General features: G+C 41.0%; 5 protein-coding genes and 1 long non-coding RNA gene across 11 annotated transcripts in view; all 6 read left to right on the forward strand.

The window, feature by feature from the left end:
- Window positions 1-4,016, forward strand: part of LOC114458327 (uncharacterized) — a 5,636-nt gene extending 1,620 nt beyond the window's left edge. Inside the window, exons 5-18 of the mRNA XM_028440733.1 lie at window positions 378-524; window positions 945-1,016; window positions 1,083-1,250; window positions 1,313-1,405; window positions 1,555-1,710; window positions 1,771-1,933; window positions 1,999-2,186; window positions 2,250-2,367; window positions 2,435-2,643; window positions 2,712-2,829; window positions 2,891-3,060; window positions 3,167-3,219; window positions 3,281-3,375; window positions 3,444-4,016. Of these exons, the coding sequence (XP_028296534.1) occupies window positions 378-524; window positions 945-1,016; window positions 1,083-1,250; window positions 1,313-1,405; window positions 1,555-1,710; window positions 1,771-1,933; window positions 1,999-2,186; window positions 2,250-2,367; window positions 2,435-2,643; window positions 2,712-2,829; window positions 2,891-3,060; window positions 3,167-3,219; window positions 3,281-3,375; window positions 3,444-3,829 (2,136 nt within the window). The 3' untranslated portion in view covers window positions 3,830-4,016. The remainder of the gene's footprint in view (window positions 1-377; window positions 525-944; window positions 1,017-1,082; window positions 1,251-1,312; window positions 1,406-1,554; window positions 1,711-1,770; window positions 1,934-1,998; window positions 2,187-2,249; window positions 2,368-2,434; window positions 2,644-2,711; window positions 2,830-2,890; window positions 3,061-3,166; window positions 3,220-3,280; window positions 3,376-3,443) is intronic.
- A 17,614-nt stretch (window positions 4,017-21,630) lies between these two features.
- Window positions 21,631-39,197, forward strand: xrcc3 (X-ray repair complementing defective repair in Chinese hamster cells 3). Of its 3 annotated transcripts, none has more exons than XR_003672998.1 (7): window positions 21,631-21,975; window positions 25,237-25,371; window positions 31,364-31,561; window positions 31,658-31,809; window positions 32,062-32,274; window positions 32,349-32,463; window positions 38,948-39,077. XR_003672998.1 is itself a non-coding variant. In XM_028440598.1 (7 exons), exons 1-7 carry the CDS (start codon window positions 21,942-21,944, stop codon window positions 39,141-39,143), a joined length of 966 nt encoding a protein of 321 aa, XP_028296399.1. In that variant the 5' UTR covers window positions 21,631-21,941; the 3' UTR covers window positions 39,144-39,197. The 3 variants fall into 3 exon arrangements, 2 of the variants coding, with proteins under 2 accessions (XP_028296399.1, XP_028296400.1); XM_028440598.1 differs by having other exon boundaries at window positions 32,349-32,386; window positions 38,948-39,197; XM_028440599.1 differs by having other exon boundaries at window positions 21,631-21,883; window positions 32,349-32,386; window positions 38,948-39,197.
- Window positions 39,198-39,334: 137 nt separating this feature from the next.
- Window positions 39,335-48,694, forward strand: LOC114458240 (protein Z-dependent protease inhibitor-like). 2 transcript variants are annotated; one of them, XM_028440596.1, is made up of 6 exons: window positions 39,335-39,425; window positions 46,497-46,778; window positions 46,847-47,134; window positions 47,720-47,993; window positions 48,064-48,211; window positions 48,320-48,694. In XM_028440596.1, exons 2-6 carry the CDS (start codon window positions 46,499-46,501, stop codon window positions 48,506-48,508), a joined length of 1,179 nt encoding a protein of 392 aa, XP_028296397.1. In that variant the 5' UTR covers window positions 39,335-39,425; window positions 46,497-46,498; the 3' UTR covers window positions 48,509-48,694. The 2 variants fall into 2 exon arrangements, with proteins under 2 accessions (XP_028296397.1, XP_028296398.1); XM_028440597.1 differs by having other exon boundaries at window positions 39,370-39,425; window positions 46,494-46,778.
- A 16,821-nt stretch (window positions 48,695-65,515) lies between these two features.
- On the forward strand, window positions 65,516-78,874 carry LOC114458166 (ankyrin repeat and SOCS box protein 2-like). Of its 3 annotated transcripts, XM_028440454.1 has the most exons (10): window positions 65,516-65,593; window positions 66,733-66,957; window positions 67,038-67,148; window positions 67,209-67,378; window positions 76,372-76,527; window positions 76,587-76,832; window positions 77,103-77,274; window positions 77,437-77,992; window positions 78,358-78,511; window positions 78,591-78,874. In XM_028440454.1, the coding sequence occupies exons 2-10, from the start codon at window positions 66,734-66,736 to the stop codon at window positions 78,767-78,769; spliced, it is 1,968 nt and encodes a 655-aa protein (XP_028296255.1). In that variant the 5' UTR covers window positions 65,516-65,593; window position 66,733; the 3' UTR covers window positions 78,770-78,874. The 3 variants fall into 3 exon arrangements, with proteins under 3 accessions (XP_028296255.1, XP_028296256.1, XP_028296257.1); XM_028440455.1 differs by lacking the exon at window positions 76,587-76,832; XM_028440456.1 differs by lacking the exons at window positions 78,358-78,511; window positions 78,591-78,874 and adding an exon at window positions 78,078-78,308 and having other exon boundaries at window positions 77,437-78,037.
- A 2,888-nt stretch (window positions 78,875-81,762) lies between these two features.
- Window positions 81,763-83,111, forward strand: LOC114458168 (uncharacterized). The gene is made up of 3 exons (XR_003672993.1): window positions 81,763-82,216; window positions 82,704-82,807; window positions 82,962-83,111. It is a non-coding gene; the product is annotated as an uncharacterized LOC114458168 (long non-coding RNA).
- Window positions 83,112-84,183: 1,072 nt separating this feature from the next.
- Window positions 84,184-109,304, forward strand: LOC114458167 (putative E3 ubiquitin-protein ligase UBR7). The gene is made up of 12 exons (XM_028440457.1): window positions 84,184-84,281; window positions 96,892-97,015; window positions 97,190-97,323; window positions 97,394-97,454; window positions 99,690-99,785; window positions 106,523-106,576; window positions 106,718-106,823; window positions 106,886-106,926; window positions 106,995-107,171; window positions 108,165-108,330; window positions 109,039-109,100; window positions 109,171-109,304. Exons 2-12 carry the CDS (start codon window positions 96,899-96,901, stop codon window positions 109,249-109,251), a joined length of 1,095 nt encoding a protein of 364 aa, XP_028296258.1. The 5' UTR covers window positions 84,184-84,281; window positions 96,892-96,898; the 3' UTR covers window positions 109,252-109,304.
- The last annotated feature ends 19,332 nt before the right edge of the window (window positions 109,305-128,636 follow it).

Consider the following 128,636-nt stretch of genomic DNA (forward strand, 5'->3'; position numbering starts at 1 on the left):
GTGTTGTCGCTAAATAATCAGCAGTTTAGAGCAATGATCATGTGATTTTATTATTATTATTATTATTATTATTAATAATATAAAACTGTATTTGTAGGCACACGTACGTTACTCTGGGGAGTCAGTATCATTTTTTCCTCCTTTTAGTAGATTTTTTTTTTTTGGTACTTTTTCCACTCCTGACCACAACCAGGTAACTAACCCACAACCAGGTAACTAACCCACAACCAGGTAACTAACCCACAACCAGGTAACTAATCAGCATAACTACCCAGTAACTTGGTAACTAACCCAGCCTGATTTACCAACCAGGTAACTAACCATGAATCCATCCAGTGTGGCTTGGTTAACTCTAACTAGTTGTTTATTGTTTTCAGAAGGACGAGGTGTTCACCTTTAGGTTCAACGTTCTCCTCCCTGATGGAGGGAACAATAGGAGCAACACCAACGTTTCTCTCTCTGCAGTTTGTGAAGCTCCAGTTTGGACCGACAGAGAAATCCTCTGTGAGGAGAACTACATGGAGGTTAGCACGCTGCTAGCTAGCTAGTTAGCCTTTAGCACGCTGCTAGCTAGCTAGTTAGCCTTTAGCACGCTGCTAGCTAGCTAGTTAGCCTTTAGCACGCTGCTAGCTAGTTAGCCTTTAGCACACTGCTAGCTAGTTAGCCTTTAAGTACATTTGTAAAACATTTTTTGCAGATAAAAATTAAAGTGCTGTACAAAACGGAGGATAAATAGTAAAATAGATAAAAGCAGCATCATAAAAATAATAAAAGTTTAAAAAATCCATTCAACCAAAAGCTTTTCTGAAAAGCGTAGTCTTCAAATATTAGTCCACACAGTTTAACACTCTGCTAGCTAGTTAGCCTTTATTATGTTGCTAGCTATTTAGCCTTTGCCACGCTGCTAGCTCACTGCTGCGTTAGCTAACATGTGACATGTGCAGGTGAACTTGAAGTCAGGTGACTGGTGTGGACAAAGGGTGAGGAAGGAGGAGCCAACGTTGGCCCACCCACAGGTGAGGCCCCATCCTAACTTTGAACTCCACCTACACATAGATGAGGTTTTGATGTTGGACCTTTAGGAGGAGGAGCACAGCTCGTCCTATCAGCTAATGTTCCTGCGGAGCGACTTGCAGGTTCTCTTCATGTCACTGACGGAGGGTCAGAGGCGGGGCTTCACCCTCAGCATCACCAATCAGAGGACAGTGTTTAGATCTGTGTACAGCCAACCACAGGCTAAGGTGGAGGAGGTGAGTTTTAATATGAAGAAGAAATCAACCAATCACAGGCTGAGGGATGGTCATATGTTCAGGTGGGCGGAGTGTCTGTGGAGGCTCTCCGTGTGTTTCTGGTCTACAGACAGAAGCTGATGACCATGATGATGGACATGTCTGTTTCCTGCCCTGTCAGTGAGTGTCTGTTATTGATCATTGATCAGGAAACAGAAGAAGGAACAAATATCAAATTAGTTCTCAACGTGTCTCAGATCCAGGAAGGTTTGATGGTTCTCAGCTGCTCTGGGACGTTCCCAGGGTTCTTCCTGCTCTGCTCCAGGACGCTGTTGGGTGGGAGAACCAAGGTGTCGGAGTGGGTTTGGAGAGCCAGATGCTGGACCAGGGACAGATGGTCTCCAGAGGACTGAGTCTGATCCAGGACGGAGAATGGACCAGGATCAGGATTCCTTTTGGAGCAGAAGGAGGCCACAGAACAGTGAGCTTTGATGGTTTGGTTTGTTATTGGTTTGGTTTGATGGTTTGTTGTCTCATGCAGAGTTTGGTGGAGAACAACACGTATAAGGAGCGCTTCAGGGTTCTCCTCCAGTACCATCACACCTTCTCTCTCCTCTATGACTACGGCAGCATCACAACCAGACACAGAACCTTCCAGGTTCTAGACTCCGCTCTAGTCTGCCGCACAGCCTACACCCTCAACAGTAGGTTCCTTTGTGGGTTCTCCTGTGGGTTCTCCCAGTCAGTGTGTGTGTGTGTTTGTTTGCAGACACGCTGTGGCAGCAACACGTCTTCACTGTGTTCCTGGGGAACGTTCCTGCTGATGTGAAGTTACAGGAAGTGACAATCAATGGGATGACATCAGCGGGTTTCAGACTCCGCCCACTTCCTCAGACCAATGGCAGTCAATCATTTGAGCTGAGGGTTCCCTTTGACCACCATGCCGTGCACTGGACCGTAAGACACCAATCAGAGCCCAGAGGCGGAGCTAACCCTGACACATGTTTGTTCCTCTGACAGTACGTGGGCGGGGGTGTGGTGGAGTACTCTATCCTCATCAACTACACCCTAACCATGGTGGACCAGCCACAGTCGTACTACCATCACACCACCATCACAGCAAGGGCCCTGGATGCCTGTGAGTATGTGTGTTAAGGTTAGTGTGTGTGTCTGTTAGGTTACCTCACACATCAGAACCTTCTCAGTTCCTCCAGAGATCACGGCCCAGTGCTCGGACATGGGGGTCTCCTTCAGCGTGGTCCCTGCCCCCCACGCTGCCAGTATGTGGGAGGTAGGGGTCCAGCACCACCCTCTGACCCCAGAGCTGGTTCACACCAGAGGATACACACTGTACCAGGATCACAACAGGACCACCCTGGAGGTCCCCACGTTCTCTGTGGGCTTCACCTACGACGTGAGCCCACCTTCAGTGTGTGTGTATGTGACTGTGTGTTATTTGAGTAGAACTACTCTTTCTCTCAGGGCATCAACTTGTCCAGTTTCTACGGAACATTCCAGCTGCTGCTCAGAGACTCCAGGTCCCTGGAGGTCCAGACCTCCACCACTAAACGCTGCCTCTTTAGGACCCGGGACATGATAGGTGAGCTATTGGTAACCCTTGGTAACCGTGTGGTTGACCTGATGCTCCGTGTGGTGTTCAGTGTGCTCAGCCAATGGGACGGTCACGTTGGTGACGACTCTGACAGGGGCGTGGCCTCTAGTTCCTGCTCACAGAACCAGGCTGTTGGACCCTTCCTGTGGACCCAAACAGGCCCAGGGGGACAGAGTCCTGTTTGAGTTCAAACTGGACTCCTGTGGAACCAGAACCACGGTTAGAACCTTACCCAGTGCCATGTGACTTTAAGTGTTGGTACTGATGCAGGAAGTTTCAGGTTGGAGAATGGTTGGTGGTCTATGAGAACCAGGTCTTGTTCCAGAGACAACTGATCTCTGATGGTCCAAACGTGATCTCTAGAGAGTCTGAATTCAGGTGAGTCTGAACATCTTTAGTCTAATGAATGTTCTAAGAGTTCTGGTTCTGTCCTAAACAGGATGACTGCCAGGTGTTTCTACCCTCTGGGTTCAGTCCTCAGGATGTTTGTGGACCAGAGCTTCACCTCTGATGGTTATGGGTTAATCTCCAAAGGTCAGACCAAGTCCAAATCTCTCAAACACTTTTATTTATGACCTATTAAAGCTGTGCCTTCTCAGCAGATGCAGGAAGCCCCCCCCCAAGTGGAGACTGTCCACACCAGGGCCCAGGATTCCCCCCCTCAGGGACTCCTCAGGCTCACTCGGACCTTCTCACAGCTGATTGGTCCCTGGATGTTAACACTCACCATCTGCCACAGTTTGAGGATGTGACTAGACCCAGCGAGGAGGTGAAGAACCTGAGGACCTACCATAGTAGTCCTTTAAGAAGCCACACCCGCACACAACAGGAACACTCCTCCCACCAGACTAGGAACCAGCACTTTGAACCAGTTCAGGACAACAGTGTTCACACGGACCAGATGGAACCAGAAACCAGTAGCTTTTCTTCACTGGTTACCAAACATGGTCATCACATTAAACTGCTGCATCCACAACAGAAGCAGTGAAACCAGGTGAGCAAAGACTACATATGATGGAGATGTTTCTGTGTATGACTTTGACTCTGTGTTTGATAGGAGACGTAAAGGAAAGCTCCCAGGACTAGTAACTCAGAGGTTCACTGAGATTCATCAACAGCTTCTTCTGATATTTACACATTAAAACACTTCAATGAACAGTTAAGAGGTGAACTCTTTATTACACACTAGCAATTAATCATTTTACTCATTTCATGATGAAATAAAAGCTTGCTGACTGAACAACCAATAAATTCATATTGGTTTTTTTTTTACGTATATGTTGAATGTTTATTTACCCTAATTAACTTAATTATTGAATTAATAAATACATTTAAAGCTTGACTCGTAAACTGACAAATATTGTTAATCATGAAAAGAATACTGTATATAATTTTATTCCTAATGCTTCCTATTCTTCCCAATCATCTCATTTATTTAAGGTAAAGATTTAAAGTCCTACAACTTCCCAATAAGATGGCTTAACCCTGCCAAACAGCACAGCTTAAAACCATGAATCAAAACGTCTGTAGATACCAGTGAATAAATATTGAACAATGCCAATAGTCTCTACCTGTACTACATGTCCTGGATTGTCTCTCACAGACAATAAAAATGGGGGTATGGACCCAACACATCTTGAAAATTTGGAGATGACTTTAATCTACCTAGACTTCATTGATGAGCATTGGCTCTCTGATTTCCTACCTGTAAGCTGCTGGAACTGTGAATTTCTCTTGGAGATGAATAAAGTATCTATCTATCTACCTGCCCAACTGGATGCAGGTTTTAAAAGATGGTCAGCATTTGGGCTTAATCAATCAATCAATCAATCTTTATTTGTATAGCACCAAATCATAACCAATGGTATCTCAAGGCACTTTACAGTAGAGCAGTCTTAAGGACGGACTCTTCATTTTATGGATACACACATATGCATATATACGTATATACACATACATATGTATCCCACACCCAACATGAATTCATCATGGCGGCAAGGAAAACCTTCTGTTAAGCAGCAGGAACCTTGTGTGGATCCCATTCCTATGATGAACAGCCATCCACGTTATGCTGTGTTGGGTGTGTGCAGAGAAAAGGGTGGAGACAGAGCCGCTGAGTCTCTGTAACTCCACACTGAGGATCCCACGGACCTGCAAGACAAAAGCCAGAAGGAGTACAGGAGCAAACACACAAGGGAGTAAGCAGACATAGAGGGAGTGTTTGAGAGAGGAATGGGACCCTCTCCGGTCCCTCTCTAACCTAAATGACCTCTCTCTTAACGCCCTCTCCAACCTCTCTCCAACCGAGCATGCCAGACCCCCCCCCCCCGGCAGGTCTATGCCTATTGCATCTTAATTATGAGCTATGAGCTGGTTCCTAACTAAAAGCTTTATCAAAGAGGAATGTTTTGAGCCTAACCTTAAAGGTAGAGAGGGTGTCTGCCCCCCGAACCGTGGTTGGTAGATGGTTCCAGAGAAGTGGGGCCTGATAACTGAAAGCTCTTCCTCCTATACTACTTTTAGAGATGAATGGAACAACGAGTAGTCCAGCATTTTGAGAGCGTAGTGTTCTGGGGGGATTGTATGGCACTACAAGCTCCTTGAGACAGACTGGTGCCTGTCCATTTAGGGCTTTATAAGTGAGAAGAAGAATCTTGAATTCTATTCTATATTTTATGGGAAGCCAATGCAGAGAGGCTAATACAGGAGTAATGTGATCTCTTCTCCTAGTTTTAGTCAGTACACGTGCTGCAGCATTTTGAACCAGCTGAAGTGTCTTAAGCGACTTGCTCGGGCAGCCTGCTAAAAGAGAATTACAATAATCCAGTCTAGAGGTAACAAAAGCATGGACTAGTTTTTCGGCGTCGCCCTGAGACAGGATAGATCTGATTTTAGCAATGTTACGGAGATGAAAGAAGGCAGTTCTTGAAGTTTGTTTTATGTGAGAGTTGAAGGATAAGTCCTGATCAAATAGAACCCCAAGGTTTCTAACAGTTGTGCTTTGTGCCAGAGTAATGCCATCTAGGGCAGTTAGGCTAGCATAGGTTTCTCTAAGGTGTCGCGGGCCCAGTACAATGACCTCAGTCTTGTCTGAGTTGAGAAGAAGAAAATTTTGGTCCATCCAGGCCCTAATGTCCTTTAGACAGGCCTCAAGTTTAGATAGCTGATTTGTCTCACCTGGCTTCATTGATACATACAGTTGGGTATCATCAGCATAGCAGTGGAAGTTAACAGAGTATTTTCTCATAACATTACCAAGGGGGATCATATAGATACAGAAGAGGATTGGACCTAGCACAGAGCCCTGAGGAACCCCGTAGCTTACTTTAGTGTACACAGAAGACTTATTATTCACGTGTACAAACTGGTACCTATCAGATAGGTAGGACTTAAACCAGTTTAGGGCAGTCCCCTGTGATTCCAAGTAATTCCTCTAATCTCTCTAGTAGAATATAGTGATCTATAGTGTCAAAAGCTGCACTAAGATCTAATAAAACCAGCACTGAGAGTCGTCCTTCATCTGAAGCCCAGAGTAGATCATTAGTTACTTTAACTAAAGCAGTCTCTGTGCTGTGTTGAGCTCTAAAGCCTGACTGGAAGTCCTCGAACAGGCTGTTGTTTTGAAGAAATTCACAGAGCTGAGCTGCCACAACTTTCTCAAGAATCTTTGAAATAAAAGGAAGATTAAGTATGTACATCGACTGTGAAACAAACACCCTCAAGTCATTTGAACTACGACATGAATTTTCTCTTCCAGCTTCAGATTTGTTTTAGATACCTACAATTAAGACCATTTACTGAAACAAAGTGGTTAGCCCTCCAGGAATAGAGTCCTATATACTAGACTAGCAGCTGGGTAAAAACAGTAGAAGAGGGATCTAGTGCCTGTACCAGAGACTCCTAACCAGACCAACTCAGAACACACCAACGCTAAATGGGAAGCTGAATTGCACAAGGAAATATTAAAAGAAGATTGGGAACAAATGTGCTCTGGAGCCCATAGAATAACCAATGCTAATATTTGGAGGGAATTTAAATGGAAAGTTGTAATATAGTTTCGGACCCCATATATAACTGCAAAGATGTTTAGAACGCAGTCCAATAAAAGTTGGAGGAATTGTAGAGACTGTAGGGAACCATGCCCACATATTCTGGTCAATCACTGGGCGCATGTGCACGCAGTATAGTTGCATGGTACCAAATTGTAACGATTCCTACTATACTAGAAATTCTACACAACGGTACTACCGTGGATTACGATACTACCAGTTTCCGCTACATAGCGGCTGCCTCTACTCTCCTCCTGACGTCGACATTAGTGGTATCACTAATTTTGCTAAAAAAAAAAAAACCAAACTCCAAAAGTCTTATTTGGAACAATTGTCTTTAAACGAGGCAGAAATGGTAAAGTAATAATAGATCTATTGTGCAGGACTCAGAGCGATTTTTATTTTATTTACAGAGATAATTTCAATGTACAAATTATATTCATACAATCTCATAAAACACCAGTGACGTCACCCAGAACACACATAAATATGTTTTTATAGTATGCTAAACAATCCTGGGTTCAAGGAAAAAATGAAGCGTGAGCTAAAAATATATTTAGCAGATAATGATAATGAAAGCTATCCTAAGGGCTAAAATTATATCAGAATCCTCTTTTCTTAAAAAAGCAAAAGCCAGAAAACTCTTAGACCTGAAAAAAAGCCTCTGGGATCTTGAACTACATAGAAAAAACAAGGGTCCACAACTACTATTACAGATGAGACCAATAAAACAAGACATGGATGTACTGTGAAGAAATAAACGATACTATGAGAAAGGCTCTAAAGCCTCGAGGAGACTTGCTTGGAGGTTGTGAAAACAACGTTCAGAAAATACAGTTTATAAAATGAAGGATCCTATTTCCAAAATTACCACATATAAACTACAAGCAATAAAAAATGCATTTGAGAAGTTTTACGTAAATCTTTACACTCAACATCATTTAATGTATACAAAGTTAAAAAGTATCTGGCTCAGTTAGACCTGCCATGTAAAAATCACAAGTTAATCAAATATCAGTTGTTGAATTTAGCAAAGCTATTTCTGCCTTTAAACCCTGTAAATCTCCAGGGATGGATGGATTTCCAGGGTATAATCACTAAAAGAGGACCTAATACTGCATAAAAGCTTCAACCATACTTTGAAGGAGGGAATTCTTCCTCCATCTTGGAGGGAGGCTAATATCTCAATTATACCAAAAGAAGGAAAAGACCTACAAGAATGTGGGCTACAGACGATCAGTGTTCTGAACCAGGATGATAGATTATATGCTGCTATTTTAACTAAAAGAATGGAGGAAATGATGACCTTACTGATAGACGAGGACTAAACAGGATTAATCCAAGGCAGGTAGACCCAGGATGACGTCAGAAGAACCCTCCACATCATTGAACACATAGAAAGAGGGAAATTTATCCTGCTTAGCTTGGATGCAGAGAAAGCATTTGACTCTGTGGGATGGAATTTTCTTTATAAAGTTATGGAAAAATTCGGCTTTCATGAGGAATTCATAAATAACATTAAAACTCTATACACACACCCAATAGCCAGGATAAACGTTAATGATAAGCCTGTAACGAGGTTGTTGTCTGGGTTGTCGTTAGCCCTGGATATCAGACAGGATCCAATATTAGAAGGAATTGTGATAAAAGATACAGGATATGTCTGTACGTTGATGATGTTCTTATTAGTCTAAAGAATCCTGCGTCGGGAATCCCTCAATGAATGGATTTGTTGCAGATGAATGTCTGGCTACACTCTAAATATTAACAAAACACAGGCTTTAGTGTTTAATTTCACACCATCATTGGAACTAAAAAATAAATACAAATTTAACTGGGAATCAACAACTATCAATTATTTGGGGATTAAATGAACAAAGGACATATCTCAATGGTATGATAGATATTATACCTGATCACCACACAAATCAAAGTTGATTTTGACAGGTGGGCCCTCTACTCCTTGATATTGGTAGCAGAATAATGACAGTAGAAATGAGCATTTTGCCTAGACTGCTCTATCTGTTTCAGTCTCTGCTCGTGCACATTCCTAATAAACAATTTAGAGAATGGGAGAAGATGATATCCTGTTTCATCTGGAATGGAAAACCACCTCGGATGAGATATAAAACTTTGCAGCTGGTAGAAAACAAAGGAGGGATGGCCTTACCAAGCCTTAAAGATCACTATCTAGCAGCACAGATAAGGCCACTGAGGCTCTGGTGTAACCATGGAACTGTCATTGTTAGATACACCGTTACAGAGTCTCCTAGGATGTCCATTGGTTGCTAAGCAACATGATACCCAGAGCCAATGGATTAGATTTTGACTTGACACTTGGGCCAGTTTAGTAAAACAATTTAATATGCAGAACAAAATCTGGGTATTAATATGGCCCAGAATTTAGACTGACCATTCATGATGGAGGATTCAAACAGTGGGAGTCTATAGGTACCTTCAACTCAGACATTACTAAGAATATTAAGGGATTTTTACCTACAAATATGACAGGTATCACACAGATGTTCATTAGGGCCTATAAAACTAAATTGTTTAAAAAGATTATTGGAGAACTGTACAGATATATAAATGAATTAAGAGGCTATTCAATGAATTATGTGAAGGAATCGGGAATTTCCATTGGTCAGGAGGATTGGATGAATATGATCAAGACTCAAATCTCAACTTCAGCATCACAATGGTGGAGAGATTTCCTCTGAAACACCTGATCAGATTCTTTATATCTTCAAAACAAAAATCTAGACAATGCACAATCAAACTGCAGCAGCTCACCAGGTTTCCTCTACCCTCAGTAATTCTAGGACACGCCCAGTCCCAGAGGAATAAAATGGATGAACTTCAGGGGGATGTCTGCTTTCAGAAGGACTTCATCACCTTCTTGGAGACGTGGCTCATGGAGTTGGACCAGGATGTGGACCTTCTCATCAATGGCTTTGGAGCTCCCTTTCGTCTCGATCGCCAGGCTGACGTCACGGAGAAGACCCAAGGAGGCGGGGTCTGTCTCTATGTCAATAAGTGCTACTGTAGCTCTGTGACTGTCAGAGAACAGATCTACACGCCAGATGTTGAACTTCTATCTGTGTCGCTGCGTTCCTTCTACATTTCCTCAAATGTTTATAACCACAGTTTATATCTGCCTGAAGGTAAACGCTGCTTCTGCTTCTAGCATCATCTCTGATGTCATCATTCATAGAGTCTATTTCACCTGACGCTCCTAACTTTATAATGTCTGATTTTAACCACGTTTCTCTTAAACAATCACTAACACACTTTTATCAATATGTTTCCTGTCCAACCAGGAGGGATAAAACTGTAGATCTTTGTTATGGGTCAATTAAAGACTCTTTTAAATCCCTCCCTCTCCCCCCTTTGGGCTCTGTGGATCATAACCGTGTGCACCTTCTGCCCATCTACAAGACTGTTAAAGAAGGAAAAGTACAGACCAAGGAGGTGAAAGTGTGGTCAGATGAATCTGTGCTCTCAGGAATGTTGTAACTGAAAACACTGGGATGTGTTCAAGCTCCTGTGAAGACTTGGATGAACTTTTGTAGAGACGTTAAGACGAACAAATTAAAAAAGAAAATAACTTTCCAGCACGGCACAGCATCTGACTTTCATTTATCGACCAAAGATCTAAAACTGAAATATTGAAAGTCAAACAGAGATATAAGATGTCTGCTAATAACGTTGGCTCAGCCTGGTCCAGTATGAAGACCATAGCAGCATCCAGAACACTCGTACTAGCACACAGGTCACTTTAAACAGCTTTGCTACTGCCCTGAACTGTTTTTATAATGGTTTTAATGTTTAATTTTAGTAAAGAAACCTGTGAACTGAGCCTTAAACTTCAGGACTATCAACACTTTCCCATAACACAGAGGGATGTTGAGAAAACTTTCTCAAGCACTAAAGTAAACATGACTCTTGGTCCAGACAATATCTGTGCTCATTTATTTAAGTTCTGTGTAAATGAACTGAGCTCAGTTTTTAATCAATCTTTAGAAACACAACATGTCCCTAAAGTCTAGAAGTCTGTTATTGTCCTGATCCATAAATCAAACCATCCCCACGTTTGAAATGGTTTTAGACCCATAGCCATGACATCACTCCCAATGAAGGCCTTTGATAGGCTGGTGTCATCAGAGGTGTGTTCCATAAAGGAGGTTTAACAAACTCTGAGTCTATCCATAAACTCTAGGTCAACATACCGAGCGATGGTAAACTCTGTGTATCTGATTCATTACAGCTGGTATGAAGTGGATCAATAAACTCTGAGTATGTAAACCTTGGGTTACTGACGTACACGATAAAAAGCCTTCATCAATGGATCAGAGATGACTTGAGCTGCCATGGCAACCACCCAGAATATAGTGATTTATTCACCCTGATGGTGAAATAAGTCTGTGTTTGATGAATATGATCCTGTTCTAAAGATGTGTTCAGTCTTCAGTGACTATAGTGATTAAATCACCTGTAATTAATAACACTTTATGATCACTTCATCACTTTATCTCTTCAGTGACGTGACGAGTGGTGAATAATAATAATAATAAAATGTGTCTGAGGAGACGTGTCAGCATCATAGGATGTCTGTATAGAGAGTCCTCCTGTTACACTGGATATAAACACAGTGACTGATGCTTCATATCTGATCATTTATATTGATTTTAATGTAATATTATCACCAGATTCATCTCTACGTCATAAAATATGTCATAAAAAAACACTGAAGCGGTACGTGAACCCGTGACGCATCACTTCCTAGAGCAGTGTCTACAGTAATATGTGTCAGAGTACTTTTAAAATGGGTGTATTTTAACGTATGCAGATGATACAGTGGTTGTTAGTCTCCTCCAGAGCAGCCATGGTCCTATCACTGATGATTTTATCAAATGTTCTGATGAATCATATCTGGAAGTTAACACTGTAAAAACCAAAGACCTCGGGACCATCATTGATAACACTGAACTTTGAGGAGAACTGTGTGTAAAAGAGGTCACCAGCATCTTCACTGCTTAAAGTAACTGTCCTACTTCTACTCATGAACTATGATGATCCTGTTTTACAGTGTTTTTATTGAATCTGTTTGATCTTTTTGTCTGGTGTCATGGTTTAGAAGGTCACCTCTGAGGGACAGAAACAGACTGGGTCAGATAGTGAAATGGTCTAGTCGACTCATTGGTGAGTCTCTGCTGAACGTGGACTTCCTGTACTCTAGACAGTTACAGTGGATCACCTGCTCCATTACAGCAGATACTTCCCACCCCCAGCTGCTTCTATCTGGTTGGAGGTTCAGGGTCCCAAGGAGCAGCTGTTCTTTTAAATAAGTTCTAGTTTTATTAATGTATTCATTGATAGTAGTTTGATCATTTTACTGTGACGCTGTAATGATCTTTTAATTGATCAGTTGCTCCTCTTTCCTTCAGTCCTGGTCTTGGTCAGCCTGTGAGTACGATGACGTGTTGTGAATTGTCTGTTTTTGTCAGTGCTTTGTGGTCTGTGGTTTTAATGTCAGTGTAGATGTCATCCTCTGTTTTACACTGCTAAACAAATCTACCTACGGGTACTAATACAGTCCCCTGAACCTGAATCTAGAACAGTTTTGGGGGGAGGTCTCTCGGGCCCTTAAAGATGTTTTGTATTAATCCCAAAAATCCACAGTTTAGGGTTAGGGAGGAGCCACCTACCTTTCACCTGTGGAGGAGGAGCCAACTATCTATCACCTGTGGAGGAGGAGCCAACTATCTATCACCTGTGGAGGAGGAGCCAACCATCTATCACCTGTGGAGGAGGAGCCAACCATCTATCACCTGTGGAGGAGGAGCCAACTATCTATCACCTGTGGAGGAGGAGCCAACTATCTATCACCTGTGGGGGAGGAGCCAACTATCTATCACCTGTGGGGGAGGAGCCAACTATCTATCACCTGTGGGGGAGGAGCCAACTATCTATCCTACTCTCTGAGGCTCTAAAAACATCTTTTTAATAGTAGATAAAATGAGGCGATAGCCCCCGCCCCCATTTCTTTGTTGTCTTTCCTCTCTCTACCTTTCTTTCTTATTTCTTGTTTTCTTTGTCATAAGGTAATCTTATATGTGCATGAATGACTCTAACCTGCTGTACTTCTATCCATACTGTGGTGAATTGTGAACAAGATGTTTGAATTGCTAACAAAAATAAAAAGTAAAAAAAATAAAGAAATAGGGTGTATGAAAATTAGGGATCGACTGATATGGTTTTTTTTAGAACCGATGCCGATACCGATTTTTTTTCCCCATCAGCCATAGCCGATGACCGATACGGACTGATGAGTTTTTGGAGCCGATACTACTTTTGTTCCCTCAATTTACATCATAAAAATTACACAATTATAATAACAAACGCTACAAATCAATTAAAAAAAAGGAACATTTATTGAAATGAACAAAGATGAGGTAGAACGACACCAAGTAAAAAATATTTAACAAATAATAAAAACAGGTGATGTAGAAAATGTAAAAAATAGAGTGAAACATGAAATATTATAAAAGAACTATTTGTTCTTGTCCTGAAAATAGCTTTGACAAAAGTTGGTCTGATTGAAGATATATTTTATTAACAGGATTATTGAGAATAAATATATATAATTATAGTATTAAACACAAAAAGAAAACATGAATAATAGTCCATTCCAACACAACCCAAGAACATAAATTAATAGAGGAAAATAATGTGATGCCATATACGCATTAAGCAACAAACTGTTCTAGTTTCTGTTCTAAATTATATCAACATTAACAAGAATAAATATTCAAACAAGTAGTAAACTGCTTCTCAAAGTTAAAAAAACTCTCCGTCTCAGTGGAGCGCTGAGTGAGAAGCAGAGATGGGAAAAAAAACACACGCACACGCCAAACCTCCAGCCAGCTGCTCGTTAAATACAACTGAGACACAACACGTGGACTCACGGAGCAACAACCTCTAAGTTAAACAGTTAAAAGATGCTTTGAAAGTTTAAAAACCTGCTTTGGGCTTGAAGAGCTTGCTTCACGCTCTGCTAGTGGGGGGAGGGGCTCTACAGCCTCTGCCTCCAGCAACATGGAGCCCTGTAGCAGCCGCTCTGTTTATAAAGTGGATTGTTTTAAGTGTATCGGCCGAAAACGTGCAAAAATCTGCCGATTAAATTGGCCGACCGATGAATCGGTCGATCACTAATGAAAATACATTTCTGGGTGTAATTCTTGATCACAGAATGTGCTGGAAGCCTCATATAAAACATGTGAGAGCAGGAGTATTAGAACAATCCTGTCCCTTGTCCAACCAATCAGATGTTTTACCATTTCTTCATTCGTTTAGAATAAATACATATATTTCCTCACAAATTTACTCAGGTGTAAAAGTATTCTGCAAAATAACTACTACTAAAAGTACAATTTATCAAAAAATACTCAATACTCTGTTACTACAAAATCAGCAATCAGACGTTATAATCCTCAACAACGGCACTACCCACCACTGGTTCTGTTAAAGTGTTTATAAGTTATATATATAATATATTATGTGTCTGATTAGTAATCAATGAACAGAGTGATGGGGGGCGGAGCTGTTAAGACTCCACTTTTATTTCTAGTTACAAAACTCTAATTTGACCTCATGTTGATTTTTTATTGTTATTGATTAAAGTTTATTAAAAGCTTTTAAAAACATGAAAATGTTAAAAACATTGAATATAAGAACATAATTTAGGTTCATGAATTAATACATCCTCCTCAGCACACACACACACACACACACACACTCACAGGTTCATCCGTGCTGTGATATGATTGGCTCACCATCAGCTGACACAAACTGTCCCACAGCAGAGGACACGCCCCCACTTCCTTCTACAAACTGGACCTCAGAGACGATGATGTTGTCCTCCAGAACAGAACCACAGGTTGTACACACCGCACTGCCTCTGGCCTGGTCCACATCAATGTCTGAGCCCCCACAGCTGGAACACACCCTGGAACTCATCCTAAACACACAGACATACTCTATTATTATACATCTATAGATATTATTATACATCTATAGATATATGCTCTATTATTATACATCTATAGATATACTCTATAGATATATATCATTATACATCTATAGATATATACTCTATTATTATACATCTATAGATATACTCTATAGATAGATATTATTATACATCTATAGATATATACTCTATTATTATACATCTATAGATATACTCTATAGATAGATATTATTATACATCTATAGATATATACTCTATTATTATTCATCTATAGATATACTCTATAGATAGATATTATTATACATCTATAGATATACATCTATTATTATACATCTATAAATATACTCTATAGATATATATTATTATACATCTATAGATATATGCTCTATTATTATACATCTATAAATATACTCTATAGATATCTATTATTATACATCTATAGCTATATATCTATTATTATACATCTATAGATATATGCTCTATTATTATACATCTATAGCTATATATCTATTATTATACATCTATAGATATATGCTCTATTATTATACATCTATAGATATACATCTATTATTATACATTTATTTATCTATTTATTGGAGGATAAGCCCCTTGAGATGGAACATCTGGTTTTCGAGGGGTTCCTCAACTTACATAAAATGACAGATACAGCAGAGCAGACAATACAAAAATTCAATATTTCAAAAATAATAAATACAACAAAACATAGATAAACACACACACATACACACAGTATACATTTAACAGTTGATCAAAACAGTAAATATTTTATACAAAAGTAATAATAGTGATGTCATTAATAGTATCTATCTAATGATAGTAAAAACTTTCATTAGATTAAATAAATAAAAAGGTTTAGGTTACATATCCTATGATCAAAAACACTGACAGATATTCTGGAGATGGAGGATAAGAGCATTTTAAACATAGACATTGGTTAGAGAGTGGATCAATAATGGGAGAATGTTCCAGTCAAATGGAGCTTTATATTTGAATGAAAATTTACCGACTACTTTTTTGACTCTAGAGACGACAAGATATGGTTGATCAGCATGAAGCAAACTGTATGAAGATCTGAAAGGAATTATATATTGTTTATATTGTCAGTGACATTAAGTGGTTGGAGAATCATGGCAGTGGTGTTTTGATAAATAATATCACTGTAATCAATAAGAATCAATTGTAAAATGATCCTTTTTCTAACTGACTAACTAAAACAATTAAATGATTGATGAAGCAATTTTAAGCAATAATAAATTTAGTTTGTAATAGTTTGTATATGAGTTTTAAATGACAGTGAGGAGTCTAGTCATAGACCTAGATATTTAAACTGATCAACTACTGGGACTGGAGACAAATCAGAAAAAGTATTATTATACATCTATAGATATACATCTATAGATATACATCTATAGATATACATCTATTATTATACATCTATAGATATACATCTATTATTATACATCTATAGATATATATTATTATACATCTATAGATATACATCTATTATTATACATCTATAGATATATATTATTATACATCTATAGATATACATCTATAGATATACATCTATTATTATACATCTATAGATATATATTATTATACATCTATAGATATACATCTATTATTATACATCTATAGATATATATTATTGTACATCTATAGATATACATCTATTATTATACATCTATAGATATATATTATTGTACATCTATAGATATATATTATTATACATCTATAGATATATATTATTATACATCTATAGATATATATTATTGTACATCTATAGATATACATCTATTATTATACATCTATAGATATACATCTATTATATACATCTATAGATATATATTATTATACATCTATAGATATATATTATTATACATCTATAGATATACATCTATTATTATACATCTATAGATATATATCATTATACATCTATAGATATATATTATTGTACATCTATAGATATACATCTATTATTATACATCTATAGATATACATCTATAGATATACATCTATTATTATACATCTATAGATATACATCTATTATTATACATCCATAGATATACTCTATAGATATATATTATTATACATCTATAGATGTGAAACTGATACATTTGTGTGAAATAATCAAACATTGCACATTTCACATATTATCTATGAAGGATAGATGTATTAAAAAAGAAGGAGGAATAAATGATACTGATGCCCCAGAGTGACGTGTGCACTCCTATTTAATATTATTAATAATAATAATAATAAAAATCACATGATCATTGCTCTGAACAGCTGATCAATCAGCTACAACACCTGTAGCTGTTATAAAACAAACACACACAGCGGTTTATCAGGCACTGCTGGAGGACGAGGTGTACGGGAGCCTGTGGAGGGAGAGGTTCTAAGTGCTTCTAAACACCCTGGGACTGATGAAAAATATGGTTTTACATTAAATTAAATATTGTGAATAATGTCTAGTTCCAAAGATGTTTTACTACCTGTTCATTTTTATTATTTTAAACAAGTAAATATACTGGTTCATATAGTGCATCTGTGCATGTCCCCCACCTCGGTTATAACACAGAGGGGTTCCCCAATGACTCCAGCTTTCTGTCTGTGAGGGTAAGCTCCGCCCCTTTCCTTCCAGTGATCCACATTTTCTGTCTGACTAATTATTTTTCATCTCAGTAACATTCTGTTCCTAATGTTCACTGTGTCACCACATTACGCTGTGATGGGTGTGGCCACCTCCACTATTAATACCTCCCCCTCACAGTGACAGAAATGGGTTTTATTTGTTCGTTTCCCCCTCGATCCACCGTCAAATTACTAATGAACAGTGTTTGGAATAACGCGTTTAAAATAACGGCGTTATGTAACAGCGTTTGTTTTTCAGTAACGGGGTAATCTAACTAATTACTTTTTACACCGTTACAACACCGTTATCGTTAACGTGAACGTTAAATGTGGTGCGTTACATGCATTGATTGAATAAACTGATCTGAAAATATCCCTGGATTCATACTGAGCTGTAGTGAGGAGGTGGGTTAGAAACAAGGTGAGAGATTATGATTGGCTAAGGAGGAGTGCCAGCACACACACACACACACACACACACACACACACACACACACACACACACACACACACACACACTACAGATGTGATGACTCAGCAGAGATGGTGAGTGTGGAACAATCTGATGAAAAGTTGTTATTTTTAAGGTAACGATACAAACACTATTTTATATTAATTATGATAAAAACAAGAACGTACATGTGAAGTGTTCATTATATCCAGGAGTGAAGACTTTGTCCACATCTGTTGTAAACAACTATAATTTAATGTAACACCTCACAACGACACACATCTAAAATATATGATATATTTGACATAAAGGACCTTTTTTTTTAACAGTAACACAAATATTTACTTTACTTAGTAATGAGTTACTTTTATTATAGAGTAATTCAATTACTAACTCAATTACTTTTTAGAACAAGTAGTGATTAATTATAACTAATTTTTTTTTTAACGTAACGTTCCCAACACTGCTCATGAATAATTAATGAATAATCATTTAGGGATCTATTCTCACATCTGGACTTTAGCACTTTTCTACACACCTGCAGTTACACACTTCTCTGCTATGTGTATTCTCTGGTCCAGGCTGTTGACACGTCCACCACACGTAAGATAGATTAAAAAGTGTGTATGTGTGAAAGAAGGCGGGCTGAAGGAAAGGAGGCGGTGATGTCATTTTTTTAGGCTGTCTAGAAATCATGGAACCTGGAGTTTTACCAACACTTATAAATATCAATGAAATCTGTGAAAATGATAAAGTTCACTTTTAGTTTGAAACACCTTCATTGGTAAACAATGTAACAGGTTGATTTGATCAGATTATTGATCAGATCAATGATCTGATTATTGTAGTGTGACTGAGTCACAGTTAAAATCTCTCTCCTTCATCATCATCATCATCATCATCATCATCATCATCATCATCATCACTGTAAAGTGTGACAGAGTTATATGATGTAGATATGATGTAATAACGCGTCCACAGATCGTCCTGCTTTAATACAGAGGGATGTTTACAGTGAAACACAACTATTAACTTCTATAATACACAGTTTTAAATATTAATAGTTTAAAGTGACCTGAGCCTCATTAACATATGTGTGTGAACAGTTTGTGTTCCATCCTCATCTGCATATGACAGCATGTTTCACTCTGTAGTGGATCAAACTGTGACTTTACGTTGGACATAAAATAGTTGAATCACTGTGACCAACGTGGACAGAAGTCTGTGTCTGTCACAGTTTTAATTAATCACACAGCAGCAGCTGAGTGATCACAGCTGCTGCTGTGCGACGCACGAGTCTGTGTGGCTTCAAATGTAACTAAGTCCATATTTCTAGTGTAATATAATGTTTCACCTTATGGGGGCGCTGCACTTATTCCAGGGTTAGAAGAAGATAAGAGGAAAAGGACTTAAACACACTGGAGAATGTGTGTTAAGCCAGATTTGAATGGGAACGCCCACATTTCAGGGAGGCTCCACCCACAGTGTGTAACTGTGATGAAGGCGTGCAGTGACTGACTTAAGTACAGGAGGAGAATAGCATACAGACAGAAACAGCACCACTGTGTGGTTTTTTTGAAGTTATGCAAATTGTAGAATAGAGTCCATAGAGCGTTCACCTGACCTTTTATAGGCACCGTATGGGCGGAGCATGACCGGTTATAGGCACTCTATGGGTGGAGCCTGACCATTTATAGGCACCATATGGGCAGCACCGTATGGGTGGAGCCTGACCTTTTATAGGCACTGTAAGGGCGGAGCATGACCTGTTATAGGCACTCTATGGGTGGAGCCTGACCATTTATAGGCACCATATGGGCAGCACCGTATGGGTGGAGCCTGACCATTTATAGGCACCGTAAGGGCGGAGCCTGACCATTTATAGGCACCGTAAGGGCGGAGCAAGGTGTTTCCTCAACTTTCCGAGTTGAACTGACACTGTTTGCTGATGACACAAATCTTTTTTGCTCTGGCTCTGATCTACAACAATTAATAAATGACGTTACTAATGAATTCAGTAAAATAAGAAGCTGGTTCTATCAGCAAACTATCCTGAGGAGTGGTGGCCTAGTGGTTAAGGGGTTGCCGGTTCAAGCCTCACCGGGGCCGTCACTGTGGGATGTTGAGCAAGTCCCTTAACCCCGAACTGATCCCCAGGCGCCGCAAAATGGCTGCCGACTGCTCCTCAGGGATGGGTTAAGTGCAGAAGACAAATTCCAATAATGTACTAACATTACATGGCCAATTAAAGGCGAAAGCCCAATTTAATTTAATTTTTAATTTAAAACAAAAATGATGTATTTATTTTGGAAACAGGCCAAATAATGTTAAAATTAGGGTTTCTCTTGATGGTAATCACATTAAACAAGTAAAAGACACTACATTTATTGGTGTTATACTAGACTACTAAATTAAATATGTTCAAAAAAAGATTTTAAAAAGTATAGCAGCACTCAACAGAGCAAGACATGTTTTAAATTACAGCACACACCACACTCTTTACTGTTCAATAGTATTTGACCAGATCTCACATACTGTGCAGAAGTTTAGGGAAATAACTACAAAACAAGATTACAACCATTACTTTCTCTTTAAAAATGAGCAAATACGTTACGTTCATAATACAGGATATTTGGACCACACTGAGCCACTAATCAATAAATCTAAATTACTAACATTAGCAGAAAATGTGTTCATGTTCCAAATAAAATTCAATCAAATCAAATGAAATTGTGATTTAAAACGTGGGATGAGCGTGCGCACTATTTATAAGTCAGTTAGTTTGTGTACGCACATCCTGGTTTTTAGAGTACATCAGAGGTTTATTCCATAAAACAGGTTATGTTCAAACTCTGAGTATGTTACCATGGTAACATTGTCCATGAACTAAACCTGGTCACTGACAGGTTTTATCAAAGAAACCCTGGGTTTCTACCTGGCTCCGCCCACCTGAACACTTTAATGAACTTTAACACTTTTCTCTGAAACACATTAGTGACATCACACACCACAGACGTGTTCACATCATTACTTTCTTTCTTTCTAACATTGTAGATGTAGATCATTTAGACACTGAGAGGTTGATCTACATTAAAACATCTACTGACGTCTGTAGTAAAGTTCACTGAATATAAACCTGTAGATAATATAAAGTAGAAGATGATCATTTAAATTAATACACTTTTAAGGCTCGATTATTGTTTTATATTATTATACAGTTAAATCTGTAGATCACGGTGCTGTACTGCGATAGTTAACTACATGACGCGTATCGTCATGTAGTTAACTATTATATATACATATATATATATATGTGTGTGTGTGTCTCATGTTGGTTGTGTACTGCGATAGTCTCATGGTTAAGGACGCGGGATTCTAAGCGGAGGGTTGAGGGTTCGAACCCACAACAAACACTGAGTTTTCGGGCTAAACTCAAACGTAAAATTTTGTGTGTGCTATTGTCCATAAATGAGAATAAAGGTGATTCATCCTCTTTATGCAGTTAAAACCCCATCATTATTCTTACCTCCTTGTTTCTGTTCGTCTTGTTGTTTGTCCACTGCGTGTCGCATATGTGTGACGTCATCCAGGTCAGATGGTCGCGTCCTCAACTCTCGTATTTACTCTCTATCTCTATCTCTATCTCTCTCTATCTCATATGATGCGTTCCGATAAATTCACTGTTTCTCCTCAAAGCGTTTCTCCCGCCGTACGTCACAATATTTCAAAAACTTCCTCGGGTGTTTTTAAAGAAAGGCCGTGAACCCCCCCAACCCCCCCCCGAAGGATGGTTCGGGCTGGTGCATGGAGATGACGTCACAGCGTTAGGCGGGTAAACTGACCAGCAGAAACACGGTGTGTAAAGTATGAATGGCTGTGATATTATATAACAGTAAATTATGCTGAGTCACTGATGGATCCACAGGTGCAGAGCGCGCTGAGCTCAGGTGAGACTTTGTTCCTATAATACATTAACGTGCAGGTTTAATCACCATGGTAACTGATGCTAAACGGGCCCATTGTTCAAAAGTAGGATAAGGGATTAATCCGGGATCTGTTGGTTATCCTGGATTAATTTATCCCTGATCTGCTTGTACAAAAGCAGGATAGTGAAAGTGACATCTGCCACGTGAGTTTTCACATGTTTTAATGGTGATTGTTTACGTTCCTCCTGCTGCTGACCCAACGTCATCCTGTGACATCATTCACTCAGCCATAGCCTGGTTACACCCATTCATCACCATCTCAGGAGACTTTAATCACGTTCATCTCAACAAGACTTTGGTTTCACTCAATATGTGACCTGTCCTACCACAGAGGAGAAGACATTAGACCTACTGTATGCTAATGTTACTGATACATATGGCTCCTCCCCTTTCCCCCCACAACCTCATTCATCTCAGCTCCTGGTATCTGCTCCTGGTGAAACACCAGCCAACGACCACGAGGACAGTGAGGAGATGGTCGTAGGAGGTGTTTGAGACGCTGAGAGGATGTGAGGCTACAAACTAGGATGTAGTCTGTGAGCCACATGGAGAAGATATTGATAACCTCACAGAATGAATCACATTATGATATGAACTTCTGTGTGGACACCACTGTCCCAGACTGTGAAATGTTCCCCTAACAATAAGCCCTGGGTAACAGAGGACATCAAAGCCATCCTGAACAATAAGAAGAGGACTTTCAGAGATGGTGATAGGGAGGAGGTGAGATAAATACAAGGGGGGGGGGGCTTAAAGGGACAATCAGAGAGGCTAAGGTGGAGTATGGCAGAAAGCTGGAGATAAAGCTTCAGCAAAATAATACCAGAGATCTGGAAAGGGATGAGGACCATCACTGGCTTTAAGTCAACCACCATCAGAAGGTTGGACGGTGGTGTGGACCAGACCAACAAACTAAATCTGTTCTTCAACAGATTTGATACTGTCTACTGGACCCCCTACTGTCACCCCTAGTCACACCTCTGCTGTCTGCACTCAAACACAATCATCCTCCTCCTCTTAACCTTTCACACCTCTGTGTGAACCATCATCTCATCTCCTCCTCTGGCTCCCTGAACACCCACACACCTTTAGACTGTACTGACACCCCCCCCACACTGCCTGCTCTCTCCACAATAAACATCACAGCTGACCAGATAAAAAGACAACTGGTGAAACTTCACGCTGGAAAAGCTGTAGGACCTGATGGAGTCTGTCCCAGAGTACTGAGTCTGCAGAGGGTCCCTGTGCTGTGGAAGACCTCCTGCCTGGTTCCCATTCCAAAGACATCACGTCCCAGCAGCTCCAAGGATTACAGACCGGTTGTGTTGACCTCCCACATCATGAAGACCCTGGAGAGACTTATCCTGGTGCAGCTCTGACCATCTATCAGACCACACCTGGACCTACTACAGTTTGTCTACCAGCCCAAGGTTGGAGTTGAGGACACCATCACCGTCCTGTTCAACTGTGTCTCTTCTCACCTGGACGTGGTGGTGAGCACTGTGAGAGTCATGTTCTTTAACACCATCCGTCTGGTTCTACTGGGTGAGAAGCTGACAGAGATGCAGGTGGACTCCTCCATTGTGTCCTGGATTATGGACTACTTAACTGGCAGACCACAGTATGTATGTCTGAGACACTGTGTGTCTGATATAGTGGTCAGCAACACCGGGGCGTGGCCCCTCAAGGGACTGTCCTCTCTCCTTCCTCTTCACCACCTACACCATGGACTTCAGCTACTGCACTGACACCTGTCATCTCCAGAAGTTCTCTGATGACTCTGCAATGGTTGGATGTATCAGGGAGGGGGGTGAGGTGGAGTACAGGGCTGCTGTGGACAGCTTTGTCACATGGAGTGAGCTGAACCATCTACAGCTCAATGTGACAAAGACCAAGGAGCTGATTGTGGACCTGAGGAGAACCAGGAGACTAGTCAGACCTGTCTCCATCTAGGAGGTCAGTGTGGACATTGAGGAGGAGAACAAATACCTGGGAGTGGTGATTGACAGTAAACTGGACTGGGGGAGGAACACTGACTCCCTCTACAGGAAGGACCAAAGCTGAGGTCCTTCAACATCTGCAGGAAAACACTGAGGATGTTTAATGAGTCAGTGGTGGTGAGTGTGATCATCTACGCTGTTGTTTGCTGGAGGAACAGACTGAGGGTCACAGACACCTACAGACTCTACAGACTCATCCACAAGGTCAGTGACGTGGGGATTAAACTGGACTCTCAGAGAGGAGGAGCCTGTCCAAGGTGAAGACCATCTTGGTCAATGAGTCCCACCCACTCCATGATGTGCTGATCAGTCACAGAAGAACCTTCAGCATCTTTAGAACCTTTAGAACCTTCAGCACCAGGCTAATCCAACCACAGTGCTCCACAGAACGTCACAGGAAATAATTCCTGTTTGTGGAGATCAAACTGTATAATTTATCTTTGTAACTTCACAGCTTGATTGTATATATATTGTAAATATCTAAATCACATTTGTATATTTGTATTATTTTGTAAATATCTGAATCATATTGGTATATATTTGTATATTATTATTATTATCTATCCTACTTTTTTCTACAGTCTTTCTTAATTATACACTTATTTATTGTTTATTCTTCTTTGTCTTTGTTAATGTTTTTATTCTTTATTTGGGATGTGTTCTGTGGCTGTAACAAAAGCAATTTACCCCTGGGATCAATAAAGGAATTCTGATTCTGATCAGTTACCATGGAGACTAATCTTGCTCCAGACCAGGTTAAGCTCGGATCTGTTTTATCTCAGTCAGCAGTCACATTCAATCAGATCAATTACATTGATCATTTCACAGAGATTAGTGAGATTATGAGCTACAGTAACATGTGACGTATTTCCAGTTGAAAATGAATCCAATGACGTCTTTCTTGTTACCGCGATGCTAGAAAAATGTGTTTTATTGTGTGGTTGTTTCTACTCAATAACATCCAAAAGGTCAAAGTTCGCCGTCCAAACAAGAGAAGATTGTACTTTGGTGGGCGACCCCTAGGTGGCGGTAATGTACTAACAAGTAAACAGAAGAAGAGTTTCAGCAGCTGTAATTTCCCTTTAGCAAACAAACTAACTGTGATTAAACCTTTATGATTTAAATCTAAAGTGTGGACAGACTTAAACACTTTGACTTTATTACAGCACGTAATGTTTGATTATTGTCTTTTATAGGTGACACTTTGTTTGTTTGTTTGTAGCTGGTCTTCAGACCTACAAAGACCTGCTGATGGTTCCAGTCACAGATCTGATGAAGGTCACTGGATTGTCCTTCAAACAGGTTGAGCAGGTTCTGACCAATGCAGCGTCCGCGTGGCGGAGTCCTCCACTCACAGGTCAGAGGTCAACAACACTGCTCTCTGAAGATGGATTCATTTATCCTAGATTAACATATCCTGTAGGGCCTGTTCTACAAAGCTGGATTTCCTCACACTAATTTATGGGATTTAATCAGTGTGTGCTGTCCTATGGCGCTAGCTAAGGGAGCTAAATCACCATGGTAACTTAGACTAAATCACCATGGTAACTTAGACTAAATCACCGTGGTAATTTAGACTAAATCACCATGGTAACTTGGACTAAATCACCATGGTAACTTGGACTAAATCACCATGGTAACTTGGACTAAATCACCATGGTAACTTGGACTAAATCACCGTGGTAACTTGGACTAAATCACCATGGTAACTTAGACTAAATCACCGTGGTAACTTAGACTAAATCACCGTGGTAACTTAGACTAAATCACCATGGTAATTTAGACTAAATCACCGTGGTAATTTGGACTAAATCACCATGGTAACTTGGACTAAATCACCGTGGTAACTTGGACTAAATCACCGTGGTAACTTGGACTAAATCACCGTGGTAACTTGGACTAAATCACCGTGGTAACTTGGACTAAATCACCGTGGTAACTTGGACTAAATCACCGTGGTAACTTGGACTAAATCACCGTGGTAACTTGGACTAAATCACCGTGGTAACTTGGACTAAATCACCGTGGTAACTTGGACTAAATCACCGTGGTAACTTAGACTAAATCACCGTGGTAACTTGGACTAAATCACCGTGGTAACTTGGACTAAATCACCGTGGTAACTTAGGGTATACTCACACTGGTAACTGGGGCCGTTCCATGCTCACAGCAGGAATCCCCCCCTCCCTGTCCCTTTTCTGACACGGTAGAACAGACGTGATCACCAGCTCAACTCGGTTCCCACAGAGAAACACATCATCACGTTAATTTATGACACACGTATGGCATTACGTCACCATTAAGCGACTCTGGGTTTGTTGTTGACAGTACATTCTGTTAATTTCATATTTTCTGTTGCGTAGTGTAACTATAAACCAAGATTTACCCAGACACGTGCTCTTTTACCAACATGTTACCAACAGGTTAACAACATGTTACCAACAGGTTACCAACATGTTACCAACAGGTTAACAACAGGTTAACAACATGTTACCAGCAGGTTAACAACAGGTTAGCAACATGTTACCTACATGTTACCAACAGGTTAACAACAGGTTACCAACAGGTTACCAACAGGTTAACAACATGTTACCAACATGTTACCAGCAGGTTAACAACAGGTTAGCAACATGTTACCTACATGTTACCAACAGGTTACCAACAGGTTAACAACAGGTTACCAACAGGTTAACAACAGGTTAACAACATGTTACCAGCAGGTTAACAACAGGTTAGCAACATGTTACCTACATGTTACCAACAGGTTACCAACAGGTTAACAACAGGTTACCAACAGGTTAACAACAGGTTAACAACAGGTTACCAACAGGTTAACAACAGGTTAACAACATGTTACCAACAGGTTAACAACAGGTTACCAACATGTTACCAACAGGTTACCAACAGGTTAACAACAGGTTACCAACAGGTTAACAACATGTTACCAACAGGTTACCAACATGTTACCAGCAGGTTACTTACATGTTAACATGTCAACAACATGTCAACAACATGTTACCTACATGTTACCAACATGTTACCAGCAGGTTAACAACATGTTACCAACATGTTACCAGCAGGTTAACAACAGGTTAGCAACATGTTACCTACATGTTACCAACAGGTTACCAACAGGTTACCAACATGTTAACAACATGTTACCAATATGTTACTTACATGTTACCAACAGGTTACCAACAGGTTACCAACAGGTTACCAACATGTTACCAACAGGTTACCAACATGTTACCAACAGGTTACCAGCAGGTTACCAGCAGGTTAACAACAGGTTACCAACATGTTACCAACATGTTACCAACATGTTACCAACATGTTACCAACAGGTTAGCAACAGGTTAGCAACAGGTTAGCAACATGTTAGCAACATGTTAGCAACATGTTAGCAACATGTTACCTACATGTTACCAACAGGTTACCAACATGTTAACATGTTACCAATATGTTACTTACATGTTACCAGCAGGTTACTTACATGTTAACATGTCAACAACATGTTACCAACATGTTACCAGCAGGTTACCAACAGGTTACCAACAGGTTACCAACAGGTTACCAACAGGTTACCAACAGGTTACCAACAGGTTACCAACATGTTACCAACATGTTACCAACAGGTTACCAACAGGTTACCAACAGGTTCCCAACAGGTTACCAACATGTTAACAACATGTTACCAGCAGGTTACTTACATGTTAACATGTCAACAACATGTTACCAACATGTTACCAGCAGGTTAACAACAGGTTAGCAACATGTTACCTACATGTTACCAACAGGTTACCAACAGGTTACCAACAGGTTAACAACAGGTTAACAACATGTTAACAACATGTTAACAACATGTTAACAACATGTTACCAACAGGTTACCAACAGGTTACCAACAGGTTACCAACAGGTTACCAACAGTTTACCAACATGTTACCAACATGTTACCAACAGGTTACCAACAGGTTACCAACAGGTTACCAACAGGTTACCAGCAGGTTAACAACAGGTTAACAACAGGTTACCAACATGTTACCAGCAGGTTAACAACAGGTTAGCAACATGTTAGCAACATGTTACCTACATGTTACCAACAGGTTACCAACATGTTAACATGTTACCAATATGTTACTTACATGTTACCAGCAGGTTACTTACATGTTAACATGTCAACAACATGTTACCAACATGTTACCAGCAGGTTAACAACAGGTTAGCAACATGTTACCTACAGGTTACCAACAGGTTAACAACATGTTACCAGCAGGTTACTTACATGTTAACATGTCAACAACATGTCAACAACATGTTAGCAACATGTTACCAGCAGGTTAACAACAGGTTAGCAACATGTTACCAACATGTTACCAGCAGGTTAACAACAGGTTAGCAACATGTTACCTACATGTTACCAACAGGTTACCAACATGTTAACAACATGTTACCAATATGTTACTTACATGTTACCAACAGGTTACCAACAGGTTAACAACAGGTTAACAACATGTTACCAACAGGTTACCAACAGGTTAACAACATGTTACCAACAGGTTACCAACATGTTACCAACATGTTACCAACAGGTTACCAACAGGTTACCTGCATGTTACCAACATGTTACCAGCAGGTTAACAGCAGGTTAGCAACATGTTACCAACATGTTACCAACAGGTTACCTACATGTTACCAACATGTTACCAGCAGGTTAACAACAGGTTAGCAACATGTTACCAACAGGTTACCAACATGTTACCAACAGGTTAACAACAGGTTACCTACATGTTACCAACGGGTTAACAACAGGTTAACAACAGGTTACCAACATGTTACCAACAGGTTAACAACAGGTTACCTACATGTTACCAACGGGTTAACAACAGGAACAGGTTACCAACAGGTTAACAACAGGTTAACAACAGGTTACCAACAGGTTACCAACATGTTACCAACAGGTTACCAACAGGTTACCAACGGGTTACCAACGGGTTAACAACATGTTACCAACAGGTTACCAACAGGTTACCAACAGGTTACCAACAGGTTACCAACAGGTTAACAACATGTTAACAACATGTTAACAACATGTTACCAACGGGTTACCAACAGGTTACCAACAGGTTACCAACAGGTTACCAACAGGTTACCTACATGTTACCTACATGTTACCAACGGGTTAACAACAGGTTAACAACAGGTTAACAACGGGTTACCTACATGTTACCAACGGGTTAACAACGGGTTAACAACAGGTTAACAACATGTTACCAACAGGTTACCAACAGGTTACCAACAGGTTACCAACAGGTTTCCAACAGGTTAACAACAGGTTAACAACATGTTACCTACATGTTACCTACATGTTACCAACGGGTTACCAACAGGTTAACAACAGGTTAACAACAGGTTACCAACAGGTTACCAGCAGGTTACCAACAGGTTACCAGCAGGTTACTTACATGTTAACATGTCAACAACATGTTACCTACATGTTAGCAACATGTTACCAGCAGGTTAACAACAGGTTAGCAACATGTTACCTACATGTTACCAACAGGTTACCAACAGGTTACCAACATGTTAACAACATGTTACTTACATGTTACCAACAGGTTACCAACAGGTTACCAACAGGTTAACAACAGGTTAACAACAGGTTAACAACATGTTAACAACATGTTAACAACATGTTAACAACAGGTTAACAACAGGTTAACAACATGTTAACAACATGTTAACAACATGTTACCAACAGGTTACCAACAGGTTACCAACAGGTTACCAACAGGTTACCTACATGTTACCTACATGTTACCAACATGTTACCAGCAGGTTAACAGCAGGTTAGCAACATGTTACCAACATGTTACCTACATGTTACCAACATGTTACCTACATGTTACCAACATGTTACCAGCAGGTTAACAACAGGTTAGCAACATGTTAACAACATGTTACCAACAGGTTACCAACAGGTTAACAACGGGTTACCTACATGTTACCAACGGGTTAACAACAGGTTAACAACAGGTTACCAACATGTTACCAACAGGTTAACAACAGGTTAACAACAGGTTACCTACATGTTACCAACGGGTTAACAACAGGAACAGGTTACCAACAGGTTACCAACAGGTTACCAACAGGTTACCAACAGGTTACCAACAGGTTAACAACAGGTTACCAACAGGTTACCAACAGGTTACCAACAGGTTACCTACATGTTACCAACGGGTTAACAACAGGTTAACAACAGGTTAACAACAAGTTAACAACGGGTTACCTACATGTTACCAACGGGTTAACAACGGGTTAACAACAGGTTAACAACAGGTTAACAACATGTTAACAACATGTTACCAACAGGTTACCAACAGGTTACCAACAGGTTACCAACAGGTTACCAACAGGTTACCAACAGGTTAACAACAGGTTACCAACAGGTTACCAACAGGTTACCAACAGGTTACCTACATGTTACCAACGGGTTAACAACAGGTTAACAACAGGTTAACAACAAGTTAACAACGGGTTACCTACATGTTAACAACGGGTTAACAACGGGTTAACAACAGGTTAACAACATGTTACCAACATGTTACCAACAGGTTACCAACAGGTTTCCAACAGGTTTCCAACAGGTTACCTACATGTTACCAACGGGTTAACAACAGGTTAACAACAGGTTACCAACAGGTTAACAACAGGTTACCAACAGGTTACCAACAGGTTACCAACATGTTACCAACATGTTACCAACAGGTTACCAACAGGTTACCTACATGTTACCAACGGGTTACCAACGGGTTACCAACAGGTTACCAACAGGTTACCAACATGTTACCAACATGTTACCAACATGTTACCAACAGGTTAACAACAGGTTACCTACATGTTACCAACGGGTTAACAACAGGTTAACAACAGGTTACCAACATGTTACCAACAGGTTAACAACAGGTTACCTACATGTTACCAACGGGTTAACAACAGGAACAGGTTACCAACAGGTTACCAACAGGTTACCAACAGTTTAACAACATGTTACCAACAGGTTACCAACAGGTTACCTACATGTTACCAACAGGTGACCAACAGGTTACCAACAGGTTACCAACAGTTTAACAACATGTTACCAACAGGTTACCAACAGGTTACCTACATGTTACCAACGGGTTAACAACAGGAACAGGTTAACAACAGCTTACCAACAGGTTAACAACAGGTTAACAACAGGTTAACAACATGTTGGTAACATGTTGACTCCGTGAAGAGGAACTCCAGCTTCATAGCGGTGTTTGTTATGATTTTTGATTATTAATTGAACATTATGGATGTGTTCAGCTCTGCAGATGAAGCTGAGTTTGTCCGTCCACTGCCTCAGTCTGGGCTGTCCTCTGATGGACGAGCTGCTGAAGGGGGGGCTCCCTGTAGGGGGGGTCACTGAGCTCTACGGACAGAGTGGAGCAGGAAAGACCCAGATTGCTTTACAGCTGTGTGTTAGTGTGCAGTACCCCCAGGACCAGGGGGGGCTGGACTCAGGTATGTACAATACTCTATACACACACACACATAAATACACACATTCAGTTGATTGATCATTGTGTGTGTGTGTGTGTGTGTGTGTGTGCGTATCAGGTGCTGTCTTCATCTGCACTGAGGACTCATTTCCTGTCAAACGTCTGCAGCAACTGATTGGAGAACAGCACAGGCTCCGCCCACAGCTCACTGCTCTGACCAGTCAGATCAACTTCAGCGATAACGTCTACATAGAACACGCCGCTGACCTGGTGAGTGTGAACGGATCACATTGTGCTTCCCTCCTGGGAATCACTAGAATCAGATCGTCCCTGTCCCTCATTGGCTCACACAGCAGGACACGCCCCCATCCAATCAGCTCCTCCCCGTGAGGAGGGTCGTGGTTTTTAGTGAGACCAGCACAATTACCTATTGCAGACTAACTTCACTGATGATTCTCATCATTGTTTCCATTGAGATGGTGGTTTTATTTTGAAAGGACTTCCCTCTGTGTCTGTCCTCAGGCATCCCTGCGTCTTTGTCTGTCACAGAGGGTCCCCCTCTTGGTAGCCCGTGGTCTGGTCCGTCTCCTGGTGCTGGACTCCATTGCTGCTTTGTTTAGGTCAGAGTTCCAGGCTTCTGATTGGATGGAGCGAAACAAACAGCTGATCAGCTTCTCCTCCAAAATAAAAGACCTAAGCCAACAGTTCAACTTAGTGGTGCTGTGCATCAACCAGGTGACTGACATCTATCGACATCTACAGACACCTACTGACATCTACAGACACCTACTGACTGTGTGTGTTTCCAGGTGACAGATGTGATGGACCAATCAGGAGGCTCCTCAGGGTAAATCCATTTGTCCATCAGAGAGCTGTACTACACACTCATCACAACTGATTGATCCTTTATATCATCTACAGTAGGTACGTAAAGTATTCAGAACACTTTAATGTTTCATTCTTTGTTTTATTGCAGACGTTTGTTAAAAATAAAAAAGTTGATTTTATTTCTCATTAATGCACACTCAGCACCACATCTGGACAGAAAAAAACAGAAATGTAGAAATGTTTGTAAATGTATTAAAAATAAAAAGTCAAATATCACATGGTCATAAATATTCAGACCTTTTGCTCAGTATTGAGTAGAAACATCTTCTGAGCTCGTACAGACATGAGTTTTCTTGGGAACGATGCAACAAGTTTTTCACACCTGGATTTGGGGATCCTCTGACCTTCTTTGTAGATCTTCTCCAGTTCTGTCAGGTTGGATGGTGAACGTTGGTGGACAGACATTTTCAGGTCTCACCAGAGATGCTCAGTAGGGTTTAGGTCAGGGCTCTGGTTGGACCAGTCAACAATGGTCACAGAGTTGTTCTGAAGCCACTCCTTTGTTATTGTAGCTGTGTGCTTAGGGTCATTGTCTTGTTGAAGGTGAACCTTCAGCCCAGTCTGAGGTCCTGAGAACTCTGGAAGAGGTTTTCTTCCAGGATATCTCTGTACTTGGTCACATTCATCTTTCCTTCAATTGCAACCAGTCGTCCTGTCCCTGCAGCTGAAAAACACCCCCATAGCATGATGCTACCACCACCATGTTTCACTGTTGGGATTGTATTGGGCAGGTGATGAGCAGTGACTGGTTTTCTCCACACATAACGCTTACAATTAACACCAAAAAGTTCAACCTTGGTCTGATCAGAGAATCTTATTTCTCATAATCTGAGAGTCTTTCATGTGTTTTTTGACAAACTCTATGCAGGCTTTCATATGTCTTGCTCTGAGGAGAAGCTTCCATTGGGTCACTCTACCATAAAGCCCTGACTGGTGGAGGGCTGCAGTGATAGTTGACTTTGTGGAACTTTCTTCTATCTTCATACTGCATCTCTGGAGCTCAGCCACAGTGATCTTTGGGTTCTTCTTTACCTCTCTCACCAAGGCTCTTCTCACACGATTGTTCAGTCTGTCTGGACGACCAGGTCTAGGAAGAGTTCTGGTCGTTCCAAACTTCTTCTATTTAAGGATTATGGAGGCCACTGTGCTCTGAGGAACCTTAAGTGCTGCAGAAATTCTTTTGTAACCAGATCTTTGTCTTGCTATAATTCTGTCTCTGAGCTCCTTGGACAGTTCCTTCAACCTCATGATTGTCATTTGCTCTGACATGCACTGTGAGCTGTAAGGTCTTATATAGACAGATGTGGCCTTTAATAATCAATCAATCAGTTTCATTAAACACAGCTGGACTCTAATGAAGGAGCAGAACCATCTCAAGGAGGATCAGAAGAAATGGACAGTATGAGTTAAATATGAGTGTCACAGTAAAGGGTCTGAATACTTATGACCATGTGATATTTCACTTTTTATTTTAATACATTTACAAACATTTCTGTTTTTTTTCTGTCTAGATGTGGTGCTGAGTGTGCATTAATGAGAAATAAAATAAACTTTTTTATTTTAACAAATGTCTTCAACAAAGAGTGAAAATTTTAAAGAGGTCTGAATACTTTACGTACTCACTGTATATACAGTATATCATTTATATCCTTTACATTATTTAGATCCTTTAGATTATTTCATCATCATTAATCTTGAATTTAGGACTTTTTATTAAGTCCTATTACTATTACTAACCCTTTATTTAAAATTTGAACTTCACCTTTTGGTGAATTTTAAAGAGTTGTGTTACAAATTGTTATTGATGGATGAGAAAACACACACACACTAACACACAAACACGCAGACAGAGACACACACGCACACAGACACACACACACACACACAGACAGTAACACACAGTAACGCACACACACACACACACAGTAACACACACACAGACAGTAACACACAGTAACGCACACACACACACACACACACACACAGTAACGCACACACACACACACACACACAGTAACACACACACACAGACAGTAACGCACACACACAGACAGTAACACACACACACAGACAGTAACACACACACACACACACAGACAGTAACACACAGTAATGCACACACACACACAGACAGTAACACACACACACACACACACAGACAGTAACACACAGTAATGCACACACACACACAGACAGTAACGCACACACACAGACAGTAACACACACACACACACACACAGACAGTAACACACAGTAATGCACACACACACACAGACAGTAACACACAGTAACGCACACACACAGACAGTAACACACACACACACACAGACAGTAACACACACACACACACAGACAGTAACACACAGTAAGGCACACACACACACAGTAACGCACACACACAGACAGGAACACACACACACAGACAGTAACACACAGTAATGCACACACACACACAGACAGTAACACACAGTAACGCACACACACAGACAGTAACACACACACACACAGACAGTAACACACAGTAATGCACACACACACACAGACAGTAACACACAGTAACGCACACACACAGACAGTAACACACACACACAGACAGTAACACACAGTAATGCACACACACACACAGACAGTAACACACACACACAGACAGTAACACACAGTAATGCACACACACACACAGACAGTAACACACAGTAACGCACACACACAGACAGTAACACACAGTAATGCACACACACACACAGACAGTAACACACAGTAATGCACACACACACACAGACAGTAACGCACACACACACACAGACAGTAGCACACAGTATTGCACACACACAGACAGTAACACACACACACAGACAGTAACACACAGTAACGCACACACACACACAGACAGTAGTAACACACACACAGACAGTAACGCACACACACAGACAGTAACACACAGTAACGCACACACACACACAGACAGTAGTAACACACACACAGACAGTAACACACACACACAGACAGTAACACACAGTAACACACACACAGACAGTAGTAACACACACACAGACAGTAACGCACACACACACAGACAGTAGTAACACACACACAGACAGTAACACACACACACAGACAGTAACACACAGTAACACACACACAGACAGTAGTAACACACACACAGACAGTAACGCACACACACACAGACAGTAGTAACACACACACAGACAGTAACACACAGTGACGCACACACACACAGACACACACAGTGTTACTGATAGTTTAACAAAGAATGTTCTGATTGGTTCAGCTGGAGACAGTTACCACGGTTACATGATGTTTGTTAATTCAGAGTTATTGATTCTGAAGTGTTCTGCTTTGTGTTTACATGGAAATAGTGCCGTCATTTTTATAAGTCACACTATCAATGAATGGATCTGACTGGGTCTATTTTAATACATAAGGCGCATCGGTTTGTTATTATTATTATTATTATTATTATTATTATTATTAAGGCTGATTAAGTGAAACAAAATAGTCAGATAAGTCAAACTTTATTCAACTCATTAACAACAACATTGTTCAGGTTTAACACAAAATATAGAACATTATACTCACTTTTAAAAAATAATAATCACAATTGTTTTAGTCATAATTGAAATCACAATTATTGAAACAATTGTCAACCAAAAAGTTTTTGTTTTTTTTTACAAAGAAACATAAAATATATTCTTATATAAACATAAATAAAAGCCTTCAAACACTAAAATCAAGTACGTTGACTTTAGCACAAAGCAAAACATTTGTTGCGCATGATGTTTTTGCTCTAGATCTTCATCATCAAACCCAAAGTGTTCCATAGAAGAGAATCTAACTTTCCTCTGTTAGCCTGCAGGCTAGCTTTGGCTTTGAGAGGGGCGGGGCAGAGGGGAGGAGCTTGTGTGTTCATGGATTAAACAACTCAAAGTTAGTATTAATAACGTGTGTGCCAAGCTTTATTATTTGTTGATGTCCGAAATAGAGGGTTTGTTTTATTTAGCGACTAAAAATAATTAAAAAATAGGTTTTTTTTAATAATTGTTTTTTCTCGATTATGTTATTTTTGTAATCGTTGGGTGTAATAATCAAACTTGTAATCACATTTCGATTAATTGAGCAGCTCTACCGTGAATCAAGCAGTGCAGCTTCATAGTTGACCAAAGTTGTACTAAAACATTTTGACATATTAATTTCATACATAAGACGCATGATTGTAATGATGTCATGATGATTATAAGGCGCACTGTAGATTTTTGAGAAAATTAAAGGATTTTAAGTTTGCCTTATAGTCCGAAAAATACGGTAATTCCCTAATAGAGGTTTACATGGAAAAGTGGTTTATTCAGCTTTATTTAATTCCTCTTTAGGTCTGGGGGGGGGGGAGGGCTGTGATTGGACAGGAGGAGAACGTGACGTATCACGTTTATCAGAAACACACAACAGACCTTTTATTGTCAGCTATAACACAGAATACCACATTAGAACTGCATAACTTTTATTTTGATTGTAGTTATAAAGCAGCAGCTCAACAATAACACGTTGGTTCACAGAGTGTAAAGAGATATGAACTAATCACTGGTTAATAAATCCCAGTAAAACAATAACCAGGAATAAATATTAGCTTCCTGGTAAATATAGTAGCTCTAACAACCATTACAATGATAAACTGGTGATATTACAGCCTGAGCACCTAATTCAGATTCAAGTTTAATTCTGAATTAAATTAGCATTAGGAATTAAGTATTTACATGGTCAGTTTAAAGACAAATTAACTTTTATTCTGCTTTAAAGAGGAATTAAAGCTCCCATGTAAACGTGGCTAATGTTTCAGAGGTGTGTTCCATAAAGGAGGTTTAACTTTACTACAGACGTCAGTAGATGTTTTAATGTAGATCAACCTCTCAGTGTCTAAATGATCTACATCTACAATGTTAGAAAGAAAGAAAGTAATGATGTGAACACGTCTGTGGTGTGTGATGTCACTAATGTGTTTCAGAGAAAAGTGTTAAAGTTCATTAAAGTGTTCAGGTGGGCGGAGCCAGGTAGAAACACAGGGTTTCTTTGATAAAACCTGTCAGTGACCAGGTTTAGTTCATGGACAATGTTACCATGGTAACATACTCAGAGTTTCTCTCATTTAAACCTGAACATACTCAGAGTTTGAACATAACCTGTTTTATGGAATAAACATCCATCCATCCATTTTCATACCCGCTTATTCCCGTTTATCAGGGTCACGGGGGTCTGCCGGTGCCAATCTCCGGCTCTCATAGGGCGCTGGGCGGGGGTACACCCTGGACAGGGCGCCAGTCCATCACAGGGCAACACAGACACAGACAACCATTCACTCTCTCATTCACTCCTATGGGCAATTTAGAGACTCTATCAACCTTAGTCATGTTTTTGGATGGTGGGAGGAGCCGGAGGACCTGGAGGAAACCCACGCAGCACGGGGAGAAGATGCAAACTCCACACAGAAAGGACCCAAGTCCACCCCAGGGCTTTGAACCCAGGACCTTCTTGCTGTGGGGCGGACGTGCTAACCACATTTTTGTGATAACGGTAGTTTTCTTTCTAACATTGTAGATGTAGATCATTTAGACACAGAGAGGTTGATCTACATTAAAACATCTACTGACGTCTGTAGTAAAGTTCACTGAATATAAACCTGTAGATAATATAAAGTAGAAGATGATCATTTAAATTAATACACTTTTAAGGCTTGATTATTGTTTTATATTATTATACAGTTAAATCTGTAGATCATACATCTATGAAGATATGATGTCACAGTGAATTGTGACGCTGCTCTAGGAAGCGATGGGTTGTGGGTTCACGTTCTGCTTCAGTGTTTTTTTATGACATATTTTATGACGTAGAGATGAATCTGGTGATAATATTACATTAAAATCAATATAAATGATTAGATATGAAGCATCAGTCACTGTGTTTATATCCAGTGTAACAGGAGGACTCTCTATGCAGACATCCTATGATGCTGACACGTCTCCTCAGACACATTTTATTATTATTATTATTCACCACTCGTCACGTCACTGAAGAGATAAAGTGATGAAGTGATCATAAAGTGTTATTAATTACAGGTGATTTAATCACTATAATCACTGAAGACTGAACACATCTTTAGAACAGGATCATATTCATCAAACACTGACTTATTTCACCATCAGGGTGAATATATCACTATTTTCCAGGTGGTTACCATGGTAGTTTGTGTAATCTCTGATCCATTGATGATGGCTTTTTATCACGTGCACGTCATTAACCCAAGGTTTACAGACTCAGGGTTTATTGATCCACTTCATACCAGCTGTAATGAATCAGATACACAGAGTTTATCATGGAGGGTATGTTGACCTAGAGTTTATGGATAGACTCAGAGTTTGTTAAACCTCCTTTATGGAACACACCTCTGGTGTCTATGTTTAGCTCCTCCCCCTTTATTGAATACATCTTGATTGATTATAGTGTGTGTGTGTAGCCCCTCCCCCTCTCTAGGTCTCTGCTGGTCCAACTCTGTGATGGTTCGTCTGAGGTTAACTCGTCTTCCTCAGTGGGTCAGTGAGGGGGGGCAGCACAGCGCCCTCCGCAGGCTGGAGGTGGAGTTCTCCCCCCACCTCCCCCCACACAGTTTACCTGTGGCTGTGTGGAGGGGCGGAGTCAGAGGACTACAATAATGCACACACACACTCAATGTTTACATGTTTTTTAATGTTTGTTTTTCTCTTGTTCATCAAACAAATAAAATATTTGACTGATTTATTAATCATTGTAATGTACTCATTGTTTATGTTAAAACAATACGTTATAAATATTGTTATAATAGAAACATAAATTGTATCACACATTATATTATGTTAGTACTTTTATTTTGAAGAGGCCACTACTCACTTCCTGTGTCACGGGTGTTTCCGGAGAAGCTCGGGCTCGCGCAGCGCGTGCAGGTTGCAGCGGAGACGGTGAGATAAACAAATATGTTTGTTTACTTATAAATATGTTGAGAAACACTGCGTCATCCTCTGTGACGTCAGAGCGCTGTTACCATGACCACGGCAGATGGAGCTGATAGGGATGACGTCATTAGCCATAGGAAGTGGTTGATTAATTAAAGGATGGTTAGCTAACCATGTTAGCATTAAACATTAGGGGGTATGTAGCTAATCTAGATTAGCTCTTATCGCGCTCATTTCCGCGATGTAATCAGTGTGTGTTGGAGGGATTTGATCAGTGTTCTCAGTAGAACCAGGTTTATGGTTTAAACCTGCTACAGCTAAGCCGTCTGTGGCCACGCCTCCTTTTACCATTTCATCAAACTCTTCTCAGCTCAGCCAATCAGCTGACAGTGTTTAGATTAATTACACCTTCTCATCAGACCCACTAGATCGATCACAGATTCAATGATTAGAGAGTGACGGAGCATGTGCTGCAGCTTTTATAATGAATGAGAAGCCAAGAGACCAACAGGAAGTGACATCATTTATTCAGTTCATTTCCGACATGGTTGCAATCACAGAAATTCACTTTGACATTCAGAGCAAAATCACATCTTTGTTTTTTTTAGTTTTTTTTGTCTTTTCATGTTGGAAAGAGCGACGGATAAAATCAGTTTGCTTTTCTAAATCCATCTCCTGCTTTGAACACAGATAATTTTACATCAAAGCTCGTTTCTTTCCTGGTCAAACATTCTCATCTTCTTCACTCTCGTTGTTTTCTCAGTGACCAGTTGATGAGTTCCATGTCGTCGCTGTGTTGATCTTGTATGTGTGTAGAAATGTCTTCTCTTTAAATCTTGTCAGATTTACAGATTGTTGTGTCTCTGTCAAAGCTATTCCAGAGGTTCATGGCTCTATACACAGTACTATGTTTGCTAACGTTAGATTTAACCCTGTTTGGTCTAAACACATTATTATGTCTGAATTCATAGGGATTTTGATTGTATGTGAAACGTTTTTGTATTTGATGTGGTAGTTTTTTAGATGCAGTCCTAAATGCGTGTATTTGTGTGTTATAGTGTATTATTTCTTGCAGTTTTAGGTATTTTGCCTTTTCAAATAATTCGTTTGTGTGTGTGTTGTGTGGTACTTTATGTAAAATTCTTATAGCTTTTTTTTTAGTTTAAATAGTGGTTCAAGATACGTTTTGTAGTTATTTCCCCATATTTCGGAGCAGTAATTTAAGTGCGATGCTATGAGTGAAGAATAGATTGTTTTAAGTGATTTGGTTTGTAGGATTTGTTGAAGCTTCCATAGGATGTAACTGCTTTTAGCAACTTTGTTTTTAACTATTTGTATATGTTTTTTCCAGGTCAGCTTGTCGTCCATCCACACTCCTAGTACCCTATATTCTTTTACTTCTTCTATTATTTCCATGTTTAGTTTCAGTCTTATTTCTCCTGTTATTTTTCTCTTTCTGAATTTGATGAATTTTGTTTTACTGACGTTTAGGGCTAGTTTATTTACATCTAACCATGTTTGAATTTTTAATAGTTCTTCATTTGTTGACTTTATTAGAGTTTTAATGTCTTTACCTGATCATCACGGATCAGGTTCTGGTGGATCTGGTGGTTTTTTTCTTCCAGTCATGATCTGGGCCCAAGTTTTCTCAGACTCAGGTTTTCTTAGACTCTCTTCAGATGCAGCTGTTAATCTCAAGGTCGTGTTATCAGACGGAGTATGAACTCCTGGAGAGCCTCTGACACACGTCGTTCTCTTCCAGACTCAGGAAAGAAGTGTTACTGAGCAGTGACAATAAATGATGGACACGTTAAAAAAAAAGACAAACTGTGGTTTAAACATTTTAAAAGTAATAAAGAGTTAAATAATGTGTTATTTAGTTAATTTATCATAGAAAACAACTGATCATGTGATCACACACTGATCATGTGATCACAGACTGATCGTTCGATAAGTGTTTTAACACCTGTCAGTGTTTAATAAAAGAGATGATGTAACTCATTATTAAATAATATGTAATTAATGAGACTAATGAGTGTTTGATCAATAGTTTGATGACCTCAGCACTAAATGAACAGCAGGAGCAGCAGTGGTGCTGTTGGATGTTGTTGGATGTCACATCCAACACTGTAGACGCTGCAGGTGAGCTGTGCGCTGTGTGCACATCTCTTAAAGTGATAGTGTATCTTTGTCATTGGGAGCCTGACCCCCAGTTTCCAGTGGATGGGGCTCCACCGCGTTACGCCACCATAGCTGATAGGTTAACACTTTAGTCTATGTGTTCATTTCCACCAGGTCTGCTGTGGTGCGTGTCTGCTCCTTCATAGATGTGGTAGTCCGGTGCCTCCACCAGATACACACACGACTTCTATTTCTGGTGGAGCACGATGCATCAATCAGCACAGAGAAAATGAAGCTAAACAGGAAATTAAACACGTAGTCCGCAATAAAATATCAGGTTACTTTTCAGGATAAAACACTTCAGATTATATTTCAAGTAACTACATCACCAAAATGTTATAGTGTGTAAAAACAAAATCACATTCACTATATTGTTTCCTCTCATACTGTAACTCACTGTAAACTGTAGCAACTTTGATTTAGTTCATATTTTACTGGTTTTACAGTTTTATCTCTGTTGATAAAAAATGATAAAACCAGAGTCCAACCTTCTTGTTCTCCTTCGTTAGGAACACTGACCTGTTTATCTGTTTATTGTTGTGTTTATAACACATACATTTAACTGCGTTCTCACGCGATTATATAATATCGTGAGAACTGCTCTGTCTCGTGTGTCTCGTGACGTCACAGTCGTTCAACCGGAGCACACCGTGGTGCACTCAAAAGGCAACCGGTGTGAACTACCGGACGGTGGACAGCGGTGAAAAACCTAATCGGTGCCGTCGCGCAGTGGAGATGTATCCAGTGGAAACCCCCAGTTAGTGCTCCGCCCTGTCCCTGAAGCCCCTCCCTCTCTGTATATCCACAGCTTTCTCATTATTAATCTCTGATCAATAAATAAACACATTTATACGTGTGGTAAACAGAGGTGATGATACACACGTATATATTATATATTATTACTGATGGTTTAAACACACTGTGATATCATTAATAATACGCTACACATTAAACATGGAATAATGATTATATCATCATTTGTATGGATTTAAAATCATATTAAAACATTTATCATCATATTATGTTTAATTTATTTTTAAAATACCGTATTAAAGTAGTATTTATAAAATAAAGTATAACATAAGTCTTTTATAGATATTTATTGAGTGTTTTAAATCATCACTAAATGACTTCTTTATTAATGATGACGTGGTTTATTAAGAGTGACTCAGCAGATTAAACCTGGTCAGGAGCAGGTTTGACACACGGACTGTGTTACTATGGTAACCAAGGTGTTTTCTCATTGATGAAACCACTGTTCTAGTTAGAACCAGGCTTAACAAAGCCAGACTCTCAGATTAAACCTGGATTTAACCCTGAACTGGGTTTGATCAAACACCCTCTGGACTACAAACCTCACTGGAGCTTAATCACTATGGCAACTAATGCTGACCAGCCAAACCTGCTCCTGACAGGTGTTAAAAAAACTTATCAAACACACATGTTCAGTTGTTTTCTATGATAAATTAACTAAACACATTTATTTATTTTCACTGCTCAGTAACAGATGATGTCACTTCCTGTTGGTCTCAGCATTGGTTCCTATTGGCTTCTCATTCATCATAAAAGCTGCAGCACATGCTCCGTCACTCTCTAATCATTAAATCTGTGATCGATCTAGTGGGTCTTATGAGAACGTGTAATTAATCTAAACACTGTCAGCTGATTGGCTGAGCTGAGAAGAGTTTGATGAAATGGTAAAAGGGGGCGTGGTCAGAGACGGCTTAGCTGTAGCAGGTTTAAACCATAAACCTGGTTCTACTGAGAACACTTTGATCAAATACTCTCCCAGGTTTTTCTCTGGCTTAGACGTTAGCAAGTCCTCAAGCCCCGCCTCCTGACCAATCAGATCTCTTGATAAACTGATTGATAGATGATCCTTAAAGTGCTACAAGGAAAGCATAAGATAACATAACTAGTGAAACAGTTTAAAACCAAAAACAATGAGGCATTAAAAAAAGGCTACGGAAAGGCTTTTGTAAAAAGGTGTGTCTTTAGGCTGCGTTTAAAAGAATCCACAGTCTGTGGAGCTCTCAGATGGTCACGGAGAACATTCCACAGTCTGGGAGCAGTTGAGCAGAAGGCTCGGTCACCCATGCTGCACAGCTTGGTTCTGGGGATCTTCAGGAGGAGAGCTTTGCCGGAACGGAGGGTGCGTGAGGAGGTCTGGGGGATGAGAAGTTCCTTTAAGTAGGTTGGGGCATTTCCGTGTACACACTGGTGGGTGAGGAGGGAGATCTTATCTTCAATCCTTTGTTCCAGAGGGAGCCAGTGCAGTGATTTCAGGATGGGGGTGATATGATCATATTTGCGCACCCCCATCAGGTTCCGAGCAGCGCTGTTTTGGATGTATTGAAGCTTGCAAATGCTCTTGCTAGGGATTCCGATGAGGAGAGCATTACAATAGTCTAGCCTGAAGGAGACAAAGGCGTGTACCAATTTTTCAGCGTCAGTCATAGAAAGTGTGGGGGGCGGAGTTTCGCGAGGTTCCTCAGGTGGTAGAAGGAGTTTTTGCAGATGCTTGATGTGTGTGTCAAACGTCATGTGAGAATCCATTCTCACACCCAAGTTGGTGACTGCTGTAGAGTGGAATATCCTGACCAGCAAAGGGGATAGAAGTTATGGGGGATGTTTGAACCTGATGTGGAGTGCCGACCAGCATGGCTTCGGTTTTGGAACTATTGAGTTGTAGGAAGTTGAGATTCATTCAAGCCTTAGTCTCCTCCAGACAGGCTGTCAGTGTGGGGGTGACGGCTCCACTCTGATGTAGAGCTGCGTGTCATCGGCATAGCAATGGAATGACATACCATGCCTGCTGATTACATGGCCAAGGGGGAGCATGTATAAAGTGAATAAAAGTGGGCCAAGGACAGATCCCTGGGGGACACCACAGGTGGCCGGCTGGGTAGAGGATTTAGCGCCACCAAGGGCGACATACTCAGTTCGACCTGCCAAATAGGACTGGAACCAGCTCAGGGCCATGCCGCGAAGACCAACGGTGGGTTGCAAATGATCCAGGAGGATGACATGATCTACTGTGTCAAATGCTACTGATAGATCAAGGAGGACAAGAAGAGATGGACATCCAACATCCGCTGCCATTAGCAGGTCGTCGGTGACCTTTACTAGGGCTGTCTTGTGCTGTGAGCTGACCGAAACCCAGACTGGAATTTCTCAAAGATGTTGCTGTCTTTGAGATGGGTTTAGAGCTGTGCAGCAACTACCTTCTCCAGCTCCTTGGAGAGGAACGGGAGGTTGGAGATGGGCCTGTAGCTACTGAGGGCTTCTGGGTCCAGAGTGGGTTTCTTCAGGAGGGGAGTGATGATGGCAGTTTTGAGAGCTGACGGAACAAAGCCAGTCTGCAAGGAGAGGTTTATGGCACTGGTGTTGAGGGGGGCAATGGCATAGATGTTAGCCTTCACCAGGGTTGTGGGGAAGGGATCCAGGGCACAGGTTGAGCTCTTCATCCTTCCGATGATGCGCTCAACTTGTTGCTGTGTGGTGACAAAAACCGCTGAGAGGCTGGAGGACTGTAGAACGACAGCTGGAGCAGGGGAAGTAGGAGAGTCAAGGAGGAGTGCGAAATGCCATCAACCTTAGCTCTGAAATAAGACATGAAGTCATTGTACTGCTTCTCTGTAGTCTCTCCGCAAGCCTGTGTTTGCGGTTTTAGGAGGTTGTGTATAGTTGAGAAGAGCTGTTTGGAATTGCCAGGGCTGTTACTGATAGGTTGAAATAGAAACGGGATTGTGCGTCCTTAAGGGCTTTGGAGTAGGCCTTTTGGTGTTCTCTGTAGGCTACTCTGTGCACGGTGAATCCTGATGCAAAGAGACGCCGCTCCAGGGCATGACCGGCTACCTTCATTTCCCTCAACTTACTGGTGAACCAGGGGGCAGAGCATGAAAACGTTACCGTCCTGGTCTTCACAGGGGAATGGGCATTCAGTAGGCCACTCAGGGTTGTGTTGTAGAAACCTACTGAGTTACTGGCTGTTGAGAGGGTCGGAGGGTTGGAGGTCCAAGGCCAATGCATCCTGATTGATGTTCTTGATGTTCCTGAAGCATATTTGGCGCTTGAATTTTGAATAAGGGGGGGTGCGAATGCATCCCCATGGTCCGACACACCAGGAGGTTGGTAATGGGGCGGCAGAGTCAGTAATGACTAGGTCAAGGGTGTGCCCCCTGGAGTGTGTAGGGACGTCCACATGTTGTATTAAGTTGACACTGCCCAGCAGTTGTAGTAAGTCGGATCCAGGGTGACAGGAGGGAGTGTCCACATGAATGTTCAGGTCTCCAAGAGTAACCACGTTGGTGGATGTTGAGAAGAGCGTGGTAAGGAGGTCATGTAACTCAGGGATAAAGCCTGGGTTTAGTTTAGAGGTCGGTAAATAACCAGTATTGTCATGGGTGGTTTGCACTTTGTGGCAAGGCACTTGAATGAGGAGAATTTTGGCAGGGGGAGAGGGGTCAGTTCCAGTTTGCCATGGTGTAAAATGGCCAGACCACCACCACGACCAGTGCTGCGTGCTTTCTCATAATAGATCTAGCCAGGGGGACAGGCTTCATTCAAAGCTGAGTAGACCTCTGGTCGATGCCAGGTCTCACTGAGACACATGATGTCAATCTCTTTATCTAGAATGTGATCATGAATAAGGCTGGCTTTGTTTGTGAGGGATTGTGCATTAAAAAGTTCAATTTTTACAGTGGTTGCTGTTATATGTCTCAGTAGAGGCCGGAGCACCTTTTGGTCTAAATTATGGATTTTAATTATTCATCATTTTAAACTTCAGCAACCTGGTTGGTACCAAGTTATGAAGTAGATCAGATCTGAGCGAGTATAAAAGCTTTGCCTCCTGCTGTGTGTGGCAGTGGTTTGATAGTGTTTGACTCTCAGCAGAAATGACTTCCTGTATGACTGCGCCCCTGATCCTGGTCCTGGTCCTGATGGTGTCGGCCCAGACCTTGGACCCGTCTGTCACAGACCTGAACAGCAGGATGTCAGAGTTTGGTGCTGGTCTGTATCGAAGCGTTGCTAAGCGTTCTGATGACAACATGCTCCTCGCTCCGTTCACGCTCACCGCAGGACTGTTAGCTCTCCTCAGCGCCACCGATGGGCCCACTCAGAACCAGCTGATCCAAAGTCTGAGTCTGAGTGGACTCAGTCCTTCAACCATCCCAGGTAGGTCAGAGCACCGCCTCCCCCCCACCTACCCCCCCTGGGGCGTGACTCTCACCTGTGGCTCACAGATCTGTTTCAGACTCTGAGGAACTTGGTGCTGACAGAGGGCTTGAATCTGCAGCAGGGTTGGTCCCTCCTCCCTCCACAGGGGTTTCAGACGTCTTCGTCCTTCCTCCTTCTGGTTCAGGAGAAGTTTGGGGGTAAAATTCAGTCGCTGCCGTACACACAACCTGACGAAGCCATGGACGCCATCAACCGCTGGGCGGCCGAACAGAGCGGAGAGAGAGTGAAGGAGCTGCTGAGAGATCTGCAGCCTCAGACCGAGCTCCTCCTGGCCTCAGTGGCCTCCTACCAAGGTACGCTTCCCTCCCGTGTTAGAGAACCCTAAGTCTACCCAGGTACGCCTCCTTCCAGGGTCTAAGAACCCTAACTCGGTCCACCTCCCTCCAGGGTGAGAGAACCCTAACTTTACCAAGGTATGCCTCCCTCCAGTGTTAGAGAACCCTAACGTTACTAAGTTACGCCTCCCTCCATGGTGAGAGAACCCTAACCCTACTAAGGTACGCCTCCCTTCAGTGTTAGAGAACCCTAACTTTACTAAGTTACGCCTCCCTCCAGTGTTAGAGAACCCTAATCCTACTAAGGTACGCCTCCCTCCAGTGTTAGAGAACCCTAACTTTACTAAGTTACGCCTCCCTCCAGTGTTAGAGAACCCTAACTTTACTAAGTTACGCCTCCCTCCAGTGTTAGAGAACCCTAATCCTACTAAGGTACGCCTCCCTCCAGTGTTAGAGAACCCTAACTTTACTAAGTTACGCCTCCCTCCAGTGTTAGAGAACCCTAAGACTGTTTTGTGTGTGTGTACAGTGTGTGTTTACATTCATTTGTTTCTTCCTTTCATCCATCATCTGGTTCACTGAGGAGAACTCTTTGTGTTTCAGCTCATTTTTCTCCACCATTTAACGCGTCCTTCACTCAGGACGAGCGTTTCTATGTGGACAGTTACCACACCGTCATGGTTCCCATGATGCTCAGGGCTGATAAGTATTTTCTGGCGTACGACGCGGCAGTGAAGGCTGGGGTACTGAAGCTGCCAATGGCAGACGGGACGGCCATGTTGGCTGTACTTCCTGATGAGGGCGTGGACGTTGGATCTATCGAATCAGAACTGACAGCCGAAAAGATCAAAGGATGGATCAGACAGCTGAAGAAGACGTGAGTCAGGTAACTCAGTGTCATGTGACTCAGTATCATGTGACTCAGTGTCATGTGATGTGTGTTCCAGGCGGTTGGAGGTCCAGCTCCCGCACTTCCGGTTGGAGGTCTCCTACAGACTGAAGGACTTCCTGCAGACCCTCGACATCACTCAGGTGTTTCAGGACAATGGTGACATCCTCAACATGGGCGAAGACAAAAGCCCCAAACTTACAGAGGTAAAAGGAAGTAGTTAAAAGTCATCAATCAGTGATCAAACTTGATCTAATTATTGGATTATTTATTAATAATAATAAACTTTTAATTAATTCCATCTTTATTTTCAGGTTTTTCAAAAATCTGTTCTGTTAGTGGATGATTCCAGTGATGACATCACCTCAGGGGGCGTATCCTCAGAGTTCTCCACTCCTCCTCCTCGGCTGACTTTTAACCGACCTTTTGTTTTCATCGTCTATCAGCAGAGCAGCAGCAGCGTTCTGATGATTGGCCGCGTGCATGATCCCACCCCCAAGTAAACAGGCCCCACCCATTAGGAAGTGCTCCCTCTCCTCTAATTAACCTGAAGCAGTGCTAACATGTTGTTATTGTGATATTAACGTCTAACGGTAAATAAGTGAATTATTATTGATTATCTGCATGTTTAACATCATCAATGGCTGTTTGATAAAACCTGGTCAACTCAATAAACTGTTACACCTCCACCTTTGTTTCTCACTTTAACTCTTAGTCATAGTTAAAGTTTAGTTTAATTAGTCAATTATTATTTAAATATTTATTATTAAAAATATCACCTGATTACCTGAAAACTGATGTTTAATGTCAGAGGAACATGAACTGTATGTAGGACTGGTTAGTTTGTACTAGTTAGTAAGTAAATCAGATTAGTTAGTGGGTGAACCAGGTTAATCAATCAATTAACTCACTGCCATTGACGAGAAAACTCGTCATTTGCATTTTTTCATAGAGATGACTAGAAACACCCTGGCGGAGGTCCCTCATCAATATCTAAGCTGTAATGTGTTGTAGTTTTTGGCCAGGCTAAGCACAATTTCTGTCAGCCTTGAGTTCTCTGGGTCTCAATATATCCAATATGCAGTGGCGGATGCTTTAAGACTACAAGGGAACCTCAGCTTCCCCTAAAATCAGTGGTCAATAATGTAGTGTTGTGTGTACATTTCATTGACTAAATATATGACAGAACACATGTATGTTTAGTTCAGAATCAGCTTCTTATAACAGGAAACTGACAGTGACAGCGTGACGTTCTTCATTCATTACCGCAGCGTCACAGTGTTAATAAACAGTGGTGAAGTTAAGCTTCAATTGACTTCAATGGGAGAGGATTTAGTGGTTGATCCACTGCAGTCAAACTAGACGCTCATTGGATAAATGCTCGGTTATGACGCACTTAGTCCCGCCCATCGGACGCCGGGCTTCACAGGAGGTCTATGGAGCAGTGGGCTGGATCTGTCTGTTCCGGACGCTGGAATAATGGATGATGATTGGATGATCTGTCTCAGGCTAATTCAATTTTGATTGACAGCGAAATGAGCCAATCAGAGAGTATGACGTTGTAAGCACACAGGCGGGTTTTTCAAATATTTCAGTCCGTTGTTCTGTGTTGACACGGAGACTTTGCTGATCCTCTCATAGCGAATCAACTTCTGACAAACCTAGTGTCTGTTTTTGGTGTTTGTGGAGACTGTTGACCAAACACACACACTCCAGCGCGCAGCAGCTACGCGCGTGTGTGTGATAATCTACAAATAGTTGTTGACAACAAAATGTGAATTCTACTAGAATTCACATTTAAATAAACAGATACATTTTCTGAAGTAGGCAGAAAATGAGCTTCTCCTGCATGAAAGACCAGCAGCCGCCACTGCCAATATGGTGGCCATTAACTCCCACTGTCAACTTGTCTGAGATTCCATCTCGCGTAGAAGCTCAAAAGTAGCATTCTGCTTGCTTTTGAGTTTGTTTAATAACAATAATAATAAATAAATGAGGAAAACAACAATTAAATTAAAGTAAATAAATGTAACTCCTTTAATCGTGTAGACATTATCTTCAGTATAGACTCAGATTTTTAACAGTCAAAATAAAGAGACCAGATCACCCAAAATTTCTCAGGATAGTTTTCTCTGCTACATCTCAGCTTCTCCAGCTGCAGCACAGAGAACATTGTCATGTGCAGGTGTAGGTGCAGACCCAAATGCAGGGACGGAGGCGGAGCTCAGGTGCATAATTCTAATATTTATTGTTTTCCGGGGCGTGGTCAGTCCAGGGCGGCAGAGGGAATCGAAAACACAAACCAAGAACACAGAGCGAGGGTTTTTTTCCGTTCACACGAGAAATAACCTCAAAAAAACTTGACCAGAAACTTTTTAATGATTCTTTATTTCAGAGCATTTGTTCCAAATTAGCCAGACCTAATTTACATCTTAAACATGCAGAACTTTTTCATTTGAAAAGTGCAGGCGGTGCAACACTTTAAACTGTATTAGGCTATGTTTAATACAAATAGAGGAACATACAGTACATACAGTAGGTCTCCCTCGCAGGAAAGTTTAGTTTTGGCCCAAAATGGCAGGTTAATACTCCAAATTTTGATGTACATTTTTTAAATGTTGCCCTTTGTGTAAGGATGTAGTGCTAGTAATTAATCCATTATACTTTTATTACATTATTCATATAGTGGGAGGAGCTGTGTTTGAAGGTTGATGTACATAGAGGTGTACATACTGTACTGTTATAAAGGGTAAAATAAGTGTGTGATTTCTCTGGTTTAATTCTGTGGAACATGAACATGATAAATCGATGAATAAAGTTTGTACCAATGTTTGCTGGACTTAAGCTAATGGATAATAAATGTCATCCTCAGTCTTTAGACCCTCCTTTGGAAAGAAAAACTAAAAGTATAAAGTTGTGAGAACTGGGACCTGAAATGGCCTGAGTGGCAGTTTTCAGGAGTTTAGTGACATCAGAAAAGAGATGGAGGGATGGAAGAAGACACACTGATGAACCAATGGAGATCACACACACACTCCTACCATAAGAAAAACAACTGCACTAAGGTTCACAGGGTGAAACAAAGCACAACAAATAACTCCAGAAAACAAAGGGACTTATTGGGTGATTCTGAAATATTGATTTAAAACATGCTCCATGTAAAATAAAACTAATCAAATACTGCAGAATAAAACTTTGTAAAAATATATAAAATAATATCAAATATATAATAATATCTATAATAAGATAAGGAGTTTTAAGAGCAACGCTTTTTTGTTTTGTTTTTAAGATTTAAATAAACTTGGAATATGCTGAGAGTTGTGATATTGTTAAATCTAAGCTGCTTAGGGTCCTTTAAGGTGTACTCTCACAGCAGGAACCCCCCCCCCCCCCCCCCCCCCCCCGGCACGGTTGAGCGGTCGTGATCACCAGCTCAACTCGGTTCCCACCAACAAACACGTCATCACGTTAACTTACGACACGTATGGCGTTACGTCATCATTAAGTGACTCTGGGTTTGTTGTTGACAGTACATGCTGTTAATTTCATATCTTCTGTTGCGTAGTGTAACTATACGTCCACATTTACCCGAGGAGCAGATGGACATGGAGTCCGAGGAGGAGCAGCACGCAGAAAATGAATCTGGGTTTATCGCTCCAAAGAGAAGTTTAGGGAGTTTGTTTCTTCTGACGGAACAGAAAGTGAAATAAAACAGGATCAAATGATCAAGTGTGACGACTTCAAAGTTTTCTTTAAGTTATTAGAGGGAAGTTTATTTAGAGACGCTAGTCCTAGACAGCTAACACGTGATAAAGGAAGCTATTGGAGAGGTCACAACAGCCCAAATACTGAGGAATGATTCACTACTAGTGAGGTGTGTAAGTTGTGAGCAGATGTTCAAAGCTCTGAAGGTGGAAAGGTTTGGAAGGAAGAAGATACAAGCATCGCAAGAGTGGAGCAGAAACTTCCAGCAGGAAGTAGTGTTTGGTGTTCCTACCAAAGTGTTTATGGAGGAAATGTATGGGGCGGAGTCAGAGATGTTAGAGGTGACAGTTTATCTGTAATGATGAAGTTTAAGGAAGCTGTAAGTAAAATCACTTAATGACTCAAAAACAGACGTTTTAAAAAGGAGCAGAAAACCAAGGCTTTTATCTTTACTCAAAATCATCATTCTGCAACAGACACTACAGACACTACAGACCCTACAGACACTACAGACCCTACAGACCCTATAGACTCTACAGACCCTACAGACTCTACAGACCCTACAGACACTACAGACTCTACAGACCCTACAGACTCTACAGACACTACAGACCCTACAGACACTACAGACCCTACAGACCCTACAGACTCTACAGACCCTACAGACACTACAGACTCTACAGACCCTACAGACTCTACAGACACTACAGACCCTATAGACTCTACAGACCCTATAGACTCTACAGACACTACAGACCCTATAGACACTACAGACCCTACAGACTCTACAGACCATACAGACCCTACAGACACTACAGACTCTACAGACTCTACAGACACTACAGACACTACAGACCCTACAGACACTACAGACCCTACAGACCCTACAGACTCTACAGACCCTACAGACACTACAGACTCTACAGACCCTACAGACTCTACAGACACTACAGACCCTATAGACTCTACAGACCCTATAGACTCTACAGACACTACAGACCCTATAGACACTACAGACACTACAGACCCTATAGACACTACAGACCCTACAGACTCTACAGACACTACACACCCTACACACCCTACAGACCCTACAGACACTATAGACCCTACAGACCCTACAGACTCTACAGACACTACAGACCCTATAGACACTACAGACACTACAGACCCTACAGACTCTACAGACCCTACAGACTCTACAGACACTACAGACCCTATAGACTCTACAGACCCTATAGACTCTACAGACACTACAGACCCTATAGACACTACAGACACTACAGACCCTATAGACACTACAGACACTACAGACCCTACAGACACTACAGACCCTACAGACCCTACAGACTCTACAGACCCTACAGACTCTACAGACACTACAGACCCTATAGACTCTACAGACCCTATAGACTCTACAGACACTACAGACCCTATAGACACTACAGACCCTACAGACTCTACAGACCATACAGACCCTACAGACACTACAGACTCTACAGACTCTACAGACACTACAGACACTACAGACCCTACAGACCCTACAGACACTACAGACCCTACAGACCCTACAGACTCTACAGACCCTACAGACACTACAGACTCTACAGACCCTACAGACTCTACAGACACTACAGACCCTATAGACTCTACAGACCCTATAGACTCTACAGACACTACAGACCCTATAGACACTACAGACACTACAGACCCTATAGACACTACAGACCCTACAGACTCTACAGACACTACACACCCTACACACCCTACAGACCCTACAGACACTATAGACCCTACAGACCCTACAGACTCTACAGACACTACAGACCCTATAGACACTACAGACACTACAGACCCTACAGACTCTACAGACCCTACAGACTCTACAGACACTACAGACCCTATAGACTCTACAGACCCTATAGACTCTACAGACACTACAGACCCTATAGACACTACAGACACTACAGACCCTATAGACACTACAGACCCTACAGACTCTACAGACACTACACACCCTACACACCCTACACACCCTACAGACCCTACAGACACTATAGACCCTACAGACCCTACAGACTCTACAGACACTACAGACCCTATAGACTCTACAGACCCTATAGACTCTACAGACACTACAGACCCTATAGACACTACAGACACTACAGACCCTATAGACACTACAGACCCTACAGACTCTACAGACACTACACACCCTACACACCCTACAGACCCTACAGACACTATAGACCCTACAGACCCTACAGACTCTACAGACACTACAGACCCTATAGACACTACAGACACTACAGACCCTACAGACTCTACAGACACTACAGACCCTATAGACTCTACAGACACTACAGACCCTATAGACACTACAGACCCTACAGACTCTACAGACCATACAGACCCTACAGACCCTACAGACTCTACAGACTCTACAGACACTACAGACTCTACAGACCCTACAGACTCTACAGACTCTACAGACCCTACAGACCCTACAGACTCTACAGACACTACAGACTCTACAGACCCTACAGACCCTACAGACACTACAGACACTACAGACACTACAGACCTTACAGACCCTACAGACACTACAGACACTACAGACACTACAGACTCTACAGACCCTACAGACTCTACAGACACTACAGACACTACAGACACTACAGACTCTACAGACCCTACAGACTCTACAGACACTACAGACACTACAGACACTACAGACCCTACAGACTCTACAGACACTACAGACTCTACAGACCCTACAGACCCTACAGACACTACAGACACTACAGACACTACAGACACTACAGACCTTACAGACCCTACAGACACTACAGACACTACAGACACTACAGACTCTACAGACCCTACAGACTCTACAGACACTACAGACTCTACAGACCCTACAGACTCTACAGACACTACAGACTCTACAGACTCTACAGACACTACAGACTCTACAGACCCTACAGACTCTACAGACACTACAGACACTACAGACACTACAGACCCTACAGACTCTACAGACCCTACAGACACTACAGACCCTACAGACCCTACAGACACTACAGACCCTACAGACCCTACAGACTCTACAGACACTACAGACACTACAGACACTACAGACCCTACAGACTCTACAGACCCTACAGACACTACAGACCCTACAGACCCTACAGACACTACAGACACTACAGACCCTACAGACACTACAGACCCTACAGACCCTACAGACACTACAGACACTACAGACTCTACAGACCCTACAGACTCTACAGACCCTACAGACCCTACAGACACTACAGACACTACAGACACTACAGACACTACAGACCCTACAGACTCTACAGACCCTACAGACACTACAGACCCTACAGACCCTACAGACACTACAGACTCTACAGACCCTACAGACTCTACAGACACTACAGACTCTACAGACCCTACAGACTCTACAGACACTACAGACTCTACAGACACTACAGACACTACAGACTCTACAGACACTACAGACACTACAGACTCTACAGACCCTACAGACTCTACAGACACTACAGACACTACAGACACTACAGACCCTACAGACTCTACAGACCCTACAGACACTACAGACACTACAGACACTACAGACTCTACAGACCCTACAGACTCTACAGACACTACAGACACTACAGACACTACAGACCCTACAGACTCTACAGACACTACAGACACTACAGACTCTACAGACACTACAGACACTACAGACACTACAGACTCTACAGACCCTACAGACACTACAGACACTACAGACTCTACAGACCCTACAGACTCCCCCTATATTTACACCTCATAAATCTTCTTCAACATGAAGATTAAAAATGAAGAAACAAACAATAAAACTTAAAACATCATCCAATGGTTTAAAGGCAGATGTGATTTAAACACATGTGACCTCGACTTTAAACATTTTCTACAGAAAAATAAACATTGTGTGTTTTTTTCTGACAAAGGCTTCATCACTAATTTATTCATCTTTTAAGGGAAATGTTTATAACTATTCATATTTCATAATTATTGATCAAGTCTTTCTGCTTTTGTTTTTTGATTAAAGTGGACAAGTTTATTTATCAATTCAGACACATTCAAAGTAAACATTGGGATAATTTTTTTGAAGGGTGAATTAACACAATGTGGTTGATATAATTATAATGTTTACAGAAGTTTTATTGAAGAGAATTAAGAAAACTCTGTAACACACACACACACACACACACCATCCTCCATTTTGGCCCTAACATGTGACACACACACACACTAGTTTTATGTCTCTTTGTTAGAAAGCACATGTGGACATAACCCCATCATTTTGTCTTTTTACAGTAGAGTTAAGACTTCCCCTTCCTTCTGCGAACCAATCAAAACTATACCTCAAATGTGTGTTTAACCAATCAAATCACAGCATGACGTGTTTCTAAAAGTCCTCTCTTATCCTGTCCTGTGCTTCTTGTTCCTTCTCCTCTTTGCCTTTATCTTCAGTGCAATCAGAAGTTTCAGTTTTTGTAGTTATGCAGTATTTTGAGAAATGATGTCATCTTCCTCCCTGGTCACAAAGTGGCTTAAAGTCATTTCCACAATGACCAACTTTTATTTGATCACTATTTTTGAAATAACAAGAGCTTTTCTTTCATTTTGGAGCCATTTTTATAGCTACAAAAGTAACTTTGACCCGAACGCTAGTGCTTTGATCGAAAGGTTCATTTTTGGAGCAAAATGTCTCCTCCCAGATGTTGCAGCACGTGAAAAGCCCTGAATCGGTATCGCATACGGGTCAACTCAGACGGAAAGAACTCCTCCACCTGGTGAAGCTGGACCTGCTTCCCTCTGTAACGTCCACCACGTGCCGTAGAACCGTTGAAGTCTAAGGCTGACACACAGTCAACACTGGTGACCAATGGCTGAAAACCAAATGAAAAACCCTAGATTAATAGTCCATCATTTTAATTTTGGTAAAGTTTTATTAAATTCATTTCTTTAACTTTCCATTTTTCCTTCTTCCTCCTCCTCAGAGCGTTAGAAAAGTCCTAAATTTACACAAACATCTAAAACATCCAAGAATCAGTGTATAAATGTGCATATTGTAGATACTAATGAGTCAAAATAAGTGTGAATATCTGTGAAGACTATTTATCATCATCATGCTTGTAATTAATGTTAATAGCCTGTAAAATAAACATGTACATATTGTAAACGCTGTGTTTTTATTGACATTTAAACATTTATTAAGCCTCTATTGGAACCCACTACAAAAACAGGGAACTAAAAATAAAGTGATCTAGAACACATAAAAACTACTGTATATTCTAAATGGCACCTAGGGCCACAATCATTAATATTTTTGAATATTAATTACCCTTTGTTCCCCTACACTGATAAAGTATATAACCTGAGCTATAACATTGTCATTTAAAAAGAGTCGATTGTAATACTGTGACAAACTGCAGTGCTTCATGAAATTAAGAGACATTTTTTTGTTGTATTGGTTTAATTAATTTATTGGTCAAATAGTGAAGCACATGGTTCAGGCCACAGGATTCATCTAGTGATAAACACAGAAAATACATTTCAGTTCATTGATAAATAACTTAACAGTGACATGAAAGATAAAACAATGAAATATGTTCTGGTATTTTACATGTGATTGAACAAAGCTTACCTGTACATGTTCTCGTCCTCTTTCCTGAGGTGTTCAGGTAAAAACCTTTTATAGTTCCAGGTGGAAGAGACCAAGTAGAGACTAGGAACAGGGGAGCTGGATGTGTGTAGCTCAATGTAAATGTGTAGTTTAATCATTTAGAGGATGTAAATAAGATTAATGATGTTAATACAGGGTTAGTGTTTGTGATCATGTCTGTTAGGAAGTCTTTGTGTAAATATTTATGTTGTACTTTTAATATACATTGATAATTGGAGATCCTTCTGGGGAAAACCGAACCTGATAGGAAGAGATGGAATCCATCCTACTTTGGAGGGAGCATCTCTACTATCAGAAAACATGGCACAGTCACTGTTATGACATCTCATGAATGAGACCATGTTACAGAGGGGGAGTCCTCCACGCCCCTCTGCGCTTGCCTTAGGACAGTTTCCCTCCCATTGCTATCAGGATAGCTGTGTTCATCGCCATGACAACTGTTGTGATGGTGATGAATATTATTTTATAGAGACGGTGTCTGTCCCCCGACCCATATTTCACAATGATTTTAACATAAAATCAAATAAAAGAGCTATCAATTATAAAAATCTGAAAAAAATTAAAATCTCAAATCTAGAAACACCAAAACATAAAAGCATTAGATGTGCTCTATTAAATATTAGATCACTGAGATCCAAATCTCTACTAGTAAATGACCTTATCTCAGAAAATAACTTTGATTTATTCTGTTTAACTGAAACATGGCTGTATCAAGATGAATATGTTAGTTTAAATGAAGCCACTCCTCCCAGTCATTTAAATACTCATATGCCACGAGACATAGGCCGTGGAGGTGGTGTAGCAGCTATTTATCATTCCTCTCTCCTAATCTATCCTAAACCAAAGGCCAGTTACACTTCCTTTGAAAGCCTGGTTCTAAATTTATCTCATATCAAATCAAAAACCTGCCAGCCAGTCTTATTTGTGATAATTTACCGTCCTCCAGGCCCTTATTCTGAATTTCTATCAGAATTCTCTGAGTTTATATCAAACTTAGTCCTCAGTTCTGATAAAATACTGATAGTAGGAGATTTTAATATCCATGTGGACAAAGATAGTGATAGCCTGAGCTCAGCCTTTATGTCCCTAATAGACTCAGTTGGCTTTTTTCAAACTATTAATGAAGCTACTCATCGTTTAAATCATACTCTTGATCTTGTTCTAACATATGGCCTTGATATTAATGAACTAAAAGTCTACCCTGAAAATCCTCTGCTATCAGATCACTTTTTAATATCTTTTAACATTATCCTAGAGGATCTCGCACTGTGCAATAAAATAGTTAGGAGTAGAAATCTGTCCAACAGTGCTGTGGCTAAATTTAAAGAGGCCATTCCTGCTGCCTTAAACTCAGTGCACCATCCAATAAATAACTATGATATTAATTATAACCCCTCTCAACTGGATCTGCTTGTCGATAGCTCTGCTAGTCTACTAAAATCCACCTTGGACTCAATTGCCCCATTGAGGGAAAAAACTATTAAACGTCAGAGGAAAGCTCCGTGGTTTAGCTCTGAAACTCACACACTCAAACAAACAACCCGTAAATTAGAGAGAATGTGGCGCTCCAATAAAACAGAGGAGTCACGAATACTCTGGCAAGAAAGCCATAGTAAATACATGACAGCCTTACGACATAGTCCATCTACATACTACTCCTCACTAATTGAAGAAAATAAAAATAATCCGAGGTACCTTTTCAGCACTGTAGCCAGGCTAACACAAAGTCAGAGCTCTATTGAGCCCATGATTCCTCTAGCCCTCAGCTGTGAGGACTTTATGACATTTTTTAACCATAATATTCATAAGATTAGAGATAAAATTAGCCACTCCCTGCCTTCACCTGGGCCTGCTGTACCATTAAATGTAAATAGGCCTAACCTAAACTGTTTCACACATATAGGACTTCAGGAACTTAACTCTATTATTTCATCCTCCAAACCATCGACCTGCCTTTCAGATCCGATCCCAACTAAGCTGTTTAAAGAAGTTGTTCCCCTGGTCTGCCCATCTTTGTTGGAGACAATAAATATATCCCTATCAATAGGCTACGTGCCACAGTCCTTTAAAGTAGCTGTAATCAAACCCCTTCTCAAAAAACCTACTCTTGATTCCAGCACTTTAGCAAACTACAGGCCTATATCTAATCTTCCTTTTATTTCAAAGATTCTTGAGAAAGTTGTGACAGCTCAGCTCTGTGAATTTCTTCAAAACAATAGCCTGTTCGAGGACTTCCAGTCAGGCTTTAGAGCTCAACACAGCACAGAGACTGCTTTAGTTAAAGTAACTAATGATCTACTCTGGGCTTCAGATGAAGGACGACTCTCAGTGCTGGTTTTATTAGATCTTAGTGCAGCTTTTGACACTATAGATCACTATATTCTACTAGAGAGATTAGAGAAATTACATGGAATCACAGGGACTGCCCTAAACTGGTTTAAGTCCTACCTATCTGATAGGTACCAGTTTGTACACGTGAATAATAAGTCTTCTGTGTACACTAAAGTAAGCTACGGGGTTCCTCAGGGCTCTGTGCTAGGTCCAATCCTCTTCTGTATCTATATGCTCCCCCTTGGTAATGTTATGAGAAAATACTCTGTTAACTTCCACTGCTATGCTGATGATACCCAACTGTATGTATCAATGAAGCCAGGTGAGACAAATCAGCTATCTAAACTTGAGGCCTGTCTAAAGGACATTAGGGCCTGGATGGACCAAAATTTTCTTCTTCTCAACTCAGACAAGACTGAGGTCATTGTACTGGGCCCGCGACACCTTAGAGAAACCTATGCTAGCCTAACTGCCCTAGATGGCATTACTCTGGCACAAAGCACAACTGTTAGAAACCTTGGGGTTCTATTTGATCAGGACTTATCCTTCAACTCTCACATAAAACAAACTTCAAGAACTGCCTTCTTTCATCTCCGTAACATTGCTAAAATCAGATCTATCCTGTCTCAGGGCGACGCCGAAAAACTAGTCCATGCTTTTGTTACCTCTAGACTGGATTATTGTAATTCTCTTTTAGCAGGCTGCCCGAGCAAGTCGCTTAAGACACTTCAGCTGGTTCAAAATGCTGCAGCAGGTGTACTGACTAAAACTAGGAGAAGAGATCACATTACTCCTGTATTAGCCTCTCTGCATTGGCTTCCCATAAAATATAGAATAGAATTCAAGATTCTTCTTCTCACTTATAAAGCCCTAAATGGACAGGCACCAGTCTATCTCAAGGAGCTTGTAGTGCCATACAATCCCCCCAGAACACTACGCTCTCAAAATGCTGGACTACTCGTTGTTCCATTCGTCTCTAAAAGTAGTATAGGAGGAAGAGCTTTCAGTTATCAGGCCCCACTTCTCTGGAACCATCTACCAACCACGGTTCGGGGGGCAGACACCCTCTCTACCTTTAAGGTTAGGCTCAAAACATTCCTCTTTGATAAAGCTTTTAGTTAGGAACCAGCTCATAGCTCATAATTAAGATGCAATAGGCATAGACTGCCGGGGGGGGGGGGGTCTGGCATGCTCGGTTGGAGAGAGGTTGGAGAGGGCGTTAAGAGAGAGGTCATTTAGGTTAGAGAGGGACCGGAGAGGGTCCCATTCCTCTCTCTAACACTCCCTCTATGTCTGCTTCTTCCCTTGTGTGTTTGCTCCTGTTCTCCTTCTGGCTTTTGTCTTGCAGGTCCGTGGGATCCTCAGTGTGGAGTTACAGAGTCTCAACAACTCTGTCTCCACCCTTTCCTCTGCACACACCCAACACAGCATAACGTGGATGGCTGTTCATCATAGGAATGGGATCCACACAAGGTTCCTGCTGCTTAACAGAAGGTTTTCCTTGCCGCCATGATGAATTCATGTTGGGTGTGGGATACATATGTATGTGTATATACGTATATATGCATATGTGTGTATCCATAAAATGAAGAGTCCGTCCTTAAGACTGCTCTACTGTAAAGTGTCTTGAGATACCATTGGTTATGATTTGGCGCTATACAAATAAAGATTGATTGATTGATTGATACACATTATATGTCACCCCATGCTTGGTACAGGCTAATTAGTGGTACACCTGTATATAAGGACCTTCATTCTGTTCAGTAGGGAGTGGAATGGAGATTGAAGTACACGGTGCTTGTGGTGCAAACTAAAAAATAAACAGATAAAACTGATGCATCAAAACCTGGAGCCTGGTTTCCTTATTGACTGCTACGGTTGATCCTTGACAGGCCTTATGACCCCCCACCACTGAGCTGAACCTAAAAGAACATTCAAATAGTCCCTCCTATCTCCTTTCCTATCCACTGTCCCCTCCTATCTCCTTTCCTATCTCCTTTCCTATCACGATAAATGCTGTTTTCTGTATTCATTTGAGATGTTTGCTGTTAGTTTTAAATACTTGTGTCTCCAATAGGTTTTAAACCCTAACCCCTCATTGAGGGACGTCTCAATGACTGTCTACTGTGGGTCTGAGGATCTTTTTAAAGTGGGAACTGGGCGTGTGGAGTCGACGTCGCAGGTACATTGTTTTAATTGGGTTTTAGCATCTGAATATTAAATGTTATATTATAGTGCCTGCTGTCCTTTTGTTTTTGATAGTTTTCTTTGTGTTTAATCTGCATACATTGCCCGGGCAGACTACTTAATCTTTTATGTTTAGTTTGTTTGTTTGGGTCACTTCCCTACTATTGTATGAACTCTTATTAACCCACAGTTAGGCCAACCTGATCATCCTCCATCGGGGTGTTTGTGTAGTGGTTGAGTGTGGTTATTAATATTGCTGTGTCAGTGCAGAGTGACTTTCTGCCCTAAATGGTGTTCATTCAGGATCCTGAGCCTTTACTGTCGTTAGGGTTGAGGAAACAGTTCTGGGAAAACCATTGTTTACCTGTCATGAAATAAACATTGTAATTTATCTATTTCATGACTGTGCTTCATCCTTCGGCCGTGTAGCATATGGTTAGTTATTAGTGAACCAGCTTAACTATGACTAGTTAGTAGTGAACCAGTTTAACTATGACTAGTTAGTAGTGAACCAGTTTAACTATGGTTAGTTAGTGGGTGAACCAGTTTAACTATGGTTAGTTAGTGGGTGAACCAGCTTAACTATGACTAGTTAGTAGTGAACCAGTTTAACTATGGTTAGTAAGTGGGTGAACCAGCTTAACTATGACTAGTTAGTAGTGAACCAGTTTAACTATGGTTAGTAAGTGGGTGAACCAGCTTAACTATGACTAGTTAGTAGTGAACCAGTTTAACTATGGTTAGTTAGTGGGTGAACCAGCTTAACTATGACTAGTTAGTAGTGAACCAGTTTAACTATGGTTAGTTATTAGTGAACCAGCTTAACTATGACTAGTTAGTAGTGAACCAGTTTAACTATGGTTAGTAAGTGGGTGAACCAGGTTAAATATGGTTAGTTAGTGAGTGAACCCGTTTAACTATGGTTAGTTAGTGGGTGAACCAGGTTAACTATGGTTAGTTAGTGGGTGAACCAGGTTAACTATGATTAGTTAGTAGTGAACCAGGTTAAATATGGTTAGTTAGTGGGTGAACCAGGTTAACTATGGTTAGTTAGTGGGTGAACCAGGTTAACTATGGTTAGTTAGTTGGTGAACCGGGTTAACTATGGCTAGTTAGTGGTGAACCAGGTTAACTATGGTTAGTTAGTAGGTGAAACAGGTTAAATATGGTTAGTTAGTTGGTGAACCGGGTTAACTATGGCTAGTTAGTGGTGAACCAGGTTCACTATGGTTAGTTAGTAGGTGAAACAGGTTAAATATGGTTAGTTAGTTGGTGAACCGGGTTAACTATGGCTAGTTAGTGGTGAACCAGGTTAACTATGGTTAGTTAGTGGTGAACCAGGTTAACTATGGTTAGTTAGTGAGTGAACCCGTTTAACTATGGTTAGTTAGTGGGTGAACCAGGTTAACTATGGTTAGTTAGTGGGTGAACCAGGTTAACTATGATTAGTTAGTAGTGAACCAGGTTAAATATGGTTAGTTAGTGGGTGAACCAGGTTAACTATGGTTAGTTAGTGGGTGAACCAGGTTAACTATGGTTAGTTAGTTGGTGAACCGGGTTAACTATGGCTAGTTAGTGGTGAACCAGGTTAACTATGGTTAGTTAGTAGGTGAAACTGGTTAAATATGGTTAGTTAGTTGGTGAACCGGGTTAACTATGGCTAGTTAGTGGTGAACCAGGTTAACTATGGTTAGTTAGTAGGTGAAACAGGTTAAATATGGTTAGTTAGTTGGTGAACCGGGTTAACTATGGCTAGTTAGTGGTGAACCAGGTTAACTATGGTTAGTTAGTGGTGAACCAGGTTAACTATGGTTAGTTAGTGAGTGAACCCGTTTAACTATGGTTAGTTAGTGGGTGAACCAGGTTAACTATGGTTAGTTAGTGGGTGAACCAGGTTAACTATGATTAGTTAGTAGTGAACCAGGTTAAATATGGTTAGTTAGTGGGTGAACCAGGTTAACTATGGTTAGTTAGTGGGTGAAACAGGTTAAATATGGTTAGTTAGTAGGTGAAACAGGTTAAATATGGTTAGTTAGTGGGTGAACCAGGTTAACTATGGTTAGTTAGTGGGTGAACCAGGTTAACTATGGTTAGTTAGTAGGTGAAACAGGTTAAATATGGTTAGTTAGTTGGTGAACCGGGTTAACTATGGCTAGTTAGTGGTGAACCAGGTTAACTATGGTTAGTTAGTGGGTGAAACAGGTTAAATATGGTTAGTTAGTAGGTGAAACAGGTTAAATATGGTTAGTTAGTTGGTGAACCGGGTTAACTATGGCTAGTTAGTGGTGAACCAGGTTAACTATGGTTAGTTAGTAGGTGAAACAGGTTAAATATGGTTAGTTAGTTGGTGAACCGGGTTAACTATGGCTAGTTAGTGGTGAACCAGGTTAACTATGGTTAGTTAGTGGTGAACCAGGTTAACTATGGTTAGTTAGTGGGTGAAACAGGTTAAATATGGTTAGTTAGTAGGTGAAACAGGTTAAATATGGTTAGTTAGTTGGTGAACCGGGTTAACTATGGCTAGTTAGTGGTGAACCAGGTTAACTATGGTTAGTTAGTGGTGAACCAGGTTAACTATGGTTAGTTAGTGGGTGAAACAGGTTAAATATGGTTAGCTAGTTGGTGAACCGGGTTAACTATGGTTAGTTAATTGGTGAACCAGGTTTACTATGGTTAGTTAGTGGGTGAACCAGGTTAACTATGATTAGTTAGTGGTGAACCAGGTTAACTATGGTTAGTTAGTTGGTGAACCAGGTTAACTATGGTTAGTTAGTTGGTGAACCAGGTTAACTATGGTTAGTGGGTGAACCAGGTTAACTATGGTTAGTTAGTGGGTGAAACAGGTTAAATATGGTTAGTTAGTTGGTGAACCAGGTTAACTATGGTTAGTTAGTGGTGAACCAGGTTAACTATGGTTAGTTAGTTGGTGAACCGGGTTAACTATGGCTAGTTAGTGGTGAAACAGGTTAACTATGGTTAGTTAGTGGTGAACCAGGTTAACTATGGTTAGTTAGTGGGTGAAACAGGTTAACTATGATTATTTAGTTGGTGAAACAGGTTAACTATGGTTAGTTAGTGGGTGAAACAGGTTAACTATGATTAGTTAGTTGGTGAAACAGGTTAACTATGGTTAGTTAGTTGGTGAAACAGGTTAACTATGGTTAGTTAGTTGGTGAAACAGGTTAACTATGGTTAGTTAGTGGGTGAAACAGGTTAACTATGATTAGTTAGTTGGTGAAACAGGTTAACTATGGTTAGTTAGTGGGTGAAACAGGTTAACTATGGTTAGTTAGTGGGTGAAACAGGTTAAATATGGTTAGTTACTTGGTGAAACAGGTTAACTATGGTTAGTTAGTGGGTGAACCAGGTTAACTATGGTTAGTTAGTGGGTGAAACAGGTTAAATATGGTTAGTTACTTGGTGAAACAGGTTAACTATGGTTAGTTAGTGGTGAACCAGGTTAACTATGGTTAGTTAGTGGTGAACCAGGGGCAGCAGTGAATCAGCAGTTTTATCTGCTGTAATCTGATCTGAACCTAAAATAAACTGCTCCACTCTTCACAGAACGACTGACGGCAACAGACCAACAACAACAGACTACCTTCACTGTTGGAAGGTTTGTGTGTTTTAAGCTTTGATTCATCACACACACACACACACACACACACACACACACACACACACACACACACACATTGGGATTGTGTTTTTTTGTGCGTTTTGTGTTTTAATGTCTTTTTGTTTTTGTTTATAGTTTAAAGTAAATGTTTGAAAGTGTTTCTTCAGGTTGTTGAAATGTTCCATGCATGTAGAGGGATTAGTACCTTAGGTTATCTATGTATTTATTATAAAGAAAAGGGCTGCAGTATTATTATGTATTCATAAAGCTACCATTAAAACTAAATAATCACCAATTAAATCTTGACAATATATTACAAAAGTAAAACATTATACTGCTAAATCACTATTTAAATGATGAACCATAGTAACCAACACACAACAGAACAAGGACACGTTAAGGTAGGTTATAATGGAAGTGTATTACATTATATACAGTTAATATTATATAGAATAATGTTTGATTTCATTTTTATTGATCATGTAAATGGAAACTTAAAAACAGTTTAAAATAAAATAAATAACATTAATAAATAAAACATTATCTTCATCTTCAAATTCTTACACATCTCAGTTTACATGAACACAATGTTTATAAAGTAGATTTTTATAGTTAATGTATATGAAAGTCTATAAAAAGTAACATGAATATAATAACACATGATCATGTGATCAACACATGCTAATTACTCATTTCTTGCCACACATCAAACATACATATTTAACCTGTACATTGGTGGTTAAATGAATCTGTTCCCACACAATTAAAATCTGTATTTTCTTCCAGAAATAGTGTTTTTGTTGGTTTAGTTTCTTACCAGGGATTTAAAACTTAAGGTTAGTCACAGGTGGAGGAAAGTTGATGGTCTGTAGATGTTGTAGGAATGTGCTGAGTCATTGTACAACGTGATTTATTTTAGGTTCATAAATTGTTATTTCATTATTTTATTAGTCATTAATCATTAATAACCTCTGTAAAAAATAACTATTTATTTCAATAGTTTTTTAAAGTGTGTGTGTGTGTGTGTGTGTGTGTGTGTGTGTCAGTTATCAGGACATTAATCACAGATAAACAGAGCTGATGATTGGGTTCTTATAGGATCTGAACCCATGATGATGATGATGTTGTGATTTCAGGATGTCCACAGTCTCATCTGAACAAAGTATGGAGGATTATTCTCTCTACAGGAACCTCAGTGATGATGAATTACTGCAAGTCGCCATCGAGCGCAGTTTGTCCCACACACACAACGACACGTTGAGTTCTGGTCCTGAAAGCAGACTCAGCTCCCAGAATGCACCTCCTGCTCCATCAGCTCAGTACAGCTCTCCAAACCCTCCCAGTGAACGTCCTCCTGATCTGTACGTTCACCTAAACTCCTCCCATCATCCATCACTCTGTGTTGTGATTGGTCGATGAACCTGGTGATTGTCTTTGACAGGAAGACGTTTGACGGGACGATCAGTCGCTTTGTCACTGGTTCTGGAAAGTCGATGGTAGCTTATCGCAGACATGACGGCAGCTTGGTTCACATCGGACCTGAACCTAAAGAGTGAGTAACGTGTAAAAGATAATAGAGCTAATCAGGAAGCTAACGAGTGTCCGTCCACAGGGAGGAGGAGCCTCTGTTCAAGGCCATCCGAGATGGAGATTTAATGAAAGTTCAAGATCTGCTGAAGCTTCCAGAAACAAACCTCACAATTCCAAACAAACAAGGATGGTTCTCCACCCACCAGGCGGCGTTTTACGGCCAGAGCGACTGTCTTCAACTGCTGCTCTCAGGTCAGTGTGTGTCAGTTACTCTCAGGTCAGTGTGTGTCAGTTACTCTCAGGTCAGTGTGTGTCAGTTACTCTCAGGTCAGTGTGTGTCAGTTACTCTCAGGTCAGTGTGTGTCAGTTACTCTCAGGTCAGTGTGTGTCAGTTACTCTCAGGTCAGTGTGTGTCTGTGACCATGTTTACATGGGAGTTTTAATTCCTCTTTAAATCAGAATGAACTATGTAAACACTAAATTCATAATTCTATTTATTTTCAAACTCTTCATTTAAACTTTTAAAAACATACAGGTACATTAGTACAGATTGATTGTATGATTATACATTCAAATATTAGCGTTGAACTCATAGTACCCAGATACAGAAACTAGTCAAAAATATAATAAAAAAACAAACAAACAAAAAGTCATCATAGGAATGGGATCCACACAAGGTTCCTGCTGCTTAACAGAAGGTTTTCCATGATGAATTCATGTTGGGTGTGGGATACATATGTATGTGTATATACGTATATATGCATATGTGTGTATCCATAAAATGAAGAGTCCGTCCTTAAGACTGCTCTACTGTAAAGTGTCTTGAGATACCATTGGTTATGATTTGGCGCTATACAAATAAAGATTGATTGATTGATTGATTGATTGATTGATTGATAAGTATACATATAAATCTATATATGCATACATACATACATACATACATACATGCACATATGTATGAACATATATACGTACATACATATGTACTGTAGGATCTCAGAGGGTTGTGAATATCTCCTCCAGTATTAATTAATGAGAGGGCAGCTTCAAAACATGTGGGCTAATGTAGCAGGTTTCTGATCACACCTTTCACAAGACGTGTCCACATCTGGAAACATCTTTGATCATTTTGCCTTTGACAGATGTAAACGATGCAATACTTAGAACTATATCAATCTGTGCCTTACACACACAGAAGAGGAGTGTTTGTCCATTGGTCCTCAGTCATTTCCACTCCTAACTCCTCCTCCCTAACTCCTCCTCCCTGACTCCTCCTCCCTGACTCCTCCTCCCTGACTCCTCCTCCCTGACTCCTCCTCCCTAACTCCTCCTCCCTGACTCCTCCTCCCTGACTCTTTGAAGTGGTAGAAAGTGGTGATATTTTCCACAGTTTCCTATAAAAACCTCGATATGAAGCCTTTTGTCAACGGCTCAGATGATAGGAGTTCTTCTCAGATGTTGGTTGGGAAAGGACGGGAATGTGGTCTGAACAAAATTTAGAATCTACAAGTATTTAAAAAATCTTGTTTGTGTAAATGATATTTTTCTTTTAATTGGTTAAATGAGGGAAATATCTGATTCAAGAACAAATCCCTTACAGAATGTATTCCTTTAAGATGCCATTGATGAAATGATGAACGTGTGATTATTAATGAGGAATCATTGACATCCTCACTATTGTATTCGTTCCCCTTTATTATTAGATTTTATTATTATTCTTCCGTCCTCTCAAACTCCTCCCACAGTTTTCAACCAATTTCAACAATTGAGGAATCAAACTTTTCAGAAAATTCTGCACTTCTCTGCTATGGTTCAGTTTTTTTGAAACTTTTCAACTTTTTGAGTTATTTCTCGTGAAACTTGTTGTTCTCATCCACTTACATTGAAAGTTCCAACAATTTTGACCCTCTTTAGAATTTTTATCCCTCTTCATTGTCGGCCATTTTGAAACTGATCCAAACCATTCAACCTTTAACATGTTCAGCTAGTACAACTTCTTTCAACCTTTCAAACTTATTTCAACCTTTTTCAACTTTCTCAAAATTTTCAAAATTTTTAAACTTTTTCAAACTTCTTCAACCTTTTTCAAACTTTTGAACCTTTTTGAACCATTTCAACCTTTTTCATCCATTTCAAACTTTTTGAATGCTAAAACAAGGCTATTGCTAACGCTATGCCAATGCCAACGCTATGCCAATGCTAACGCTATGCCAATGCTAACGCAATGTTAATGCTAATGCTAGCACAATGCTAATGTTAGTTAATGCTAGCGCAATGCCAACGCAATGCTAATGCTAGCACATTGCTAATGCTAGCGCAATACTAATGCTAGCACAATGCTAATGCCAGCGCAATGCTAATGCCAACGCAATTCTAATGCTAGGGCAATGCTAATGTTTGCGCAATGGTAATGCTAACGTAATGTTAATGCTAGCACAATGCTAATGCTAACCCAATACTAATGCTTGCGCAATGCTAACGTAATGGTAATGTTAGCGCAATGCTAATGTTAGCGCAATGCTTATGCTAACGCAATGTTAATGCTAACGTAGTGCTAATGTTAGCACAATGCTAATACTAATGCTAGCGCAATGCCAATGCGAGCGCAATGCTAATGCTAGCGTAATACTAATGCTAGCACAATACTAATATTAACTCAATGCCAAAGCTAGCGCAATGCTAATGCTAGCACAATGCTAATGCTAACCCAATACTAATGCTTGCGCAATGCTAACGTAATACTAATGTTAGCGCAATGCTAATGTTAACGCTATGCTTATGCTAACGCAATGTTAATGCTAACGCAATGCTAATGTTAGCGCAATGCTAATGTTAGCGCAATGCTAATACTAATGCTAATGCTAGCGCAATGCCAATGCAATGCTAATGCTAGCGCAATGCTAATGCCAGCACAATACTAATATTAACTCAATGCCAATGCTAGCGCAATGTTAATGCTGGCGCAATGCTAATGCTAACGTAATGCTAATGTTAGGACAATGCTAATGCTAGCGCAATGCTAATGCTAATGCTAGCGTAATGCTAATGTTAGGACAATGCTAATGTTAGGACAATGCTAATGTTAGCGCAATGCTAGCACAATGCTAATGTTAGCACAATGCTAATGTTAGCACAATGCTAATGCTAGAGCAATGCTAATGCTAGCGCAATGCCAACGCAATGCTAATGCTAGCACATTGCTAATGCTAGTGCAATGCTAATGCTAGCACAATGTTAATGTTAGTGCAATGCTAATGCTAGCACAATGCTAATGCTTGCGCATTAAGGCTAAATGTCAATGATTACACTGTTCATCAAACTTTTCAACCTTTTTCAACTTTTTTCAAATTTTTTCAACCTTTTCAACTTTTTCAACCTTTTCAAAATATTCCAAATTTTTCAACTATTTCAACCTTTTCAACTTTTTCAACCTTTTCAAACTTTTTCAGCCTTTTTTTTAACCTTTTTCAAACTTTTTTTAAACTTTTCAACTAATGCTTCAGCTGTTTGTTCACTTTCAGCTCATTCTGGGAATTTACTTATACTAGTCTATAAACTGGTTTTAGCGATTGTTGCTAAGTTATTACAACGTTAAGGCTATTGCTAGGTTAATGCTATGCTAATGTAGTGCGACGGGGGCCAGCACATGCATCCTCACTTGCATTTTCTTCAGGAAATGCAAAAATTCTAGTTAGTAATTAGGATGAGTGTGGAAGCTTCCTGATTTGTGCCCAAATGTTTACGGAATGGAAGACCACTGAATTAGCAGTTTTCATTGTTATTGGCAAAGCCAAATATACTATTACCTTTAACGAGGAATGAAGACAGCTTTGATTTTCCATCGTGGCCCAAACAGTGACATAGCACAAATATTACAGTAATAAAGCCCAGAACAAGGCAACCCCATCCCACCTTGTGGTTTTGGTTTTTGTAGAAAGGTTTTCTTAATTATATGATTTTTTTATTCCAAATAAAGTTAGAGATTATGGATTCTATTCTCTTAAAAATGTTTTGTAATTAGGATGTGTATGCTCTGAAATAGAAATAAAAACTTGGGTAGGACATTCATTCTAATTATGTTTATTCGTCCCGTTAATGAAATTCGTAAGTTTGTCCATTTGTCAACGTTCTTTGTTGTTTGATCAGTTAATTTCAAAAAGTTTTGCTTAAAAAGTCCCAAATATTCCTTTGTAATATTTATTTCTAGATATTTAAACTGTCTGGAGATTGTAAATGGAAAGGTCATCAATGTATTAATGCCTTTTTCAGCCTTTGAGTTTATTGGAAATAATATGCTTTTTAATTTATGTTTAATTTCTAACCAGATATTTTGATAACTCCTCCAATATTTTCATTAATGCTGGAACAGAGTTAGATATATATATAATATATAATAACAGGTCATCTGCATATAAATTCCTCCCCGTGTGATCCCAACATATTCATCTGTTGTCTGCAGTAGGATTGGGCATCCATACCTCATAGAGCCACTTAAAGATAGATATTATTATAGAAGAGTTTATATTATTTGTTTGAACAGAAACTTGGAGGTTGGCATTAAATAATTTAACCAAGGAGACAAATTTAGGGCCAAATCCTAATTTAGAATAATTAGTCCTATTCAACCCCGTCGAAGGCTTTTTCCGCATCCAGTGAACGTACAATCTCAGAATGTGAAGATTCTGTGTCTTTCGTCTGAATAATATTTAATAACCTTCGTATATTGAAGAACAGTTGTCTGTCTTTTATAAAAGCTATTTGGTCTTGAGACACCATTGTTGGAAGAATCCTTTTTATTTTAAAATCTACATCTAACAGACTCACTGGTCTGTAGGATCTTTTTTATGAATTAAAGAAATAGTTGTTTTTTGATCAGTGCTTCATTGAATACCTGTAACAAAATGAAGGATATGAGTTTTAAATGTTTTATTAAATTCTGACGTGTAGCCATCTGGGCCAGGTGCTTTTGATCTTTGCATTTATTAATATCTATTTCTATCTCTTCCCTGGTTATTAGTGAGGTGTATTAACTGCTTAATATGATATCCATTTATGCTATATACCTTTTCATTTAAAAGTTGAGTATAGGCTTCAACTAGGATTTAACCATATGGGGTTTACTATCCTAGCAGTTGTCCCTGTGGACCTGCTGTTTGCATGTGACATTGCCTTGTGACAAAGGGGGGCATCTTATCCCCATTTCCTGCTCTTCCTCAAATTGTAGCTTTAGGCCATAAACTATCTAACTCCGGCCTTTGTTCATTGTCAGGTGATGGTCTTACCACCTTAATGGACAAATGTTGCTTCCTTTTCTTTGTGTCCCAGAGAAGGGTGGTTTAGTAATCATGTGATGTCTAAGAACTTTGTGAAGGATATAAGCTTCTCTCCTGTTCTTGCTTCAGAGTAAATCTGCTCTCACAGGGTTTTTGTCTCTCCCTTGTTCTTTTGATTCTGCTTGTGTTAATAGACTTTGTATTATTATGCGAGCCAGTTTCATCTACGATCCTTTTTCATCCTCCACATCATCACCCGGGAAAACACAACATTAGTTTTTCTAATTGTTCTTTATGCTCATTATCAATTGTCGAATTTTTCTAAAGAAACTATCAAATAAACTTGGGTCATTCCCTGACTCTGTTGAATGTAATTTTTGGTAAAACGTCTTGAAAACATTATTTATCTCTTGAGGGTCATTCGTGGTTTATTTGTACGTATTTCTGTTATCAGTCTAGATGAACCCTGCTCTCTGATTGGTCAGCCAACATCTTTTTAGCTCCTTCTTCTTGTTCATAGTGTCTGTGTTTAACTTGAGCTAAAGGTTTTGTAGTTTTAGTTGTAAAAATTAGATTAGGTTCTGTTTTACAGGGTATGGCGCAGGGACTGAATTGGGAGACATAAATGATGTGGCTCTAGAAGTGTTTGCAAAAATGTCAAATGAGCTTGGCCACTTGATGTCTACCTTGGTCGTGACACAACGTCAGGTGTGGCTTGCCCAGGCACCTCTGTCTGACGATTGTAGAAACTGTACTGTACTGTGCAAACTTCCTGTTATGTCTGGTTGGTTGTTTGGGCCAGAAGCGAAGAAGGCTTTCGAGCGCAGAAAGCAATCACACCAGGCTTCGGAAGTCTGGGGTCAACATAGTAGGGGCATGGCACCTTCTGCTCAGCATTATAGGGGGCGGGTTGCACTGGACTTGCATCGCTCCAGGTACCTCAACCCCCCACTGCCTCAGCCCTGGCACCATGATCAAGTGGTTGCGTGCGGCCCAAACCCATTGGTGAGCAGTTGCCCAACCGCCAGCCCCAGCAGGCATGGGGACACTCAGACCTCGTGAAAGCCAGATGTGTGTCACAAGAGGTGGCCAAACTTTTGAACAAAGGAGCCATGACTATAGTCTACCCACGTTCACAGAACAATGGGTTCTATTCCACACACTTTCTGGTTCCAAAAAAAGACGGTTCTCTCAGACTTATACTAGACCTCACGGGTCTGAACAGGCACCTAAAAATCTTACCATTTTAGAGACTTTGCATGGTCGACGTCCTGCAGATAATAACACCTGGAGAGTGGTTTACCTTCATAGATCTGAAAGAAGCATATTTTCACGTGCCAATCCACCCAGAGCACTGAAAATATCTCTGCTTTGCCTATCAGGGCCAGGTTTACGAGTTTGCCATTCTGCTATTTGGTCTGTCTCTGGCTCCCCATGTATTCACAAGATGTGCGAGGGCAGCCTTAACAACACTGTGCCTATCGGGGGTAAAGATACTTTCTTATCTCGATGACTGGCTCATTTGCACCCCCTCAGAAAGGGAGGAGGAACAAGTGATGATAAGGGTTCTGTCTCATATCGAGGCATTTGGCATGTCAGTGAATTACAAAAAAACCTCTCTGCATCCAACCCAGCAGACCACCTTTATTGGTATGGCTCTGGATTCCGTGACAATACAGGCACGACTGACTATTCAGAGGGTGGAGAGGATCCACATCCTTGTGCAGTCTTTCCATCTAGGGGCAAGGCTGACAGTCCAAACATGACTCAGACTGATGGGAATGTTGGCGTCAGTCTTGGCAATAACCCCTCTGGGGCTACTACATCTTCAGAGATGGTTCAACAGCCTTCATATCGACCCCTCTCCGCAAAAGTGGGTTAAGATCATGGTTACCCGCAGGTGCTTGGGTTATCTCAGGTGGAGAGACGACACATTCCTGTTACACGGGTTCCCTCTCGGCTCAGTGCCAGCGAGACAGGAGGTGGTGACAACAGATGCCTTGTCTCAGGGCTGAGGCACAGTGTGGCAAAAGAGGTCAGTACAGGGAGTTCGGGGCCCCCAGTGGAGAGAACGCCAAATCAATGTGTTAGAACTGCGAGCTGTATACTTGGTGTTAAAGTACTTCTTGTCCTTTCTCAAGGGGAAGCATGTGCATGTACGGACATAAAGCACCTCCACGGTGTATCACATCAATCATCGGGGGGGGGACCAGATCCTTAGAGTCCCTGAAAGAGGCCCAGCGGCTGTGGTCATGGGCTTATCCTCTTTTTACCTCAATGAGCACCTGCCGAGCAGAGTGAACTCTGTGGCGGATTTTCTCTCTCGTCTGAAGCTGCCCCCTGGCGAGTGGAGATTGCACCCCCAGGTGGTACAGAATATCTGCGAACAGTATGGGGAAGCCCGGGTAGATATGTATGCCTCGGAGAGAACAACTCATTGTCCACTGTGGTTCTCCCTGGCAGAGACCAGTGCCCCATTCGGGATGGATGCCCTAGCCAAGAGCTGGCCCAGCGGTCTGCTTTTCGCATTTCCTCCAATCCCCCTGTTGTTGGCCACGTTTCACAGGGTGAGATTATTGGCTTACAGGGTTCTCTTGGTAGCTCCCAAGTGGCCCTTGGGACCATGGTATTCAGTGCTTCAAAGCCTGTTGCAGAGGGACCTTTGGCAGCTTCTATCAAAGCTGGACCTCCTGTCCCAGCTGGACGGGAAGGTTTGGCATCCATCCTCAATCCTTCTTTGGCTTTGGGTCTGGCCATTGAAGGTGATTGGTCACTCTTGACTGAGCTGGATCCCTCTATATGTGACACCTTGCAAAGTGCAAGAGCCCCTTTCACCCAATTGGTGTATACAAATTGCAGGGCGACCTTTTCATCTTGGTGCAGCGAGAGGAGCTTAGATCCGTACTCGTGCCCTGTACAGTACAGACGGTTCAGGGGTGATACTTTGGCCGAACATATCATTCCTGCCTAAGGTGCTGCCACCCTGTCATGCTAATCGGCCCATTGATTTGGCAGTGTACGTTTGCATCCCGGGTGGAGGAAAGGGCTGACACAGGCGACGCAAGGTTTTAGATGCTCAGAGCAGCTGTTTGTTTGCTACAGCGGTAGGAATAAGGGATGTGCACTGTCTAAACAGCGCTTATTCAATTGGATTGTGGAAATAATCAAGAAGGCTTATGAGGTAGCCAGTAAACCTGCCCCTTCTGAAGTTACCTGCCATTCTACTAGGGGTGTGGTGACATTCTGAGTGGCAATGAGGGGAGTATCATTGTCAGAGATTTGTGCTGCAGCATCCTGGACTTGCACCATGCACCTTCTCAAGGTTCTATTGCCTTGATGTGGCCTCTGGGTCCTCACTGGCATCGACTATCCTGCCACTGGCTGCTACGGCAGACTAGGAGGTGGGTACAATTCCTCTTGACACTTCTGGTATTAGTCATTCACTATTATTGCTGCCTACTGGCAGTCAGGAGGGAATGAAACAGAACGTAAGTTACAGGGGTAACGATGGTTCTGTGAATTCCTGGATGACTGCCAGTATCACCGGTCACTTGGAATCCTCCAGAGCAAGAAGATTTTTAGAGGCAGAGTGTAAGCACGTAATATAAATAGCCTCGGAAGAGGCGTGCCGATAGCCTACTCGTCACATGACTTTGTTGACATTATTACTCGACCTGCGCACATTACTATGGTTATTCACAGAACCATAGTTACCCCTGTAACTTACGTTTGTTGTGTGTTTTTGTGAATATATCACGTTCATCCCCTGTCCAATCAGAGCCTTCCCAGCCCCCAGACCAAAAAAGGAATTGAATAAAGTCAAATAAACCGGTTTCACATGTAAACCTCAATTCGGGAATTACTATTTCCATGTAAACATGAAACAGAACACTTTAATTCTGAATGATTTAATTTGGAATAACTAATTCCAAAATAAATTAAACTAACTCTGTCTGTGTGTGTGTGTAGCTCAGCCCAGGCTGACCAATCAGAGGACGTCTCATGGAGAATCTTCCCTCATAGTTTCTGTGAGCAGAGAACAGCTGCGATGCGTTCAAGTGCTGCTGGAAAACGGAGCCGACCCTGATATTCCAAACTCAGATAATGAGACGCCGCTTTACAAAGGTAAACAAACTATTTCTTCTTCTTCTGCTGCTGTTTGTTGTGATGGTTCTGTTCCACAGCCTGTGAGAAGAACAACCCGGCAATAGTAGCAGCTCTGTTGCATCGCGGCGTGGCGGTGAACGCTCGCTGTATTCAAAGCTGCACAGCACTGCAGGAAGCAGCCACTCAGAACAACGTAGAGATCTGTGAGCTGCTGCTGAAAAACGGCGCCAAACACGCTCTGAAAAATAGGTTTGGACTCTCCCCGTTGTTCTCTGCTGCTCAGAGCGGACAAACGCACGCCCTGCGCTGCCTGCTCAGCCACGGTGAGGACCGCTCCCACCTCTGACTGACCTCTGACCTCTAGCTGACATCTCACTGACCTCTGACTGATCTATGACTGACCTCTGACTGACATTATACTGACCTCTGACTGACCTTTAGCTGACCTCTGACTGACGTCCGACTGACCTGAGACTAACCTCTGACTGACCTTTAGCTGACCTCTGACTGACCTCTAGCTCACCTTTAGCTGACATGTCACTGACCTCTGACTAACCTCTGAATGACCTCTAGCTGACCTCTGACCCTTGCAGGAGCTGACGTTAACAGCGAGGCAGCAGATGGCGCCACCGCTCTGTACGAGGCGTGTAAGAACGGCCACAAAGCCGTGGTGGAGATGCTGCTGTCGCACAACGCAGACGCTAACAAGCCTGGGAAACGAGGACTTTTACCGCTGCATATCGCTACCCAACAAGGAAGTGATGCGTGAGTACCATATGACCGTGACCTCTCCCCTCCTATCTGTGCTCTCTGACCGTTGGTGGAATTTACTATGGCAATACGTTGTGTCATTTCCTCCTCTGCATTTTACCAACCATAGAATGGTTAAAGTTGTTGCTGTGGAAACCATTCTGTCTCCGCCCACAGCATCGTGTCCATGTTGGTACCAGTAACTAGTAAGACCCGGGTCAAAAGAAGTGGAATCAGCCCACTGCATTTAGCAGCAGAGCGTAACCGTGACAACATCCTGGAGTCTTTGATCGAGGACGGATTTGATGTGAACGCCGAGCTGAGCGACGAGCGCTGCTCGCTGTACGAGGACCGCCGCCGCACCGTGCTCTTCTTCTCTGTGGTTAATAACAACCTCCACGCCACTCGGCTTCTGCTGGCAGCTGGAGCCGACCCAAACCGCGACCTGCTCCGCCCACTGATGGTGGCGGCACGGACCGGCTGCTTCCAGAGCGTTCGCCTGCTGGTGGAGCACGGCGCCCACATTAACGCCCCCATCCCCACGCACCCCACCTCCTTCCCAGCAGTTTACATGTTCTCCATGAAGAACCTGTACATCTTCAAGTACCTGCTAGACCACGGAGGCCACGCCCACTCCTGCTTCACCTGTGTGTACGGCAGCCGGCCTCATCCTCCAATCAGGACCTCCCGATCAGAGGGAGCGGGGTCTCAAATCCACAACTCAGGCGTTCAGGTGACTCTTCATGACACTCATTATTTAATTCTATCAGCATCCAACATCAAAGTTAGGATGCAAACATCAAAGTTAGGATGCTAACATTACAGTAAGCATGCTAACATCAAAGTTAAGATGCTAACATCACAGTGAGGATGCTAACAGTTGACCAACCTCTGCCGTACCCATGACGTCTACGTGATATTATATCATATATCACTCAGTCACTGATGCTCGTTGCTTTCTCTTTATATCACTGATCAATCAATATGTTCACTTAGTTACTGTGTGTCTAATGGATGTATTGATCGTGTGGGACACAGTAGTACAGACAGGTGCCAGTGTTCAAAACAGTCATTGATTATGGAATGTTTGACTGACAGTTCTGTGAGATGATCTCTGTTCCGAGTATCAGTCGGTGGGCGGGGCCAATCATTGACGTCCTATTGGACTACGTTGGTCACGTGACTCTCTGCTCTAAGCTGATGGAACATTTAGAAAGTTTCCCTGACTGGAGCCACATCAAAGACAAAGCAGGTAATCAATCATATCGATGATGAGAAGAAGTGCTCTGATTGGTTCTGACTGTTCTGTGCTCTGATTGGTCCGCTTCTAGTCGGCCCTCGGCCTTTGCTGCACCTCTGCAGACTTCAGATCATCTCATTGGTCGGACAGCGGCAGTTGGAGACGTTGCCCATTCCTGGAGCTCTGATTGGTTACTTAAATCACAAAGTGGGAGAGCTCCTCCCACTGGAAGCAGAGGATGAACTGGACTGGGAGGACTTTAATGAATGATATCAGTGTGTTTAATAGTTAATTATTGAGTGTTAGGTCACATGACCAACAAGAAAAATGTAAAAAAAAAAAAAAGGAAATAAAAGGAGAACAACATGCTAAATCTACCAGTAAAACACTTTGATATAAAATGAGGCTATGAGTAGTACTTTAGTATGAGTAGTACTTTAGTATGAGTAGTACGCTAGTATGAGTAGTACGCTAGTATGAGTAGTACGCTAGTATGAGTAGTATGTTAGTATGAGTAGTACTTTAGTATGAGTAGTACGCTAGTATGAGTAGTACGCTAGTATGAGTAGCACCGTGTGTGTTAAAAAGGGTCGATATTTGGATGATGTTTATTTTTTGTAAATAACAACAAAGGTAAACATTGTTCATCGTCTGATGTTTGTTCAAGTCTTTGATCGTTTCATCATTGGTTCTTCATCTTCATCACTGTCCTCCTCCTCTTCCTCACCTGCAATGAAACAACATGGTGTCACTTTAATCCTCCACTCGGTGGATTAGTTAATCCTGTGGTTAATGATGATGGATTAGTTAATCATGTGGTTAATGATGATGGATTAGTTAATCATGTGGTTAATGATGATGGAATAGTTAATCCTGTGGTTAATGATGATGGATTAGTTAATCCTGTGGTTAATGATGATGGAATAGTTAATCCTGTGGTTAATGATGATGGATTAGTTAATCCTGTGGTTAATGATGATGGATTAGTTAATCATGTGGTTAATGATGATGGATTAGTTAATCATGTGGTTAATGATGATGGATTAGTTAATCATGTGGTTAATGATGATGGAATAGTTAATCCTGTGGTTAATGATGATGGATTAGTTAATCCTGTGGTTAATGATGATGGATTAGTTAATCCTGTGGTTAATGATGATGGATTAGTTAATCATGTGGTTAATGATGATGGAATAGTTAATCCTGTGGTTAATGATGATGGATTAGTTAATCCTGTGGTTAATGATGATGGATTAGTTAATCCTGTGGTTAATGATGATGGATTAGTTAATCCTGTGGTTAATGATGATGGATTAGTTAATCCTCTGGTTAATGATGATGGATTAGTTAATCATGTGGTTAATGATGATGGATTCGTTAAGCTTGTGTTTGCTGCTGCCCAATAATCCAACCTTTGCTCTCTTCTGGGGCCTGTAGCATAAAAGTAGGATTTAGACATCCTGGATGACTGATTAAGCCTGGCTCATTGAATCCAAAACAAGAGCATCCAGGCTTATTCGGTTGCATAAACACTAATCCAGGATGAGAAGATGCAGATTCATCAAGCCAGCTGAAAGTAATCCTGACTCCTTAATGTGTGGAAATAACTGAGTAGAATTTCTCATCATAATTATTTGTTTAACCTGTTAATGCAACAAAATGTCTAAAATTACAAAAAATAAAACAAAGTCCCCAAAAACAAAAAGACAGCCTTAATAAGTAACATTTATATGAACATAATTAATTAAAATAATATCATGTCACTGCTATGTTTATGACTGTAAACTGAGGACAGAATGAGAAACGCCTTCATAATTTATTACTTTTTCACTTTTTCATTCACTTGACACATTATTTAATAGTGATTCATCGTTATTAATCTGGACAAACCTCTGATTAATAGAATTAAAAATTCTAATGGTTTGACAACCGCATTCATTGTGTGTGTGTGTGTGTGTGTGTGTGTGTGTATTCTGATTAATCATAAGATAACCACAAAGCCAACTATGCTTCCCATGTCTGTAGATTAAACATGAAACATCAAATACACAAACATCCTGGTGAATGATGATAAATACCTGACAAATACTATGCAGAAGTGTAAAGTGTACCCAGAAGGTTCCTGCTCACACATTGTCTGGACTTTTAGCAGTAAAACAAACCCACGGGCAAGGCACGGGTGGTGGTTCACCACCAGCTGAGGACAAAGTCTAGTCCTTAAATAGAGACAGGCCTGTGATGGAGGGGAACCCTGGGAGAACAAATACAAGTTCCTCCAAAGATGTCACCTCCTCATACAAGGTACATTCTTCCATATTTACATGAGACCTAACCAACCATTCATATCAATACATTTGGACTTTAACTTGCAGTGTCTGGAAACACCATCAATTTGTTGGAGCCACCAACGCCAGATGATGATCCAGTGAGTTCTCCATCAAAGGCCATGTGTAGTCTACTAGCTTTAATATTATATAAGATTATATTTAATATGAATCCCATTGTGATGGGATAGGATGAAGGCACCAGTGGAGCCAGAGGAGCATCATCATCATCATCTGATGATGATGATGAGGAGGAGGAGACTGTCTCTATTGATTGAAGAAGACTTGAGGTATCATGTAAAACTTGTGGAAGTTCTCATTCAGTCTATAATGATAAAGTAAATGTCATTACTGTAACAGAACAGATGATGTAAATGTTAAATGGACATGATTTATATAGAGTTTTATCACCACTGAAACAGTCTCAGAGCTCTTTACATATCAGCTCATTCACCAGTGGGACAGGACTGACATGTAAGGCACTAGTCGACCACTGGGAGCAACTTAGGGTTCAGTGTCTTGCCCAAGGACACTTGGTACTGGGATCGAACCACCAACCTCTCGATCAGAAGACGACCCACTACCACCTGAGCCACTGTCGCCCTGTACAGGGTTAGGGTAAACAGTGAGTATTAATGGGAGGATATTCTCATTATGCTAATGATCATGTGATCACAGACCATCAGACGTTCTATGCAACACATCTAAAGAGGACAATTCAACTATTCATCATTAAATATAAACTAGATGGCAGAGCTCTCAGTGAGTCTGACATTAAAAGGACACTTTTATTAAATCTTGAAATAAAAAAAGTTGATGCACACTGTATGCTGACTGTAACACAATGTATTTATCATTATTATGTATTTATTCTCCTTTCCTCTCCAGCTACAAGAAGATGAACAACAGTAAATAAAAGTTGACATGACATTTTGGTGTTTGCTTGTTTAATGTATGTACAGTTAGGGTTACCATAGAGATGAGACTTAAATCAGACTGTGGAAGTGTCATCTGTTATCCTACCATAGTGCTATGATTGGTTAGAAGTCACACACTAATGATTATTATTATTATTATTAAGACTAGAAGAAATGTACATAATGTACCTGAAATGCAATTTCCCCAAACATATCAAAAGACTTTATGACACAGATTGAGTAGTTGGAAGGTTGGAGGGTAGATGTGAATCATTCTTGAAGGTAGTAGATATCATGATTAAATAAACATCGTGAGGCAGTGAAGGTTCCTCGTGACGTCAAGTGATCCTAGAAGAAGGAACCATGTCTCCTTCCTGCTCTAACAATGGAAGACAGAACTGATGAGGAAGCACTGAGGAGAGCCTTCAGGTGGGAGAGGGTCTTCATGGACCTTCACTGACGACTACCTATGAAAGGTATAGAACCTCTGCAGACTGCTGGGTTCCAGGCTACGACACCAAACAACACGTAACCTCTGAGTGTTACACAAATGGTGTGTGTGGCCTTGTGCTTTTTAGCAAATGGAGGTTTTCAGTACTTTGTGTTGGATGCTGAACATTTGAACAAGGCCACGATTTGCCGCACAGTGTGTATGTGGTCATTAAGTGGTTGCTAGGTGACTTCATGTCCTTCTCTGGCCACAGAAGCACATCAAGGAGGATTTTTATAGGATTGTAGGTAAAAGATATTAGAAATGACAAGTGTTAACAGTCATAGTAGGAAACTCACTGTGTTACAGGTTCACTATGATTGACTGCACACACATAAAAATAAACCCTCAGGTGCCCATGATTTTATTAACAGCATTAACGCTCAGGTAAACGTGACTTTTTAATATTTTTAATGAATGAGCTCCTTGTGACGTGCATTGATTGGTTTATGTTCAACATCTTATACTTTCAGATGGTCTGCAATGACTGTCTGATTAGTGATGTTGTGGTAAAGTGGTCCTGGATCAGTCCATGACTCCACCTTCTTTAGGTCCTCTGGCATCTGCCTGTCACAAAGTAAGCCACACCCTCTATAAATAACCACTTTTAACATCATGGCTGTGTCAAACATGTCACTCTATAAGATTGTAATTATAACATTTAGTATTAAAAGGGGAATTATCTGGTGTACAGAGGTTATGACTGAGCCTTTTGTGTAACACCATCACAGACCCACAACCTACAACAAAGCCCACGAGAGAACAAGACCTTCGTCCTCCTGAAGGAACGTTCTGGTGTCTGCAGCACCTGAGAGTCAGCGCAGACAGGACATGTGACATTATTGTTGCTATCCTCCACATTATGGCCTGAATAAGGAAGGGGAGGGGCTTCCAGAGTGCCAACACACTGACTGGGACATTACGTCATGTTTCCAGATGATGACAGTGGTCATCTAGTCAGAGATCAATATGAATGATTTCAGTTCAGATTTACTTTGGACATTTACGTTACATATTGCCTGCAATTGCAGAGGAATTTGTGTATTATATACATATACTGTATATATATATATACTAAATTATTTAATAATAGCAAAATCATTTATGTAAAATGATTGCAATTAATGATCACAAATGTTTAAATAATGACAGTGTGTCTAGTTAAATATGATAACTATGTGTAGTGGTGACTGTGACTGAGATAAAGATTAGATTAAACAGATCCTGGAACTTAGCCTGATCTGTAGCAGGCTAGCTCCACAGAATAAGTCTCCATGGTAACTGATGTCATAACATATCCCACTCTCCCTTATCCTACTTTAATGCAACAGGCCCCTGATTGGTTGTTGATGATCAATAAACAAACATTGTGTTTTAATGACACTCACCGTGTGCGCGTGTCCCTTGTGCTCGTTCACGCTCCACCAGCTCAGTGAGGAGGCGCGCGGCGTGCACGCTCAGCTCGTTCACGGCAGCGATGAGAGAGCTGAGCTCTGATTGGACAGGAACACCGACCCTCAGTTGCTGACCGTCAGGTAGCCTCAGCACACCACGGACCGCCGCCATGTTGGTGAGGTCTCTGTGACGTCACTGCTCTTCTCCTCGTAAAAGGTGAAGTGAAGGTACATTATCGCCCCCTCTGGTGAGCACTGTCAACCAAAAAACTTCATTTTTCTTATCAATTATTTTCTGATGCGGACCGGAAGTGTCAGAGGACCCTATATTTAAATAGTTTAAAATGTCCCCACAAAATCTACTAGACTTGTACAGGAATAATGTAGTGCATAAACGACACACATCGGTGTAGTTTAAAAATCGGAACTTCACAGAAAAATAATTATAATATTAAAAAAAAAACACATTATGATACATTCTTAGCTTTAAAGGTTCGTGTTTTAATTTAAAATTTCATTTTAAGCTTTTAATTCTAATGACCTTTCACCGCAAAACACCGTTTTGACCCGGAAGTGATAGCATTTAGCGCTAGCAGCTAGCAGCTAGCTGTCTGCTCGGCCTGGTTGTGTTTGGACTATAAACGACTCGTTAAAAAGGTAAGAGATTAAAAGTCAGCAGTGATGGTGAGATTAAGCCTCATCAGGCATTAGAACAGTTTAGCTTTAGCTTTAGCTCAAAGGTTCGGAAACGGGTTGTTTGTTACGCGGGTCCGGATAAAACCCGGAATTCCGAGTGATTTCAGAGGATATTAATATGCATATAAACATATGTAACTGATATAATTACCCATATAAACAAAAAAATCTGGAAATAGGACATTTTACTTCTGCAAATGTATAACTTATTACTGGTATTTTGTCAACAGGACACACGTGGTTGGATATTAGATAACAGAAAATATGGAAATGGAACATTGTTGCTGCTAAAGTATAAATATTTATACATTAGCATGTATAAATATTGTATAAATATTTATACATTAGCATGTATAAATATTGTGTAAATATGTGTACATTAGCAGCAGTACAATGTCCCATTTGCATATTTTGTTATATGTGTGTTTCAGTGTTCTGTGACACATTCTCACAAACTGTAGGAATAAAAACAAAGTGTCTCGGAGAGAAAAATATAGTGTATTGATTCATTTTTGTGTTATCTAATATCCAACCACGTGTGTCCATTTCACAAAATACTAGTAATATATTATACTTTTACAGCAGTAAAATGTCCAATTTCCATATTTTTTGGTTTATATGGGTTAATATATCAGTAATGTGTTTATATTAGGGATACACCAAAATGAACATTTGTGGCCAAAGCCGAATAAAATATAAACACTTCACCGAATATCGAATGGGGTTAAGTTTTTCACTATTTTTTTAATAGACATGTTTTTTAAAGAAAGTAAATGTTTATTCAATATTATGATATTTTTAAAATATTCCAGTAACCTTTGCTTTTCATAACAAGCACAACAAAGTTTTTCATTTATATTAACCCTTCAAATAAAACAAAACATGCATAATAAAAATCTAAAGTGCATTAAAGAGGAGGTATGATGAATAATGGTTTATCTACAGTGATAAACATCCTTTAGCCTCATTCAGAGGAACAAAGTGTAAAAAGTTGTGTTTCCTCTTATTACATATTTTATATAAAGTCAGCTTTAAACAGGACATTTGGATTTTACCCACGTTGGCAGGTGACGTCACCTAACACGCCTCCTAGAATGTTAGCTCCTCCCTCTCCAACTATCTAACAGCTAAAACAAACACTGCTGTTTAATATAGAATATATATTATACTTTATTACCATGTATGTAAATACAAACTGCACTACTTTTTCTGCTGCTGGTCATGTTGGGAGTCACTGCTTGGAGCCATTGTTTACACACATCAGCTGTTAGCACTCCATGCTAATGCTACACCAGCCTATGGAGTGACACCCGACGTCACTTGTAAAATGAGGAGGAAAGGATGGGGATGTTTACAGATTCGTGGCTCACAACGCTAACAACAGACTTGCAAACATGCATTCCAAAAAAAACTAGAGTGCATTAAAGTGCATAAACCCACAACAAATGAATTATTGTCCTTTTGGCACAAGTCTGCTTAGCCACAGTAGATACGCTAATAATGTAAACCAAGGGCCCTATAAAATATGTTTTATTTTTCCCAAATTCTGTTTTTTTTATAATTTTTTCAAAGAAAATATTAGTTTTTAACTTTTGTGAGGAAACAAAATAAATACTAATAAAAAACAAAACATAATTAAACAAAAATGTATGTAAAATATAAAGTAAGATACAATCAAAATGTAGATACAAGTGTTAGTGTCATGGATTATTCTGACTTCTCCTTTTTAATTATTCATGTCGTATAAAGATGTATGAGAACAGCATTAATGTCACCTGATTTCCTCTCAGGGATCAATGATTTACTGAATCTGATCAGGTTTATTGATTACGTTTTGATCAACTTAGTTTAAATTAACCTACTTTAAATGATCCTGATTACATCATTTCAGACCATAATAATTAAACAAAAATAAATGGACACAATGAAGCATCAGTTATTTCACCCCTAGGGGGCAGAATATTTACAGTATCAGAAGTTATTAATAATCTACAATCACTGGTATTGATGGTCTCGTCCACAGAACAACTTTATCCACAGATCTTCTGTAGCTCTGATGAGATGTTGTTAGAATGTAACATTCTAATAACGTTGCTCCATCAAACTTTTATTTTGAAAACCGGAAGTTCCCACTGAAACGGTTGTACTTGAGGTAGCTAGCTGACTGTGAATGTGTACCAACGAGGCACGGACAAAAGGCTGGAGTAAAAACAACTAAAGGACAACATTGACTGTTATTCTTAGTTAGCCAGACATAACACATCAAACACTGAGCAGGTGAAGATGATCAAAGCTGATCTCACAGAGCGCCGCTGCGCTACACGAAAAACGGATGGAGCTTCACAGGCACAGCAAAGTTAAACGGGCACTGATGGCTCTGTATATAGGAGTCAGTGATGATTTGTGTTTAATGCAGCCAGGACAGGGCCGTGCACCTAATAAGCAGTCCCCAAAAACATTTCCCCATTAAAAAAAAACATTCTTTGCCTCACGGTGACGGTGTTTCATGCCGATTTTGTTCATTTTCATGTTTAACCGCTTTCATTGGTCAATTTTGTCCATTATTCTGTTAACGCGGATGTGGCTGTATGTCAAGCCCCAAAATAAAATGCTTAACAAATCTGTGCGTCGGTCACTGCACATTGTTTGATTGCGTCATTGCGTCACACGCTACTATTTGGCTTTGCTTTTAACTCACTTTACTGAAAGCAGAAAATGGCTTTTTTTGCAATATTCGGCTGAATATATTCAGTTACCGAATATTTGGTGGATCCTTAGTGAGAGTTGAAGGTCACTGTATGATGGAGCCAACAGGACCACATCATCTGCAAAAAGCAGTGATGCAATCCTGAGGCCCCCAAACCGGACCCCTCAATACCCTGGCTATGCCTAGAAATTCTGTCCTTAAAAGTTGTGAACAGAATCAGTGACAAAAGGCAGCTCTGGACCAGTCCAATCCTCACTGGACAAAAGTTTGACTTACTGATGGCAATGTGGACCAAGCTTTTACTCCGGTCATACAGGGAACGAACAGATCTTATCAGGGGGTCCGATACCCCATAGTCCTGGAGGAGCCCCCAAATGGGTGTCCCCAAGGGTCCAATGCCATCTCCAAGTCAAAACACATGTGGACTAGTTGGGCAAACTCTCATGCACCCTCAAGGACCTGCTGAGGGTGTAGAGCTGGTCAATGGTTCCACGACCAGGACAAAAAACGCATTGCTCCTCCTGGATCTGAGGTTCTACTATCCGGCGGACTCTCCTCTCCAGTACCCCTGAATAGACTTTACTGGGTAGGCTGAGGAGAACCACTACCCTGGTCTGCCAATCCAGAGGCACTGCCCCCGATGTCCACGTGAAGCTGCAGATTTGTGTCAACCATGACAACCCTACAACATCCAGGGCCTTGAGGAACTTTGTGCGGGTCTCATCCACCCCCGGGACCCTGCCACCGAGGAGCCTTTTAACCACCACAGCCACAGAGATAGGAGAGTCCCCTCCTGGGTCCCCAGGCTCTGCTTCTTCACCGAAAGGCTTGTCGGTAAGGAGGTCTTCAAAGTATTCCTTCCAGCAATTCACAACCTCTTGAGGCAAGGTCAACTGCGCACCATCCGCACCATACACGATGTTGACAGCGCTGTGTAGAAGAGTCACTTCTACACAGCGTTTAACGTGACATAACACAGCACACGTTTTGCAGTTTCCGGTGAACATCCGCACCTACGGGATCACCTCATTTATTCACACACACATGCATGTCATCTCCTGATTGCACGTCACATGACCAGCGCGTCCACAGCGGCCGCCAATGACAACATTAAACACAAATATTCAGGGGCATAATAATAATAACTCATAACAGAAATGAGAGCATATCTCTCAACACCCCCACTTGCTCACATTTAGAAAATCATTTCTCTTTTTTTTTTTCTTTCATACATGTTTAGGCGCTCACACTGCAATAGTTCATATACCAAACATAAACAACTCAAATGTCATTAGCTTCAGCTTTGTAGCTGGTTTAGTTAGGACATCTGCAACCATGGACAGTACTCCAAGTTCATCTGGTCACCATTCAACATAGATCTTACAAAGTGGTATTTAATATCCACATGTTTACATCGCTGTCTGTGTACAGGGTTTTTAGCTAGGGCTATAGCTCCCTGATTGTCCTCATAGATAATGTATGTTTCACCATCAAAACAGTTCAACAGCTGTTGTAAATACAGGCACTCTTGTATAGTCGCAGCTAAAGCCATATACTCTGCCTCACAGGTGGATAGTGCGACTGTCGGCCAGTGTTAATTTTGGCAGAAAATTCTGATTTAGTCTTAGTCTTAGTCTTTTGAATAACACACCATTTAGTCTTAGTCTAGTTTTAGTCTTCTGAAATCTTTTAGTCTTAGTCTAGTTTTAGTAGACTAAACATTAGCAGATATTAGTCGACGACATCTACAGTGGACTTAGTCGACTAAATGTTTCTTTTTTCATGGAATGGTTAGGTATAAGGGTTTGCAATACAAAATATGCAATACAGACACAGATAACGGTTGTAATACAACATGTATTTTATTCTTAATGTCTTAACAGAACTCTCCTCCTTCAATATTGCATCAATCTCCAGTTTGATCTTCTGTGGACTATGTGCATCATTGATGCATGAGATCTAAAATGTGTTGAATTCAGGGGCTTATTTTGAACAAAATCCAAGTTAAATAACTGGTTGGGCTACAATGCCTCACGTCTTGCGACTCTGTGCAAAATCAACAAGATATAAACAGAACAGACAAGTGCAATTCTGAAATTTAAAATAAAAAATGTATTGGCTGTAACTACCAAAGAGTACTCCTTTGTCTTCAAGTAAAAAAGAAAAACCTTGTCTCTCAGCATTGAAAATACAGGTAAATATCACATTAAACTAAAAAAGCACACAACTCTGTGAACATCATCTTCATCATCTCTTACTATGCATTGAGTGCAAAATCAGATATTTGAAAAGAAAAAATGAATATGTAAAAGAAAATATGCATCGTCATTGCACAAAAAATGAAATTCTTCTGTTAATAAATAAAAAGAGGTATCAATAAGCTCAACTCAAAACAAGTGAATTACATGCTAAGCTGTAATGCCATTTTTGCATGGAACAAAAAATCTCTGTTCTCATATTAAATAAAACAAATACCAATATCAAGTTGTGCAGCTACAGGAAATGCTGTAAATAGCAGTGAACACAACTGTTCTATTTCTCTCTGTTCATTTTAAGGAAAGCGCTTCGCTCCAATGTGACCCTTCCTCTGTTGCGCCGTCCTCTTGTGAGGTCACCTGTGATGCTGAATACCCTCTCTGCAAAAGCTTGAGAAGCTGGCATAGCCAACAAGTCTAACGCAAGTGGCTTTAAACTGTGATAAAAACTGTCACTCTTTTCCAGCCAGAAGTCTGTTCCTGTATCCTCAGTGATGGGATGTGAAAGTTCTTCCTTGTACTTGATGATCTGCTGCCTGATGCTGGTTGTGGAGGTTTTCTGTTTAAGCCGCGTGGTGCGGCATTTTGAGAGGAACCTAAATACAGGCTGTTTTGAGGATGGTGCTGCTTCTGGTTCCTCAATCACCTCTTCTTCTGCATCTTCTTCAGACTGGTCCACCTCCTGTCTTGTGTGTGGGAAAGTGCATTTGACCACATAGTCCTCTGCCTGTTTCAGCAGTTCCGGGATATTTCCATCAGCCACATCAACATTAACAGGGATTTCACAGACAGTTGGGTTGACAAAGCAGGCAGCTGCTGCAAGCGGTGAGAACTTTTCATCAGCTGAATCCAAGAAGCAAGCAAAACGCTGGTTCAGATTTGCTCTCATTTTCTCCGCAAGAGTGGCGAGGTCTCTGTACCGAGTGCTCTCTGCAAAGTCAGTTAGGTGACTCAGCAGATCAAAGAGGGCAGGAACCACTAGGGACATAGATGAGGTGTCACTCTGGAGGGTTTTAGTGTGTTCCGCAAAAGGCAGCAGTAGGTCTTGGATTGATGAAAGCTTTTGCCACTCACTGGTAAGCAAACCGTCCCATCCCATGTCACTTGCGATTTGACAGACTGCATCTTTGACTGTGAGGAGTCGTGTGACCATGCTGAATGTACTCGACCAGCGTGTGGGGCAGTCATTTACAACAATAAGACCACACTGGTCCAGTACCCTCTGTGTTGCAACTGAGGACTTGCGAAAGAGCTTCACCACCGACCTTGCTTTGTTGAGGACTCTTTTGACACTCGTCTCTTTCTGCAACATGTGGACCACAAGTTGTATAGTATGCACCACACACAGTGTCCGGTCCATTTCCATGTCGACATGATGGTACCTAAAAACAGGAAGAAAGGACTACCAAATAAGTATTTAACCTAATAAAGTGACTGGTGCGTGTGTGTGTGTGTGTGTGTGTGTGTGTGTGTGTATTCATGTGTCGGGGAAAATCATTCATGTGATAATTGGCATTTAAAAGAATAAACTAATCATGGCTCACCGCTGGTCTTCCGTTACAGATTCAGAATCACTTTCCATTGTGGACCCAGGGGAGTCGTCCTCTGAGTCTGAGCTTGTTTCTTCTGCTGTTGTGTGTTTAAAGGCTGCCACCATGTTACTCCCATTGTCCGTTATTACGGTCAGGATCCTCTCCTTTGGTATGGCCCACTCCTGCATACATTTATCCACGTATGCCTTGATAGACAGTGCAGTGTGTGGGTGAGCTACTTGTTCAAGGGCCAACAATATGTGTACAGGTTTACTTTGTTCAACACAAAAGTAGCATGCGCTTATGGCAAGGAATGAGGCTGTCAGTCCTTTTTTTGTCCACATGTCAAGGCCAATCGATACTCTCCGGGCAGCAGCCAGTCTCTCTTTGAATCTCTGTCTTTCATGTTCATACTGTGTTTCAATCAAATTGCTCATTTTGGTTTTCTTTGGAACTGTTAGTCTCCGATCTACTATCTCCATCATTAGCACAAAGTCCTCGTCTTCAATTGTTGTGACTGGTAAACCTGTGCGTCCAATCCATCTAGCTATGGCCTGCTCCTTGGTATGTTGTTCTTTCGATTCAGTTTTGTATTTTGAAGAACTTTGGAAAGCTGTAGAGATGGTCTGCTGCTGGGTTTCACTAGCAGCACTAGCTTTATTTCCACTTGGCCCATGGTCATCTTTGTAATCAGACTTCTTCTGTATCTGTGAGGGTGAAAAGGGGGGAAGCAAGCTGTGATTCTTTTCTTTCTTGCCCAATCTCCTCAAGCCTCTCTGACACACACACACACAGACACAGACACACACACACACACACACACACACAGACACACACACACACACACACACACACACACACACACACACACACGTATGTTTATTAAGCTGGCTTTTGCCTTCACAAATCTGCCATCTCAGTGTGAAATGAGAATAACTGCTTAGGCTACAATGACACCCACACACACAATCTACTTATAGTAGGCCTAGATATTTCATTCAATTTGAGAATATTGAATATTTATAATCCTATTAATTCAGCGAGATAATCGCCTCAGACTCAGTTTTATCAATACAGTTCAAATGTGGATTCCTTTAGCTTCTATCGTACTCCAAGTTTAGCAGACACACAGGTGTTGATATGATAAAATAACCGTAGCTTACCTTCGCATGTATTTCTTGATGAGTCGTCTGTAAATGTCGCTTCAAGTTGGTGGTGTTTTTCCCGGAAATTTTTGCTCCACACGCTGTACAGGCGGTCTTGTTGTCCTTGTTGTCATATGTGAAGTGCGACCAAATGTCAATTCTTCGTTTTCGCCCTAGTCCTGACATGTCTATTGCGCACGAGACATGCAGTTTCCCTCGGACATGGTAGGCTAAACCGTTGTGTTACGTATTTCTCCTCTTAGCTGCTGCGTTTGTTTCGGGTTTGTTTACCTGTTGTTGCTGGCGTGCATTTGCCGCGGTATTTTAAAAATGGCTGCCTCCCTCCGCACAGATCAACCAATGAGATCAACGTATCCTCAAAAGATTCGCTCTGATTGGATTTCTTCCCAACTTGTCCCGCAAAAAGAGCAGTTCTGATTGGATCTCTTCTCCATTCGTCACGCCTTCGAGTTTCGTCTCGTTTTTATTCGTGGACTACAGTGTCAGTTATCCTTCGTCTCACTCTTCGTCTTCATATCTGACTTTTATTTAGTTTTTATTTAGTTATCGTCCGTGAAAAAGGTTCGTTGACGAACATTTTTCGTCATAGTCTTAGTCTACGAAATTAACACTGCTGTCGGCTGTCGTTTGGTTTTCCATGAGACTAATGGACCATCTCTGTTTAAACTGATACAGTAACCTGTGGTGCTTTTTCGATCACTAACATCAGTGGCCCAATTAGCATCACTGTAAGCATGGATTATGGTCTTATCTTTGCATTTTCTAAAACAAAGTTCTTTGTTTTGAGTACCTTTTAAATACCTTAAAGCATGCTTGACAGTCGTCCATTGTTCAGTAGTTGGTCTAGAAAAATACTGAGACAGTTTGCTGACTACAAAGCTCAGGTCTGGCCTTGTATATTAAGCTCCCAACTACCTCTCTGTATTTCTTCACATCATCCATTAGTTCAGCATCATCACTGTAGTCAAGTTTTTGTTCACAAGGGGTAGCTCTAGACTTACAGTTTATCATGTCAAATCTCTCCAGAATTTTCTGTACATATTTGCATTGCGACATCTTGACACAATCAGCAGTTTGCTCAAAGTCAATACTGAGAAAATGTGTCTGTTTACCTACGTAGGTCTTTCATTCTAAATTTGGACTTAAGCATTTCTTTTACACATTTCAATACATCATTATTACTGGCGGCAATAATCAAATCATCTACCCATATGATTATGTGAATTTTTTCTTGGTCAGTAACTTTGCTATACACACAATGATCAGCTGGATTTTGTGCAAACTGCATTTCACATAAATAATCATGCAACATTTTGTTCCAGTTGTGCCCCGACTGTTTTAGTCCATACAGGGATTTCTCCAGTTTACACACTAGTTTGTCACCTTCCTTAGATTTGATTTTATAACCCTCAGGCTGTTCAATGTAGAGCTCACATTCGATTGGCGCATGTAAATAGGCTGTCTTTACATCCATCTGGTGGACAATCAGATTGTCCTGTGCTGCTTTCTGTGCCAACACCCTGATACTGGTCATGCTCACTGTAGGAGAGAAAGTCTCTTCATAGTTCACACCTCTCTTTTGACTGAAACCTTTGGCGACATATCGGGCTTTGAATTTGTCTGATCCGTCATTATTCTTTTTCATTGCATAGACCCATTTACCCCCCACTACATCTTTGCCCTCAGGTAGAGTGGTTAGGGTATATGTCACATTGTCTTTTAATGACTGCATTTCCTCCTCAATAGCATCAGCCCATTCTTTGGCTTTCACTGAGGTCACTGCCTCTTTATATGTTTGAGGCACATTACATATTAGTCTGTAACAATAGTCAATGTTGGTTATGTCATCTTCAAAACCACAAACATAGTCACCATAATATTTTGGCTTTTTTCTCTCCCTATCAGGATATCGCCTTTCTGCAGATCTGTCTTCTTTATTTTCAACTGTCTCCTCACTTTCAACTTTCACTGATTTAGTCTCACCCTCTTCTGTCTCACTTTGTGTAAGAACTTCTTGGTCTTCAGTTATTTCTATGCTAACTGGTGGGGTTTTCACAGATTGGCTTTTATTTTGGATCACAAAATCATCATCCTCAGCATCCAGCTTTTCACTGTTTACTCTAAATACAAATTCCACAAGTCTATGTTTTTGTATTTTGTTTCTGCTGGGATAGTACACCATGTAGGCAGGACTATTTTTGTCATATCCTACAAAAATGCCTTTCTCACATCTAGAGTCCAACTTTGCTTTGTAATGCTTGTAAGCATAACAGACCTGTCCAAACTTCTGCATTCTGGCAATATTTGGCTGTCTGCCCTTTAACATGTAGTAAGGAGTCTGTTTAGTGCGGTTGTTAAAGCACCTATTCCTCACCACAGCAGCTGTCTGGACAGCATAGGTCCATAACATCTTTGGTAGTCCACTCTCTATGAGCATACACCTGGCCATTTCAAATAAAGTTCTCCAGTTGCGTTCAGCAGTACCATTTTGGTGTGGAGAATATGGGGCTGAGGTTTCATGCCTAATACCACTTCTGCTCATTAATGCTTGGTACTCTCTTCCTGTGTACTCCGTACCATTGTCAGATCTCATGCATTTTATTTTGCCATAAGGGGCTGTATCAGCTATAAACTTCTCAGTAGCTCGCACTGTGTCACTTTTATTCTTCAAAAAGTATACAAACACTGCACTCGAGAAGTCATCTGTGAAGGATAGTGCGTACCTGTGACCATCTTTGGACACTGGATCTATAGGACCAGCTAAGTCTGTGTGCACCATGTCCAGAGGTGCTTTAGCCCTCATATCTGGCTCTCTGCTTCTAGATTGAACAAACTTCCCCTGAGTACATACTTCACACTGTGGGGCAGGTTTACTTCCTTCATTCCTAATGTCCATCCCATTTACAACATCTCTTAACTTCATTATATCTCCATAATTGCAATGGCCTAGAATTTCATGCCACCTGTGTAAATCAAGGCTTTTCTTACAGTAGTCATTGCAGTCATTTTCTGATGTGTGGAGATAGTAAAGTTTGTTGTGTACGTGTATGGGGAATTTTGTACCGTCTTTATGAAGTAGAACATTCTTCTTCTCACTGAAGATCACTGTGGCTCCGCTTTCACCGAGAAGATATCCTGGGGATATGATGGGATGTACAGGGCGTTCCTGAGCGTCGTTCGGAAACGCCGTCCCTCGCTGTCGAGTAGCCACACCTCCGCGTCACCTCTGCGCTTGGTGACTCCGTTACTCCTGGAACCGTCAGCCAACTCAACGCTGTGCGTCCCGGCCTGGAATTTGCCGTCAAAACGCTTGAACTTTGCGATGTCCGTGATGATATGTGACGTTGCACTCGCATCCACCATCAGACCTTTCCTCTTGTTATCTGGCACCCGCACCTCCGCGTCGTGCACTTGGAATTCGTATTCCGTTTCCGTCTCCTCGGACGCTCTCCGTGCGTTATCCCGCTGCCTTGTCCGTCTGCAGCTAGCATTGTTGTGTGTGTTACTTTTGCAATGGTTGCACCACTGTTTGCACAGACAGGCTCTGGCTATGTGACCTCTGCTACCGCATTTGTAACACACAATGTCTGTATTGCCACTGTACTTTGCTCCCTCAGGCGCACGCCTTGTGCCAAACTGCGCTCCTGCCTTCATGACATTATCATCTGATGCAGTTGTGCGCATGTTTTCAACATCCTCATAACTTCGGAGCTTTGTCTTAAATGCAGCAAAAGTCATTTTATCGTCACTCTGAGACACATGTATGGCAAATGGCTTAAATGTCTCTGGCAGCCCTTTCAAAACCATTGCGATCAATAGTCCGTCACTGAGCGTCTCTCCTGCGCTTCTCAAAGCAGTAATCGCAGTCTCTGCTCTGATTATATATTCAGTGACATTCTCAATGGGTGACTTTTGCAGTGAGGTCAACTCGGTGTATAAGTTAATAACTCTGGGCTTGCCTGTACCAGCATAGTATTGCCGGAGAATCTTTAGCGCCTCACGTCCGTCGTTCCCGGCATCGCGCATCACCAACGACAGGCTCTTATCATCCAGAAACTGAATGAGCTCCGCGTAGGCCTCTGCATTTTTCTCGTCATCCTCGTCATCATCTGGAGCGGCATCCTTTAAAATAGTGTCCTTTAATCCTTGCAGACAAAGGTGGCCCAAAAACTTAGTCTCCCATAGCTCATATTTTTTCTCGTCACCATCAAAAACGAGTCTCGCCCAGTGGCTGCTCGGCACCGCGTCTCTGTCTCTTTTACTCATGTTGAAGGCTGATTACTCCAACTCGCCGCTCAGGTGCACACAGTGAACGTTGCGACCTTCACCCGGCAGGTCCATCAAACTGTGCGTTATGGATCTGGGCCCATAACCTGTTAGAAGAGTCACTTCTACACAGCGTTTAACGTGACATAACACAGCACACGTTTTGCAGTTTCCGGTGAACATCCGCACCTACGGGATCACCTCATTTATTCACACACACATGCATGTCATCTCCTGATTGCACGTCACATGACCAGCGCGTCCACAGCGGCCGCCAATGACAACATTAAACACAAATATTCAGGGGCATAATAATAATAACTCATAACAGAAATGAGAGCATATCTCTCAACATTCCCCCTTCTAAGATCGCGGTCCTGAACCTCTTCGAAGCCGACCGGAAGTCATTCTCCATGGCCTCGCTAAACTCCTCCCATGTTTAAGTTTTTTCCTCTGCTTGGCCCGTTAATACCTCTCTGCTGCCTCCAGAGTCCCACAGGCCAGAAAGGCCCGATAGAACTCCTTCCTTCTACAGCTTGACGGCATCCCTCACCCCTGGTGTCCACCAACGGGTTCAGGTGTTGCCGCCATGACAGGCACCAACTACCTTTCCTTGTTGTTAATTATTATTGTTGTTGTTTACAGTGTAAACATGGCAGACGAACAGACGGTGTCTCTGTTGGACGTCTTGGAGGAAGATGAGAATTTGGAGGAAGAAGCTTCAGCTGTTTTAGCAGGAAGTGATTCAGACCATTGTTCCTACTCTAAGGTTAGAGCTACTGACACCTACCGACACCTACTGACAATCAATGAGCTTTCGTAACCAATCACTGATCAATGACTTTTAATAACCAATCACTGATCAACGAGTTTAATAGCCAGGTGAAGCTACTGATTCCCGTCCATTCAAACATTCCCATGTTGGTACGTCATGTGTTGCCAGGGTTACGTGAAGCGTCAGGCTCTCTATGCCTGTAACAGCTGCTCTCCACCAGGGGGCGTGGCCACAGGCGTGTGTTTGGCGTGTTCCTACAAATGTCACGAAGGTCACGACCTTTACGAGCTCTACACTAAGAGGTGAGTCACATGATCAGAGCATCAATCAGATCATCAACGGGATTCTAATTTGTAAACTCTGTCTTTTCAGAAACTTTCGCTGTGATTGTGGGAACAGGAAGTTCAAAGACCTCACGTGTAAACTACTTCCTGTGAGTTCATAAAACAAGGTTTTCTAAGCACAAAGCTTTGACTGCTCACATGACCTGAGAGAGAACTCATCAGGCTCCGCCCACACTCACCCTAAACTACTGAGAGCTAGCTCAAGCTAACGCCACTCTGCTCAGCAAAAATATGTGTGAGTCTAATATTATGGGTTATTGATTATCCAACAGTTAGTTTGGACCGAGTCATCTGATTGGACGAGACATTTCCAGAAAAACAACAGCCCAGTATCAGGTGTTTAATAACGTTAGAGAATTTAGATCTATTCCACACACATCTATGTTATTTCTACACATTACTCCACTAATAACGGACTAATATGTGAGCGCTTAGGCCTCAACACGGGTTCACTGGACTAAACCGGTTTAACTGGATAAGACCGGTGTAACTGGACTAGAGCGGTGTAACTGGACTAAACCGGTTTAACTGGACTAGAGCGGTGTAACTGGACTAAACCGGTTTAACTGGACTAGAGTGGTGTAACTGGACTAGAGCGGTGTAACTGGACTAAACCGGTTTAACTGGACTAGAGTGGTGTAACTGGACTAAACCGGTGTAACTGGACTAAACCGGTGTAACTGGACTAGAGCGGTGTAACTGGACTAAACCGGTGTAACTGGACTAGAGCGGTGTAACTGGACTAAACCGGTGTAACTGGACTAGAGCGGTGTAACTGGACTAAACCGGTGTAACTGGACTAAACCGGTGTAACTGGACTACAGCGGTGTAACTGGACTACAGCGGTGTAACTGGACTAGAGCGGTGTAACTGGACTAAACCGGTGTAACTGGACTAAACCGGTGTAACTGGACTAGAGCGGTGTAACTGGACTAGAGCGGTGTAACTGGACTAGAGCGGTGTAACTGGACTAAACCGGTGTAAACTGGACTAAACCGGTGTAACTGGACTAGAGCGGTGTAACTGGACTAGAGCGGTGTAACTGGACTAGAGCGGTGTAACTGGACTAGAGCGGTGTAACTGGACTAGAGCGGTGTAACTGGACTAAACCGGTGTAACTGGACTAAACCGGTGTAACTGGACTAGAGCGGTGTAACTGGACTAGAGCGGTGTAACTGGACTAGAGCGGTGTAACTGGACTAGAGCGGTGTAACTGGACTAGAGCGGTGTAACTGGACTAAACCGGTGTAACTGGACTAAACCGGTGTAACTGGACTAGAGCGGTGTAACTGGACTAGAGCGGTGTAACTGGACTAGAGCGGTGTAACTGGACTAGAGCGGTGTAACTGGACTAAACCGGTGTAACTGGACTAAACCGGTGTAACTGGACTAGAGCGGTGTAACTGGACAGCACTTAGGTCAGCTATGGTTGTTTTAGTGTTTAAAAAAATAAAGTTGGATTGGATATATTTTTCACGTTAAGGAATCATTAAAGCCAATAAAAATGTAATCCTCTGTAAGTGACAATGTGAATGAAACGGGCGTCATCATGAAGGTTCATTCACCCCTCCCCCTCCAGAGCTAAACACATGTCCACCGACTAAACAGCCAAAAACCCATGTGACTCATCACGTACTCTAAACACAGAGCTGAGAAGCTCCACCTGAACTTTAGTGTCTGTGAAGCTCCAAACAAAGAGGGAGGGGCTTAGCTTCTGTTGCTCAGTGTTTAATACAAACATCTCATCAGAGCAGCAGGAGATCTGTGGGAACAAGTTGTTCTGTTGTTATGGACCAGACTGATTCTAGAGAAGATAGAGTCTGAAACATCGTAGGTTATTGATAACTTGATAGCTTCTAATATTCTGCCCCTAGTGGTGAAACAAAGGATGCATCCTGTGTGTATTTACTTTGTCTAATCATCAGGATCATTTAAATGAGGTTATTTTAAATTAAGTTGATCAATACAAACAGATTCAGTCAACTATTGATCCCTGAGGGTGACATTAATGTTGCTGTCATTCATCTTTATATATAATATAATGATTATAAATAATTAAAAAGGAGCAGTCACAATAATTCATGTTTAATTCACAGCTAACTTTTACACATGGTTTTAAATTACATTTGTATTTTGACATACATTTCTGTTTAATTACATTTCTGTATTATTACTCATTTTGTTTCCTCACAGGAGTTGAAAACCAATATTTTCTGAAAATAAATTTGAAAATATTTCTTTCAAAAAAAAAAAAAACATAATAAAAAACAGAATTTGGCGGAAAAAAAAACAGTGCGTGTGTGTGTGTGTCTGTGCGCGTGTAGGATAAAGATGACGACAACGCCGAAAACAAATACAGTCAGAACTTCTTTGGACTTTATTGTGTCTGCAGCCGACCCTACCCTGACCCTGAAGACCAGGTGAGTTTACGTGTTCTCTTTCAGTAGTTTACATGTTCTCTCTGAGTAGTTTACATGTTCTCTCTGAGTAGTTTACATGTTCTCTCTGAGTAGTTTACGTGTTCTCTTTGAGTAGTTTACATGTTCTCTCTGAGTAGTTTACATGTTCTCTCTGAGTAGTTTACATGTTCTCTCTGAGTAGTTTACATGTTCTCTCTGAGTAGTTTACATGTTCTCTCTGAGTAGTTTACATGTTCTCTCTGAGTAGTTTACATGTTCTCTCTGAGTAGTTTACGTGTTCTCTCTGAGTAGTTTACGTGTTCTCTTTGAGTAGTTTACGTGTTCTCTCTGAGTAGTTTACATGTTCTCTCTGAGTAGTTTACATGTTCTCTCTGAGTAGTTTACATGTTCTCTCTGAGTAGTTTACATGTTCTCTCTGAGTAGTTTACATGTTCTCTCTGAGTAGTTTACGTGTTCTCTTTGAGTAGTTTACGTGTTCTCTCTGAGTAGTTTACGTGTTCTCTCTGAGTAGTTTACATGTTCTCTTTGTGTAGTTTATGTTCTCTTTGAGTAGTTTACATGTTCGCTTTGTGTAGTTTACATGTTCTCTTTGAGTAGTTTACATGTTCTCTCTGAGTAGTTTATGTTCTCTTTGAGTAGTTTACATGTTCTCTTTGTGTAGTTTACATGTTCTCTCTGAGTAGTTTACATGTTCTCTTTGAGTAGTTTACATGTTCTCTCTGAGTAGTTTACGTGTTCTCTCTGAGTAGTTTACGTGTTCTCTCTGAGTAGTTTACGTGTTCTCTCTGAGTAGTTTACGTGTTCTCTTTGAGTAGTTTACGTGTTCTCTCTGAGTAGTTTACGTGTTCTCTCTGAGTAGTTTACGTGTTCTCTTTGAGTAGTTTACATGTTCTCTCTGAGTAGTTTACATGTTCTCTCTGAGTAGTTTACATGTTCTCTTTGAGTAGTTTACATGTTCTCTCTGAGTAGTTTACGTGTTCTCTCTGAGTAGTTTACGTGTTCTCTTTGAGTAGTTTATGTTCTCTTTGTGTAGTTTATGTTCTCTTTGAGTAGTTTACATGTTCTCTTTGTGTAGTTTACATGTTCTCTTTGAGTAGTTTGTGTTCTCTTTGAGTAGTTTATATGTTCTCTCTGAGTAGTTTGTGTTCTCTCTGAGTAGTTTACATGTTCTCTCTGAGTAGTTTACATGTTCTCTTTGAGTAGTTTACATGTTCTCTCTGAGTAGTTTACATGTTCTCCTTGAGTAGTTTACATGTTCTCTTTGAGTAGTTTATATGTTCTTTTTGTGTAGTTTACATGTTCTCCCTGAGTAGTTTACATGTTCTCTTTGAGTAGTTTACATGTTCTCTTTGTGTAGTTTATATGTTCTCTTTGAGTAGTTTACATTTTCTCTCTGAGTAGTTTACATGTTCTCTTTGTGTAGTTTATATGTTCTCTTTGTGTAGTTTACATGCTCTCTTTGTGTAGTTTACATGTTCTCCCTGAGTAGTTTACTTGTTCTCCCTGAGTAGTTTACATGTTTTCTCTGTGTAGTTTACATGTTCTCTCTGAGTAGTTTACATGTTCTCTCTGAGTAGTTTACATGTTCTCTTTGAGTAGTTTATATGTTCTTTTTGTGTAGTTTACATGTTCTCTCTGAGTAGTTTACATGTTCTCCCTGAGTAGTTTACATGTTCTCTCTGAGTAGTTTACATGTTCTCTTTGTGTAGTTTATATGTTCTCTTTGAGTAGTTTACATGTTCTCTCTGAGTAGTTTACATGTTCTCTTTGTGTAGTTTATATGTTCTCTTTGTGTAGTTTACATGCTCTCTTTGTGTAGTTTACATGTTCTCCCTGAGTAGTTTACATGTTCTCCCTGAGTAGTTTATATGTTCTCTCTGAGTAGTTTACATGTTCTCTCTGAGTAGTTTACATGTTCTCTTTGTGTAGTTTACACGTTCTCTCTGAGTAGTTTACATGTTCTCTTTGTGTAGTTTACATGTTCTCTTTGTGTAGTTTACATGTTCTCTCTGAGTAGTTTACATGTTCTCTCTGAGTAGTTTACATGTTTTCTCTGAGTAGTTTATGTTCTCTTTGAGTAGTTTACATGTTCTTTTTGTGTAGTTTACATGTTCTCTCTGAGTAGTTTACATGTTCTTTCTGAGTAATTCACATGTTCTTTTTGTGTAGTTTACATGTTCTCTTTGAGTAGTTTACATGTTCACTGTGAGTAGTTTACATGTTCTCTGAATAGTTTACATGTTCTCTTTGAGTAGTTTACATGTTTTCTCTGAGTAGTTTACATGTTCTCTCTGGGTAGTTTATGTTCTCTTTGAGTAGTTTACATGTTCTATCTGAGTAGTTTACATGTTCTCTCATAGTAGTTTATATGTTCTCTGAGTAGTTTACATGTTCTCTTTGAGTAGTTTACATGTTCTCTTTGAGTAGTTTACATGTTCTCTTTGAGTAGTTTACATGTTCTCTCTGTGTAGTTTACATGTTCTCTCAGTGTAGTTTATATGTTCTCTTTGAGTAGTTTACATGTTGTCTCTGAGTAGTTTACATGTTGTCTCTGTGTAGTTTACATGTTGTCTCTGGGTAGTTTACATGTTCTCTTTGTGTAGTTTACATGTTCTCTTTGAGTAGTTTACATGTTTTCTCTGAGTAGTTTACATGTTCTTTCTGAGTAGTTTACATTTTCTCTCTGGGTAGTTTATGTTCTCTCTGGGTAGTTTATGTTCTCTTTGAGTAGTTTACATGTTTTCTTTGTGTAGTTTATATGTTCTCTTTGTGTGGTTTACATGTTCTCTCTGAGTAGTTTACATGTTCTCTCTGAGTAGTTTACATGTTCTCTTTGAGTAGTTTATGTTCTCTTTGAGTAGTTTACATGTTCTCTTTGAGTAGTTTACATGTTCTTTTTGTGTAGTTTACATGTTCTCTCTGAGTAGTTTACATGTTCTCTCTGGGTAGTTTATGTTCTCTTTGAGTAGTTTACATGTTTTCTTTGTGTAGTTTACATGTTCTCTCTGAGTAGTTTACATGTTCTCTGTGTAGTTTATATGTTCTCTTTGTGTAGTTTACATGTTCTCTTTGTGTAGTTTACATGTTCTCTTTGAGTAGTTTACACGTTCTCTCTGAGTAGTTTGTTCTCTTTGAGTAGTTTACATGTTCTCTTTGAGTAGTTTACACGTTCTCTCTGAGTAGTTTATGTTCTCTTTGAGTAGTTTACATGTTCTCTTTGTGTAGTTTACATGTTCTCTCTGAGTAGTTTATGTTCTCTTTGAGTAGTTTACATGTTCTCTTTGAGTAGTTTACATGTTCTTTTTGTGTAGTTTACATGTTCTCTCTGAGTAGTTTACATGTTCTCTCTGGGTAGTTTATGTTCTCTTTGAGTAGTTTACATGTTCTCTCTGAGTAGTTTACATGTTCTCTGTGTAGTTTATATGTTCTCTTTGTGTAGTTTACATGTTCTCTTTGTGTAGTTTACATGTTCTATCTGTGTAGTTTACATGTTCTATCTGTGTAGTTTACATGTTCTCTTTGAGTAGTTTACATGTTCTCTTTGAGTAGTTTACATGTTCTATCTGTGTAGTTTACATGTTCTCTCTGAGTAGTTTACATGTTCTCTTAGTGTAGTTTACATGTTCTCTGAGTAGTTTATGTTATCTTTGAGTAGTTTACATGTTTTCTCTGAGTAGTTTACATGTTCTCTTTGTGTAGTTTATATGTTCTCTTTGAGTAGTTTACATGTTCTCTTTGTGTAGTTTATATGTTCTCTTTGTGTAGTTTATATGTTCTCTTTGTGTAGTTTACATGTTCTCCCTGAGTAGTTTACATGTTTTCTCTGAGTAGTTTACATGTTCTCTTTGTGTAGTTTATATGTTCTCTTTGAGTAGTTTACATGTTCTCTCTGAGTAGTTTACATGTTCTCTTTGTGTAGTTTATATGTTCTCTTTGTGTAGTTTACATGCTCTCTTTGTGTAGTTTACATGTTCTCTCTGAGTAGTTTACATGTTCTCTCTGAGTAGTTTACATGTTCTCTTTGAGTAGTTTACATGTTCTCTCTGAGTAGTTTACATGTTCTCTTTGTGTAGTTTACATGTTCTCTAAGTAGTTTGTTATCTTTGAGTAGTTTACATGTTTTCTCTGAGTAGTTTACATGTTCTCTTTGTGTAGTTTATATGTTCTCTTTGAGTAGTTTACATGTTCTCTCTGAGTAGTTTACATGTTCTCTTTGTGTAGTTTATGTTCTCTTTGTGTAGTTTACATGCTCTCTTTGTGTAGTTTACATGTTCTCCCTGAGTAGTTTACATGTTCTCCCTGAGTAGTTTACATGTTCTCTCTGAGTAGTTTACATGTTCTCTCTGAGTAGTTTACATGTTCTCTTTGTGTAGTTTACATGTTCTCTCTGAGTAGTTTACATGTTCTCTTTGTGTAGTTTACATGTTCTCTTTGAGTAGTTTACATGTTCCCTGTGAGTAGTTTACATGTTCTCTGAATAGTTTACATGTTCTCTTTGAGTAGTTTACATGTTCTCTCTGGGTAGTTTATGTTCTCTTTGAGTAGTTTACATGTTCTATCTGAGTAGTTTACATGTTGTCTCATAGTAGTTTATATGTTCTCTGAGTAGTTTACATGTTCTCTTTGAGTAGTTTACATGTTCTCTCTGTGTAGTTTACATGTTCTCTCAGTGTAGTTTATATGTTCTCTTTGAGTAGTTTACATGTTGTCTCTGAGTAGTTTACATGTTGTCTCTGTGTAGTTTACATGTTGTCTCTGGGTAGTTTACATGTTGTCTCTGGGTAGTTTACATGTTCTCTCTGTGTAGTTTACATGTTCTCTTTGTGTAGTTTACATGTTTTCTCTGAGTAGTTTACATGTTCTTTCTGAGTAGTTTACATTTTCTCTCAGAGTAGTTTACATGTTCTCTCTGGGTAGTTTATGTTCTCTTTGAGTAGTTTACATGTTTTCTTTGTGTAGTTTACATGTTCTCTTTGTGTGGTTTACATGTTCTCTTTGAGTAGTTTACATGTTCTTTTTGTGTAGTTTACATGTTCTCTCTGAGTAGTTTACATGTTCTCTCTGAGTAGTTTACATGTTCTCTCTGAGTAGTTTACATGTTCTCTCTGGGTAGTTTATGTTCTCTTTGAGTAGTTTACATGTTTTCTTTGTGTAGTTTACATGTTTTCTCTGAGTAGTTTATATGTTCTCTTTGTGTAGTTTACATGTTCTCTTTGTGTAGTTTACATGTTCTTTTTGAGTAGTTTACATGTTCTCTTTGAGTAGTTTACATGTTCTCTTTGAGTAGTTTACATGTTCTTTTTGTGTAGTTTACATGTTCTCTCTGAGTAGTTTACATGTTCTCTCTGGGTAGTTTATGTTCTCTTTGAGTAGTTTACATGTTCTCTCTGAGTAGTTTACATGTTCTCTTTGAGTAGTTTACATGTTCTCTTTGAGTAGTTTACATGTTCTCTTTGAGTAGTTTACATGTTCTCTTTGAGTAGTTTACATGTTCTTTTTGAGTAGTTTACATGTTCTCTCTGAGTAGTTTACATGTTCTCTCTGAGTAGTTTACGTGTTCTCTTTGTGTAGTTTACATGTTTTCTTTGTGTAGTTTACATGTTTTCTCTGAGTAGTTTACATGTTCTCTGTGTAGTTTATATGTTCTCTTTGTGTAGTTTACATGTTCTCTTTGTGTAGTTTACATGTTCTTTTTGAGTAGTTTACATGTTCTCTTTGAGTAGTTTACATGTTCTCTCTGAGTAGTTTATGTTCTCTTTGAGTAGTTTACATGTTCTCTTTGAGTAGTTTACATGTTCTTTTTGTGTAGTTTACATGTTCTCTCTGAGTAGTTTACATGTTCTCTCTGGGTAGTTTATGTTCTCTTTGAGTAGTTTACATGTTCTCTTTGAGTAGTTTACATGTTCTCTTTGAGTAGTTTACATGTTCTTTTTGAGTAGTTTACATGTTCTCTGTGTAGTTTATATGTTCTCTTTGTGTAGTTTACATGTTCTCTTTGTGTAGTTTACATGTTCTCTTTGAGTAGTTTACATGTTCTCTTTGAGTAGTTTACATGTTCTCTCTGAGTAGTTTATGTTCTCTTTGAGTAGTTTACATGTTCTCTTTGAGTAGTTTACATGTTCTTTTTGTGTAGTTTACATGTTCTCTCTGGGTAGTTTATGTTCTCTTTGAGTAGTTTACATGTTCTCTTTGAGTAGTTTACATGTTCTTTTTGAGTAGTTTACATGTTCTCTTTGAGTAGTTTACATGTTCTCTCTGAGTAGTTTACATGTTCTTTTTGTGTAGTTTATGTTCTCTTTGAGTAGTTTACATGTTCTTTTTGTGTAGTTTACATGTTCTCTCTGAGTAGTTTACATGTTCTCTCTGGGTAGTTTACATGTTCTCTTTGAGTAGTTTACATGTTCTCTTTGAGTAGTTTACATGTTCTCTTTGAGTAGTTTACATGTTCTCTTTGAGTAGTTTACATGTTCTCTTTGGGTAGTTTACATGTTCTCTCTGGGTAGTTTATGTTCTCTTTGAGTAGTTTACATGTTCTCTTTGAGTAGTTTACATGTTCTCTCTGAGTAGTTTACATGTTCTCTGAGTAGTTTACATGTTCTCTTTGAGTAGTTTACATGTTCTCTCTGAGTAGTTTACATGTTCTCTGAGTAGTTTACATGTTCTCTGAGTAGTTTACATGTTCTCTTTGTGTAGTTTACATGTTCTCTCTGAGTAGTTTACATGTTCTCTCTTTGCAGGTGGAGGATGAGATGATTCAATGTGTGGTTTGTGAAGATTGGCTTCATGGCAGAGTGAGTTCAAAGAATTTCAGTTGTGTGATGACAAACCTAAAGTGTGTGTGTGTGTGTGTGTGTGTGTGTGTGTGTGTGTGTGTGTGTGTGTGTGTGTGTGTGTGTGTGTGTGTGTGTGTGTGTGTGTGTGTGTGTGTGTAGCACCTGGGTTGTGTAGTTCCAGACTCAGTGGAGCAGATGGAGATGATCTGTGAATCGTGTATGAATAAACATTCGTTCCTGTGGACGTATGCTGCTCACCTCTCAGGTGTTTACACTCACACACATTATTGATCATAATAATAATAAGTAACCTTTGTGTGTGTGTAGTTTGCAGGTGCTCACAGGTGACCCCTGCTGAGGAAATAAAGGTGAGGTGATGATGGACACTTTGTTTCCATAGCAACAGCAGTTTGGTTAACTACAGGAAATCTGTCAGGTTGATGATGTCACTGATGACATCACAGAGCCAAGCAGTAAGCGAAGGCGTGGGGAGGCGGGGCCTAACTGCACACTGAAGACTTTACAGGCTGTCAATCAAAAAATCACCCAATCAGGAGCCGTGTTCTGGCCGTCAACGTGGAGGTCCAGACTGTGCTGCTGCTGCAGCTGCAAGGTAGCGTCTGTAGCGTCTGTAACTGTTGACCTGTACCTGTCTGTAGATTAGATTAGATAAACTTTATTAATCCCAATGGTGAAAATTATTTGCCACCAAGTTGCCTGGTTTACACACAGTTCAACATGACGTTAACAGTACAACAAATAAAACGTTTAAAAGATGTAGATTAAATACAATAAAAATGATTTAGAACTTCTATAGACGTAGACACAATTCATTAAAATAACAAATAAAATACCTTTTTAGACAGTCAGTGAAACATTTAGACATCACCAAACGATCCCTAAGAGAACACAAACATCACTAAATGATCACTAAGAGAACACAGACATCACTAAACGATCACTAAGAGAACACAAACATCACTAAACGATCACTAAGAGAACACAAACATCACTAAACGATCACTAAGAGAACACAAACATCACTAAACGATCACTAAGAGAACACAAACATCACTAAATGATCACTAAGAGAACACAGACATCACTAAATGATCACTAAGAGAACACAGACATCACTAAATGATCACTAAGAGAACACAGACATCACTAAATGATCACTAAGAGAACACAGACATCACCAAACGATCACTAAGAGAACACAGACATCACCAAACGATCACTAAGAGAACACAGACATCACCAAACGATCACTAAGAGAACACAGACATCACTAAATGATCACTAAGAGAACACAGACATCACCAAACGATCACTAAGAGAACACAGACATCACTAAATGATCACTAAGAGAACACAGACATCACTAAATGATCACTAAGAGAACACAGACATCACTAAACGATCACTAAGAGAACACAGACATCACTAAACGAACACTAAGAAAACACAGTCCATTAAACATGCTGTGAAGAGAACAGACTTTAACGTTTAGCTCAGTTTTCAGTTGATTCTAGTGATTCTGAGGTGCAGCAGATCTCTGTACCGTCTGTACCTGTGTGTGTAGCTCACAGTTGTGTCTCATCAGGAGCGCTTAGCAGAGGACGGTCTGTCCTTCCTATTGGATGAGGCTGATACAGTTTTAGCCTATGAGAACAGAGGGAAGCAGAATGAAAGGCCCTCATTGGACGATGATCCTCTGATGTCAGCGTTGGACAAACTGAGCCACGTTCAGCAGCTGGAGATCATCCATGGTACAGACATCTACTGACATGTACTAACACCTATTGACACCTATTGATATCTACTGACACCTACTGACATCTAATGACACCTACAGATATCTACTTACACCTATTGACAGCTACTGACACCTACAGACAGATCTACTAACGCCTACTGACACTGACACCTACCGACATCTATTTACACCTATTGAGAGCTACTGACACCTACAGACAGATCTACTAACGCCTACTGACACTTACTGACACCGACACCTACCGACATCTAATGACATCTACTGACACCTACCGACATCTACAGACACCTACCGACATCTACTGACACCTACCGACATCTACAGACACCTACCGACATCTACAGACACCTACCGACATCTACTGACACCTATTGACATCTACTGACACCGACATCTACAGACACCTACCGACATCTACAGACACCTACCGACATCTACAGACACCTACTGACATCTAATGACATCTACAGACATCTACTGATGCTTCCTGACACCTATTGACATCTACTGACACCTATTGACAGCTACTGACACCTACAGACAGATCTACTAACGCCTACTGACACCTACTGACACCTACATCTACAGACACCTACCGACATCTACAGACACCTATTGCCATCTACAGACACCTACTGACATCTACTGACATCTACAGACACCTACAGACAGAACTACAGATGGTCTGTTGCTCTTTCAGGATATAATGATATGAAGAGTGAACTGAAGGACTTCCTCCAGAGTTTTGCAGCTGAAGGGAAGGTTAGTGACCTTTGACCTCACTGAGCAGTTTGCATGTTCTCATTGGCTGACGTGTCCCGTTCTCTGATAGGTCGTCACTCCTGACGACATTCGTTGCTTCTTTGAGCAGCAAAGACATCGATTGGTGGACGGACGTTCCTTCACTGGCTGACTCCGCCCCCTTTAACTGTTGTTTACAAACAATAAAGTCATTTTGAACTTAAAGGTGTCTTGGTTATTTTGGCTTTAAATACTGGGTGATTATTGGTCCTCCCATCTGTCAATCATGTCTACGTAAGGTCGTCGTACGTCCACTCTTTCTTCAGCAGAGACGGTGGTTAGTGCGTCGTGGAGCTGATCAGCTGTATGAGCACCGCCCCCCCGCTCGTCTGGAAGCTAACCTCCTTCTTCTTCTTCTTCTTCTTCTTCTTCTTCTATTGTTAGATGAAACACTAGTGGTACGTGTGTGTTTTTTCATAAGTAAAGAGTTTTGTTAATGTTAAATTATCAATAAAATTATTAATCCTCAGTGTTCAGATGAGAGGGTCCAGCTGTAGATTATTACTATTAGTTTCTTCAGATGATCTGTTGATATATAATAACATTAGCTAACGTGGACTTTTTTTCTTTAAAATAGGTATAATTTTATTATGTCATGCCATTGAAATTAGTCTCAAAGGTTAATTTTGATACCAGTCGATTGTAATAACAGTCGTAATCGAGTGTGTTTTTATAATAACGGTTTCACAGTTTACCCTGGGAAATATAAAAATATCATTTGAGTTATTATTGTATTTGTGTCCATTACCATGTCCATGGTTTGTCTTATTTAGCAGAGGTTTATCATAATGTAAATTAAAACTACACGTTTGAAATGTAGATTTGAAGGTTTTGTGTCGATTATTACATAGAAATTATTCTGACCAAATTTTATTAATCCGTGTAAATCCGTGTATCATATTTCATATTTGCCAAAGTACGTGACCCAGAAGTGTACTTTCATCTGACGGCTATGCTAACAGCAGGTTAGCATGGTTAGATCCCTGCTTCACACTGTGCATCAGAAACGTGTCCTTTTCTCTTAATCTGGTGTTGAACACAGAACCTCCTCAGACGTTTAGAGCCTTTCTGACACTGAGATACTTCATAGGTTAGAAAAGCACTTCATCAATCTTACATTTTCATGGTTTCACTTTAAATAGAAGTAAGATAATAATAAAGACTAACAGTAACTTAAAAAAGTAGGAAATGCTGAGTTTTCAACATGCAACACTTTCTCCTAATTTATGCAATTCTTCCATTTTCATACATTATATAGAAAATTTACCTTGAGTTTGAAAAAATATTTCATATAAATCATATTATGTATAACATACCAATGGCCATACACTAGATCTGCAACACTTGCCACAATGTTTCAGCAAAAATAAACATTTAAAGATGGTTAATTTAATACTAAAACTATTAGCAGTGTTTAACTTTACTCAGTATTACTGTAACTACATCTCATATGTAGTTTGAATCCTGTAAATCACATTGTACTGTAGATGGAGCTCTTTGTGACTAGAGCTCCTGAGGGCCCCTCATATGGTCCATGTGGGCAACCTGGTGCCAACGGTCACTGGGTTGGTGACCCCAGATTTAGAGACTAACTAACTAACACTTGTTTTAATTTTTTACCGTACAGTTAAACGTACGAAGGTTAAGTAAAAAGCAATCTCACCTCTTATAGGCAGTACAATCTCCTTTAAACTTCCTTTTGTCCTTAGCTTAGCTTAGCTTAAATTTAGCACCTATGGCTTCTCTCTCCTCTCCTCCGCTCTCCTGCCCGGTGTGTCAGATGTTTAGTTACTCCTTGTCCTCCTTTAGGGACAATGGTAGTTGCATAAAGTGTAGCGTACTGTTAGATATGGAGGCGAGGATCAACAATCTGGAGAAGCGGTTCCGCACCCCTGATACCAAAACCGAAGCTAGCAAGCAGGACCTAGCCGGTGCGGACCGTGCTAGCTCTAGCTTAGCCTCCCCCCCGGCCAGCAATGAGTGGGTTACTGTCCGTGGTAAGCATAGTCGAAGGTCAAAAAGCCGCTCGGGACACCACCATGTTCACGTCTCAAACAGGTTCTCCCCCCTCCGTGAGGACAACACACTCACCGGGGAACAAACTCTGATAATTGGCGACTCCATAGTGAGAAACGTGAAGCTAGCGAAGTCAGCGGGCATCGTGAGGTGCATCCCAGGGGCCAGAGCGGGCGACATAGAATCAAATCTAAAGTTGCTGGCAAAGAGTAACCGTAAGTTTGATAGGATAGTCCTCCATGTCGGCACTAATGACTCCCGACGTCGTCAGTCGGAAGCAACCAAAGTGAACATTGAATCAGTTTGTGCTTATGCTAAAACAATGTCGGACTCCGTAATTTTCTCTGGTCCCTTACCAAATCTGACCAGTGATGACATGTATAGCCTATAGCATGTCATCATTTAACCGCTGGCTATCGAGGTGGTGTCCAGAAAACGAGGTGGGCTTCATTGATAATTGGAGATCCTTCTGGGGAAAACCGAACCTGATAGGAAGAGATGGAATCCATCCTACTTTGGAGGGAGCATCTCTACTATCAGAAAACATGGCACAGTCACTGTTATGACATCTCATGAATGAGACCATGTTACAGAGGCGGAGTCCTCCACGCCCCTCTGCGCTTGCCTTAGGACAGTTTCCCTCCCATTGCTATCAGGATAGCTGTGTTCATCGCCATGACAACTGTTGTGATGGTGATGAATATTATTTTATAGAGACGGTGTCAGTCCCCCGACCCATATTTCACAATGATTTTAACATAAAATCAAATAAAAGAGCTATCAATTATAAAAATCTGAAAAAAATTAAAATCTCAAATCTAGAAACACCAAAACATAAAAGCATTAGATGTGCTCTATTAAATATTAGATCACTGAGATCCAAATCTCTACTAGTAAATGACCTTATCTCAGAAAATAACTTTGATTTATTCTGTTTAACTGAAACATGGCTGTATCAAGATGAATATGTTAGTTTAAATGAAGCCACTCCTCCCAGTCATTTAAATACTCATATGCCACGAGACATAGGCCGTGGAGGTGGTGTAGCAGCTATTTATCATTCCTCTCTCCTAATCTATCCTAAACCAAAGGCCAGTTACACTTCCTTTGAAAGCCTGGTTCTAAATTTATCTCATATCAAATCAAAAACCTTCCAGCCAGTCTTATTTGTGATAATTTACCGTCCTCCAGGCCCTTATTCTGAATTTATATCAGAATTCTCTGAGTTTATATCAAACTTAGTCCTCAGTTCTGATAAAATACTGATAGTAGGAGATTTTAATATCCATGTGGACAAAGATAGTGATAGCCTGAGCTCAGCCTTTATGTCCCTAATAGACTCAGTTGGCTTTTTTCAAACTATTAATGAAGCTACTCATCGTTTAAATCATACTCTTGATCTTGTTCTAACATATGGCCTTGATATTAATGAACTAAAAGTCTACCCTGAAAATCCTCTGCTATCAGATCACTTTTTAATATCTTTTAACATTATCCTAGAGGATCTCGCACTGTGCAATAAAATAGTTAGGAGTAGAAATCTGTCCAATAGTGCTGTGGCTAAATTTAAAGACGCCATTCCTGCTGCCTTAAACTCAGTGCACCATCCAATAAATAACTATGATATTAATTATAACCCCTCTCAACTGGATCTGCTTGTCGATAGCTCTGCTAGTCTACTAAAATCCACCTTGGACTCAATTGCCCCATTGAGGGAAAAAACTATTAAACGTCAGAGGAAAGCTCCGTGGTTTAGCTCTGAAACTCACACACTCAAACAAACAACCCGTAAATTAGAGAGAATGTGGCGCTCCAATAAAACAGAGGAGTCACGAATACTCTGGCAAGAAAGCCATAGTAAATACATGACAGCCTTACGACATAGTCCATCTACATACTACTCCTCACTAATTGAAGAAAATAAAAATAATCCGAGGTACCTTTTCAGCACTGTAGCCAGGCTAACACAAAGTCAGAGCTCTATTGAGCCCATGATTCCTCTAGCCCTCAGCTGTGAGGACTTTATGACATTTTTTAACCATAAAATTCACAAGATTAGAGATAAAATTAGCCACTCCCTGCCTTCACCTGGGCCTGCTGTACCATTAAATGTAAATAGGCCTAACCTAAACTGTTTCACACATATAGGACTTCAGGAACTTAACTCTATTATTTCATCCTCCAAACCATCGACCTGCCTTTCAGATCCGATCCCAACTAAGCTGTTTAAAGAAGTTGTTCCCCTGGTCTGCCCATCTTTGTTGGAGACAATAAATATATCCCTATCAATAGGCTACGTGCCACAGTCCTTTAAAGTAGCTGTAATCAAACCCCTTCTCAAAAAACCTACTCTTGATTCCAGCACTTTAGCAAACTACAGGCCTATATCTAATCTTCCTTTTATTTCAAAGATTCTTGAGAAAGTTGTGGCGGCTCAGCTCTGTGACTTCCTTCAAAACAACAGCCTGTTTGAGGACTTCCAGTCAGGTTTTAGAGCTCAACACAGCACAGAGACTGCTTTAGTTAAAGTAACTAATGATCTACTCTGGGCTTCAGATGAAGGATGACTCTCAGTGCTGGTTTTATTAGATCTTAGTGCAGCTTTTGACACTATAGATCACTATATTCTACTAGAGAGATTAGAGGAATTACTTGGAATCACAGGGACTGCCCTAAACTGGTTTAAGTCCTACCTATCTGATAGGTACCAGTTTGTACACGTGAATAATAAGTCTTCTGTGTACACTAAAGTAAGCTACGGGGTTCCTCAGGGCTCTGTGCTAGGTCCAATCCTCTTCTGTATCTATATGATCCCCCTTGGTAATGTTATGAGAAAATACTCTGTTAACTTCCACTGCTATGCTGATGATACCCAACTGTATGTATCAATGAAGCCAGGTGAGACAAATCAGCTATCTAAACTTGAGGCCTGTCTAAAGGACATTAGGGCCTGGATGGACCAAAATTTTCTTCTTCTCAACTCAGACAAGACTGAGGTCATTGTACTGGGCCCACGACACCTTAGAGAAACCTATGCTAGCCTAACTGCCCTAGATGGCATTACTCTGGTACGAAGCACAACTGTTAGAAACCTTGGGGTTCTATTTGATCAGGATTTATCCTTCAACTCTCACATAAAACAAACTTCAAGAACTGCCTTCTTTCATCTCCGTAACATTGCTAAAATCAGATCTATCCTGTCTCAGGGCGACGCCGAAAAACTAGTCCATGCTTTTGTTACCTCTAGACTGGATTATTGTAATTCTCTTTTAGCAGGCTGCCCGAGCAAGTCGCTTAAGACACTTCAGCTGGTTCAAAATGCTGCAGCACGTGTACTGACTAAAACTAGGAGAAGAGATCACATTACTCCTGTATTAGCCTCTCTGCATTGGCTTCCCATAAAATATAGAATAGAATTCAAGATTCTTCTTCTCACTTATAAAGCCCTAAATGGACAGGCACCAGTCTATCTCAAGGAGCTTGTAGTGCCATACAATCCCCCCAGAACACTACGCTCTCAAAATGCTGGACTACTCGTTGTTCCATTCATCTCTAAAAGTAGTATAGGAGGAAGAGCTTTCAGTTATCAGGCCCCACTTCTCTGGAACCATCTACCAACCACGGTTCGGGGGGCAGACACCCTCTCTACCTTTAAGGTTAGGCTCAAAACATTCCTCTTTGGTAAAGCTTTTAGTTAGGAACCAGCTCATAGCTCATAATTAAGATGCAATAGGCATAGACTGCCGGGGGGGGGGTCTGGCATGCTCGGTTGGAGAGAGGTTGGAGAGGGCGTTAAGAGAGAGGTCATTTAGGTTAGAGAGGGACCGGAGAGGGTCCCATTCCTCTTTCAAACACTCCCTCTATGTCTGCTTCTTCCCTTGTGTGTTTGCTCCTGTTCTCCTTCTGGCTTTTGTCTTGCAGGTCCGTGGGATCCTCAGTGTGGAGTTACAGAGTCTCAACAACTCTGTCTCCACCCTTTCCTCTGCACACACCCAACACAGCATAACGTGGATGGCTGTTCATCATAGGAATGGGATCCACACAAGGTTCCTGCTGCTTAACAGAAGGTTTTCCTTGCCGCCATGATGAATTCATGTTGGGTGTGGGATACATATGTATGTGTATATACGTATATATGCATATGTGTGTATCCATAAAATGAAGAGTCCGTCCTTAAGACTGCTCTACTGTAAAGTGTCTTGAGATACCATTGGTTATGATTTGGCGCTATACAAATAAAGATTGATTGATTGATTGATTGATTGATTGATTGATTGATTGATTGATTGATTGAATGATCTGAAGTACAATCAAAAGTTGCTGATGTGGAGACAAATGTGCACCAATCACATGCACAGCAGGTTGATTTCTGTAGAGTTCAACAAATAATAGAAATGGTAAAACATACACGTTTCAATTGTGAATAAAACGCAAAGTGTAAAGTTAATTAAAGTTATGCAATAGTTTATTAAGAACATTTAAATAAAGCAGGGAGACTATCAAATGTGATCTGATCAAACTTCACCTCTGTTATTTACAGTATTACTTTAAAAGATTTATGAAATGAAAAGTAATTGTGAAATAAAAGTGACTTGTGTCCTCATCACACAGCTGTCCAGTAATGTCTTGACTCACAGTGGCCCAAAAGAAAGATGTACAGAATAACACAATATGATTAGATGAACATTTACAACAGTTTTATTTATCTCAGTATAAAACACCAGTAAAAACATTAGTTTTTTTGGTGGAAGGAGGGGTTTAAAACTCAATAAAGTCAATACAGTACAGACTATAAGCTATAAAATAATTAATCCCACAATGAGGAAAATACATTATCATAGACAATTAAAGAAATTGACACCTGTGTGCAGTTGAAAATATGATGTTGTACAAAATAAAGTAAAAAGGTGAGAAAATGTAACTCACAATAAAAAAAAAGATAGGAAGAAAGGAAAACAATGCTTTGAAATGAAAAATAATTCATAATTAAATACATTTGACCTTAACTCAGTTACATTTATTAAGTGTGTGAGTAGACAGAACACTGGTGTGTAGTATGTAGTGAAGGGCTATTCAACTACATCTTGCTGTGGGCCATAATGTTGGAAAGCTATGGTTTGTGGGACATTCCTGGCACAGTTGCTCTCTCTCTCTCTCTCTCTCTCTCCTCGCTCTCTCTCTCTCGTTTTTCTTTCACTTGTCTGCACTTGATGTCAAAGGTCAACACTACATGTAGTTCAATCTTTTTACAACATCAATGCATGTTTTGTTATTGCAATTAAATAAATGACATTATTTTATTGCATAATTGTGACAATCACCAGCCCTCCATAAGGAAAGGTAAGAAATACTTTATTAGGGTTAGGGTTACACCCAGGTGAAGGGTTAGGGTTAGGGTTACACCCAGGTGAAGGGTTAGGGTTAGGGTTACACCCAGGTGAAGGGTTAGGGTTAGGGTTACACCCAGGTGAAGGGTTAGGGTTAGGGTTACACCCAGGTGAAGGGAACAGGGAAGAGGGAGTGAGGGTAGGAAATGGAAGGGATGGGGAAGAGTTGACTGTTTTAATGTGAGAGTGAAATGTGATGTTATAGTTGTGAATATTATGCCTATTGTGTTGTGTAATCATTTCAGACAGTTTGGTGACCAGTGGAGAAATTGAAGGTGGTGACACAGCACCAGCTTAGGTTTAATGGTGGTGTCTGTGGACGGAGTGAGTGGTAAAACCTAAAACAGGTATTTAGGATCAACGTGTCTAAAGTTAAGCCAGTTTTATCCACAGTCTAAGGCCAATGCATCATAGACCAGTGTATGTGTAAGAACCGCTTCATAATTAAAGCCGCAAGTGGCGTCGTTGGGTCAGAGGAAGTGGCTGAGGTCGGTGACTCAAGGTCACGTATCCCAATGTTTGCAATTAGGGTTTGGCCTGAGCAAATTTCGTGCAAATTGGTGGAAAAACAAATGAGATGTTGTATTATATTAGCATTATAATTAGCCTAGCAATGTTATTAACCTAGCAATGGCTTACCATTAGCAAAAACCTAACAAAAGCATTAACCTAGTAATAGCATTTATCTAGCATTAAAATTAGCTAACAATAGCTTAGCATTAGCATGAACCAAGCATTGACATTAATGCAACATTAGCATTAACCTAGCAATAGCATTAACGTAGCAACAACCTAGCATTAGCCTAGTGTTGTGTATTAATGTACTTAACATTTTGTTATTTAAAGGTTTACAGCAAACGTGACAGGCCTTCATTCTTGTCTAAAGTCTACCATGAGATTCCAGAGAATGAGGCCCAGTGTGTTCTATCAATAATGTCTGTGGTAATATCTTTACGTTTCTAGGTCATACGTCTTCTGTACCATTTGTTTTACATTTACAGTAAGCCTGAGGGGCACCAGGCATAGAGGCCCCCCTTTATCAAATTATTGATTGACTGTTTTTCTCTAATCTATTGCAAAGACAGCAAAACTATTGTTCTCCGATGTATGAGCTAATGTTAAAGACGAAACCCAGATGTTTTGGATGACATATCACTGTAGTATAAAGACACAGAGCTGCTTCCAGCGCTGCACAAGGTGTCAGTATCTGACATTAATAATAAATGTTATATCTATAGCATGGAGACGTCAGCGGAGAATTCTTCAACCTCTTCACATCAACATTTAGATGAAGGGAATTCCACAACATATTTGGTGTCATAAACAGTTTCAGAGGGACCTCCCGCGGTGACCCGCCTCTCGTCCAGCACCGTCTCACCCCAACCCATCGTAGAGAGACTAGAAATAAAGCACTATGAGCCCTAAAGTCAAGGGATGTTTGTAAGAAGAAGGAGCTTTTTACGATGGACAGAATATGCACCTAATATAATGATAAATATCACCTGGTTATAATATCATGATTTATTCATGAATAAAAAGGTTTTTAAAGCAGGCCTGGTTTTGGTCCGTTAGCGTTGCTGCTGTTTATTGTTCATCCTTCGCTGCTGAGGTGTGTGTGTGTGTGTGTGTGTGTAATTTCAAACGACTGCCACTATGTGAAAGGAAAAAGATCAAAAAGAGGTTTTGCTGTTTACGGTTGGATGATGTTTTTATGGTTCTGAGGTGGTTGTTTTAAATTGAGTTATTTTGTTGTTTGAATAGAAATAGTAGATTCTGAAATGAGGTTTTCATGAATAACTGGTTTGTTTGGCTTTGTCTGGTTTACGTATGTTGGAATAACTCAACAAACATTGATGTTATAACATAGACACATGAGTATTATCTTCACCTTTATGTAACCTCGAGGCAAGGTTACAAATAGTGTCTTTGCACCTATTAAACAGTCAGCGTTCACACCCAAAAAGTCTTATAAAAATAATCTTTTATTACAATTTGCCAGATATAAAAATAAAGAAACAACCCAGATTTCACAGCAGCACAAAGATATTTAAAGTACAGTAGTGCTTTGGGGTTCACAGAAAGATTTAGTGGACTGGAGCAGATCATTCACTCCACATGTATCGTCTGTTGGCATAAACACAAGATTCACTGTAAAGGCCACATACTGTATTTTTATACCAGACAAATGAATACACAATACAACACATCAGTACAGAACAAGCAGAACAAAAGGAAATGGAAACACAAAAACAAATAAAATACATTTTCACTTTTGCAACACACCCTCACCTTCTGTAGTGCAGTTAATATTAATGCGAGGTAAGTCACGCGAGATGTTCTGAGAGTCACGTGACAGTCTGTGAAAATTAAACATGGCGGCTCGCTGCCTTGACTAGTTGACCAACTGTTTATTTGCACATAATAACACTTCTTACCGTTAAATCCACGCCACAAACAAGAGCCGACCACGCGCCACTGACCAGCCAGAGTGCAGGACCTCGAAGACTTCATCGACCGATATTACGTCGAGTACGTAATGGAAACCGAACCAAAAGCCGTGAGCATGACAGCTAAGTCGGCAAAATGCCAAAAAAATCAAGAGGCTGGGTGTGGTCGATTTACTGCACCAGGACTTTCGGGTAATGAAGGTCAGCCTGGAATTTGCATACCAACAAATTCAGGACTTACAAAAAGTCAATCACGACATCCATTTGGCTTTATCTGTGGTGAGGGTTAGGGTTAGGGTTAGCGAAAAATGAAAACACGCTTCTTAAAGAGACAGTGCTGGATATCCAATCAACGTGATCTTCTCAGGTATTCCAGAAACCCCCAACGACGACCCTGAGGCTCTGCTGAAAAACTTCATGTCGTCTGTGCTTAAAATCCCAGCAGAAACCGTGAAAAACATCACCTTTCACCGTGTCCATCGTCTCAGACCACGTAGACGTTTGCACCCACGCCCTATCATTGCCACATTTCAACACTTTCAATAAAAAATCCAGGTTAAAAGTAAAGGTCGGAAACTTAAAGGTCCACAATTTGGCATGAATGATGAATTCCCTGGAGAAATAAATGAATTAGGGTTATTAACCCTAACCCGAAAAACCCTTATATCCTAATTTCAAAGAAAACCGACAGAGAGGCAGAAATTCCAAACTGGTCGTAGACAAGCTTTACATTGATGGCCAACTATTTAGGGATTCTAACATCACCCCCTGACTCTACTAAGAAAAATAAAATAAAATAAAACAAAATAAAATATTAAAAAAATAAAGGAAGAAAAAAACAGGTGATTTATGAGTTAATATTGAAAGGATAATTCTCCACTCATGGTGTAGTTAAGGTAGCACTATTTGAAAGATAAAACAAATGTGTGTGTATGTATATGTATGTATGTATATACAGTATATGTGTATATGTTTGTATATATATATATATATATATATATATATATATATAACATTTTTCAAAAGAGAAATAAAATAAAATCACATACAGTCTCATAAGACACTCTGTACCTCCATGTCAACTCTTTCTTCTCACCCTTTTTTCTTTCACATCCCCTACACTTCATATAAAAACCCCTTGCTTGTCTTATTCTTTAGATACTGGTTGTTGTTGTTGTATATTTGTGCTTTTCACTAACCTTTTCAACCCTGTGGTGGTGTCACATGATAAGTATTTTTTTCTTGCATCTAAGTCTCTCACGACACAGCTGTGCACAAGTGCTCACAGATTCTCGGTTATGCTCACATTCGTATTGAAGGTTTTAAATAATCAATTGGGTGTTGATCTCACCATATAATCATTTCTAAAACCATTGTTTAAGGCAAAGACAAGTGCAGCAGGTAAACATGTCCTGTTTCAACATTTTGTTGTAATTTTCCACTCACAGTTATTGCAGCCTCACTTTTTTTCTTGGAATGGTCAATGCCATGTATGGCATTATTGAAATCTTTGTGTAAACAGTTAAAAACTGAATGAGTTAAGAGGGTCTTTATGAATTTTTGATGGAATGGTCCATTTGAGAGGGTCTTTATGAATTTTTGGTAGAATATAAAATCTCCTCATTCTTGGTTCTCCATTTCCCTTTAAATATAGTTTTTGTTTTCCATTAATTATCTTTTTTTTGTACAGTCTATCAACAATCTGGCTAACTTTTGGTATTGTCTCTAAATAAATTGGTTTTTTTAATTTTTTATAATAGGTGGTATCTTCCAATTGACGGTTTGCTTCATACGCATATTGATCTCTACTTAAAATCACTACCGCACTGCCTTTATCAGCTTTTTTAATCACTATGCTTTTATTTTTTATTAACCGCACTGCTGTGGTGAGTAGGAGTCATGATAGGAAGGTTAGGGGTTAGGATGGGGGAAGTGTGCCCCTCCTCTGTGAGGATTGGGCGGTGCACGGTCCATCCCCCGGTTGTACACTCGACCCCCAGGTCCCCTGTCCCAGCTGCGTTGGTGGAGAGGTCTGACCCTCTTCCCATATTGGACATAAGTCCACTCACCCATTATGGTAAGTATTTTTTTATTTTATTTTCAGGTCGCCTTTGTTAAGTAATAATTATTTTTTTGTTTTTTTTTAACAATTTATTTTTATTTTTTCTAATTTTTTAAATAACTGATTTTAAAATCAATTAAGAACCCCCCAAAAAAGAAAAAAAAAACCCAAAAAAGCTTTTTTTAACAAGTGTGTATCTAAAGTTGTAACGTTTCAACCTTTTTTCAGGTTTTACATCAGGCATAGATACACAATTCTAACAAAATGAATGAATAAACAATGATTTTCCTATGTTTTACAGGTCTCCGTGGAAACACTGCAGTCACTAACAGTTACAGCTGGCGCCTCCATCCAAAACCAGCCAATCAGGAGAGAGACAGAGGGCTGAGCCTCAGGCTGTCAATCTAAGTATAACATATAAAATAAAATAAAAAGGGGGGGCGGAATTTACTATTAAAGGTAAGTATAACTATGTCTTATTTTTATATTTTTGTGTGTGTGTTTTTTTAATATATTTCTTATTATTTTTAATTTTTTTTATTTTCAGGTTTATATTGTTAAATATGGGCCAGGATTAGGATACAGGGGGTTTAAAGTTAGGTTTAGGCGTGGTTAAAGGGCTTAGTGGTGGATTTTCTGGGATCTAGTTTTTACTGTACATCCCTAATAGCGAGTGATATTTAAACCCTGCTCGCCCTTTGTGTCTAATCGATGTATCCATTGTCTTTCTGTTTTTTTCCTTTCAGGATCCGTCCAGAGGAGATTCTTCTGGATCCCAGAGATCCTGACGGAATGCCATCCATGGATAAGGAAGTGTTTGACAAGTGGAAGGTGAGTATTTTTTTTATTTTTTATATTATATTTATGTTGGTGTAGTCTGTTTGTAATTGACTTCCCTGTTTCTCCAACATATTGTTTTCCACAGTTTGAACAAAATATTAAATATACACAGTTCTCTGTGTGTACGTTGAAACTTTGAGGAATTTTAAAAATTTGTTTATTTGTCTTATTCTGGACAAAGGTAAGTTTCACAAAATGATCTGAGAACATATTTTTCTTCATGTGTTTCTGTAAGTCTGGGAGTTTTGCTTTAACTAAATAATCATTCAGACTTTTGTTTCTCCTGTAGGCCGAGATGACTTCGTGATTCTGTAAGAGACCTTGTTCTGATATAATGTTTCTATAGTTCTTTTTAATTTTGTGATTGATCATTTTTCCAATTGAAGAATATGTGGTGATTAAAGGTATTTTTTGTTTCTCTGTACAGTCTGGTTTTTTATTTTGAAATGTTTTCAGGTCTTAGGCTTAGGGCTTCAAAATGTTCTAGAATATCCTCTTGTTTGTAATGTTTTAAATAAATCAGAATCAGAAATGTTTTGATGGCCAAGTACAGTTTTTAGGACAGTACAAGGAATTTGTCTTGGTAGTCGATGCACGAAACAAAAAAAAGAAACAATCCAGCAACAATAATAATAATAATAATGATAAATATAAAGGATGAGGGATAAATAAAGGATAAATAGGATAAATATAAATATATATATATATATACAGTGCAGCAGGTAATGTCATCATGGAGGTGGTGATCGGGTGGGGGGGGGGGGGGGTTCAGTGGGTGACTTGGGGTGTGTTCATGTGGATGGTGGCAGAGGGAAAGAAGCTGTTTTTTGTGTCTGGAGGTTCTGGTCCTGATGGACCAGAAGGGAGAGATTGAAACAGTTTATGACCAGGGGGGGAGGAGTCGGCCACAATCTTTTCTGCCTCAGAATCCTGGAGGCGTACAGGTCCTGGAGGGAGGGCAGATTGCAGCCGATGACCTTCTCTGCAGAGTGGATGATACGCTGCAGTCTGGTCTTGTCCTTGGCCGTAGCTGCAGGTACCAGATGGTGATGGAGGAGCAGAGGATGGACTGGATGATGGAGCTGTAGAAGTTCACCATCATCTTTGTTGGCAGACTGAACTTCTTCAGCTGCTACAGGAAGTACATCCTCTGCTGAGCTTTTTTGATGATGGAGCTGATGTTCAGCTCCCACTTGAGGTCCTGAGTGATGATGGTCCCCAGGAAGCAGAAGTTCTCCACAGAGCTCACTGTAGAGTCTCCCAGGGTGAGGGGGGTGAGGGGGCTGGGTTCTTCCTGAAGTCTGCTATCATCTCCACTGTCTTTAAAGCATTGAGCTCCAGGTTGTTCTGGCTGCACCAGGACACCAGCCGGTCTGTCTCCACCTGTAGTCAGACTCGTCTCCATCAGAGATGAGACGATGATGGTTGTGTCGTCTGCAAACTTCAGGAGTTTGACCGACTGGTGAGAGGAGGTGCAGCTGTTGGTGTACATGGAGAAGATCAGAGGAGAAAGAACACAGCCCTGAGGAGATCCAGTGCTGATGGTCCTGGAGCAGAGATGGTTTTTCCCAGCTTCACGTGCTGTGATCCACCTGCAGGTGGAGTCTGGCACGTTCAGCTGGGAAAGCTTGTCCTGAAGGAGAGCTGGGATTATTGTATTAAAAGCAGAGCTGAAGTCCACAAACAGGATCCTGGCGTAGGAGCCTGGGGAGTCCAGGTGCTGGAGGATGAAGTGGAGAGCCAGGTTTACAGCATCGTCTACAGACCTGTTGGATCTATAGGCAAACTGCAGGGGGTCCAGGTGGGGGTCGGTGATGTCCTTGATGTGTGAGAGCATGAGGCGTTCAAAGGACTTCATGACCACAGATGTCAGAGCGATGGGTCTGTAGTCATTAAGTCCTGTGATCCTCAGCTTTTTAGGGACAGGAACGATGGTGGAGGCCTTAAAACAGGCTGGTACGGTGCATGTCTCCAGTGAGGTGTTAAAAATGTCTGTGAACAATGGAGACAGCTGATCAGCACAGTGCTTTAAGGTAGAGGGAGAGACAGAGTCAGGTCCACAAGCCTTACGAGGGTTTTGTCTCCTGAAAAGTCTATTCACATCTCTCTCTTTGATGGAGAAAGGTGTCTCTGTGGGAGGGGGGAGGAGGGGGGGAAGATAGGGGAGAGAACCTCTGTAAGCAGCTGTGGTGAAACTGTAGCTTTGATGTGGGGGGTGAAGGTGTTGGAGTGACGCTGGTCAGAGGTGTGAGGGGGGAGGAGTCAGGTCTGTCCCATTGTCTGTCAAATCTACAATAGAAGTTATTCAGACTGTTGGTCAGGTAGAGGTCGTTAGCAGCAGCAGGAGCTCTGGGCTTGTAGTTTGTTATTTGCCTGAATCTGATCAGCTGTGATTTAATTAACCCTTTATATGTGTGTTTAGGATGGAAACTTGATTTAAACAGCAGTGCATGCGTGTCTGTTTCTTTAAAGAAAACCTTAATATTTAAGGTACAGGTAAGTCCAAGATCCTCCCCCTTATATACCGTAGTGTCCAAAAAATCAATTGCTGTGTCATTTATTTCATATTTTAATTTAATTGATGGGTCGTGGGTGTTTAAGGTTTCTATAAATTCTAAAAATTCTTCTTTCGTATGTGTCCAAATACCAAAAATATCATCCAAATATCTTGTGTAATATAATGGTTTACATTTACATTTTTCCAGGGCCATCTCTTCCCAATCAGCCATAAAAATATTTGCATAGGATGGAGCAAACCTTTTCCCCATCGCTGTACCTTTCACTTGTAAGTAGTATTTTTGGTTCAATTCAAAATCATCCATCCATCCATCCATCCATCTTCTCCCGCTTAGCCGTTTCCGGGTCGCGGGGGCAGCATCCTCAGTAGGGAGGCCCTGACTTCCCTCTCCCCGGCCACTTCCTCCAGCTCTTCCGGGGGGACCCCGAGACGTTCCCAGGCCAGCCGAGAGACATAGTCTCTCCAGCGTGTCCTGGGTCTTCCCCCGGGGCCTCCTTCCGGAGGGACGTGCCCTGAACGCCTCACTACGGAGGCGTTCAGGGGGCATCCTAATTAGGTGCCCGAGCCACCTCATCTGGCTCTTCTCGATGCGGAGGAGCAGCGACTCTACTTTGAGCCCCTCCCGAATGACTGAGCTTCTCACCCTATCTCTAAGGGAGAGCCCAGCCACCCTACGGAGGAAACTCATTTCGGCCGCTTGTACCCGTGATCTTGTTCTTTCGGTCATGACCCAAAGTTCATGACCATAGGTGAGGGTTGGAACGTAGACCGACCTGTAAATCGAGAGCTTCGCTTTTTGGCTCAGCTCCCTTTTTACAATGACGGACTGGTGCAGACTCCGCATCACTGCAGACGCCGCACCAATCCGCCTGTCGATCTCTCGCTCCATCCTTCCCTCACTTGTGAACAAGACCCCGAGGTACTTGAACTCCTCCACCTGGGGCAGAACCTCATCTCCAACCCGGAGAAGGCACTCCACCTTTTTCCGGTCGAGAACCATGGACTCGGATTTGGAGGTGCTGATTCTCATTTCGGCCGCTTCACACTCGGCTGCGAACCGATCCAGTGAGAGTTGAAGGTCACGGTATGTTGGAGCCCACAGGACCACATCATCTGCAAAAAGCAGTGATGCAATACTGAGGCCCCCGAACCGGACCCCCTCAACGCCCTGACTGCGCCTAGAAATTCTGTCCATAAAAGTTATGAACAGAATCGGTGACAAAGGGCAGCCCTGGCGGAGTCCAACCCTCACCGGAAACGATTTCGACTTACTGCCGGCAATGTGGACCAGACTCTGACTCCGGTCATACAGGGAACGAACAGCTCCTATCAGGAGGTTCGATACCCCATACTCCCGGAGGACCCCCCACAGGAATCCCCGAGGGACACGGTCAAATGCCTTTTCCAGGTCCACAAAACACATGTGGACTGGTTGGGCAAATTCCCATTACCCCTCAAGGACCCTGCTGAGGGTGTAGAGCTGGTCCACAGTTCCACGGCCAGGACGAAAACCACATTGCTCCTCCTGAATCCAAGGTTCAACTATCCGGCGGACCCTCCTCTCCAGTACCCCTGAATAGACCTTACCGGGGAGGCTGTGGAGTGTGATCCTTCTATAATTGGAACACACCCTCCGGTCCCCCTTCTTAAAAAGGGGGACCACCACCCCGGTCTGCCAATCCAGAGGCACTGCCCCCGATGTCCATGCGATGTTGCAGAGTCGTGTCAGCCATGACAGCCCCACAACATCCAAGGCCTTGAGGAACTCCGGGCGGATCTCATCCACCCCCGGAGCCCTGCCACCGAGGAGCTTTTTAACCACCTCGGCAACCTCAGCCCCAGAGATAGGAGAGCCCACTCCCGGGTCCCTGGGCCCTGCTTCCTGATTGGAAGGCGTGTCGGTGGGATTGAGGAGGTCTTCGAAGTATTCCCGCCACTGATCCACAACGTCTCGAGTCGAGGTCAGCAGCGCACCATTCGCACCATACATAGTGTTGACGGTGCACTGCTTCCCCCTCCTGAGATGCCGGATAGTGGTCCAGAATCTCTTCGAAGCCGTCCGGAAGTCGTTCTCCAATGCCTCACCAAACTCCTCCCATGTCCGGGCTTTTGCCTCGGCGACCGCCGTGGCTGCACTCCGCTTGGCCCGTCGGTACCTGTCTGCTGCCTCCGGAGTCCCACAGGCCATACAGGCCCGGTAGGACTCCTTCTTCAGCTTGACGGCATCCCTCACCCCCGGTGTCCACCAACGGGTTCGGGTATTGCCGCCACGACAGGCACCGACTACCTTGCGGCCACAGCACCGATCAGCCGCCTCAGCAACAGAGGCACGGAACATGGCCCACTCGGACTCAATGTCCCCCGCCTTCACCGAGACATGGTTGAAGTTTTCCCAGAGGTGGGAGTTGAAGCTCCTTCTGACGGGAGACTCTGCCAGGCGTTCCCAGCAGACCCTCACTATACGTTTGGGTCTGCCAGGTCTAACCGGCATCCTCCCCCGCCATCGGAGCCAACTCACCACCAGGTGGTGATCAGTTGACAGCTCCGCCCCTCTCTTTACCCGAGTGTCCAAGACATGCGGCCGCAAGTCCGATGACACAACTACGAAGTCGATCATTGAACTGCGGCCTAGGGTGTCCTGGTGCCAAGTGCACATATGGACACCCTTATGCTTGAACATGGTGTTTGTTATGGACAATCTGTAACGAGCACAGAAGTCCAACAACAAAACACCGCTCGGGCCCGATCAGGGGGGCCGTTCCTCCCAATCACGCCCCTCCAGGTCTCACTGTCGCTGCCAACGTGAGCGTTGAAGTCCCCCAGCAGAACGAGGGAATCTCCAGAAGGAGCACTCTCCAGTACTCCCTCTAAGGAATCCAAGAAGGGTGGATACTCCGAGCTGCTGTTTGGCCCATAGGCACAAACAACAGTCATAATCCGTCCCCCCACCCGAAGCCGGAGGGAGGCTACCCTCTCGTCTACCGGGATAAACTCCAACGTACAGGCACTAAGTCGGGGGGCAAGAAGTATAGCCACCCCGGCCCGGCACCTCTCACCATTGGCGACTCCAGAGTAGAAGAGAGTCCAACCCAGAGCCCTTGTTATGTGTCGAGGTGAGACCGACTATATCTAGTCCGAACTTCTCCACCTCACACACAAGCTCAGGCTCCTTCCCCGCCAGAGAGGTGACATTCCACGTCCCTAACACTAGCTTCTGTAGCCGGGGATCAGATCGCCAAGGCCCCCGCCCTGGACGACTGCCCGATCCACATTGCACCGGCCTCATATGATCCCTCCTGCGGGTGGTGGGCCTACGGGAGGGCGGGCCCACGTCGTCCTTTCGGGCTCTGCCCGGCCGGGGCCCGTGGGCAAAGCCCCGGCCACCAGGCGCTCGCACTCGAGCCCCAACCCCGGGCCTGGCTCCAAGGTGGGGCCCCGGTAGCGCCAATCCGGGTGACGTGAACTGCCTTTGTTGTTTAATGTACATATATGGCTATTAAACCGCTCTTAGTCGGACCCGTCACCTGGGACCTGTTTGCCTTGGGAGACCCTACCAGGGACATTAAGCCCCCGACAACATAGCTCCCAGGATCATTCGGGTACTCAAACCCCTCCACCACGTTAAGGTGGCGGTTCATGTAGGAGTCAAAATCATTTCTTGTCAAATTAATCATTAATAATTAAATAATGTGTAAAAAAATAAATAAATAAAAAAAAAATATTTATTAAGATGGGAGAGTGGACTCTCGTCCAATATGGGAGGAGGGCTAGGTCTCTCCACCAACGCCGCTGGGACAGGGCACCTGGGGGACGTGCAGTCCTCGTAGAGGAGGGGCACGTTTCCCCTTCCCTAACCCTATCCTAAAACCCTAACCCTATCCTAAAACCCTAATTCTAGCAGTAATTTGAAAACATAACCTTGATCTACGCCCTGGCTCTATCTAATCCCGAACCCTAAATTTTAGTCCTAACCCTAGGACCCACTTCTAACCCTGACCGTTTTTGAGGGAGTGGTTTTCCGTTTTTTTTGGGTCATGCGGCCATTTTGGCTTGGTTCCTCTCATCTGTAGTCTTGGCGACCATGTTTGGGTGGACCATGTGGTGGGCGGCCATTTTTGTAGTTCTGAAAGCCTGGGTGGCCATTTTATTTAAGTCCCTCCCATCTGTAGTGTCGGCGGCCATTTTAGGTGGACCATGTGGTGGGTGGCCATTTTTATAGTTCTGAAG

Source organism: Gouania willdenowi (assembly GCF_900634775.1).
Source record: "Gouania willdenowi chromosome 24 unlocalized genomic scaffold, fGouWil2.1 scaffold_320_arrow_ctg1, whole genome shotgun sequence".
Classification (NCBI taxonomy): domain Eukaryota; kingdom Metazoa; phylum Chordata; class Actinopteri; order Blenniiformes; family Gobiesocidae; genus Gouania; species Gouania willdenowi.

What these genes read in the sequence shown, in the direction of transcription:
- LOC114458167 (XM_028440457.1), top strand. Translation starts at nt 96,899, where the DNA reads ATGGCAGACGAACAGACGGTGTCTCTGTTGGACGTCTTGGAGGAAGAT. An exon ending in ACCCTGACCCTGAAGACCAG is followed by an intron (nt 99,786 to 106,522) that starts GTGAGTTTACGT and finishes CTCTCTTTGCAG; the next exon opens with GTGGAGGATGAGATGATTCA. An exon ending in GTTTTGCAGCTGAAGGGAAG is followed by an intron (nt 109,101 to 109,170) that starts GTTAGTGACCTT and finishes GTTCTCTGATAG; the next exon opens with GTCGTCACTCCTGACGACAT.
- LOC114458166 (XM_028440454.1), top strand. Translation starts at nt 66,734, where the DNA reads ATGTCCACAGTCTCATCTGAACAAAGTATGGAGGATTATTCTCTCTAC. An exon ending in AGTGAACGTCCTCCTGATCT is followed by an intron (nt 66,958 to 67,037) that starts GTACGTTCACCT and finishes TGTCTTTGACAG; the next exon opens with GAAGACGTTTGACGGGACGA. An exon ending in GCGCTGCCTGCTCAGCCACG is followed by an intron (nt 76,833 to 77,102) that starts GTGAGGACCGCT and finishes TGACCCTTGCAG; the next exon opens with GAGCTGACGTTAACAGCGAG.
- LOC114458240 (XM_028440596.1), top strand. Translation starts at nt 46,499, where the DNA reads ATGACTTCCTGTATGACTGCGCCCCTGATCCTGGTCCTGGTCCTGATG. An exon ending in ATCAGACAGCTGAAGAAGAC is followed by an intron (nt 47,994 to 48,063) that starts GTGAGTCAGGTA and finishes TGTGTGTTCCAG; the next exon opens with GCGGTTGGAGGTCCAGCTCC. An exon ending in AAAGCCCCAAACTTACAGAG is followed by an intron (nt 48,212 to 48,319) that starts GTAAAAGGAAGT and finishes CTTTATTTTCAG; the next exon opens with GTTTTTCAAAAATCTGTTCT.
- xrcc3 (XM_028440598.1), top strand. Translation starts at nt 21,942, where the DNA reads ATGGATCCACAGGTGCAGAGCGCGCTGAGCTCAG. An exon ending in GCGGAGTCCTCCACTCACAG is followed by an intron (nt 25,372 to 31,363) that starts GTCAGAGGTCAA and finishes GGATGTGTTCAG; the next exon opens with CTCTGCAGATGAAGCTGAGT. An exon ending in CCAGGGGGGGCTGGACTCAG is followed by an intron (nt 31,562 to 31,657) that starts GTATGTACAATA and finishes TGTGCGTATCAG; the next exon opens with GTGCTGTCTTCATCTGCACT.